This window comes from Oncorhynchus masou, chromosome 14, assembly GCF_036934945.1.
Source record: "Oncorhynchus masou masou isolate Uvic2021 chromosome 14, UVic_Omas_1.1, whole genome shotgun sequence".
Classification (NCBI taxonomy): Eukaryota; Metazoa; Chordata; class Actinopteri; order Salmoniformes; family Salmonidae; genus Oncorhynchus; species Oncorhynchus masou.
Genome location: NC_088225.1, coordinates 3,634,332 through 3,752,322, shown reverse-complemented (window position 1 = coordinate 3,752,322; position 117,991 = coordinate 3,634,332). Strand labels below are relative to the sequence as shown.

General features: G+C 45.3%; 4 protein-coding genes across 6 annotated transcripts; 1 reads left to right on the top strand and 3 right to left on the bottom strand.

Moving 5' to 3' along the window:
- Positions 1 to 5,514: 5,514 nt before the first annotated feature.
- Positions 5,515 to 39,379, bottom strand: rapgefl1 (Rap guanine nucleotide exchange factor (GEF)-like 1). 2 transcript variants are annotated; one of them, XM_064985945.1, is made up of 15 exons: positions 38,169 to 39,379; positions 23,298 to 23,376; positions 20,254 to 20,404; positions 19,522 to 19,619; positions 17,573 to 17,688; positions 17,099 to 17,266; positions 16,630 to 16,727; positions 16,295 to 16,417; positions 15,970 to 16,148; positions 15,702 to 15,792; positions 15,386 to 15,436; positions 15,073 to 15,160; positions 10,553 to 10,617; positions 10,332 to 10,386; positions 5,515 to 7,671 (listed from the first exon to the last, which is right to left on the bottom strand). In XM_064985945.1, the coding sequence occupies exons 1-15, from the start codon at positions 38,548 to 38,550 to the stop codon at positions 7,547 to 7,549; spliced, it is 1,869 nt and encodes a 622-aa protein (XP_064842017.1). In that variant the 5' UTR covers positions 38,551 to 39,379; the 3' UTR covers positions 5,515 to 7,546. The 2 variants fall into 2 exon arrangements, with proteins under 2 accessions (XP_064842017.1, XP_064842018.1); XM_064985946.1 differs by having other exon boundaries at positions 17,573 to 17,685.
- Positions 39,380 to 52,508: 13,129 nt separating this feature from the next.
- casc3 (casc3 exon junction complex subunit) lies at positions 52,509 to 67,947 on the bottom strand. The gene is given in 14 exon segments (XM_064985944.1): positions 52,509 to 54,543; positions 55,314 to 55,454; positions 55,682 to 55,884; positions 57,198 to 57,305; positions 59,987 to 60,095; positions 60,233 to 60,294; positions 60,855 to 61,620; positions 61,622 to 61,736; positions 62,174 to 62,347; positions 63,267 to 63,412; positions 63,513 to 63,719; positions 64,582 to 64,637; positions 64,734 to 64,758; positions 67,751 to 67,947. Coding segments are annotated over 14 exon segments (2,337 nt in total). The 5' UTR covers positions 67,937 to 67,947; the 3' UTR covers positions 52,509 to 54,504.
- Positions 67,948 to 68,338: 391 nt separating this feature from the next.
- Positions 68,339 to 72,965, bottom strand: msl1a (MSL complex subunit 1a). 2 transcript variants are annotated; one of them, XM_064985941.1, is made up of 9 exons: positions 72,862 to 72,965; positions 71,219 to 72,044; positions 70,618 to 70,823; positions 70,165 to 70,430; positions 69,897 to 69,961; positions 69,730 to 69,797; positions 69,431 to 69,555; positions 69,120 to 69,192; positions 68,339 to 69,002 (listed from the first exon to the last, which is right to left on the bottom strand). In XM_064985941.1, the coding sequence occupies exons 2-9, from the start codon at positions 71,894 to 71,896 to the stop codon at positions 68,912 to 68,914; spliced, it is 1,572 nt and encodes a 523-aa protein (XP_064842013.1). In that variant the 5' UTR covers positions 71,897 to 72,044; positions 72,862 to 72,965; the 3' UTR covers positions 68,339 to 68,911. The 2 variants fall into 2 exon arrangements, with proteins under 2 accessions (XP_064842013.1, XP_064842014.1); XM_064985942.1 differs by having other exon boundaries at positions 72,824 to 72,878.
- A 34,963-nt stretch (positions 72,966 to 107,928) lies between these two features.
- Positions 107,929 to 117,270, top strand: nr1d1 (nuclear receptor subfamily 1, group d, member 1). Its single transcript, XM_064985940.1, has 7 exons — positions 107,929 to 108,418; positions 111,999 to 112,271; positions 112,414 to 112,647; positions 112,768 to 113,423; positions 113,545 to 113,730; positions 113,863 to 114,073; positions 116,267 to 117,270. The coding sequence occupies exons 1-7, from the start codon at positions 108,358 to 108,360 to the stop codon at positions 116,461 to 116,463; spliced, it is 1,818 nt and encodes a 605-aa protein (XP_064842012.1). The 5' UTR covers positions 107,929 to 108,357; the 3' UTR covers positions 116,464 to 117,270.
- The last annotated feature ends 721 nt before the right edge of the window (positions 117,271 to 117,991 follow it).

Sequence of the window (117,991 nt, the reverse complement as noted above, 5' to 3'; positions counted from 1 at the left end):
TTGCCTATCCTGACGTGAAGTTTGTTCTATAGAAAGTGTTTGATTCTGTGTGCCACAAAGTATTGTTTATTGCTTGCCTACATTTGACTACCTACTCTGTTTAATATAACACACATACATTAATTTCGGGTGCCCCCCCTTCTATCTTGGGACTGCAAGACCTGGCACACATCAGAATCATTTTGGTAGCTCATGTTGACCTGTAGTGTGTGCCACGGGAAGTTTTTGACACTCGCCACAAAATTAAGAAAATTAGAAGGGGGAGGATTTCGGCAAGGCTATTTTCTTCTAATTTCCTTAATTTTGTGGATAGAGTCATACTTCATGTGGCTCATACTACTGCAATAAACATTTCAGAACAACTAGGAGTCGAATAAGACATGGGGGAGATGACGAATTTTGGAGAATAGTTTTATTTATAGACTAATACACCTGAAACAAATAGCCAAACCGAAAACTGCAGACATTACTAGTGCCTCCCCCGCGATCAACCTGGAATCGAAATCAAATTAAACACAGCCTAACATGATCAGAAATCTCAACTCGCAAGCAAGTCGCTGCAATGAAGAATTGAGTGCGTGCGCGTTCACGCGAAGGGGGGGATTCTGACAGTGGGGAGATTTTCGGCACAACACCGGTCCGTACGCGGCCTGATTCAATACCGCCCGCGTAATCATGCTCGGAAGAATTTGCAAGGGTAAAGTTTTGAAAAACGTATTTGTTATTCAAATTAAAAGCCCAATGAATACTCGCCTTTGTGTAATGATTTAAATCCCACGGCTTGTGGGACATTTATTTTGAAGGCACGTATAAATAACATTTTTACAAGGACAGACAGCGACTGACAGGCTGACACACGTAACAGTTGCAAATGGTAGATAGCTAGAAATTGCGCAAAAAAAATTTTTTTTCAAAGAAGAGGAAAGTAGACGATGAATGTAGGGTGTGTTTTGGCCTTTTTGTACATTAGATGCAGATGTATAGCCTTGTCAAAGCATTCAAGGGAAAATTACTCCTCCTGACCCACCAAGTAGAAGCCAACAATCTCACCCACCTTCTGACACTACTAGTCTGTTCCCTATCAGATGAACACGCTGCTGCGTGCTTTCTTCGTTTTTCAGGATTTCAAAATGTTGGGAAATCACATGCTGTTGGCTTCCTTTCCTTTCACCTTCAATGTGGATAACTTTCCCACTGCCCTGCAACTTGAGCTTATTGATCTTCAGTCTGACGCAGTGATTGGAGAATTATTCAAAACAACGTCACTGACACGGTTCTACGCATCTCTCGATGAACAAAACTTTCCAAAGATTAGGAGTCATGCTCAGAAGATGTGTGTACTGTTTGGGTCAACCTATGTATGTGAACAGCCATTTTTGTCAGTGATGAAATAACAAGTCAAGGCACAGATCATCTCTTACTGACTCTACCTCTCAGCAATCCTGCGCATAGCGACGTCAGAAACTATACCTGACTTCACTGCTGTAGTCAATGCCCATCAGAGACTTAAACTGATTGAGTAGTTTAAATGTAATATTGAGCTCTTTTTGTTTTTGTGCATACCCGTTAACAAGAGTTCTGTCCATGGTGCTGAATGCACAGTGTACTTTTCCTCCGTGTAGTTCATTGCATGTTTTAATAATGAAAATACCTACCAAATGGATGTGGTTTATTTCGGGGCATGTTAAAAAAGTGAAGTCGCATATCTGGATGTGATTTACAGTAGATATATATGTCAACACAGTCATACACATGTATAATCCTGTAATATGATTCTGGCGTGTGATGGAAAAAATACACTGCTCAAAAAAATAAAGGGAACACTTAAACAACACAATGTAACTCCAAGTCAATCACATTTCTGTGAAATCAAACTGTCCACCTAGGAAGCAACACTGATTGACAATAAATGTCACATGCTGTTGTGCACATGGAATAGACAACAGGTGGAAATTATAGGCAATTGGCAAGACACCCCCAATAAAGGAGTGGTTCTGCAGGTGATAACCACAGACCACTTCTCAGTTCCTATGCTTCCTGGCTGATGTTTTGGTCACTTTTGAATGCTGGCGGTGCTTTCACTCTAGTGGTAGCATGAGACAGAGTCTACAACCCACACAAGTAGCTCAGGTAGTGCATCTCATCCAGGATGGTACATCAATGTGAGCTGTGGCAAGAAGGTTTGCTATGTCTGTCAGCGTAGTGTCCAGAGCATGGAGGCGCTACCAGGAGACAGGCCAGTACATCAGGAGATGTGGAGGAGGCCAACAACCCAGCAGCGGGACCTCTGCCTTTGTGCAAGGAGGAGCACTGCCAGAGCCCTGCAAAATGACCTCCAGCAGGCCACAAATGTGCATGTGTCTGCTTAAACGGTCAGAAACAGACTCCATGAGGGCGGTATGAGGGCCCGACGTCCACAGGTGGGGGTTGTGCTTACAGCCCAACATTGTGCAGGATGTTTGGCATTTGCCAGAGAACACCAAGATTGGCAAATTCGCCACTGGCGCCCTATGCTCTTCACAGATGAAAGCAGGTTCACATTGAGCACATGTGACAGTCTGGAGACGCCGTGGAGAACGTTCTGCTGCCTGCAACATCCTCCAGCATAACCAGTTTGGCGGTGGGTCATCACGGTGTGGGGTGGCATTTCTTTGGGGAGCCGCACAGCCCTCCATGTGCTCGCCAGAGGTAGCCTGACTGCCATTAGGTACCGAGATGAGATCCTCAGACCCCTTGTGAGACCATATGCTGGTGCGGTTGGCCCTGGGTTCCTCCTAATGCAAGACAATGCTAGACCTCATGTGGCTGGAGTGTGTCAGCAGTTCCTGCAAGAGGAAGACATTGATGCTATGGACTGGCCCGCCCGTTCCCCAGACCTGAATCCAATTGAGCACATCTGGGACATCATGTCTCGCTCCATCCACCAATGCCACGTTGCACCACAGACTGTCCAGGAGTTGGCGGATGCTTTCGTCCAGGTCTGGCAGGAGATCCCTCAGGAGACCATCCGCCACCTCATCAGGAGCAGGCCCAGGCGTTGTAGGGAGGTCATACAGGCACGTGTAGGCCACACACACTACTGAGCCTAATTTTGACTTGTTTTAAGGACATTACCTCAAAGTTGGATCAGCCTGTAGTGTGGTTTTCCACTTTAATTTTGAGTGTGACTCCAAATCCAGACCTCCATGGGTTGATAAATTTGATTTGCATTGATCATTTTTGTGTGATTTTGTTGTCAGAGCATTCATTCAACTATGTAAAGAAAAAAGTATTTAATAAGAATATTTCGTTCAGATCTAGGATGTGTTATTTTAGTGTTCCCTTTATTTTTTTGAGCAGTGTATATTTGAATGTGGCCCTCCATGGAAAATAATTGCCCAGGCCTGTCCAAAACCCACTCCAATTTGCTTACCTCCAAAATAGATCCACAGACGATGCAATCTCCATCACACTGCATGCTGCCCTATCCCATCTGGACAAGATGAATACCTATTTAAGAATGCTGTTCGTTGACTATAGCCCAGCGTTCAACACTATACTACCCAACACTATAGTACCCAGGTGGGGCCACATAAGGGTGTGTGCTCTGCCACCTCCTGTACTCCCTGTTCACCCATGACTGCGTGACGATGTACGCCTCCAACTCGATCATCAAGTTTGCAGAAGACAACAATAGTAGGCTTGATTACCAACAATGACGAGACAGCCTACAGGGAGGAGGTGAGGGCTCTGGGAGTGTGGTGTCAGGAAAATAACCTCTCACTCAATGTCAACAAAACAAAGGAGATGATCGTGGACTTCAGGAAACAGCACCCCTCGATCCACATCAAAGGGACACCAGTGGAGAAGCTGAGAAGTTAAGTTCCTCGGCGTACACATCACCAACAAACTGAAATGGACACCTACACAGACATTGTTGTGGAGAAGGTGCAACAGAGCCTCTTCAACCTCAGGAGGCTGAAGAAATGTGGCGTGTCACCTAAAATCCTCACAAACCTTTATATAGATGCACAATTGAGCATCCAGTTGGGCGGTATCACTGCCTGGTACGGCAAATACACCGCCCACAATTGTAGGGCTCTCCAGAGGGTCTTCACAACGCATCACTGGGGGCAAACTACCTGCCCTCCAATACACCTACAGCACCCGATGTCACAGGAAGGCCAGATAGATCATCAAGGACAAACCACTTGAGCCACTGCCTGTTCACCCCGCTATCATTGCGAGGTCAGTACAGGTGCCGGGACCGAGACTGAAAAACAGCTTTTATCTCAAGGCCATCAGACTGTTAAATAGCCATCACTAGCACAGAGAGACTGGAGCCTACATACACATACTTGAATACATTAGCCATTTTAATAAATGGAAGACCCTGTCACCTTAATGTCACTTTAATAATGTTTACATATCTTGCATTACTCATCTCATATGTATATACTGCATTCTATACTATCTACAGTATCTCAGTCTATGCTGGCTCTGACATTGCCCGTCCATATATTTATATATTCTTAATTCCATTCCTTTACTTAGATGTGTGTATTAGGTATGTTGTGAAATTGTTAAATATTACTTGTTAGATATTGCTGCACTGTCAGAACTAGAAACACAAGCATTTCGCTACACCCGCAATAACATCTGCTAAACACGTGTATGTGACAAATTCAAATCAAATTCCCCTGAAACACCTACGCGGGGTCCCATTTCCACAAGCATCTCTATGCAGTCAGACCACAATTTTCCCCCTCTCTGATTGTCCAAGTGTGACCCCTCCCCATGAGTTACTGCAGCTAGTGTTGCCAGCACTGCCACTACTACCTGGGTGGGGGCACCCCACCGGAATTCCCACCGGCTAGGTACAAGGTCGTTAAGGTTCTCATTAGCAGCTGTGAGAAATGTATTTTATGTTACGCTCACCCATCCGGGGGCTTTGGCTTTGTAAGGCCAGGAAGGCTCCTGAATCTTGAGTGGGCGGTGCTTCTTTAGTGGGTCTCTGACTGCATATTTCTGCCTTGGCTTCTTGCCGTAGGCCTATAAAACACATAAGGACTTCTCAGTGTATGGGTCACTCAGGTGGGTGTCTAGGGTATATGGACCATTCCATCATGATAGGACAAAATGTATATCCCATATCGGCACAAAATGAAAAGCCCTCTGTCATATTGGTTTGCTTACACTGTAAGCAGTTTATGGACAAGGTGTGACCATGCTTTGTTTTGTTTTTTACTCAGCCACTGTATCAAATGCTAACTTTTTAGTATATGTGGCACAAATCCAATGCAAATTAATGCTACCTATATTAGCATTTTCGGGTCTTCATGTCCAAATCCATCCATGATTAACTCAAGTTAAGTAACTTAAATGAGTTGGAGGAACTGATACATTTGAATTGGTTAAAATTAGCTTTTCTAAACCCCTGCTCTGTGTGCCAATGCCTATATGTTTTAAGTGAAAAATTGAGAAAGAGGCAGTAGCCAAGGTTAAATGACAGAATAAACCAACAGCACACAGGTGTCATCAGAAGAGGCTTTATTTAGGTGCGTGGTAACTGAGGCCAGAGTGAAGGGCCTCCCCATGGTTAAAAAGAACAGATCGACTCCCAAACCCTCAGCCCCAACCTCCTAAACAGGTGATAGGTGTAAGTAATAATGTAGTGGAAATTCCATCTAGCCTAACACAGGGCAAAGTGGAGGTATTACTACATTGCCACCTATCCAATTACTCCAGATCTACACATTGCCTAAGGGTTAAGGGTGGGTTTGATACAACTGCTCTGATATAACCTTGGGCCACATCTAATGACACATCTGAGTTTCAGGAGAGATGACTGTAAACACTGACTTCTGTACAAAAACAAAACCCCACGCGAGTCAAATTCCCACCCCACCCCACCCCGTCTCGCTTAAGAAAACAAAAAACAGAAGAAATATGCTGTACAATTCATCAATTCACCTCAACTACAGTAGCAGACTCCATTTCTGTCTCCATTTACACCCGTTCTCAGATTTACAAAAACAAATAAAATAATCTCCTTGCATCTTACATAAAATAGAGTCTCCATATTATTTAGCTATTTACACATAGAATATTTACATTACAGCTTTATCGTACAGGCATTGCCAGGCAGCCCTCCGAAGGTCGTGACCCAGGGATCCTGAGAGAGTTGCAGGCAAACAAGTGTTGTCAGCGTCATTGGGTCCAGTTTAACTCCATTTTCAACGAGAAAATTCATCAATCAGCATATTAGAAACTATGGTGCAGTACAAGTGGCCATGATGATGGTACCATGCCTATAGAATAAAACGGGTCTTGGTTCTTTTGTTGAGAGTTGTGAGACAATGGCTTTGTTAAATTGCGATAAAAATGATACTGAACTATACTGAACATTTTGTACAATCACAAACAATTCTCATGCTGTATTTATCCTCATTGAAATGTACCCTGAGGTCAGGCAAAAGTGCTTGGTTGATACAAATATGTTGGCTGCCATCATCTGTACTGTACATAAAGAAGGGTTTGTGATGGTGAACCTGAGGCCTCAGTCTGAACCTCCCCAAAGGGTGGGATTATCAAGAGCTGTCAATCAACAACTGACTCAGCTAATGAGAGAGATCTTTGATGTGGGGAGCCAATAAGCCCGCAGCACATAAATGGGGTTCAGAGACTTTTCATTCCACCATCACCCAGAATACCACATCTTCTTGTGACATGGTGGAAGCTTTTGTTCAGAGGTATAAACTCGGTTTATTTTAGCCCAGGAGTATATTTTCTATTATCCAATTGTCACTGACTCGTTGAGGGCTGCCACTGAGCGGTCGGTGGTAAGTGCCCATGTTGGCTGGAGGGGAGGGGTCAAGAGTTAGGTTAGAGGTCACAGGGTTAGATTGTCTTACGTCCGAGTAGTTCACAGAGAAAAGGTGGGACAATAGCAGGAATACAGTCTGTCTGGGGGGTCAAATGTCATAGAGACTTCGGTTCAACTGGTCTAATAAAACAAAGCCGGCCTTTCCCCATTTGGGCTAACCATCCTGGTTTGGGTAAGTTCAGAAAGGTTCAGTTGGGGAAGGGGGTTTGGTGGCAGTGCAAACTGGACAGGCTTCACTTGGACGTGAAAGCAAAAGCATGACTTGGTGTTGGGGAAACAAAAACTAATCAAACAAAAGTCTACTATTCATTCATCCTCATCTTCTGCACAAAATGGCTGTCCAATCTGCTACTCAAGTCAGTCCTGAAACCTCCTGCCCTCATACATCATCATGCTCACAAAGTCACACGCACAAGGCTTCAAAGAAAAGAGTTCCAGTCATTTTTCTCAGCCGTTTCCAGCAGTCTGAGTATTGTACACAAAATCATTGGTGGCTTATGACAAGCAGACCGGGAAGAGTGTGGGAGGAAGCCAGGAAAACACAGAGCATAGCAAAGTTACAAAAATGGCTAGCTGATTCATCCAATCAGAGTTGAGGCCATTGAGGAGGGCAGAGTTGCAGTGGAGAAGGGGGGGGGGGGGTGATCTCCCTCTTTCTCGCCCCTCTCCTCGCACTTTCTCTCACATGTCTTTGGGCTCCATCTTGCAGGACATTTCAAAGAGCAGGTTCTGATTGTCAATGACCTGCAGCTGGCGAATGTAGGCCTTGGTCTGGAGGTGAGAGGGGGAAGGCTCTGCATCCAAAGCTACGAGAGAGAGGTCAGTTCATTAGTTAAACATACCCCCAACAAAACAATTTAAGCAGTAATCATATTTCACCACCTAGATCAGGGTCCCTCAACTGGCGTCCCGCAGGTTGTTTTATTTGCCCCCCCCCCCCAAGTTCTTAGCACAAAAATATATTTTTTTGTATAATTATTATTAGACATTAAAGTCTAAAAACACCAGGAAATAAGCTCCAAGTTATTAAACATTTTTCAAACCTGTTCCCAAGAATTCCCACTCATAGAGAGGCACGTGATTGTATTCAATATAGGCAAGGTTTGAAATTATTATGTGTAGTAGAACATATGTTTGGGATACTTTCGGTCAATTTGCGGTCTACATATTTCTTGTAATTATATTTCTGCCCCCCGACCATCCGCAAAAATATATATATTTATATTTAAATCTAGTTGATGATCCCTGCGCTATATGGTAGTGTAACCCCCAGAGAATCTGCTGTGGCGTGCAATGTCCTGATCTTACCACCGGGCGGCGACAGATACCCCACTACTTCCACTTGACCTAACTAGAGGATCGCAGCAGCATCTGCTCACGACGAGCCCACACAATGCAGCAGGCAAATAAACTGGTTTGATTCAGTTCTAACCAACAGCAAAACACTTTGTCAGGCAGGCTGTCAATAGCCTCAACTTGTCCTTTCCCATTCTGGGTGCAGCAAATCATTCTTGGATGCATCGTTATCCTCCTCTGTGCCACCATCACAAAAGCAGCAGCGATCTATAGGATGAGATGGCCATTTTACTACTGAGCCCAAAGGGCCATTTTGAAGCTGTTCCCTTTGGGGGGGGGGTCAATGGGTTTGTGAATGTGGTGTATGCCTGAATGTACACTATACCTGTCGGAGAACACAGGGTTAAATGTGTGCTCTAGCTCGCTAAGCAGAAGTAACCTATACTTAAATGGAATGAGATGACCATTGTCAAAGTCACTCAGGTGGAGAAAAAAAAAGAGATGGGGAGAAAGATAGAGGGATTGAAATGAGGGAGAGAGACCCCTGCGGTCATCCAACGAGGCACTTTGTGATACATTCCATGCAAGTCCATTAGGATACAGTGGTAATCTCAGACAATGTACCGCTGTAACTAAGCCCTCTAGGATTTATGCATCTAAGCCCAGATTCATTATAGCACTGTGTACCATATAATACACATCTAAAAAGGGTTTCAGCACTTCCTGCAACTGGTCTGAGGATCCCGAAGGAAGACGATGGAATATCCCAGAGTGAAAAGAAACCCTATTTTCTCACTTTCAGGTAGAAGCTATTCAACCTCAGGTTCTACACACCACAGTTTACGTCAAGTCTTGTTTGTGTTCTTTATTCAGCACAAAAGGAGCTTAAGCCTTGGAATTAACTTGTCATCTAATAGACAGAACAAGATCTGTAACTAGATCTAAAAGTAAAATACAACAACGTAAAAACATTAACCCTGCCCTGGCTGAGGCAACATTATGCACTGATTAAGGTCACGGTATATGCCGTGAAGAAGCGAGGCTTGGCTCTGGTCTCACGTCGCAAGTTTTAACGTCACGTACACAAGTACAGTGAAATGCCTTTCTTGTAAAGCTCCAAACCCAACAACGCTTTACTCCATATCAATGTAGCAGTACAAATAAGGTACAGTACCTTATGGTTATTTTAGTGGTGTTCAACATTGTGTGGTGTTTATCCATTAGCAAGTGCACTGTGTAAGGAGTGTTACCATGAGGAGCATTCACATTTTTTCCCTCCAAAATATATAGAGTATTTCTACATATAACATGCATGTACATGTGTAGAATCCTCAGCTGGTATAAAACCTCTACATGTTGTGTTGTATGTACATAGGCCAAGTTGTTGACCTGCTGTGAAACCCTCTGTCTTTATGCCCCAAGTCAATAAATACACAGCGATTAGAGGGTGGTGAAAGCCAACATTCTACTGGGTTATCGAGTGTCTTTGCGTTAGAGTCTTATATCACTCAGCAATCTCGTGGGTGTTGATCGGGGCACAGCGTTAGACTGGACGTGGGCCGGACGTCGCTGATCTTAGTGTGGCCGACAGCGTCGCGCTTTACTGAAACTAATGAGCGTAAGAGCGCACGAGCGCGATACAAATTAAATCACACTGACGCTTGGGAATGCTGGCTCTTACAAATAGTGGACCAGGCTGTGAGATGTGTTGTGTAACCGTGAGAGTGATATTATGGAGTGTTAAGCATGCTAGACGATGCGATGCCAACATTAGCGAGTGTTTTAGCATGTGATGCTACGTGACAATAATGATATTGAACATTTAACATGCTAGGCTATGTGATAGCCATGTCGCAGCGTTTTGAGCTGTACCCAGTGCGGTGACTTCATGTTAGTGGGCATTTATTTTCAACTAGGTCATGTAATGAATGATAATGTTAAAGTGTTAAACTCAACTTAGCGGAGTGTTTTAGCAAGGTGGTTTGTCAGACAGTAATATCATTCATTATGGGTGGAGAATGCCTGTGTGGGTGTGTAGTGGTCGTGAATGGTGGTTGTGTGATTGAACGGCCCCGAGGCCTGTGCTGTTCTAAACAGATGGCAGGGTGGAGCTCGGCTCCTTCAAGACTATTCTTAACAGACAGGTGTGCCTGTGGCCATTAACGCTTACCTAGTTGGGAGCTCCTGTATCGTCTGATGCTCCTCACCATCTCTGCAACTTTATGCTGCGAGAGAGAGGAGACGCGTGTAGTAATGTGTAGTAAGACAGTAGTCAGGGAAATCGAGGGGGGGGGGGTAACTTTTTGTCCAGGGAATCACGCCAATTGTGCCGAATAGAAACAGACATGTATTTCTTTGGCTATTCTGTCAAATGGCTGAACATACACTCACCATCTTCTCAAAATTGACAAGCTCCCCGTGAAACGACTTGCAGCTCTCGTGGAGGAAGGTCAGATCTGAGAGAGAGAGAAGAGAGAGAAAGAGAGAGAGAAAGAGAGAGAGAAAGAGAAAGAGAGAGAGAAAAAGAAGAGACAGGGAGAGAGAGAGAAAGGTAAACACATAGTGAAGGCAGGGAACAGTTAAGTAATGGCTTGTGGACACCTGCCCCAGCAGCTTCCCTTGTCTACCGGTGCTTTAGCCCATAGACGGAGGACAGGTAGGACCGAGAGAGGGAGACAAGCCAAAGAGTCACAATCCGTGATCTCTTCATAGGAACTGGAATTTGCGGGTGCTGGGTAAAAAAGGGGGGCATGTTTAATCGAGACGATACGCCCAGTCAGAAAGAATGTTCTGAATGCTGCTAGACCTGGGGGAGGGAGGGTGTTTGTGTGTGTGGTGGAGGCAGGGAGGGAGGGAGGTGAGGCGATACGCTAATGTGACCTCTTTCACCCCTGGACTAAAGATGCTAGGAGCTGAGCTTTATGAGCTGCACACTGGACAGCAAGCACACCTTCTCTTCCCGAACACACACACACACACAAACTTTGCCAACCAACTCTCTATCACACACATAGCAAGCATATGCATCTTCCTCCCTCACTCCCCCACCATCACCCACACACACAGAGAGAGAGAGAAAAGCCAGATGCATCTTACTCTTCAACATACACATACCTACTTGAACTGTTCAGTTATTTAACCACAGAGATGAACGGACAAAGGCTATCGTTCTGAACCAGCGAGCGTGGTACCAGGAAGCCCTCACTGAGCTGTCAGGTTACGCACAATAATACACTCCTGCTGTAACATAACGTCCAATAACATTTTGAAAATGCTTCACCTTGCCACCCAGGTCAGAGTGAAATATCACAGAGAATTATATGAGGTTGTACTAGCATTTAAAAAAGGTGCCACACCTAGAACTTCTCCCCCATGTGGAAGTTAGGGTAATTGCAACAGCAATAGGCTGCATTCTAAACAAAATCTCCCAGTCTTCTCATTGAGCTTTAGTCTTTCACTTTTGGTTTTAGTCCAAACAGCTGTAAAAACTATTTTTTTGTTATTGAAAATATATTTCACAGCAATTTAGTACAATGATTAGCTACAGTATTCAGTGCTTGTTTTCTCAAACTGAAATTGAGTGAACAGTGTAGAATATTAGTAACCAGGACATGACGGAGCGATTTCTACATAGCCACTCAACCTGGTTTCCACTAGATAACACAGCCACAGCTTTCCCATTTTGTCAACAGATGCCGCTCCTACGGGAGAAATCAATAGACGAATATCACAACACTGGTGTACAAAACAATCATTCCACTATTACTGCTGACATTATGGAACATTTTTGATGCAAAATTATTTTCAAATCCTATGGGTTGCACCATTTATTATTTTATTTACCTGTTATTTTACCAGGTAAGTTGACCGAGAACACGTTCTCATTTACAGCAACGACCTGGGGAATAGTTACAGGGGAGAGGATTGGGGGTGAATGAGCCAATCGTAAACTGGGGATGATTAGGTGACCGTGATGGTATGCGGGCCAGATTGGGAACTTAGCCAGGACACCAGGGTTAACACCCCTACTCGTACGATAAGTGCCATGGGATCTTTAATGATCTCACAGAGTCAGGACACCCGTTTAACATCCCATCCGAAAGACAGCACCCTACATAGGGCAGTGTCCCCAATCACTGCCCTGGGGCATTGGGATATTTTTTAGACCAGAGGAAAGAGTGCCTCCTACTGGCCCTCCAACACCACTTACAGCAGCATCTGGTCTCCCATCCAGGGACTGACCAGGACCAAACCTGCTTAGCTTCAGAAGCAAGCCAGCAGTGACATGCTGGTGGCCATTAAGAAACATTCAGTAATACATATAGCAATGCTTATGCAGTATGGTTGTTAAGCTGCTAGCCAGCAGATGTGTCCTACCCATAGAGAATGAGAGTACTCTAGTGCCCAAAAGCCTGTTTTAGCATGGGCAACACCATTCAGGACTTTCAGCCTTTTGTAGTCAACTGGGTTAAAGGGATAGTTCATGGATTGCTGTACCTTGTCCATAGACTGCTTACAGGTGAAAGAAACCAATGTGTTATTTCTTACATTTGGGTGAACTATCCCTTTAATGAAGGATCACATAATTCTATCTAGGTCATCAGGAGGGATCAGCTAATGAATTATACTCGTGCGCAAACATTTCATAACTGCAGGTGGCAGTATGCACCATTTCAGTTTGTTTACCAACTGATAAAAACAGTACAAGAAAATTGACAACTACAAAATGGAGATGGCCTCAATTGCGCTGCCCGTGCGCTCACAGACGCCACAATGGGACAGATACAAAGATGAGTCCTTTATCATTCTCTATGGTCCTATTATGAAAAAGTGGAAGCATCTCGCTGTGAAAGGAGTCGACCTGGTAGCCGTAGGAGTTGATTTTTTGTATGTACGTTGTCTTGTACGTTTGTCTTGTTTAAGTTCATGGTCCTCTGTAGCTCAGTTGGAAGAGCATGGTAATTGCAACACCGGGATAGTGGGTACGATCCCCGGGACCAGCCAAATGTTTTTTTTAAATGTACGCACACATGACTAAGTCACTTCGGATAAAAAGCCTCATTATTATTTCACATTAACATTTTAGTCATTTAGCAGACACTCGTCTCCAAAGCGACTTACGGTAAGTGAGTGGATAGTGTAAAAAATATTGTAAAAGTTGGTCCCCCAGGGGAATCAAACCCACAACCCTGGTGCCCTGCTCTACTAACTGAGCTACATTATTATATTACAGTCCACCAAAACCATTCTGGGATTCTATTGGACCATTGGTGGAAAACAGCTGCAGAAAAATACTACAACGTTAAGATTGAATTGATCTTCAAAAAAGGAAGAGACATGACAGCTTGAGAGCAGCCCTGTATAGGAAACTAGGAGCTGGTGTCATTCTTAACGTTACATTATATTGGAGCCTGGTATACACAGCATTCAAATACAAAACATTCCACACATGTTTTTGGTGTCTAAGTGACATTGGCAAGAGAGCTTTTATACTCAATGTGTGTGTGTGAGAGAGAGAGAGAACGAGACAAGCACACACTTAAGTGTAATATACTACACATTAAGGAAATTGCACACACAGTATTATGGTGTAGAATGATGTAAGTACATAACCAATCTATTATCACAGGGATGAATTACAGCTAGCCTATATAATAATGGGAGTGATATTTTGTTGATCCAATTCCTGAACAGATCCAATTCTTTGTTAATCTAAAAAAGATGAGATATCCCTTGCCTTGAAATGATTAGATTTGAAAGAGGAATGGAGAGAAAAGAAGGGGGGGGGGGAAGGAGTTGACACTCAAAGCAGGGTACATGGCAACGGTGGAGGGAGGGAGGAAGGAGGAAGGGGGTAGAGCTCATTATGGAGCTGATCACCTGTGGAGGTGTGTGCTCTCAAAGCAGAGAAATGAATGCCACCTGGTTATGTTGATAGACAGGGTCCCCCATGCTGAGTTAAAAGGGTGTGCGTGGGAGAGAAAGGAAATGAAAGGGAGAAGGAGAGAGAAAAACACGCTTTTCTTAGATAATGAGGGACTTCTGTTGTGAAGTTGGAGCGGTAGGTTATGAAGTGCCTCAATGCCGATGCGTGTGCCTCAAGCCTGTGTTCATGTTGCATGTGTGTGTGCGGATATGCTGGATGTCTTTGTACGTCTGTATATGTAAGTGTAATGACTCAAATGTACAGCCGTCTTTATTCACTCCTCAAGAGGATGTAGAAGTACGATACATGTAGACTCCAGCATCGGCTACATTTAACATGAAAGGAGTCACATACTCGTGTTGCCCAGCAGGGAGACAGCATGCTGAGCTCTGTGTGTGTGCAGGGTGGAGGTAGCCTGAGCACCATTCTCTTCAGCAAACCTTCCACTGCCATTCCAAATGTTCGCTAAAGAGACTGGTACCCAGGCTAGGGTTGAGGGAGATGGAGAGATTAACTATGGGTGTTAATTAGCAAGGCGGGGCTGAAAGGCTGCCTTCTAATCAGCATTGTATGTGTGTGTGTGTGTGTGTGCGCGTCTGAGAGATGTTATGAGCTCACATCTGGAAAACATCTGGAGGGTAGAGTGAGTGTGTGTTTGGGGGGGGGGGGGTTGTAGAGGTTTGTGCCCCTGTTTTCAGCACCACACACACACCGTGTAGCGTTTCCTCAGCTATGGTGTGTGTGTGTGTCTATGGCCAGAGAGAGACCTTGAGGAGCGGCCCGGCGTCACTCATTTAGTCTGTGGTTTAAGCCAATGGCGGCCTGTGTGGATGGGGTGTGTGAGGGTGCGTTTTGTATTAGTAAAGATGCATCTTTGTGGCATTTGGGTAGTGGAGAGAGAGAACTACAGTGTTTGTGTGAATTTACTTGCTGTGTGTATGGTGTACAGTGTGTGTGTGTGTGTGTGTGTGTGTGTCTGTCTGACCTTTGAGCAGCAGCGGTGTGAAGGGGATGAGAGGGGGCCTGAGGCTGCCCATCAGGTCTCTGTACGACTTGTGGTTCCTGGATGGATCCTGAAAAACAACAATGCGTTCACTCACTCACCCTTCACTAAATGTGCCTTTATAAATGAATCCGTAGCCACATACGGATTGGGGCCATTTACTTTTTGAGGTCAGAAGACCTATTTTATAATTGTTGACTGACAAATGGAACTGAGCTCAACCCTGATACACAGTAAGCCCATATTATAGGGGCTCCATCAACTGTCCCCTACGAGACCCCGAACAGCCACTCACCGCAATGCTCTCAAACTGCTGGAACTGCTTCCTGAACTTCCCAGGTAGGCCCTGCCACAAACAAATAGTCCCCAGAGTTATAAACAATTCCCTACGCCAGTGTGTTTGCTGACGTGCATGTTGACTGTCTGCATAGAGGGGTATGTATCATAGGAGGTTGGTGGCACCTTAACTGGGGGAGGGTAGGCCTGTGGTAATGGCAGGAGTGGAATGGTATCAAATACATCATTCCATTTACTCCTTTCCAGCCATTATTTGCTGTCTCACCCTCAGCAGCCTCCATTGGGGTGTGTGTGTGTGTGTGTGTGTGTTTTACCTCCCAGGTGAGGCGAAGGCGGCTGACTGCAGGGTTGTCCAACCCCAGAACAACAGCTAGGAAGGACAGCAGGTCCTGCTGCTGCTTACACCTGGAGTACACACACACACAAACGCCGTAAAACACACTGTTAGGAATGATCAAATAATAACACTACTTGGCACTATTTTAAACTATTATTGTGGCCACACACACACCATTAAAACGCATATCATCAATACAACACACCTAGGTGTAATACAAGTCAATAGGTCACCCGGGAACTCACAGAGCTGCGATCTTGATGAACTTGCGGAGGAGCTGCACCCTCTTGGGCAGCGACTGGCACTGCAGGATCTCGGTGGCGACCCAATGCTGCACCTCGCTGCATCGCTGCAGTACCAGCTCAAGGTTGAGGGGGCGCCAGCGAGCCTGCTCGCCGTGGAACACATAGCACACAAACTCCACCTGGATATACCAATGAAGAAACGTACTATAAGTCTTCCTCATCGAAAATGTAGGTAGACCACACACAGCATAATTCCTTATCATGGAGAACTTCTTTTGCAATTATTTGGTTCCGCCCAGTACTAACAGCTCCACCAATCACTGACCTCATGCACGCAGCTAAAGAGCTCCCAGTCAAACACCACCAGCTGAGTGGCTACCTCCTCAGCACTCATGTCATGGAGTTTACTGTCGCCGGGTGACCAGTGGATCTCCTCAGGTAAGGGAAGCTAAGGAGAGAGAGAGAAAAAAAAAGTCTTACCAGAGAAGCTTTGGACTAAAGCACCTTCATTGTTTCATCTCCTTAGCATGTTTTTGATAACTTTATGAGCACAATAATGACTTTAATGTAAACAATGTTGTTTAGAACTATCCAAAATGGCCACCAGCCAGGGCTTTTGTTTCTCCATTGTTAAGTGATGACTCGTGTTCTAGGACTCACCAGGCTCTCCAGCTCGGAGGGCTCGCAGGCAAACAGGTGAGTGTTGACTCCCAGGGTGGTGAAGACCGCCTCGTCGCTAGGCCGGAAAGCGGTCTTCTCTGAGAACACAACACAGATGAGCCCACACATCAGCACACACGCAATGGATTAGTAGAGATTCCAGCAACACATAACAAGAAGCACACAGATACACGCCAGAACATCAACAAACTGTTTTCATCTCCATAGAGTCAAAACACTTTGGCAGCTTAGCGCCAAGCAGTGGTGGCTAGTCATTTGTGGATTTAAATCTAAACCTCTTTGTGGATGTAAGCGTCGCTGTTCAAACAATCATGTCAAAGCTTGCATTGTCTGATTGGGTGTTTTGGTTGTGGCTGTTTTTTTTCTGCAGAACGCCAATCAAAAGTAGGCATGGCGAGAAGTAATCGTAGGTTTAAAGTATACAGTATCTGTGTGTGGGTGGTCCTACCCCCGGCGGAGGTGACAGCCACTAGCAGCAGGTTGCCAGGTTGGGTTGGCTGGTCTTCGCTGTACTGCAGCTTCTCCCTGACTAGTGCCAGTATCTCCCCCACACGGCACGACAGACGGCTGCGGATCGTCACGTACGAGTGGTCCGGCGTGTACACCCTGCAAAAGACTGTGCGCGCGCACACACACACACACACACACACACACACGTTTTAACTTCACACACATGGCTTTAGTGTGTACAGCATCTGTCCCATATCCTCATATCGGTTGGCATATATCTGAATACCTTAGAAAGGTAAATACCACTCAAAAACAATCTTTGGGTATTTTTTGTTCCTTCTTCATTAGTCCACTGTTGATTACAGTCCCAAAATGTTTTGCATGTGAGAAATTACGTTTTTTTTTTTTTTCCAAGATATAGAACTTTCAAAATACAGAAAGTATCACAGTATGATTGATGTGTCTCACTCACTCTCATCTGAGCCCCGGAAGGCCTCTCTGGGCTGCAGACAGGCATCAATGCGACGGAAGTGGCGGAAAAGAGGGCGGACCTGCTTCTTCCGAATCTCCTTGTCCTCCTCTGAGCTGCTTAGGGAAACACAGTAGACGGTCTGTCAGTCTTTGCATCCTTTGAAAAGCCTGTGAGTTTTTAAATTGGGTGTGACGGCTTGTGTGCCGCAGTGGGATGGGACCCTACAAGGTCTGTATGTACCGTCGCCTGCAAGTAAGTAGATTGTAATTAATAGGGGCCAGAGTTCTTCCTGACAAGGTCAGGGGAAACTCCTAGCTCTATTTATAGGGGAAAGGCACCACAATGTGTTACATAAGCCAGTGTGAGCTAGGAGGCTAAAGGAGAAACCGAGGCCATTAAAACAACCGACAGTGGCTTTGCGAAAGTATTCACCCCCTTGGCATTTTTTCTATTTTGTTGCCTTACAACCTGGAACTAAAATAGATTTTTTTTGGGGGGGGGTTGATTTACACAACATGCCTACCCTTTTGAAAATGCTAAATAGTTTTATTGTGAAACAAACAAGAAATAAGACAAAGAAAACAGAACTTGAGCGTGCATAACTATTCACCCCCCTCCCCCGAAGTCAGTACTTTGTAGAGCCACCTTTTGCAGCAATTACAGCTGCAAGTCTCTTGGGGTATGTCTCTATAAGCTTGGCACATCTAGTGACTGGGATTTTTGCCCATTCTTCAAGGCAAAGCTGCTACAGCTCCTTCAAGTTGGATGGGTTCCACTGGTGTACAGCAATCTAAGTCATACAACAGATTCTCAATTGGATTGAGGTCTGGGCTTTGACTAGGCCATTCCAAGACATTTAAAATGTTTCCCAATAAACCACACGAGTGTTGCTTTAGCAGTATGCTTAGGGCCATTGTCCTGCTGGAAGGTGAACCTCCGTCCCAAATCTCTGGAAGACAAACAGGTTTGCTTATTTCTTTCTTTAAGCAATATTCTTTTTTTGTGGCCACTCTTCCATAAAGCCCAGCTCTGTGGAGTGTACGGCTTAAAGTGGTCCTATGGACAGATACTCCAATCTCAGCTGTGGAGCTTTACAGGTCCTTCAGGGTCATCTTTGGGCTCTTTGTTGCCTTGGATTAATGCCCTCCTTACCTGGTCTGTGAGTTTTATTGGGTGGCCCTCTCTTGGCAGGTTTGTTGTGATGTCATATTCTTTCAATTTTTTAAATAATGGATTTAATGGTGCTCCGTGGGATGTTCAGCGTTTTGGATAATTTTTTTATAACCCAACCCTGATCTGTAGTTCTCCACAACTTTGTCCCTGACCTGTTTGGAGAGCTCCTTGGTCTTCATGCTGCCACTTGCTTGGTGGTGCCCATTGCGTGGTGGTGCTGCAGACTCTGGGGCCTTTCAGAACAGGTGTATGTATACTGAGATCATGTGACAGATCACGTGGCACTTAAATAAAGTCCACCTGTGTGCAATCTAACTGACTTACTATGTGACTTCTGAAGGTAATTGAAGGTAATTATTTAGGGGCTTCATAGCAAAGGAAGTGAACATATCAAATCAAAAACATTTTTTAATTTTTTTTTATAGAAACAAGTTATTTTTTCCATTTCATGTTTGTCAAATTACATGAAATCTAAATAATAATCCATTTAAATTACAGGTTGTAATGCAACAAAATAGGAGAAACGCCAAGGGGGTTGAATACTTTTGCAAGGCACTGTATTAACTAATTAACAGTGATTGTTAAACTTGTGAGATAAAAGGCATTCAGACTAAACCAAGAGGAGTGACACAGCAACATCCAGCTGCAATGCCTTTCACAGCCCCAGAACACCAGAAAAGCTGTCCCTAGCAGACTGGTGCTAAAAGGCAAGACTGCGGGCTCGGTGTGTGTGCGTGCGTGCGTGCGTATCTGGCTGGCGTGGATGTGTGACTTACGGGCATTGGAGGATCTCGGTCCAGCGCTGAAGCTTCAGCACGTCTTCCACGAGCTCGGGGAACTGACTGAGTTCTTGGACTGCACACAGATATAGCTCCTGAGGCAGAGGAGAGACATCACATTCAGAGAAGGAGTGCACTTTGTGCCTCTTGTCTGTGTGCTCGTTTGTGTCTACCAGCACTGTGTGGGCAGTTGCAGTTCGTCACAAGATCTGCTGCTAGACAGACTGCATCTACAGTATTCCAGAAAGAAAGGAGAGATCGAGGGGGAGAGAAATAACGCGAGACAGAACACCAGAGAGACAGGTAGACGACAGTGGAGACAGAACAGAGCAGTGGAAGAAGCCAAGGGGTCTGTGGGAAAGAAACTGACAAGAGATGTGTTATTAAATGTGACTACAGAAGGAAAGGTAGAAGTGCCCCAAAAGCAGCCTCACTTCCCAAGGTGTGCTCAGCTGAGTCAGTTCCGTCACCATGACAACCCGGGCGGCCCTAAAAAGAGTGCCGCCAGAATCAACACTCCACACAGCTCCCACCCAGAGAGAACGCCACAGCACACGGCCTTGATGCCAGGCTGCTTGGATGGAAGAGCAGGTGTGTGTGTGTGTGTGTGCTTGTAGTGTGTGTTTAACACTGACAAGTCATTCGATCTCACACCATCGTCCTGCAGGATGGCTATTGTGTGTGTGGTGTATCTGTGCACACGTGTGTGTGTGTGTGTTTGACCAGTACCTTGGGGAAGCTGTTGGACCTCTCGCCCTCTTCCTGCAGCAGTTCTCTGTATGTGTCCAGGTAACGGAAGGCAACACTCAGCACAGCCTGCTTCCTCTCTGCCCCGTCCCAGCTGGGCCAGCCCTCCCCTGCCTTCCCCTCGACACCAAATCTGAACCCAGAGTCAAGGAGAAATGCCACAGAGACAGACGGAGAGAGAATATCTACTGATGCCCGTCATTAGGAGATTGATATTGAAGCTGGAGAGAGCTATTTTCTAGTACTTGTTTACTATACATACCAAAATGATTTATGTCATACTAGCACAAATTACACTCTTTGTAATTGCATCATAGTTGCACAACATCGGTTGTGAATACCTTCATGCACACACCACACTGACAGAAAGCACACATTAAAATTACCGCTCACACAGACACATGCAGACGCTCAAAGACATCCTGTGGAAACGCAACTAAACTCGCTGAAACACACAGCTGGAGAACCATGGTCACCTGACGCGCAGATGGAAAAACACAGTATTTCAGTGCAGTGTGTTCAGAGTCAAACAAGCAACTAGTAATTACAGCTTAGCCAGAGCAGAGCAGAGAGCTGTGTGGTGAAGGCTCTCAGACACACCCACCGTTGCCCACACACACACACACACACACACACACACACACTCTCTCCTCTTTCCTCCAGCTCCCAGCACAACAGGAGGAGAGCATCTCAGCAAATAATGCAGAAAAGAGTTTGAAGAGCTCTGCACGGCATAGTCTTTCCACCAGAATTAGTGTGATATTTGGATATTTTCAGTCTGACTTGAGGCATGTCATCATGCGTCTGTGTTGTACTCACCACCAAAGAGTAATCATACGTGCGCACGCACGCACACACACGCACACACACGGGGAAACCTGACATCCTATTCTAAATATAAAAAGGGACGACCCATCTGACTTCATGGCTAAACTTAAAGGGACTATCCGTGACACTCTCCTCTATTTCAGACCACAATCCAAGTCCACCACAGGCCTGTGACCTACAAACTCACACACTGAACAGTATTTACCAATGCCTTCGATGACATTCCAGATCTAGTAATTCTATATCTATGATCCCCTGTTCGCCTAATTCTCCCAGCTCCAGAAACAGCAACCTAACCCTAAGGCCAACTGCTGGGTTTATATTGCACTCCAGTTTCTAATTCTCTCGGTTCTGTTCAACTGGGTTGTGTTCTATTGCTGGTGTGGGAGTTTGGCCTCAGCCCCCACAGTGGCTAGGAGTCCCCCCCACAGGGCTCTTCAACATAGCCGGGGTTCTGGGCTTTGATCGCTCAGCCACTACAAGTGTGGTGTAGTGTGTATGTGTCTTTAGAGTGTGTGTGAAGGGTCTGGGATGAGTTGTTCAGGGAGAGTGAAGGAAAGGGAACAATTCTCAGTTTTCCTAATGGAATTGGAGGTAGCTTTTGTTTTCATTTCCAGCAGGAAGCCAAACACATTTCCACAACAAACAAAAAAGATCTGATTAGGCTGGAATAGGGCCAGCGAGACTGAGGGAGAGGTATGGATGGAGAGAAAGAGGGAGAAGAGAAAAAGAAAGGGTGTGAGAGAAAGACAGCGGGAGGGAGGAGGAGAGGGTTAAGAGGTACAGTGGAGAACAGGCTGGATCATTGATCATTTGTAAAGAACACCCCTCTCCACACACACTGGGCGTCCCACTAGGGCCCAGACAAGCTGCATTAAGGGCAGCGAGGCATGCGGACGGTCTTTCCCAGAATGCCTTTGTGTTGCAGTCTCCGTCGAGACGCCCATTGTCGTCTGGAGGGCCGCTCGGGCCTCTAAAACACACACACACACACACACAGCCAGGGTCTTCCGTGAGGGAATGTAGGTCAGACACACTGAACGGGGGTTCTGGGATAAAAGGTGGTGCAGTGTCTGTCCACACGCTTAACAAAACGCACAGACAGACACTATCCCTTCACACACAGACATGCACCGACAGACTCACAAACGCACAGACACACAATATCTGGGGGAATACATACCGTCTCATCCCTAAAAGATGAAGGTCTTCGCTTACAGTACATACACCCTTCAAAAAAAGCAAGCTATCATAATTTGGGGGGGGGGGGGAGATTCTAAAGCCAGACATAGGCAGTATTATCATATCATTGCTCTAAATATGTTCATTGTAGATCGGCAGAAGCCGAATATCATATCTATTGGTCCACTGTAGTGTAATAATATGGGAAACGGAGTTAGCCACGAGGCAGACGTTAAGTAGCAGTGTGGCCCATTGCCAATGAATGCACTACTACCGCGACCCAAATCCACAGCTCTGTGTCGGGGAATGTTGCTCAACTTTACTGAACCCCCTGTGGTGGTGCCAAAACAGAAACCCTGTTCCGTGGCTTGGTGCAGACGGGAGCCAGTGTTGTTGTTACTAAGGAGTTTTCGCTTCTTAAAGCCTTCGGTCGAGTGCTCCTGCCAAGTTACGCGCAACAGCACTGGATAATCGTACTCAAATTGAGCGTCGGCCCGACTGAGTAGCCTGTCTTTGATACTGTAGAAATATCAATATTCATAAAGAATGACTTTTTTAAAACATTTTTAAAAATCGCCTATTTGCAAGAGATTTTATTTGAACACTGTGTGCATGTTCCACGAAAAACAGCCCTTGCTTTTAACACAGCAAATATCATATGCTAGGCTACTTAACATGTCGCTTCAAATGACAAAGAGAACCCTTTCTAAAGCACAAAAACATATTGCCCATGTCCAAATAGGTGTCAAGGCCAGTTCAGGGCCATTGTTTATATTAGCCTAGCGAAGTAGCAGCGTTGAACAAAACCGCATTCTCTTGGCGTTAACGAGCACTCGGGACAGGAAACCAGAAGTGGGCCACCCTCGCCTTGCATGGCGGATGGGGGTGGTCGGACCGAGCCTTCCTGGCATCCCAGTTCTTCCTGGGGATGTCTGGGAAGGGTGCGCAGGTGTGTGTGTGTTTACACATTGGGGCTCCCACGCTAGGCCAGGAAGGAAAGGGAAGGTAAAGGATACTGCTGGAGTAGGACCTGCTGGAACCTGTCCGAGGCCAGGAAGATGGGGTGTGTCAACATGAAGTCATCCAGGAGTGTTTCTGTGCAAGAGCGAGAGAGGAAAATAGGCAGGAAAAGAAAGTGAGAGAAAGTGATTATGAGGAGGGAATATTGGAAGAGGGAGAGGAAGAGAGCGGGAGAGAGAGAAAATGCACGTTAATTATGCATGGATGTGCTTCTACAGCCGTGGCAGCTGAAGCTCCACTGTGCTTGTTTAACCGGTCATGCCCCAAAAGCTCTAATTTGATTATTGTGTCAGAGATTTAAAAAAAAATAAAAACGGGCGTCTGAAATCCCTTAACGTCACCTTTGTCTGCTGTTCAACCCCGAGCCCTGGCGCAGCGCGGGGGCTTCTGCTACTAAGATAAATCCTGTCTCAGTGAAACCGCCACCTGGTCCTCTGTGCTCCAATTCAGTCTGCAGTCTATAGCGCTACACCAGAGGGGAGGGCAATGTGGTGGCCTCTATTTATAAACCCTGACTAGGAGTCGCGGACCGGCTGGACTGCGGTTAAAGTCGCCCCAATCCCACTAAATCAGATGAGATTTCATTGTGCTGTGTTATTACTATTTCAAAATGACAACAAACGAGGCGGATGAAATTGGAAAGTGCAGGCCCATTTCCTCTCTGGTTAGGGGAAGTTGTTAGTCTGGACAAGCGGTAGACCGAGTGTGGAGGGATTGTTACCGGTGACATGCGATTGTGACAGGATTGACTTTCCCTAGTTTACTGCTGGTATTATGGGGATAAGCAGGCAAGTGGATACCTGACCTCACAGGGTCAGACATATGGGATAAAAGTGTTCTATTTTACAGACAGGTATTAACACACTAATCATCAACAAGACACCACACACACACACACACACACACACACACACACACACTAGGGGTGTGAGGATGTTGACAATGTAGGCCTGCAGATGTTTCAGTTTGGGATATGTAAAAAAAAAATATTAATTTAAAAATGTAAAAAATGTTTATGAAAATTACTAGAAGCTGCGACACAAAGAGTGGCGCCTCAAATTCCATTACCCAGAGTGCATCATTAAGAGCGCACTCACTAGACATGCAAATCAAACCTCCCCCATGCTCGATCCCAGACTGAGACTGTCACAAAATGGAACCCACTGACCTCTGAGGGTGTGTGTGTGTGTGTGTGTGTGTGTGTGTGTGTGTGTGTGTGTGTATTTGGCACACGTTGGAGCGGGGCTGGGACAGTGGAATGGCAATACCTGCTTTGGATTCATAAAGCGTAGAAAGCATGTGGGTGTTGGCTGTTACCGTTTGATCACCACTAGATTAAGACCTGTTCAGACCGCTCTTCCTCCTGGCCCATTCTAACTGAATCCTGTGTGACATTGGATATAATGAATAACTTTAGATGTCATTCTCTGTATTTGATTCTACTTCTAGGGTCTATGTACCATGCTTGATTGTAATAGAGGCTTCTGATCCACTCACTGCCTAAAGTATCCACTACATATGGCAATTATGCTCTTCCAATGAACGTAATATATGGTGTCGGTGTCCATGTGTGGATGACATTTAATGATGTATTGTGTGTTCGACTGTGCATGCTAGCGTGTGTGTCTGTGTGTGTGTCAGTAGTCTCTGTGTGCTGCAGTGAGTGAGTCCACGTATTGTCGACCTCTTGGCAGTACTGGTTTCCCCACAGTTGCCTGGGAGACGCCACGTTGAGTGGCTGCAGTGAGACTGAGCCCAGAAAGAGAGAGAGGGAGAGGAAGAGCAGCAAAAGTTGAGGAAGCAAACAGAACAATATGAAAGTAGCAACAGGCAGGCAAAGCAAAGAGAGAGGAGAGGAACGAAAGAGCGCAAGAGAGAGTGTGAACGTGGGTGGCGGAGGAGAAACAAATGGGATGCAAAGGAGAGAGAACCAGAGGAAAGTGCATGAGAAAGAGAGAATAAGAGGAGTGGGTGAGTGAGGACGAGGGGTGAAGGGACGCAGGTTTCAATCTTCTTCCCCATCATTATCCCCCTGGAGCTGTGTGTGTGACCACAGGAAAATAGCACATCTGTTCAACTCCATACCTGCAAAGGAACAGCAGGGCACTACAGAGCTAGCTATGAAGTGCAGTGTGGCAGAAGAGACCATAGAAACAAATAGCATAGAGAGGACACATTCCTTGTTTGTTTCATGTGGAGCTTACATTCTAAAGTCTCATAGTAAGAGGCCAGCATATATCTAAATGTGAGAGAAGGCATCATGTTTGACTCATACAATATGGCTGCCGGGCTCTCGGGCAGGTTGCCACTGTGTTTTGTTGGGGATGTCTGTGCAATCCATTCATGTTCTAGATGAGGGGGAAGACCCATTTTGACAGGCTCGTAGATCCACACAGTGGTAACAGAGAGAGATGGCCACTGATAATCTCCCTGCTCCTCTGTCAAACTCTAACACGGGGTGTCCAACTTCCACGCCAAAGAGAAAAATAGCATGTGCTGAAGATGGATCGTCGCACGTAACAGGGTGGGAAGACATTCTCCCTCTCGCCAAAGCCTGTTCTCTCGCTTTCTCTCCTCCCACCACGCATTTTGCAGAAGCTTAAAGTGCAGAAAATCTCTGGCTCAGATTAGAATTGAGCACACTGCTCCACATGACAGGAGTGGGAGAGGAGCACAAATCCAACTCCCACATAAACACAGACACAAAACACATACGCCCCAGAATCTCAAACATGTGCACCCCCACGCACACGCTGTACACATAAACGTGCATGCTTACGCATTCATGCAAAGGTAGATTATTTCAAATGGATACTACACATACATGCACGTACAAAACTAATTTACAGATGACAGACTCTCTCATTCAAACACCTGTGCATAAACAGAAAATAAATTAAATGTAAAAAATAAACACTTCCTCCCTGCCCACCTCCCCAGTCTGTGCCTGCATTCAAACGACAAGAGGGCTGTGGTGGGAGGGGGGGCAGGGGGGGTGAAGGCCATGCATGCGTGTTTGAGAGTTGGAGTGGGCAGAGCATACAGCCTTGAAGAACACCCTATCCCCCTTTCAGCACAACGGCTGGGGGCGGAGGAGTGCACACTCCCTTCAGGGGAGGAAAATGGCAGGATGGAGAGATGGAAGGATGTTGTTGTTCAAGTCACAGCTGTGGACCACCTCATACCAAGGGGGAGTAGTTTCAGAATCATAACGAGAGGTCTGGAGACCGCTCATAAAGCAGCAGCTGTACATGTGGTTTGGATCTGGATGTGAACCAGTGGGACTGATTCAAAAACAAGATATTTACTCCGGAGGTGCTGACCTGTTGCACCCTCTACAACCGCTGTGACCCTGCTGGTCCTTAATGGCCATGTACTCTTATAATCTCAACCTGGCACAGCCAGAAGAGGACTGGCCACCCCTCAGAGCCTGGTTCCTCTCTAGGTTTCTTCCTATGTTTCTGCCCTTCTAGAGAGTTTTTCAAAGCCACTGTGCTTCTACATCTGCATTGCTTGCTGTTTGTGGTATTAGGCCGGGTTTCTGTACAGCACTTTGTGACATCTGCTGATGTAAAAAAAGGCTTTATAAATATATTTGATTTAATATTGGACACACAAAAGCAGATTTCAGCCCATCCCTAGCTACTAACTGAACTCGTCTGGTATGCAGTTATATAAAACTGTGATACGTGTCCCGTTTCTATGGTGACCTTGTCTTTTTGACTGTACTCTACCTTACTATGCGCACACACGCGCCCTCAGCGCTCTCTTAAGTGTTTGGGTTTCAGCAAGAAGCGGTCAGATGGAGAGGTAGAGAGAGTGTGTATGTGTGTGTGTGTGTGTGTGGGCGAGTTTGTGTGTGTACTCTCTGCATCTGCCTGTCGGCGCTTGTCCCACTTATCTGGTGCATCTCCAGCCCTCTGCCCACCTTCCCCACGCCAATTCTCATTCTCCACCTCCATACACACAGCCATTGACATGCAAATGAACACCAGGGCAAATATAAAAACACACGCGCACACAATCCTGCGTTGAAATGGCAGAGGAAAAATTCACACACACACACACACACACACACAAACAAAAGCAGATATGCATGGACAATCTGGATTTAGTTAGTAACCCTAAAGCAAACGGTGACAAACAAACAGACACGCAGCATTGGTTCCCTGCTGTTCATAGTGAACGGCAGCCCTCTTCTCCGGTTAACCTAATTCAAGCTGCACCCAGGAGCTCCTCGGAGGCATTCCCTCCCCAACCACAACCCTCCCTTTTTGGGCAGTGGAGAGACTCGTCTGAAGAAAGGCTCAAATATGCATCCGAGGGCATCCAACTTGAGGAAGTGCCTGTGCCAGTCACACAGTATTATCCACACTTGTGGGACAGTATCAGACACATAGATGAAGTACTCATAACACCAGTCAAAAGGTTTGGACCCACATACTCATTCGTGTTTCAAAAAAAAAAAATCTACATTGTAGAATAATAGTGAATCCATCAAAACTATGAAATAACACATGGAATCATGTAGCAACCAAAAAAGTGTTAAAGAAATACACATTTATATTTTAGATTCTTCAAAGTTGCAACCCTTTGCCTTGACAGCTTTGCCCACTCTTGGCATTCCCTCAACCAGCTTCATGAAGTCGTCACCTGGAATGCATTTCAATTTACAGGTGTGCCTTGTTAGAAGTTAATTTGTGGAATTTCTTTCTTTCTAATGTGTTTGAGCCAATCAGTTGTGTTGTGACAAGGTGGGGGGGTATACAGAAGATAGCCCTATTTGGTAAAAGACCAAGTCCATATTATGAAAAGAACAGTTCAAATAAAGTAAAAAGAAACAACAGTCCATCATTACTTTAAGACATGAAGGTCAGTCAATCCAGAAAATGTTGAATAAAATTTTATTGGTCACATACACATGTTTAGCAATGTTATTGCGGGTGTAGCGAAATGCTTGTGAACTTTGAACGTTTCTTCAAGTGCAGTCGCAAAAAGCACCAAGCGCTATGATAAAACTGGCTCTCATGAGGACCACCACAGAAAAGGAAGACCCAGAGTTAACTCTGCTGCAGAGGATAAGTTCATTAGAGTTACAAGCCTCAGAAATTGCAGCCCAAATAAATGCTTCAGAGTTCAAGTAACAGACACATCTCAAAATCAACTGTTTAGAGGAGACTGTGTGAATCAGGCATGGCTACCACAGCATTCTGCAGCGATATGCCATCCCATCTGGTTTGCGCTTAGTGGGACTATCAATTGTTTTTCAACAGGACAATGACCCAACACACCTCCAGACTGTGTAAGGGCTATTTGACCAAGAAGGAGAGTGATGAGGTGCTGCATCAGATGACCTGACCTCCACAATCACCCGACCTCAACCCAATAGAGATGGTTTGGGATGAGTTGGACCGCAGAGTGAAGGAAAAGCAGACAAAAAGTGCTCCACATGTCAAATCAATTTTTATTTGTCACATACACATGGTTAGCAGATGTTAATGCGAGTGTAGCGAAATGCTTGTGCTTCTAGTTCCGACAATGCAGTAATAACCAACAAGTAATCTAACTAACAATTCCAAAACTACTGTCTTATACACAAGTGTAAGGGGATAAAGAATATGTACATAAAGATATATGAATGAGTGATGGTACAGAGCAGCATAGGCAAGATACAGTAGATGGTATCGAGTACAGTATATACATATGAGATGAGTATGTAAACAAAGTGGCATAGTTAAAGTGGCTAGTGATACATGTATTACATAAAGATGCAGTAGATGATATAGAGTACAGTATATACGTATACATATGAGATTAATAATGTAGGGTATGTAAACATTATATTAGGTAGCATTATTTAAAGTGGCTAGTGATATATTTTACATCATTTCCCATCAATTCCCATTATTAAAGTGGCTGGAGTTGAGTCAGTGTGTTGGCAGCAGCCACTCAATGTTAGTGGTTGCTGTTTAACTGTCTGATGGCCTTGAGCTAGAAGCTGTTTTTCAGTCTCTCGGTCCCAGCTTTGATGCACCTGTACTGACCTCGCCTTCTGGATGATAGCGGGGTGAACAGGCAGTGGCTCGGGTGGTTGTTGTCCTTGATGATCTTTATGGCCTTCCTGTAACATCGGGTGGTGTAGGTGTCCTGGAGGGCAGGTAGTTTGCCCCCGGTGATGCGTTGTGCAGACCTCACTACCCTCTGGAGAGTCTTACGGTTGTGGGCGGAGCAGTTGCCGTACCAGGCGGTGATACAGCCCGACAGGATGCTCTCGATTGTGCATCTGTAGAAGTTTGTGAGTGCTTTTGGTGACAAGCCGAATTTCTTCAGCCTCCTGAGGTTGAAGAGGCACTGCTGCGCCTTCTTCACGATGCTGTCTGTGTGGGTGGACCAATTCAGTTTGTCTGTGATGTGTATGCCGAGGAACTTAAAACTTACTACCCTCTCCACTACTGTTCCATCGATGTGGATAGGGGGGTGTTCCCTCTGCTGTTTCCTGAAGTCCACAATCATCTCCTTAGTTTTGTTGACGTTGAGTGTGAGGTTATTTTCCTGACACCACACTCCTTCAAGACTGTTGGAAAAGCATTCCTCATGAAGCTGGTTGAGAGAATGCCAGGAGTGTGCAAAGATTGCATCAAGGCAAACTTTGAAGAATTTCAAATATATTTTGATTTGTTGAAAACTTGTGGTTACTACAGTCGTGGCCAAAAGTTGAGAATGACAAAAAAATATACATTTTTACAAAGTCTGTTACCTCAATTTGTATGATGGCAATTTGCATATACTCCAGAATGTTATGAAGAGTGATCAGATTAATTGCAATTAATTGCAAAGTCCCTCTTTGCCATGCAAATGAACTGAATCCCCAAAAAAACATTTCCACTGCATTTCAGCCCTGCCACAAAAGGACCAGCTGACATCACATCAGTGATTCTCTCATTAACACAGGTGTGAGTGTTGAAGAGAACAAGGCTGGAGATCACTCCGTCATGCTGATTGAGTTCGAATAACAGACTGGAAGCTTCAAAAGGAGGGTGGTGCTTGGAATAATTGCTCTTCCTCTGTCAACCATGGTTACCTGCAAGGAAACACGTGCCGTCATAATTGCTTTGCACAAAAAGGGCTTCACAGGCAAGGATATTGCTGCCAGTAAGATTGTACCTAAATCAACCATTTATCGGATCATCAAGAACTTCAAGGAGAGCGGTTCAATTGTTGTGAAGAAGGCTTCAGGGTGCCCAAGAAAATCCAGCAATCGCCAGGACCGTCTGGCGGTTGATTCAGCTGCGGGATCGGCGCACCACCAGTACAGAGCTTGCTCAGGAATGGCAGCAGGCAGGTGTGAGTGCATCTGCATGCACCGTGAGGCGAAGACTTTGAGGATGGCCTGGTGTCAAGAAGGGCAGCAAAGAAGCCACTTCTCTCCAGGAAAAACATCAGGAACAGACTGATATTCTGCAAAAGGTACAGGGATTGGACTGATGAATCCCCATTCCGATTGTTTGGGGCATCTGGAAAATACTTGTCCGGAGAAGACAAGGTGAGCGCTACCATCAGTCCTGTGTCATGCCAACAGTAAAGCATCCTGAGACCATGTGTGGGGTTGCTTCTCATCCAAGGGAGTGGGCTCACTCATAATTTTGCCTAAGAACACAGCCACGAATAAAGAATGGTACCAACACATCCTCCAAGAGCAACTTCTCCCAACCATCCAGGAACAGTTTGGTGACGAACAATGCCTTTTCCAGCATGATGGAGCACCTTGCCATAAGGCAAAAGTGATAACTCAGTGGCTCGGGGAACAAAACATCGATATTTTGGGTCCATGGCCAGGAAACTCCCCAGACCTGAATCCCATTGAGAACTTGTGGTCAATCCTCAAGAGGCGGGTGGACAAACAAAAACCCACAAATTCTGATAAACTCCAAGCATTGATTATGCAAGAATGGGCTGCCATCAGTCAGGATGTGGCCCAGTTAGTTGACAGCATGCCAGGGTTGATTGCAGAGGTCTTGAAAAAGAAGGGTCAACACTACAAATATTGACTCTTTGCATCAACTTCATGTAATTGTCAATAAAAGCCTTTGACACTTGTTACTATGGAATGCTGAAATATATAATTACATCTGACAAAAATACCAAGACACTGAAGCAGCAAACTTTGTGGAAATGAATATTTGTGTCATTCTCAAAACTTATGGCCACGACTATACATGATTCCCTGTGTTATTTCATAGTTTTGAAGTCTTCACTACTATTCTACAATGTAGAAAATTGTAAAAAATAAAGAAAAACCCTGGAATGAGTAGGTGTCCAAACTTTTGACTGGTCCTAATATATATATATATATATATATATATATATCTATCCAGATTTGGAAGCACTGCTCTACTGTTTATTATAGGTCCACTGTAATAGGACACTTCATGCATGTTGTTATTTTCCCAAGACACTCCCACCAAGCAACACTACGGGTCACGCCCCAGATGTCTAAGCGATACGCCCACATGGCGTCTCACTCTAGTACACGCCCCTGTGACAGAGCTATAAGAATAAGTGCACATGAACAAACATACATGGCTGCCATGGGAAACACCCTTAATCAATAGACTTCACCAAGAAAGAAAAGGCTAAGACGTTCTTCCTCAGTTTAGTTTCTGAGCCCACGTCGTTGCCCTTCAACGCAGCTGCTGTGACCTTTTGTCTGCTATTCACACATTTAAAGACCATGTTGGAACTGAAGTTTGGGATTGATGGGTCTCTGTTGGAGCCCTTCTGACAGCAGAACTCAGGAGGAGATGGCTACTGCAAACATATGCCTTTCACCTTTCCTCCATTTCTCGTCACTATCGTTTCCTCGAGGTTCTGAAAGAAGAATCTACCGCACAATGCTTTCGTTGGAAAGTTTGAACTACTAACATTTTGCTCTTCATACTGTGTGTTCAGAGGATACTCTAAGTAACAATGCACCTGCCATAGTAGCTTCTTGCCTTCTCCAAATCCTCACAGTTTATCACCATGTAGCATGTACATCTTCCTCTGGCCCTTATGCTGGGGACCATTCTGGAGAGAGTATGCTTCTCGGCCCTGGATTGAGTGCGTTTCCCTTAAATGTTACCTGACATTTTTCCATGCTAGTCAATTCCCTCTAATACAACTGTTCCCAAATCAGATTCCTAAGCCTGCCAAGTTGATTGGTCTACTATCCACTGTGATTAGGCCTGTTCCTGGGTCAATTTTTAGTGTTACAGGTGGAGGGACGGAGGGTTGTTATTACTGCCGCTGGTTAGCGGCGTTTCTCCTCGCGTGCTTGGGGCCATCTGTGTGCGAGCGTGTGTGCCTAATGTGGCACCTCGCACGGCAGAGAAAATAACCACTGCTCCTGTCACATCAAAGGATGTCAAGTGGCGGGGCAGTTCACCAGGGTAAGTCATCGTCACTACCCGGCTGGCTAGGCTGCTGCAACCCCACTCCCTCTGGATGGTCAACACTCAGAGAAAGAAGAGAAAGAAGCCACTGCACTGATCTACTTGTCATCAGCCCGCCTGGATAGGCTAGTAGGTAAAGAAGTGCTGATTAGATGAGAACATCCTTATGATACAGAAGCCAGTTAACAAGTGTCTTTTGCTCGATCGCTCTGTCCCCTTCTTCCTCTCACTGGCTGGCACACTGTCCACATAGTTTATGGAAGCTCTATTCCCTCTCTCCCAAGTCTCATGTTCTCAAACACTCAACTCCTTCCTTCCTGCACTCCCTCTGTTTCTCTTCCTCCCACTCCTCCTCCTCCTCTTGCTTCCCTGCGAGTGCTGGTTGCCATGTGAACAGGTGCTGTGCTGGAGAGCCTCTTTTCCACGCCGGGCACACAGATAGACAAGCTCCAACCCGCTCTCTCACACACACATCCAAGCACACACTCTTATGCAAGCACATAAATGCACACATCCACCCAAGCTAAAAAAGTACAGAAATCCAAACACATGCATCAAAGTGTACACACAGACGCAAAAAAAAAATACACACACACACACACACACAGTAAGGCAAGTCAATCAGCCCTGGAGGGCCCCATCGTGCTCTCCTCTCCCCAGAGTGGTCCAGGTGCGTGGGCTAAAGAGGAGAGGAGAGTGCAGGCATGTAGAGAGGGAGGGGGGGGGGGGGGTCAGCCATCCCTCCCTTCCTTATGTAAAAGCATCCAAAAGGAGTGGGCACTAGGCTAGCAGCTTCTCTTTTAATCCCTCTTTCTTTACATGAAAGAATCATCAGAATCCCTCCCACACTGCCCAACGCAATCACATTTTCTCTCTGCACTTTGTCCCTTTTCCGCCGCTCGCCTTTCGTTCCACAAGACTTTGCAGCTGCGTGCCTCAGAGTCTCAGAACAACCGCCTAAGGAGCGTGTCTCTGGATGTGGAATGTAAAAGCAATGAGAGCATCAAGCGAAGTTAAAGTCGAGTTTAAACATCCCACTTGGCTTTGTGAATAACTGATGTGGAGCTTTTGATACAAGACATGTTCCCTCTGCATTGCAAGTGTTTCAAAGCCAACATCAACCCTCCCCAAGTCCTTGTCATTCTGCTGCTGCAACACAAAACAACCATGTAATGTACTGTAAGCAACTGCTGCAGCATTTCCAGGGCCCCCGACACCCTCGTCTGTATCGACCAGTTATTTTAACCCATTATTGTACCCGTGGGTGACCGGTTTAAATCTCTTCTACTTGTTTAGTTTCATGCTTTTACATGCAATACCATGGTATACTAAGAATGTGTACAGTCCAAAATGTACAGGATGTGGAGAGGCAAATTCACCCGCTTTGTTATTATGGGGAGAGTCAATCCATCTGTTTTCGTCAGACAATAATAGTGGGAATGGGACTGTAGACATGTGGTTTCCCAGGTTGAAACACGCGTCGCAAGTTAGACGTGGCTTCATTAACAGATTGTTTTGATCTCGACTTCCACTGGAACTCGGAGACTGTACACACCTGAAAAAAAAAATTGCCTAACCCTTGCCTCAACACGCCCGTTCCGAGAACCAATGGTGTGATTGGACAAGAAATGAAACCACAAGGTAAAACAGGGTTACACAAGAGCAGGGCCGTTGACCTTGGAAAAAGGACGGGACTTTTTAGATAGGGGCTGTCAAAATGCTTCTAATCTGTTCTTTACCTGCGGCTCGGTCTCCCCCTCTCACACACACACACTGCCCTCTGCTTACGCGTGTGTCTCGGACGGTTTATGGTGTTTGGAGCGCCACTCAGCCAACACTGATCTGGGACTGCTGATATGGACAGCCTGGTGCATAGTATCTCCGTGAGAGCACTGTGGTATGGGGTGGTAAAATGTTATTGGGTGTGGTGTACTCAGGTCTGTCAGGTAGTGTGTCAGACAGGAGGGTGTGAGACAGGGAGTCATACGGTGCAAGGGGTTGGGGAGCATGCCGTGTTTAGGTCGTAGTGGACCTTGTTGACATTGTTTCACCATAAACACATTTGCATCCAACAGACACACTTCCGAATTAGAAACATTCAGACTATATAAACCAGGATCAAGATCCAATCTAGATCCATAATCCAAAGATTCATTTCTGCTCCACATGTAAGGGTGGGCAGGTCCGCTCAATCTGGTCCGCTATTGGTAACTAATCCTGGATTAGCCGTGCTTTTTCAGATTTTCTACATATTCTAGAACATCCCCATCCAAACAGCAGCGAGCTCGGCCCTCCAAGAAACAGTTTAAACGAGATTAAACACATTTAAAGCTATCTGGGTTGCAGTTCCCTAAGTGTTTATAACACCAATGCAGCTCGCTGAAGTGAATTAAGTCAAAGAGAAAATGAGTCTGAGAGAGAAAAAAAAAATGAAAGTCAAACAAAATAGTGACCTTTTGGAATGGACCAGATGAACTCTCATGAACCCTCTTCAGATGTACGACAACCAAGTTCTCCGTATATGTATTTGTCAAACTCAAAGCATACATAGATAAGGTTCAACATTAACCCATGTATCAATACAATCTCCCATTTTGATTCATTCTGGAATCACACCTGCCGTTTCAAAACACGACCATTGGCTGCTATACAAAGCCAATTCGATCTCTAGCAATACTATGATGCTTCTCTCGCCTTATGAATGATGCAGTGGAGATATGCCTTTTCCTGTAGAATACAGTAGGGGGAAATTGACAACAACAAAAAACAAGAGCAAGAGAGCGGAATTCGAGCTCAGTCAATTCAGGCCCAGTCAGTTTGACAGGAACATACAGGATGACCCGGGGAGCAGGTCAGCGAGGTCATCGGAAAGGAGGTACACTGGCTTTGCAATGCATAATGGGGGATGGTTGCCCGCAAGCAGAATAGTTCTGTGAAAATTTGCTGGAGGTGCAGTGAACCCTTATGCACTAAAATAACCGAGGTAGAGCAGATTCCTCCTGCAACAGAGCAAAAGGAACTGATGTGGATTTACCACTAAACAGTAGATCTCAATAAGAGTCCACCACACAGCTACTTGCCGGTGTTCATCCCGAGACATTTCCTGATCATATTTTAATTGAGCTGTTCATCGTTGCCCGTAATAATACCTGAACAGCACACCACAGTCGTACTTCATAAACCTATTGGATTTCCTCAGAGAAACCTAGCAATAGTACTACAGTGTGCAAAACCCACATCATGCGCCGATGCAACAGATACATTGAGCAGAATCCGAGGATTGGATAGGAGGACAATCTGCATGTTACACAGGAAGCCCTGACAATCCACCTTGGAAAACTCTGTTAATAAAATCCTGTTACTGCAGGACTTGTTGAGATAAGCAGTGGAGAAACAAAGTCTCACAATGAGGTATGGCATTGGCAAAGCTGCATAGTAAAAATGGGCATACTGGAGGATTCACTCAAAGGTAGACATTGATGGCAGGGGTGTCATCTAATGCAGCGTATCACTCACCAACCATCCCCCACGGGATAGGCATACATCACACCATGACCACTAACCTACTTGCCTTCAACAACAACAACTGCCTGGGAATCTTCTCTGGCACCTTTCCAAGAACCCATCGCCAGCTCCATCACAAACATATGTTTATGGTTGCTATATTACAGTGTATTCATATCTGGGCTCAGCGTTGCGTGGGTTGTTTTCTAGGCTTAATCCGTTACCTGTACAAAATTGTAATCAGTAGCCTCATTTTTGGATTTACCGAAACTCGGCAACGTAATCCAATTCAGTTTAAGATTACTTTTCCCTTTAGGAGGCAGCACATGCAAACCTCACTGGCCACATTGGCTAAAGTAGAACTTGGTTCTATTTGAGACGCCCAGCAAGTCCCCTCCCTATTGGATATCAGGAAGATTCAACCCCAGGTGGAAGCTTGAAAGACAAATTAGGAGAGTTGAATTAACGATAACGGAGTCCGAATGGACAGGGGGAACAAACTTAAACCCCTTTTCAATGCTGAATGGAATGTTGTTGTTTGTTACCGCAAATATGCTTTCTGAATTTCAAAGTAATCCAAGTAGTAACCATGTAGTTTTACAAAAGTATCTGTAATTTGATTCATATTTTTGCTGGCAATGTAATTGATTAGGGTTCATTTTTCGTAATCAGATTACATGTAACTGATTTAATCAGTTATTCCCCAACCCTGTCTGGGTTTAATTTAAAAATTGGTCACAACCTCCAAATTGTAATTTGGAGAGTCTAAAGGGCAGAGTCAATAGATCTATGACACACACACACACACACACACACGAGTGGCTATGCATCTGGCACCTTTGAGCTAACGATACCAATTAATATTTGTTATAGTCACAGGAAATATGGAGATAAATGCTACAGATATGTAGGGTGTGGATATTCTTCTTATTTAACGTGTGCAATGGTGTCTTCTAGATAAGTTTACGAAATGTTCAACATATTATTGTTTGAATTCTGCATACTCATCTCCTCACAATCCCTTGTGATACAAAATAATTTTGGATCAAACCCTTTAGGATAATAATGTAGAACAAAACATGATTAAACCCATTGTATCGTCTGCTCTTTAGCTGCCAACAGAAACATTGCATTTTAGGATGAGAATCATGACCTCCTTTTTTTAGAAATAAATAAATAAACGTGCACAAGCTCGGCAGCCAATGTGCGAAGACTAGCGCGATCCTCCATGACCGATCATGAAGCAGCCAGTTTCCATATGAAAGACACCCTGCTACTGTAATAGGCAAGTGCACATGAGCTCAATCAAAATGTTACGTTGAGAATAAACTGAACCCTACACATTAGATTTTGGGAGAGTTTCGTTTTGGCTTTTAAGTGCCACCAACACGTAAATATGATTACATTTGCGAGGTCTTCTTTTCTAGAGGCGTGAGAAACATCTGGACCATCCCATTTAATAACAGACTTTCATTTTTTCTTAACGAGGACAGCCGTTCTTATGTAACCGTAGAATCAGTTAATATAACAAGGCAATGATGGGAAGAAACCCTTCTGCACCAACCACCGCCTAATCCAATCATTCTACAGCCTGGAATAGATCACTGACTGATTATTTGGGGTTTCTGTTATTGTTATGAGCAAAGGGAGAAAATAAGCAAAAGCTTAGTTATTTTCAATCGCCTATGTAGACCTATAGACTAGGATATAGCCTAATCAAGGACCAAAATTGTAGTTTTGGGTTCCTGGATAGACTACATTCCTTTGACAAGTGAATAGCTTGGCTAATTTGCAAAAGTGAAACGCAAGAACACCATGATTTGGTGTGAAACAGTTGAGGAATTAGTCAAACAACTGAGTGTGATGATTGACAGGCCAATAGGTGGATGCATTGTGTTGCATAAATGCGGTTGATTGACGAGGTCCATTTACCTGTGCAGTTGCCATATCGTTTGCCCGCAACACTGTCCAGGAGCGCCAGCGCCAGGTTGTCCGGTGTGTCCGCAGGCAGCGGGGTCCAGCTCGTGTCCAGACTCGCCTCGGAGCTTTGCTCATCGCTAGACAGCGACGGGCTCCTAATGTCCGCAGTGGCCGAGGGCCAGCACGGTGCTTCCTCAGTGTCCGGGCTGAACACCTCCCTGGCCGGACCGCTCTCTGGAGAAGTCTCCCTGAAAAACGGAACCACCCGAGACAGGCTGGCTCGCCGCCGAGAAGCGCCAGTGCCAGTCGCCTTCTCCCCAAAGCCACCAGCTCGAGTGAGCGCCGTTGTCTGTTTCTTCAAAAACTTTTCCAGGGGCTTCATTCCCGCCGGCATTTTGATACAATACCGCAAAAAAAAATGTTTTTTTTCCGATGGTGATTGATATTAACTGAATACCTCTGCAGGAACTATCGTTGTGTGACTACATTATACAAGCATCCATGCGTACTTCTATTGACCTGTCTTCGTAGTAAAGCTCTTGCATGGAAATAATTAACCCATTTGTCAAATCATGATTTTAAAAGATCAGTGTAAAAATCCGATTTGTGAAGCAGCAGTCTATCGACGTCGGCGACAGCGTGCTCACAGACGACTGCACGTTCTGGCTGAGTGGCATTTATCGCAAAATATCCAAACCTGCTCCACAACAACCGCTCCCTGGCGTCTCCACCTCTGCAGACGCTTCGGGCGCGTCAAGGAACAATGTTTGTCAGTTTCAAGCAGCGGCCAAAATACACTGGATGACGAACACACACGCTCAGCAGAGCACAGTGCGATAAACCGAAACAAAATATAAGAACAACAGCGGGGGGTGGTCAATAGGCGCCCCAGTAGCTTTTTACCAGCGACAAATGCGACGCGTCTCTGCCGCATGGGGTATGTCTTGCTGCTGGCGTCAAAGCAATCTACTGCAGTAATATCGCCAGTGGGAATGGCCTCGGCCCCTCTGCATGTGTGGGAGCTTGTTCAGATAAGTACCAGCATTTCCTTCTCCGTTTGAATGCTTATTGAATGCAGTGGCTCGAGCTCTGTGTGGACAAACGCACACCCCCGAAGAGTGTGAATGTGCTGTATTTGGGACCGCTGCTATATTAACTCGCCCACTCACTCCCTCCATTCCGTCCTTCCTTCATCTGCAGTTGCGCGTTTGTTGCAGTCAGTACTCCTCAGTGCCTGCTGAATGGCAGCTGCTCACTCCCACTGAAAACCAGGGCCGGTCCTTGGCATAAATAATATAGGTGGTTGTCTCGTGCCCCCGGCCGCTAGGGGGCCCCGAACAATAAAAACAAACATTTACATTTTTTTGAAGGGTGAACTCAGTTGGGGTCTAAACTTACTGTTTAGCGCTAGAATAGTAGTAAACACAAGGTGCAATTTCGAAATGTAGTTGTGAATCAGCAGTTTCCCTCAGTCACTGACAACCACTCAATTAGCCCATGTCAGCAACCTTTTTTTGGTTGATAAGTTAGTCTACGCAGCTATCTATACTTGTAGTAATCATGGCCGAATTACCGACCAGGCACTAAGGGTACGTTTCAGTTGACAAGTCACATAGAAACGGGGATCTTGTACAATGTCACATGGAGCAGAAATGGCATACAACACCATGCTACATTTTGACAATAGCCAACTACTTGACAATACTTCTATTTCTGATGATTTGTCCTACGTACTGTATAAGGACAATGAAACTGTAAGATTGACATATTTGTCAACATGCTCACAACCTGCCATTGGATACAAAAAAATGTTTTATGGTGCATGTCAAGTTAGTCAAATAATGTGTGGAAAATTACACTGAGTGCACAAATCATTAGGAACACCTGCTCTTTCCATGACATACACTAACCAGGTGAATCTGGTTGAACATCTTGTTGATGTCACCTGTTAAATCCACTTTAACTAGTATAGACAAAGGGAAGGAGAAAGGTTAAAGAAGGATCTTTTTTTTTTTTAATTTTATCCTTGTCAATTGAGGCGTGGATTGTGTATGTGTGCCACTCAGCGGGTGAATGGGCAAGATAAAGGATTTAAGTGCCTTTGAACGGATATGGTAGTAGGTGCCAGGCACACACATTTATGTCAGTGTGTGTGTGTGTCAAGTACTGCAACACTGCTGGGATTTTCAAGCTCAACCGTTTCCCGTGTGTATCAAGAATGGTCCACCACCCAAAGGACATCCAGCCAACTTGACACAACTGTGGGAAGCATTGGAGTCAACATGGGCCAGTGTCCCTGTGGAACGCTTTCGACACCTTGTAGAGTCCACGCCCTGACAAATTGAGGCTGTTCCGAGGACAAAAGGAATATGTTCCTAATGTTTTGTTCCCTCAGTGGATATTTACAATCTACATTTCGTTCAATTCAGTGCTTCAAACATAAGCTTTGAAATGTACCTTGTATTTTTGATATTGGAATAAATGGTTGTTAAAATTACTAAATGGAGACCAAATGGCCCAACCTGTTTAGCAAAATAAAAAGGTTGTTTGCAAACTGATATGTGACATGTATTAATGCCAAAATAACAACAATTTTTGTTTTCTTGATCAAGGCAGCTCCAAAATGCAGGTGTTTCAGCCTAGCTTAGTGCTGTCTGTGGTGGAGGGCCAGCATGCGGAAAATACGGAGTGTAGGGGTTGGTAATGTTCTCTAGTTGCGCCGTGATTGGTTCAGTGTTCTGTCACTCATGTGGACACTACATCGCCGCAAAATCTACGGGGAGAGCTAGAAATGTCAAGCCCCTTGGGTGCTGCCATAGAGTTGCATTAGAAGTTTCCATCCAAGAAGGCTCAAGGTCAATGGCCACAGATAAAATGCCATCAAATCACATATCTACTGTAGCTTTGATTGGACTGATCATGTCAACATCATACTTTCAAAATCTTAGCTAGCAAGCTAGCAGTCATCATGAATCAAGTCGACAATCTACTGGCAAATCCTTTCAATCCTTGTCATATGAAGAGAAATTATAGATAAAACGTATCGGTGCTCATTTGCCATTGGACATAAACATTACACAACTACTTGTAAATCGCAAATTCAACAATGAGTGGTTTGGAAGGAATGAGTGGCTAACTTTTTTCCCAGTTGTCTTGAAAGCAGCATAAATTCTGAGAATGCCAGACTTTGATGACAAAGTTTGATGACAAAATTTGCCCACAAAGGACCTCCGAGCCACCTTCCTTTTCAAGTGAGCACAGCACAACAAGGTAACTCCAAAAAAGTATTGTATGCTGCTGCATAAATGATGTAATATGCCCGGGAGATATGTATACTGTAGTTAACAAAGTAGTACTAAGTGTATGTTGTGTAGTAAGCCATTGGTAGCTCATGTGCCTCACTCTAATAATTTGGTCCCTTTCGCCTTCATAACTTAGCCTACTGTTCTGACTTGGTGGTGCACATGTAGCCTACAGCCTGTTTTAGAGAAATGTAATCATCAAATATTGTAAGATCTTTCATTGTCTGCTTATATGTCCCCTTTATTTATCCTATGGTTCTGACTTGGTGTACGGGGAGAATACTGTAAAAACGGCCCATGTTCTGAATTCTGTCGCTGTACACTTCAACAGTGCTGAACAAATAGTTATATTGACTACGGCCGTCCGAGCTCGCATACTAATGTTTTAATCAAAATTACGGATTGCCTCTTATCTGCTCATCGTCCCCTTATGCCATAGTTTGTACATCTCAATTGTCATTAGAAACCACATTTGTTTAAGCAAGTAAGCCATATCAGCTATGTTTTTAACAGTCTGTGTGCATTGTTTGTCATCATTATAGTGCAATTAATGTATTGTGTTGTGTTGTGGCTTTGCTGGCATGTATCTAAAACGTTTTTTGAGAATTTGCCACACCAAGATTTTCTTGCCAAAATCCCCACTGGATGTATTGGTCACTACACTAAATGTTCTCATGGTATTTCACTGACAACTTTGATTTCGTATGAACGATGTGTGAAACCCCAATGAAGGCACAATCAAAGGTTCTGAACATACGATAGGGTTTCGAGTTTGTACTTAGTTTTGAAAATTCATCACATACTTGTGAAAAAAGCACCAAAAATATATATTTTTAAATTAACATGGCAAAATCATGGCAAAATGTGCAGAATTTCACAGAATTAGCTTTTAAACTGAAAAACGTTCTCCACCCATGGCAAAATGTGTAGAATTTCAGTTTTTTTATTTTTATCTCTGCCGTCAAGAGAGGGGCACTAAAATGTTTTGTCCACAAGGTGAGGGGGGCCTTCAAACCAAATCTCGCCTAGGGTCCCCAAAAGCCTAGAGCCCTGCTGAAAACACACGTGTGTGGCAGGTTAACCCTTTATACACACACCGGTCAAGAACAAGAGTTCTATATGCTAGTTCTATATGTCAGTTGTAGAATAAGACAATTCTATATGTCAGTTGTGGTGTCGTCTTGCTCTATCTTCTCTTTTGTTGATGGATATGCCTATTTGCTCAAATGGCCCATGGCCCATTGTTAATTGTGGGTGGATGGGTGCTGTCTATATGGACAGGTGGCAGTCACAACCAGTGACACTAACAGAAGAACACATGGTTCCAAGGCAGGCACCTAATATAATGCTCCACGGATTATTGGGTTGTCATTTTTCAGTTCAGTGAGGTTCGATGGACATTGTAACAAACATGGTGAAGGACATATAGTATCTCTGTTATGTTAAAGGATTGAATAAATTCATATTGCAAGGGCTGAAGCATCAAAGAAAGAGCATAGGCTTACTGACTATTTGTGAAGAAGTTAGGGGTTTGGAAGGAAGCCAATTAATCAATTATTGAAATCCCCATTCACTTATTAGATTTAGTAGTTCATTAAAGGCATAACTCAGGGATTGATTAATTATTAATCTAAGCACAATGTATTTGACCTTATTTCAGAGAAGGCCTTTCTTAGTTAAGTTCCATTCAAATTGAATTTGCTCTGTTTAAACCAGCTACGGCCATTTGAACAGTAGTAGTGACTTCATTACTCCAGTACTTGTGGCTGGTGATTGAAAATCATTCAGGATGTATTTTTGGAATCACAAGTTGAGTGATATTGATTGTGGTAGCTTATTCAATGGAACAAATTAAGTTATATTTGTCATATTTGTATAAGAAATGTTGATAAAAATGCCAGTTTGGGGCAGACCTTTTATTAAATGTAAAATAAACAAGGTCTCTAAAAGGCTTAAAGAACTTCAAAGAAAGATATAACTTAACGAGGCCAATGAGTGGAGCTATGATGATATAACAACAGAGCGTGAAGTTTGAACAGAAAACAGCAGCCGAGGCACTCATGATGAAATGGAACCTTATCAGGTGTCGCTTAGGGTTTCATCACCATCCTGTTGATCAACTGGACTGCAGGAGGAAACTGTATACTCACTCTGAGCTGCCGCATACTCAATACTTTGTTTCAGAGTAAATACGGGATCCGATTCCGGCCACCCACGGCTGACTGATCCGGCTCCATGCCTATGCAAGACGTCTTTCCAGACACCGAGCACACAGGTGCCACACAGCACATGTCAGAGTAAGAGAGCTCATGGCTGGGGATATTGAAAAGCATGTCTTCTCTTCTCAATAACGTGCACTTGGGGGCATCTTTTCTCTCTCAACCTACTGCACGCGGACTCATTCAGGCTATTGCCTGGACATTGAGGCAGTGTAGAAACGTCTTAATAACTGCTAAAGTTACCCGTGAGTTTTTTTGCAGTGAACGGCAAGCAGTGTGGCCCTCTCTAAAATGTCAAACGAGACAGTGCCTGACAGTAGTAGTGAAGCCTACCTCGCACACAACCAACCACAATGCAGTTGATTTTTTTAGCTGTGGGATCGTGCATGGATTTGCAAGCCCCCTGAGACAATAGTTCTGATTGTCTGATCTCCTTGAGGAATGGCCTCGTCCTTGTCACTGGTTCCTTTAGCTCATCCACACTCTCTGTCCCTATTGACACAAGGCACTAGCTCCCTAGCGCCTGTCTGTGAGTGACAGGAGCGCTTACACACAGAGACCACAGCCTTCCGTCACAGCTGGCAATATGCCAAGCTCAGCGACGTCTGGCCCGGAGCTGTAGGGATGTCGATGGGGAACGTGTGTAGTGAGTGACTTATCTCAGGGAAACCTCTCTGCCCCACATCACTGACACGGGAGTGGAGTCCCCCACTCACGCACGCACGCACACGAGCGTGCACACACACACACACACACACACACACACACACACACACACACACACACACTCTCTCTCTCTCCTGTCTCTCTCCACTGGTCACATACTGGTTGAGTCAATGTTGTTTCCAAGTCATTTCAATGAAATTACATTGAACCATCGTGGAATAGACGTTGAATTGACTGAGCTTGGAATTTTGCATTCTATCGTGAAATTCCAGTCTTTTATTTAAAAGAGCAAAATGGTCCTTTGTACTCTTTAAGGCTTTGATCCTCTAAAGTTTTTTGGGGGGCTTTTCTTAACAACACATACATTTTCTTACTGCTCTATTTCCAGAAATGCCCTGAATGAAAAAGTATTTACACCAAACAATAACTCCCGTCGGTAACTATGGTAACACGGTTTGACCACAAAACTATGATGCCGAGCTATGTTGTGTATTAGTGATTGCAAGCATTTCCCTCGGTCACAAGGTCATTACTAAATGAGGATACGGTTATCACTATACTGTACTTCCACCACAGGAGGCAGCCGAGGGGAGGACGGCTCATAATAATGGCTGGAACAGAGCGAATGGAATGGCGTCAGACACCTGGAAACTATGTGTTTGATGTATTTGATACCATTCCACCCGTTCCGCTCCAGTCATTACCACGAGCCCGTCCTCTCCAATTAGGGTGCCACCGACCTCCTGTGACTTCCACATCCCCTCAGCCCTGGCTTTCTGTTTCTTCTCTCCGTCCTCCTCCTCCACTTCTGCTTTCTCTGTAACTGCCTGGTCTGTGTGGGCACTGGGTATTCCCACGAAGGAATCCCCTACACTTCCAACACTTTGATATACAGTGAGCTCCAAAAGTATTGGCATAGTGACACATTTATGGGGGCTTTGATTTGAGGGTATTTTTATACATATCAGGTGAACCGTTTAGAAATGACAGCGCTTTTTGTACGGTCCCCACATTTTAGGGGACCAAAAGTATTGGGACAAATTCACATATATGTGTATTAAAGGGGGGGGGGGTTATGATATTTGTGAGTCTGTAACTTTCTCACTATCCATTGCAGCCATACCTCTTTCCAGCACTCCTGAGGTATCAGATAACAACTTGAGCTGCACCTGCTAGCTAAGTCAGTGGACCTTTGACAGCAGCAAAATTTCTGCAGGGTCAAGTTGGGAATTAGCCCACTGGGCACAGACGTCAATTCAACGTCTAGTCCAGCTTTTATTTGAAAGAGAAGAACAGGCCGTGTCCTCTTTCAGGCTTTGTCCCTCAAGTTTTTTTTGCTTTTCTTAACAACACATTTTCTTACTGCTCTATTTCTGGAAATGCCATGAATTAAAAATTATTCACACTAAACAATAACTTCCTTTGGTAACTATGGTAACAAGGTTTGACCACAAAACTATGACGCAGAGCTATGTTGCGTAGTAGTGATTGCAAGCATTGCCCTCGGTCACAAGGTCTTACTAAATGAGGATATGGTTATCATGGTACGGTACTGTCCCCTCAGCTCTGGCGTTCTGCTCCTTCTCTCCGACCTCCTCCTCCACTTCAGCTTTCTCTGTAACTGCCTGGTCTGTGTGGGAACTGGGTATTCCCACTAAGGAATCCCCTGCACCCCCAAAATTAGCACTTGTGCTTAACACCATACTATGGAGGAAACCAGTTTCTCCACTCTGGCCTATGTAATCAAATGTCTTTTAAGGGAAGCATAGAGGTGCTAAAAGGTGAATGAACAGGCTGGGAGGGAGAGGAGAGGGAAGGGGGCGGGGGTCAACCATGAGGTTATTGGTCATAACCTTTTCATTTGCACTTACCACACACGGGCCGGAAAATGTCACATGAAGGTTCTAGTATGATCACCAGATTAGCTATTATGGGAGCACTGGCCTACCAATGGCGAATGGTTTTCTATGGAGCTGAGGTCAGCAAGGTCACAGGGTCACATAGAGACTTTTATTGACACACAGTTACCAGAGCTGTAGGTTTTTAGTTCCACCTAATGTCCTTTACAGTGGATAGTCTGTTTGGTGTGGTCAAAAAAACAAAACATTTAAAAGCAAACTGAGCAAAGTATCACTTGTGTTCAATTGGATCAAGATTGATGTCATTCTGTTTTCTTATGAATGACTGGAATCAGCTTAGAATCCATGAGGTTACAGTGGCACACTTGCTCTGTATCTTAGGACATCTCTGGGAGTAAAAAAAACATGAATAAATATTGAATTGATATTCACTGTGGCTGAACAACAGCGTGACAGACGTTGCCACGGCGATTGGGTAATCCTATCAGTCAGTGACTGTATTGAATGTGATTCTCAGCGGTGCTGTGCCTCTCCAATGTGTCATCCACCAAGATGACAAATGACCCAGGGTGCCTAATGCACTCGCTACACTCCACTCTGCTCTACTGACGGACGGACATAGTTGGAGGGAGGGAGGTGCACATCTGCGATGACTCATCTGGACAACTCCCCAATGAAATACACACACTCCCTCAGGGCTCCATGGGCTACACACACAAACAAAGCCAAGGAGGGAGCCCCGCCCCACTGAGAGATAAATGAGGCCGGTCACCTGAGTGTGTCTGAGGATGGAGATCAGCTGGCTCTCTGTCAGAGCCTCCAACGCTCCACTGGCTCTCCTCTGGGTATCTGGGAGGAGGGAGGCTGCTCTGCCCTCTGGGGCTGTTCCACTCCTAAAAAGATTATCCTTAACTCCTCAAACAGACTCCCAACCTTCAAGCACTCTGATAAATGGAGCTTTCACTTCTCATTCTCAACACCCACCCCACCCCTTCCTCCATCCCTTCACATCCACCCACACATGCACTACAGACGTCTATCTGATGCTGCATATTTAGTTGAGAGCTGCTAAATGTTCTGTCTCGGTTGCAAGGACAGACAGAATGTGCCATCGTTATGGCTCTGCTGTTTTGAATTGCATCCCCTGATTTCAGCCCGGCAAAGATGAGTCAGTTCAGACAGTTCCAAATCAGAGTCCTTCAACAGGGAATAAACTCACACATACTGCTCGAGTAGCCCAACAAGAGCTATTACTCATCTCTCATTATTACTCATCTCTCAGCAGGTAGCCTAGTGGTTAGCGTGTTGCGCCAGTAACCCGAAAGTTTGCAAGATCAAATCCCCGAGCTGACAAGGTAAAAATCTGTTGTTCTGCCCCTGAACAAGGCAATTAACCCACTGTTCCTAGTCATTGTAAATAAGAATGTGTTCTTAACTGACTTGCCTAGTTAAATAAATACAAATATTCTCATCTTTCTATACCTGTGCTATCTAGAATCTTAAAGGGTTCTTCAGCTGTCCCTATAGTGGAACCTTTTTGGTTCCAGTTAGATCCCTTTTGAGTTCCATATAGTACCCTTTACACAGAGGGTTCTACATGGAACCCAAAAGAGTTCTACCTGGAACCAAAAATTGTTTTCCTATGGGGACAGCTGAATAACCCCTTTGGAACGCTTTTTTCTCAGTGTAGGATCTTAATTTGAGCCAGCAGGAAAATAAACCTGCAACAACAGGACATGTTAATTATTATGTGAATTATAATTCATGGCAAATTTTTGTAAGTGTTGATACATTTTTCATCAGTGCAAATCAAGTCTGACATTTTAAAGTGGAAATTACAAACTTTAGAAGCCTTTTTAAACATCGAATACAGTTCAAGTTTGCATTTCCTGCTTCACAGGAAAATTCTCAGCAACTAAAGAGGGATCAAATTAATATCCTACATCTGTATACTCACAAGCCATAGGGTTACTGCTATTGGCAGTCGACGAGTCATCTTGAGGTTTATTCAGTGTCACAACACTGAACTTCAGATCATTTTTACATTGGCTCAAATGGGACTTAGATGTTCAATAAGGGTCATCAAATGGTCTACCTACCTAAACACAGCCGTAAGGCTTCATGAAAGACGTAAAAACTTAGTTGACATGTTTTTAAAAATATATTTCCGGGTTGGGAAAGGGGTAAACAAAGAAGATAGAAAGAGAGGAGAGGAGCACCCTCACACTTTGCACTCCCTTGCACACTCATTCGTGGCAGCCTAAGTGTCAAACAGAAGAACCCTGTCACTAGAGCCAGTGTGACACCAGTGTGTGATCCGACCCCGCCCAGCGCAGGGGTCACGACGGGGTGAGAGGAGTTGCAACAGACCAAAACAGGGAGGAGAGAAAGAAAGAGAGACAGAGAGATTTAGATGGAAGAAGAGGCAGACAGTCAGAGTAGCAGACTGAGAGAGACCCAGAGAGAGAGTGCAGGCCCTGTACACTACAGTGTTATAGCCTGAGTCATGTTCTATGCGTCAATGTAGGAGTGAGGGAGCAGAACATTATCTGGGCCTTATGTGATGTGCTGTCCTGACCGTCACTCATTAGCTATAGCCTTACAGACAGATCATTTGTCTATGGATGAGCACTACAGAGCAACTGAGGCTGCCATGAATCATGCCTGAGTTTAATGACGTGTGTCTCACACACACACACATGGATGGGGGGTTAGGGGGTTGCGTCGTGGTGACATCACCACCCTTGGTGGCAGGGTGCTTTGTTTGGCCTGTAACAGTTACAATGGGATGGGAGGACGGGCCCCACCTCCGCGACGTGCATCGCGATGCTGAACAAAAACAAGGACTGGGGGACCCTGCGTTAAATATACAGGACTCTCAAAGATGGGCCATTAAGAATACGTGTGTGCCGCTGCATGTTAGTGGAGTTGGCAGGTATTGAGGGGGACACAGAATAGACTCTCCCGCTCCCCTCAGCGCACACACACACACGTTTCATGCATAGCATGCACATCCGTGAAACCCCAGCAGGCACATCAAATCAAATCATATTGGTCACATACACATGGTTAGCAGATGCAATTGCGAGTGTAGCGAAATGCTTGTGCTTCTACTTCTGACAGTGCAGCAATATCTAACATGTAATCTAACAACTACCTAATACACATAATTCTAAGTAATGGAATGGAACAGGAATATGTACACATAATGCCACGCTACATCCGAAAGCCAGTCTGTTGGTGGTGGTGCATATGGAGGCCAAAGGGGCCCGACAACAATACAACCGAAACAGAGCCATTCACTTCAACTCTGCCACACAAGTCGAGAGGGCCGGACACAAAAGAGGGAGAGAGGCAAAGGGGAGAGAGGGGAGTCCATATGTTACACATTCATCAGGGACAGGAGAGGAAGGAGGGGGGCTGGGGTGGATACTGAGGCAATAAGGGAAAGTAATGGGGTTGAGGGGGAAGCGGTTTTGTGGGGTAGGGAGAAGAGAGTGGTGAGGGGTAAGAGGTTTGAGGGGATTGGGGAAGAGAGGGGGGTAAAGAAGGGGTTTCAGGAAGAAAACACGATTGACAGTTAGAGAGAGAATAGGATTACAGCATGATACCATAGTAACAAGCAGCAGCAGAAGAAGAAGAAGAAGGTCTGCATTAAAGAGTGGGAGTGAAAAAACGTGAAAATGGGTTTGTGAGAAAATGTTGGCCAGCTTCGTTGGTTGTGTGGGAGGTGTCGTGAACCCATTTCGCAAAGCTAATTAAAATGCACAAAACATCAATGGCAAGAATAATTCATTTATTTCTTCTTCAAATGAGCCTGTTTACATAAGAAGCATGGCTGTGATCCCTCCCGGGCCAGAACACAAGCAACAGTTTAGATCTGTCAATCCAAAACCTCACATGGCAGCTGCCTCCATGAACAACGTGCGATGAAATGAGTCGCTCGTCAACTGCATTAAAAAAGCATGAGACAGAGCATGCTATTGGACAGCATAGGTGTGGAAAAGAGACAGCATTGTAATGTAAATGCTGAGCGTCTTCATTCCAAATGTACTGAATATATTAGGCCACTTATATAACATGGTTATTAAAGCAGGGGATGAGTAGTACATGAGTCCAGTATCTGCAATACAAGGTTTCTGTGGGACTCATAATATGGCTGGGTGTTAGAGAATCAATTTGATTCTACCGTTACTGTCTGCTGGTGGCTGAATTCGCTCTTTCTGGCTGTGGGCACATACAGTGGGGCAAAAACGTATTTAGTCAGCCACCAATTGTGCAAGTTCTCCCACTTAAAAAGATGAGAGAGGCCTGTAATTTTCATCACAGGTACACTTCAACTATGACAGACAAAATGAGAAGAAAAAGAATCCAGAAAATCACATTGTAGGATTTTTTAATGAATTTATTTGAAAATGATGGTGGAAAATAAGTATTTGGTCACCTCTACACCTCTACATGGCAAAATAGTAATTAACTACTGAAAACACTACCTAGATTTGAATTGATTTGAACCACAAAGCTACTGCAAAATGGAGTTAAATTACTAATCGAACTACATGTAGTTCACTACTCCCCAATGGTGGTGAAAATGCTGTACTGAAAATGACGAGTCTGGAACAATGAGGTGAGAGTCTCACCTCAATGAATATTCAATGCCTCTCTCTTCTCTCTAATTTACCTCCAATACATTTGTGCCCAAAGGGATGAGTGTATCGAGAGCAAAGTTCACTAAACAGAAGAAGCAAACCACCCCTTTTTTGGGGGGGAAAAGAGGAAAACACATCCTATATTAGCTTTGCTTGTCCTCCAACACCTGAATTCTGGTGGAATGTGGCCCAAATGGACCTATTAGTTATGGTAGGCTACCAATAAAAATGTTTTTGGTCATAATGTCTCCACAATCCTAACCTTCAAAGAAAGAATGGTTGAATTTTAACAGTGGCTTAACTCTGAAACTCTCAGCTAAAATATACATATTATACCATGGGCCAAGATCAAAGTAAACCTACACAGCGGTCTAGGGAGTTTGAATTAGTTCAGCTTTTAGCCCCCTGGCTGTGCAATATTCAGAGTTTTGACCTCATTCATACACAATTATTGATGTAGAAGCTTGAGTACCCCTAGGCTTCCCTCAGCTCCTCCCACCCGCACTCCTCTTACACCAGACCAGTAGGCTCCCTAACGCTCAGCTTTACTTGAAATCTGTCATATGGTCTGGTTCCTCTCAATGTTTCTTCCACAAGTGTTTCATCTCAATGCCAAATGTCACCTTCAGTATGCTCTGTGAGAGTTTACACCTGGCTTTTGTAATAAATGGTAGTCTTTGACAAATGACTGCGGAAAGCTCTACAAATACATTTAAGTGAATACACTATTCTCATCCATGCTTGTATGAAGCGAGATACCACATTGGTAAGTAGATAATTCCGCTGTGGCTATTTTCAAAGTGTACTCTGTATACCTACATTCTCCAGAAGATGTCATGACAGAAACATTGTAATTTGCTACATGGCAGAAAGTGAGATTCCACCCTATTGGTAATGTCAGCACCATATTGGCATAGAGACAGACCGAGGGACCCTGGCAAAGAGATGGCAGGCATGTGCATTTCCTTTGTAGCCTATCCTGTACAACGTCGCTAACCAAACAAGGGCTATAGTTAAGTATACAAATACAGCAATGCCTTGTCCTCTTATTCAGATTTGAATCAATTGTGTTCACCTCGTTTTTGAAACACAAACCATATTTTCCACTCGAAGAATCAAAATTGACCCGTTAATGTCTCTTGCCATCAAGCTGTTACTCCACTGCAAGAGGCCTTTCAGTCTCAGTACAGGCCCCAGCCATTATAAGTGGGCCATTTTACCATCCATCAATGGCCCCATTATAATACAAAAGTGAAATGCAACCAATTTAATTTTCATGTGATGGCTGGACTCAAGTCATGTTAACGTAAGGGTCAACTGGAAAGGGCAAATTGTATAATTGAGTATTCTGACTTGTAGAATTGTGGCCATGAGTTCGTAGATAGGTTGTCTCGTATGGCCGTTGATGCAGCATGGTGTTTGACTCCCACGGGGGACCAGCATGAAAATGTACACACTGGATACTGTAAGTTTCTCTGGATAAGAGTGTCTGGTAAATGACTCATTTAAATAGTACATATAGTTGTTTTGTGAATGATTTAAATGTTTAACAGGCCTACATGAGAAACACAGTACCATGCAGTCATGAAGGCTTGGCACAATGTCGCCATCCAGTGGTAGCCATTGAATTAACTTCAAATCAACCACACCACAATCATTATCCTATACTTTGTTTAATATTCCTCTGTCTAAACAAAATTTGCTCCACAAAGAAACATTTAAGAAACAAGCCCTCAGTGTTGGCTGGTCTAGTCTAGTCTTTTTTTTTTTTAAATTTAACCTTTATTTAAAATGAAACATTTCAAACCAATTTAGTCTTAAGGCAGAGAAAATAAAATATTTAAAGTAACATTACCAGACATTTCTAAACAAATAACTTAATACAACTCAATTCAGTTTATACTGATTCAGTAGTTTAAGAAAAGATAAAGCCTATTTAAAGATACATCAATAACCTGCCCTTTTCCAGGCAGGCTTACTATAACAGCTTGCAGCCACCAGCACCAACTGAATTATTTTCACAATCATATCTATGTATGTATAACATGCATGTATTGTAGGTTTGTTAGGTTGCTTTTAGACTTCTATTCAAAGTCTTTTGACCAATCAGATCTGAAAAATATCTGATGTGATTGGTCAATAAACCAATTAGTGGAAAACGCTCAGAATTGGGCTGCCTGTGTAAAACGCAGCAGTTAAAGGAATTTTCTTTAGGCAAAACAAAACATTTCAGATCAGCAGTATGTTCTGCAAACAGACCAATCAGATCCAGGTTAGTGGTAGAGTGGCCACACCAGTCACTCTACTTTTACAAAAAGGATTCTGAGGAAATAAGGAAAAAGCAAACCTCCAAACCACCATTTAAAATGTCAAAAGCCAGACAATTTTACATTTATTTTTTATCCATCCATAAGACTGGACATCCCTGCAGACTTTTGTGACAGTATTCATTTGATAACAAGGTGGTAGTATTTATACGAATTTAAGCCACAGGCTTTAATATACATTTATCTATATACACACAGTTACATTAGAGAAAGCTATCACCAAGCAGTAGCACTGTCAAGTACATCAGTTTCAGGCAAAGTTAAATGGTTCTCTGGTAATACAGTAATACGTTTAAACAACAAACAAAAAAACAGTACAATGTGGAAGGTATCAAGAGAAATGGAAAAGAACACGTTGAATTTCTAGGGTACTAGCTATAGGTTAGCACCATTTGTATATAGGATTTATTCTTTATCTAAAAAAAAACAAAAGTGCGTTAACGAGACTTAAAACCATAAAATAAAAACTAAGATCTACGATGCCGTTGTGAGATGAAATGAGACACTCCACATATTTATTTGGACAGTGAAGCAAAATTGTATTATTTGTCTCTACTCCAGCATTTAGATGAGATTCAAATATTTCATTTGATTGGTCTAGATACATAGTGCTTTCATTTCTAAAAGGAAAAAATATTTATTAAAAGAACCTTAAATTAAACAGAAGGACGACATTCTGTACTGCCGCCTCGTATGGAACATTGATCTCAAATCCAAAACATTTAAAGTTTTGCTTCACTGTCCATATAAATACGTAGGGGAGTGTAAATGTAAAAACATTTTTTTAGCTATGGAGGGTTCCGGAAACACTGGAGTAGAATGTGTCTGGTGGGTGGAACGAACACAGCTCTAGCTAGCCCACATAAAATGACTACCTATCCCAGTTATAACTCTCCATAATACTCACATGACACATTTAACCCAGTCCTAAACATTTGTTCGAGCTTACAACACATTTTATGCATGAATATACCTACAGTTGAACGACAGATTGTTAGAAGGAACAAATTTCTACGGATGTCGTCATCAGCGTCAAGTAATGTTTAAAGAGGAGTTGTTACCAAGGGCTTTCTTTAACGGTTTTATATGGTTACGTTTTATAGGGGTTTTAAGACAGCACTCCACTCAGAGGCAAAACACTGGTAGGTGAACCAAAACAGCAAAAACCCTTCAGCATTGTGGGCGACCGACCAATGGTGCACCTGAACACAAGGCAGATAAAAACTCTAATCATCCGCTCCACAGGTGGTGCTGGTCCTCTATTGCAGACCCAGTCTCCCTGTCCCTCGCTCTCTTCCGACTGGCGTAGTCATTCGGACCGTCGTGCTAGGATCTGACCTCCTGACTGGCCTTCCCACTCCGGTCCTGGAGAGACGGGGGGAAAAAATAGCAAAAACGGGACAAATCAGCGCAACTGTTCTGTCGCACAAGCTTTGGATTAGGCAGGAAGAGGGAGGCGAGAGAGACATGAACGCATGGTTCAGCAATTACAATTGAGCTCATTGGAAAAGTCTTGAGATTTTCACGCAGCTAGGTGTTGGGCATTCGTTTGTTTGCAGGTTACCTCTGCACCAAAGCACATCTCTGCTGGGATTTTGAATCATGTCTCTGTAGAGTGTGTGTGTGTGTTCACTCACATTTCAAAAAGAGACATCAGTTTGAAGGCAGTTTTAGGAGGAGCTCTAGGGGATAAGAGGAGCTCGTCTGTCATAACGAACTGGAGAGCAGAGATCTAAACACACATTCAGCTGCTTTACTCCGACTCAGAGCCACTGGCCTTCACACGTGTTCAAGGCAAAAACACCATTTGATTTAGACATGTAGCCTACGTTTGAACGGGGGCTAAAAAAATAAATGAGGAACACAGACAAATGTATGGCTACGGTATGGTGTGACCTACAGCTACACAGACCTATTCCGTACTCCTCACCCACCCAACAAAACAGACTTTCAACATTACCAACATTCTTAAGGAACATAACCTTCCCTTTCGTCCTACTCTCACACCGGCTCATCCAGTTAGGACTGAGGCAGGTCTAAGTCTTGGTGTTTGATTGGGCGAGTGGGTGAGAGAGTGAAGACTTGCCAGTTGTTGGGTCGCTGGGGTTTGGGGCTCACTCCGGGCCGTACCCTACCTCTGGTGGGGGAGGTTTGACGGTGACGGGCTGGGAGGAACGCCGGGGAGGCGAGGGTTTGGGCTGGGCTTGCTGCTGCATCGGGTCGTAGTACGTCACCCCACCGTACACCTGCGACTGGCCGTACACCTGCGACTGGGCCTGAGGGGAGGTTAAACAGTTTATGCATGAGTGTAAATACCAGTATGTTTGTAGCATGTGCTACACATTCCTAAATGTTAACGGTAGAGTCGAACACCCCTTATACATTTGCCAAGAATTGCAGAGCTGACAGAATATTGCAACAGTAATTTTGCACTGGGTAGAATATATAGCAACATTTGACATGCAGATATGGTAGCTAATGGTGTCGAGGGCAGAGGTCTCACCGGGGGGTTGTACATGGGGGGCAGGGTGGCTCCTGCCGGGTAGGGGTAGTTGGTGTTCCCAAAGGTCATGACACCTGGCGGAGGGTAGAATGGCGGGGCCAACAGCTGCTGTGGAGGGGGCTGTCCAGGGGACATGGAGACAGGGGGAGCAGCGTAGAGAGCCGGGTTGGGCATGGGGCCGCTCGACTGGTGGGGGTGTAGACCTGAGGGGAGACAGGAGGGGTTCATGGGTGTGACTAGACAGACCCATACAGTAGCCAACACCATACCGGCATTTCTGGTCAGGAGTAGAAGTGGCCATTTAAATGAAATTGTAAACATTTTTGAAAAAAATCCTTCACCCCCCCCCCCAACAATTAAAATCACAGTGCACTTAGTTACAACAATGCTGTAACGTTAGGAGATATGAATCTTTCAAAATTATTTGCCACAAATATAAAGCGCGCCGCACGTCATCATGGCTAACAGTTGGGAAAATGTCAGAGTGAGACAGGGAAGTGACAGCAGCAAAGTCCCGTACTGCAATAATTAGGGGTTAAATTAGGTAGTGAAATGCAAACTTTGCAAAGTGGAATTGAGCTAATGGCAGCACAGGTACAATGCTCAACTATCTGAAAGGGAGGCACCGTGAGACTCAAAACATTTCTGGCAGCAGCACAGGACCACAACAAAAGACAGGATCTTCACAAGAAAAGAAGTGCGATAAGGGATGGAGAAAATAACAGCACTGATTACAGAAACTATTGCAGTTAATATGCAGCCATTGTCAATGGTAGAGGATGTCGGCTTCAATGCCCTGATGGTATATCTAGAACCAGACTACAAGAAAAACTGAAGCCCCGGAAAGTGAAATTGTACAATGATTGCTCTGCAATCTGAACACGCGGTCATACATCATTGCCATGAGCCATCACATTGATGAGAAGCGGGACATTAAGTCCCATGTGCTGACCACCGAGCATGGAGAAGAGGCACACAGGAGAGAGCCTACCATCATTGCTGAGTGGGTGGGGGACAGCAGTAAGGTGAGCGCCGTCTGGCAGCCATGACTGCGGTGGATGGGCGCCATTGCCCCCTAGTGGTCATATGAATAACCATATCTGCATTGTGAATTCACGTCATTTTATGTTTTTTTCTTATCGTTAAAAAAAAATGGTTAAAGACAAATTGTACATTTTTCACATCCCTAGTCAAGAGGCACTTGAGTCAACGTTTTATGACGTGAAACACTTATTGAAAAGCACTATACAAAGTAGTTGTTATTTTTCTTCATTAATCCAGTAAGAATAACAATTCATATGAGAGTTGAGAATTTAAGCAATACTATTACCGAGTTGAACATGTCTTCACTTGCATGGTGATTATGCAGAGGTTAGTGATGTTCAAGAAAGCTTGTCATTGCTGGCAAAAAAAATAAATCAAAGACTCCAGGCCAAGTTCATATCTGTCATCTTAGTTGAGGGTAACTGCTATCCACACCATGTATTTCCCTGGCAGCAAGTTGACAGACACTAACCTGGGTGTCCTGGGTGGGGGAGGTGCATCTCAGGCTGGACCAGAATGCCCTGGGGTGGGAGGGGGGCGGGGCTGTCGCCATGGGAATAGATTGGTCCTTGGTAAGACACTGCAGGAGGAGACAATATAGCATTTACACTCACGTTTACACTCTACGGTATATTATTCTACAACTCCATGACCAAACCAAAAGTATGTGGACACCTGCTTTTCAAACATTCCTAAATCATAGGCATTAATATGGAGTTGGTCCCCCTTTGCTGCTATGACAGCCTCTACTCTCCAGGGAAGGCTTACCACTGGATGTTGGAACATTGCTACAGGGACTTGCTTCTGTTCAGCCACAAGACTATTAGTGAGGTCGGGCACAGATGCTGGGCGATTAGGCCTGGCTCGCAGTCGGCTTTCCAGTTCATCCCAAAGGTGTTCGATGCCGTACATACCTACACGTAGCTTCACATCCCCTAGAATTTCTAAGCAAACAGCTGGAGGCAGGGCTTTCTCCTATAGAGCTCCATTTTTATGGAACGGTCTGCCTACCCATGTCAGAGGCAAACTCGGTCTCAACCTTTAAGTCTTTACTGAAGACTCATCTCTTCAGTGGGTCATATGATTGAGTGTAGTCTGGCCCAGGAGTGGGAAGGTGAACGGAAAGGCTCTGGAGCAACGAACCACCCTTGCTGTCTCTGCCTGGCCGGTTCCCCTCTTTCCACTGGGATTCTCTGCCTCTAACCCTATTACAGGGGCTGAGTCACTGGCTTGCTGGGGCTCTCTCATGCCGTCCCTGAGGGGTGCGTCACCTGAGTGGGTTGATTCACTGATGTGGTCATCCTGTCTGGGTTGGCACAAGATCTTTGCGGGCTATACTCAGCTTTGTCTCAGGATGGTAAGTTGGTGGTTGAAGATATCCCTCCAGTGGTGTGGGGGCTGTGCTTTGGCATAGTGGGTGGGGTTATATCCTTCCTGTTTGGCCCTGTCCGGGGGTGTCCTCGGGTGGGGCCACAGTGTCTCCTGACCCCTCCTGTCTCAGCCTTCAGTATTTATGCTGCAGTAGTTTATGTGTCGGGGGGCTGGGGTCAGTTTGTTATATCTGGAGTACTTCTCCTGTCCAATTCGGTGTCCTGTGTGAATCTAAGTGTGCGTTCTCTAATTCTCTCCTTCTCTCTCTCGGAGGACCTGAGCCCTAGGACCATGCCCCAGGACTACCTGACATGATGACTCCTTGCTGTCCCCAGTCCACCTGGCCCTGCTGCTCCAGTTTCAACTGAACCGCGGCCCTAGGACCATGCCCCAGGACTACTTGACATGATGACTCCTTGCTGTCCCCAGTCCACCTGGCCGTGCTGCTGCTCCAGTTTCAACTGTTCTGCCTTATTATTATTCGACCATGCTGGTCATTTATGAACATTTGAACATCTTGGCCATGTTCTGTTATAATCTCTACCCGGCACAGCCAGAAGAGGACTGGCCACCCCACATAGCCTGGTTCCTCTCTAGGTTTCTTCCTAGGTTTTGGCTTTTCTAGGGAGTTTTTCCTAGCCACCGTGCTTCTACACCTGCATTGCTTGCTGTTTGGGGTTTTAGGCTGGGTTTCTGTACAGCACTTTGAGATATCAGCTGATGTACGAAGGGCTATATAAATAAATTTGATTTGATTTGATTTTGATTTGATGGGATTGAGGTCAAGGTCTTTCACATCGATCTCAAAAAAAAAACAAATATTTCTGTACAGACCTCACTTTGTGCACAGGGGCATTGTCATGCTGAAACAGGAAAGGTCCTTCCCCAAACGGTTGCCACAATGTTGGAAGCACAGAATATTCTAGAATGTAAGTTATGCTGTAGCATTCTGTTATCCCTTCACTGGAACTAAGGGGCGAAGCCCGAACCATGATAAACAGCCCCAGACCATATTCATGCATTGGGGCAGGTAACTTTCTTCTGGCATCTGCCAAACCGAGATTCGCCTGTCGGACATTTCTCATGACAATGCGTTTCCACTGGTGCAATGGCGGCGAGCTTTACGCCACTCCAGGCGACGCTTGGCATTGCACATGGTGATCTTAGATATTTCATGAAGCTCCCGACGAACAGTCCTTGTGCTGACGTTGCTTCCAGAGGCAGTTTGGACCTCGGTAGTGAGTGACGCAACCGAGGACTGATGATTTTTACCCGCTTCAGCACTCGGCAGTCCCATTCTTGTGTGGCCTACCACTTCACGCCTGAGCCGTTGTTGCTCCTAGACATTTCCACATCACAATAACAGCACTTACAGTTGACCGGAGCAGCTCTAGCAGCGCAGAAATTTGACGAACTGACTTGTTGGAAAGGTGGCATCGTATGATGGTGCCACGTTGAAAGTCCTTGAGCTCTTCAGTAAGGCCATTCTACTGACGTTTGTCTATGGCGATTGCATGGTTGTGTGCTCAATGTAATACACCGACCGGTCAGCAACGTGAGTGGCTGTAAAAGCCATATCCACTAATTTGAAGAGGTGTCCACATACACTATATATACAAAAGTATCTAATGTGGCAATCAGGTGTTAAATATGTGTTAAATATAACAAAATAAGCTTCGTGTTTATGACAGTGCCACAGATACCCGTGTACCCTACCATTCTAACTAACCTCTCAAAACATTTTAAAACAGCTTTTTAATGCAGCTAAAACATGTCGTTTAGTACTGATTCTACCAGAGCCTGGCTCTGAGCCTATGGACAAAGACACCGGCTAGTGTGTGTTTTCAGTTGTGCCCTGCCTTCTGGTGGTAGTGTGTGGCACTGACTCACTGGGCTCGTAGTAGTGGCCCTCCATGACCCCTATGTGCATAGGAGGAGCGGGCTCCGGGCTTGGCCTCTGGCGCTGGGACGAGTACCGCTTTGCACGGTTACCAGCTCCCTGAGATGGAGAGAAAGAGGATGAGAGCTAACCGAACCACTCAATGTCAGGTAAAAAAAATGCCAGATTTCCCCTTGAAGGCAACATATAAAAATGACAAACTCATCTTGGTACATAACACAAGCAGGCCTACTCACCAGCTCTTCTATGTTACTGTATTGTGGAGGTGCTCCACCCATGTGTATAGAGTTAGGGATGCCTGCAACGAGACGAGAAAAGAGTCGACAATACGCAAGCAAAACAAATCCAACTAACTGATCAACTGCTGGTGTTTAGTTAGTTACAGTAAGGAACACGTTACATCATATAAGCTTCATGTCAAAACAGCTACCAACGTGTAGTTCTAACTTTTGACAAAATGTGTACTTGAGGCACTTTAAATCTTGGGTGCCAAAAGTACATTTTATTTCCGATGTATTGCATGATAAAAACCTCCCAGGCTCCAGACTACGTGCAAGGCTTAGGAGAGAGAGACTTCCATTCCCACACTACCGTCTGCCCACATTGCTCCACACTGACTGCAATGGCCTCATTATGTCAACCAGCCACACTGAGCGGTCAGCGACTGACCGACCAACCAACTCAGTGCTGCACCAGGGAGCTGCTGCTTAGCATCACCTGGGCTGCTGGTGCAGTGGTGACTGAGATGCTTGTAACAGTGCGGCTGGAGCTCTGAGAGGGTGTGTGTCACTACATAATACTCAAAATAAAAAAGGGGTAGAGCGAGCGAGAAAGGAGAGAACAAAAGAGTAGGCTCACCCCTCATCTCAGCGCGTAGATACGAAGATGGGTTCTGGGGCCAGTTCGGTCCGGCCAGGCTGAGTCTGGTCAGGTCCTGGTCCAACCCTGTGAGTACTGTCCCCTGGCTGTTGTCTCCAGCATCCCCCTGACTCTGACCGGGGCCATGCCACGGCTCACTCTTCAGGGCCGAGGAAGAGACGGTGGAGGCAGGCTCCTCAAGAGAGGCCTGCTTGCCCAGCTCAGTGGCCCGGGTGCGAGTTCTCCTGGCTAGGGAATACGACTTCTTCTCCACGGGGCGCTCTGGAGCCGGGGAGGCATCGCGGGTAACCTGGTTGTCTGTCAGAGGAGCAGATCCCCCTCGCTGCTGCTCCTGTCGTCGCGGCGGTGGCGCAGAGTCCCTTTCGCGATCTCCCTTGCCACTGTAGTGGCGATTGTAGTACACGGACTGTGACGTTGTCACTGTAGTTGTGTTGCGCTCGTCATCCTCCTCGCTGCGGACCTCTTCTACCACGACCGAAGGGCTGCGCTCTGTATGGGCCCCTCTGTTCCCCCGGCCCCTGGGGCCTTGTTCCCCGTCCATGGGCGGTAAACTCCGGGTCTGGAGGGGCTCGGCCTTGGGGCCTGGCCGTTGGGACTCCTGGTTTCGGTCATTCCTGTGGTGGGCCTGGGGAGGGCGGTTGCCCTGAAAGCCCCGGGGTGGGGGGTGGGAGGAGGGCCTGGGGGGGTTGTTGCTGCGCTGGGTGTTTGGGGCTGCTGAGGGGGGAGGACCAGACTGCTGCAGGGCCACGGCTGGGGGCGCTACGGCTGTTGGGGTTCCCTCCTTGCTGCCAGGAGGTATGGACAGGTCTCTCCCAGTCTCCGTCCTGCCAGCGCTTGTCCCGGACTGGAGAGGTGCTGTGTCTACAGGGGGAGGAGACGGCTAGTGTGAGGACAAGCTGCAAGTAGACCAGCAATGGGCAAACTATGGTACGTGGGCCAGATTATGTTTTGATTTTTATTTATTTTTAACATCTAAAACGAGATAGTAAGTATGTAGAAATGATATACCTACATATACATATATACACACATACATATTTTCAAAGAATTTTCCCTTTTCTGTCCTGCAAAAAGCTCTTCACTATCTATTTTTACCTCAACGTGACACTCATGCCAAAATTATTGCCACCCCTGTAGTTAACCATTGTGGTTTTTCACAAGATTACATTGTAAGGGGGTGACATTGTGCCTGTTAATATAAATTGGCACGATAGACGGTACTGGTGGTTAGTGTTACAGGCTGTCAGGGACATGGGGATTTGAACACTGGGCCAATAGAGTTGAAGGGTTAGTAGTACCTGGGCTTGCGCTGTCTATAGGACCGCTCATTGGAGACACCTCCGTTGCGGATGTCATAGCCATAGATCGCAACCAGCTCCTCACGTGACTTGGGCGCCTGCTCCTCCTCCCTGAACCTATCGTGTTCCCAGCGACCCTCATCCTTCCACAGCTTCCTGTTACGACCCTTAGGCCTGGAGGACAGGAAAGAAGCCACAAATATATCAATAAACAGGTTTACCAATGAAACAACACCCATCTATTACTCAGGGATACAAACTGGTGAGGGCCCAAAAAGCTGACACTTTTTTGTTGTTGCACTGAAACATGCTAAAAATCCCTGCTAAGCGGAAATGCAGGTTTTAACTAATTAAAAAACAAATATGATCTACATTATCAGTCTGAGTGTAAAATAAGTGGTTCATGTGAACCTAACTCACAGCTAAAAAAATGTAAAGAAAGCAAGCCAATGTTACTGGTTGCCTAGACTTCACAGCAAATTACTCAAGTCTTGAGGAAAAAATACAATATTACTAATATTGCAGTTAGCCATGACAGCCTTCATAATAGAACACTTGTGACCACACACAAAGACACCTAAATATTACACTTGGGCATTTAAAAAAAAAAAAAAATGTTTAAGTAGAATGCATTACACTAACAAGCATTCTGTGTGTGCTCTATTATAGTGGCCACGATAGATGACATCAATCAGGTGCAACAGGCTCAGTGTGCAAAAGTAACATTCACTTAGTAACAAATGAAAATCCCCCCCCCCATTTCAGTCGCGTGCTTGCATTCTGTTTTGTGAACGATAGGCTGAGCCTGGGATACAGCCAGTATAGCTTCAAACGCCCATCACTCGCTCGCTTACAGCCAGTAGTGATCCAAAGCCTCCGCCTCTATCCTCAAACATTTCTCATCGGATCTACACGAATCACATAGGTCACCTATTCTGGATTCAAAACGGTGAAATTCATCGAAAGGTGGCTAGTTTTTATCCCTGATTAGTAGGAGTTATTCCTCCTTTCTGTGTAGTTGTTGGTCATGTTTGGCTCGTTCCAGTTGAACGAAAAGCATTTAATGGATAAAAAGGGTAAACCCCCCCTTTACCGTTCCTCCTCCTGTGCATTTCCTCTGACGTCGTGCTCAAAGAACATTCCCTTACGGGGGATATAGGCTGGGTTATTACGATCCTGGTCATCATCCAGCTTCTGGCCTGGTTTAGAGCCTTTATTCTCTGAGTCTTCTGTGCTTTCCTAGTCACACAAGAGTAGAATTACTCAAAATGATTGACCAAGAGGCCTATATTTGTATGTGATTCCTCAACTCCATTTTCTTTTCAATTAACCACCTTACCTGTCCATCCCCGCTTTGACGCTCCCCTGCCAGGTTGCCTTTGTCTTCACACTTCACTTCTTTCCTCGTACTTTTCTCACCCTCCTCATCCTTTCCCCCTCCTTCCTGCAGCTCCCCCTCTGCAGCAGGGGTGTCGGAAGCAGGAGTGGGTTTGGGCCCAGCAGCCGGTGGAGGGACCTCTTCCTCCTCCTCCTCCTCCTCACCTCCCTGAGAGAGAAAGTTTGAATTAGTTTGCTCCATGTGTATCATTATCAAGATACTGTCAGAGAGCTCAATGCAAATATCATTGGAGTCAAAACCGTCCATGCATAGTGGACAAATTAAACAGATCAGAACCACAGTTAAGACCTCATTAAGAGGATTCCAGTACCATCATAGGCATTGCAGTGCACGAGTACATCAATTGTAAATGTTATTTTTTTGTATCCTGCAAATAGGGGCTGCTACAATGCAGAAGGTCTGTGTTCCGAAATACCGGTACCTGTCATCAATGGTTGAAACCTGCTTCATCTCTTCAGTCCCTCTTCAGATTTCGCTGCGGCAATTCTGACATTTTGCATGGCAATATGCAATGATTTTGTCAAATTTGTTACAAAAATGCACTGACGAGGGAAAAGCTTGTGATGTGTGCTTAATTGAACAATATTATGCAGTAAATGTGCAGTGGAATTAAAATAATGAGCCCTTTTTAAGTGTGGTGATCGGTCAGTTGTATGCGATAATTTGACTGTTTTATGAGGTACTAGTGCAAGATTGGTCAAATTTGCAAGCCCTTAAATAAGGGGGGGGGGTCTCAGAATAGAAAAATCCTGGAGGGACTCTCGTTTCATGGTGACACACAAAACAATTTTCAAATACTTTGGAAGTTAGAAACATCATGATCTTTCCAATCTATTTGTTGGGATATGCTGTTGGGAGAATGAGGAACCTTGTGGTAGGCTCATGAAGCCTGCATTACTGAAATTCAAACAACCTGGTTAGTCATATACTATTTTGCCCATGCAATTTTTTTTTTATTACATTCAAATTTTACCCTAAAGCATAACTCTGTTCAGCAGTGGCAACTTACCTCTGAATGTGAGCCATTCTCCTCAGGATCTGCGCTTTCATAGTCAGAAAGGACAGCTGCAAAAATAAACATCAACTGTGGGAAATGCCTCAGATGCGTGCATCATTCTAGATAGATAGGCCATTGGATTGCATCAACAAACACTGACTCACCTTCTCCTACACCATCTTCACTTTCCTGTTAAGAAAGGATAACACTAGTCAAACAATGCGACTGAACCGACAACAAATAGCAACAGTATGTAGCCTACACACCACTGACAGGCAAACATGATATCAACTCTACACAGATGTGGAAGCGGACAGGTTTTTCTATCCACAACCCAGACTGACTACAATAAATGGTTTCCTAAACAAAATCTAATCCAAACCTGGCCAAAAGAGCACCCTTCCTTGGCTAAATGGAGAAATCGGGAAAGTGATGAAACAACGAGAGCATGACAGACATACGTTTACCATGTTGAGAAATAAGGCGTTGAAAGAAATCACAGGCCAAGGCTCCTTGTAGTTTTTGTGGAAGCTTGAGCCCAGCCCAAACACCTTTGGCTTTAGTGAGCTAATCACCTTGTTCACCTCTGACTCAGAAACCTCCCTTATGATGAAGACAGGTTGAGTGTCCTTCACTAGTGCTGAGCCCAAGAAACCAGCAGAGGTTCTGTGTCAGTACCTTGACACTAAAAAAAAAATGAGAAATTGAAGGCTGTTGCTCATGCATCCTGTGTTAGACTGTCATTCACATAGATGTCTAGTCTTTTTGCAGTGTCATTGTGGTCTTTCCCTGTTAACTTTTTTAGATTCTCCCAGATCAATTTAGAATTTCCCTTTGCTTCATCAATTATGTTGATTAAAAAAAAAAATTTAGTCACTCATTGGCCCCATTAACAAGGTCACAAACACATCTATTGGTCATGGGGTGTTTCCAAGGGTCTGGAAGTTGGCCATAATAAACATCCATCTTTAAATCAGGTGACCCTGCTAAAGTGAGTAACAGGCCCATTAGTAAACTACCTGTGGTGTCAAAGGTTACTATTGTAAAGTGGCTGTTCCACTGGATGTCAGAAGGTGAATTCACCAATTTGTAAGTCGCTCTGGATAAGAGCGTCTGCTAAATGACTTAAATGTAAAGGTTGCTGACAAGTGTGTAGCAGAGCAACTGATTGCCAACTTCAACAGCCCCTTCACATAACACTCCATTCAGTTTGACTTCAGAGCAAAACACACCACAGAAAGGGCCAACTGCTTTCTTCTGGAAAATGTGAAGTACAAGATGGACAAAGGGGGCGTTGTTGGGGCTGTATTTCTAGACCTAAGGAATGATTTTGACACTGTTAACCATGAGGTTCTCATCACAACTGTCCCAAGTTTTAACTTCTCCCCTGACGCCTTGATATGGATGAACTCATACTTTGAAAAGGCAGAACTCAGTGTGTCAGAGTGAGCAATGAGCTGTCGACCGCTATCAGCTATGAGGTGGGCGTGCCCCAAGGATCAGTACTGTTCAGCCGGTCTTCTGTCTGTACTGGGTCTGAAGTTATAGTGATAGGTGCATGCAAAGAGCAAACAAGCTGCACAAGAACTCACTACTGTAATTTGTCCAGGTTACAAAGTGGCTCATGTTTGCATCTCAAAGTTTTAAAAAAATATAACAGTCTGCATGTTCTTCTCAAAGAGGGCAACTGATGATCCTGAGCCAGGTGTCTATGTCAGGTGGTATCCGATTTTAAGTACCGTGGCATCATACTTGAGTCCAACCTCTCGTAAAGAGCAGGTGAAAAAGGTTGCCTAAAAAATAAAAAAAATTCAACCGAGCTAATTTCCGATTTATACGAAATTGTATGACTAGGAGGTAGCAAAACTGTAAGTCAAATCTATGATACACATCTTAACATACTACTTGATTAGTTGGGCCCAAGCTTGCTGTACAACATCAAAACCCATTCAGTCCGTCTACAAACAGGCTCTCAAAGTGCTTGATAGGACGCCCAATAGCCATCATCACTGTTACATCCTCAGAAAGCATGAGCTCATGAGCACATTTAATCAACCTGCTTTCTCTGAGAGCTTCCCATGTCTGGAACACACTGCCACCAGACACACAACTGCCCTACCTATCGCACCTCAACAAAACATGAAAACATGGCTAAAGGCCAATCAGACTTGTGAACATAAACCTTAGTTGTATATTGCCACTTTCTATGCTATAGCTTGTGAGGTGTGGAAACTGTTGCTTTGATGTATTTTGTTGCATTTTGTGCTATTGTTCAGTCTGCGTGCTATGTGTTGCTTGTCCTATGTTGCTCTGCAGGTGCTCACTGCTCATTGTATTGTTGTTTTTAATAACCTGCCCTGGGACTGCAGTTGAAAATTAGCTGGCTGACTAAAAGTGTTCTTTTACTGAAACGTTGATTCATGTGCACTGTCCAAGTCAAATAAAAATATAATCAAAACAACCATTCATTGTGCCAAACATGGATTCCTCACATCACTAGGGATTTCGATAAATATCAACAAGCTTTGGCGTAGTGGTGGCCATTCAAAACAAGTCGTCAAGTTCTTTACTGATTACTGGACAAGAAAATTACTTTAAAATGAGGCGTGATTGGTAGAGGTAAATATCGTAACTAGTTAACAACGTTAATTATGGTCACATTTTCAGTCAGTGGTGGAATAACTCAACAATATCAAAGCTCCCTTTGGATTTAACATTAGCATAGCTACTACTAGCTAGTACAGTAGTTGGCAAGAGCTTAACTACACTGATAGTACAGTAACGTTATTTAGCTAAATTACACACTTCCCTATATAAAACCATTAGGTAACGCGTTACCAGCGTGGTAAATATTCTAAACTAAATTTACAAAACAAAGTTAGCTAGCTCCAACGTTAGTTTACGGTTTGGCGCTGCAGACGGTTCCCGGCCGAACATGAGCTAGTTTGTTGATTTATGAGAAACATTAGCTGGACGTGGCAAACTAAAAACATGGGGATATGACTTGGCCTAAACACCGGACAACTATCCGCCCGACACCGTCCCATTCCCATAGCCGGGTGACTTGTTGACCCAGCCATGAATTAGTAGCGAGCACGCTAACGTTAGCCGAGTTAGCTAGTTATCCAACTAATCAAGTCCTATTAATTGATCGGCTTCGCGTCTCGGGAGTAAGACTCACACACTCGGATTCAGCCGCGTTTTCCGGCACCACACGAACAGCTGGTGCCTCTACTGGTTCAGGGTCCCGTACTCGGGGCTTATTCGTTGGCGAAAGGGACTTTCCACTTTCTGATCCCGAACCAGATTCATCGTCCTCCTCGCTGTCCTGGGATGCGCGCCTCCTTCGACGTCGCCGGTCCGCCATCTTAGGAATCAGATAAAGGAAACCGGAAGAATGCCAGGAATTGTGGGTGAATGTTAGTTACGCAATTCCGCCCGAGCCTACTCGATCTTTTTTCAATCAAGGCATTTCAATCTTTCTGCCAAGTTATCTTTTCAATTAGCAAGTGTCGTTAATTGGTCGAATCATTTTGAAATTATTAAAAAATGATTATAATGACATCTTTGAACAAAATCATAAATCTCCTGGAATCTCAGTTGAATGAATATGAATTATTAACCAGAGGCAATATATTGATAGTGATAAAGATTCACTTGCACTCATACCTAATTCTTCCAATTCCCATTATGTTCCAGTGCTTTCAAGGTCATTTTATATCTTGCACTTTTCAAATCAGGCAGACACAATTCAAAAGAAACCAAGTCATTTTCATAAAGCATTTGTGTTTTTTAAATTTCAACATCTTGTTTGAAACACAAACCATAAGTGCTGCTGAAGCGCTTTCAAACCATCTCACTCTCCTAATGTCCAATGTTTTTTTCCCCCTTTTATCTCCAACAGGAGATCTCCTTTCTATAGGATGCAACAGCAATCACATACAGATGGGAGTCGGCCATTCTGGCATGTCAATGTCAACAGTTTGTACAACTTTAGCTTGGGGATTTTTGCGGTGAAGTGACAAAGAGGAAAACTGTCCTCAAAGGAACCCAGTGGGAATCTAGAGGAGACAAACATGTCTGCTCTTCCTGGATAGTCCACACCACCCTCAATCTTCTTCCAAACCAGCCCTACTATAGGATCTGTTCTGCAGTCCAGCAACCATGTCCAAACTGTGGCACAGTGCATCCTTTGATTTTAGGGGATTGTGGCATGCAATTCCCCAACCTCCTGTGTGTGTTCCTCTCCCAAATAACAAGGCAGACGTTTACACAGAGGAGTCCTGCCTGGCACCAATCCAGCTGGTGTCTCCTCTCTTGGACTCAGGTGGAAAGGACAGATTTATTTACGGCAGGTCCGGTGGAGGGTCTGCTTTTTGGGCACCTCGACTCGACAGCGGCTCCGCTCATCCAGCCAGGGCAGGTCAAAGATCCTTCAATGGTGAATAGAGAAACACAGGGGTTTAGGTTGAGAGGCAAGCACTCTGATTGTATTCAAGTGATGTTTAGTTTGGTGTAATTCAAGAACCAGTGCATATGACTCAACTCACCGTCTTGACAGCTTTGGCAGAGGTCGTCCAAACACCACCACTGGAAGATGGGGGGTGATCATGAGGTACTCCACTGAGGAGAGAGAAAGAACACTTTCATAAGCAATGAGTATAAGACCCTGCTCAGTATTTCGACTGACTACATCTCAACAAACATTCCTTATGGGATAGTTGATTTTTGGCAATATATAAAAAATAAAATGTAATTGGTCACATACACATATTTCACAGATGTTATTGCAGGTGTAGCGAAATGCTTGTATTCCAACAGTGCAATAGTATCTAACAATTCAGTGTATAGGTGGACTTACCATCCTCAGCTTCTGGATAGAAGGAGAACACTTCAGGCTCACTCTCTTGGATACCCTTCCTCTTGTTCATGCGCTGCTGCAGTCGCTGGAACATCCGCTGCTCACGGATCCGCTGGATGTCCCATCTATGGGAGGTGAACGAAGGAGAGTGAAGAACACAGCGACGGAAGGTCAAAATAAGGGACACACAAAAATAAGGAGAAAGGCAGAAGCAGTATGCCAGAGAAACAGACCGACTCATAGCAAGAGTTGGTCAGACACGCAAACAAAGCCGAGTGAAAACTCCAGCCCTCCCTTACCTCTTCCTTCTCTTCTCATCCAGTTCATGCTTCGAGTGGCGCTTCAGGAAGACATTGTCATCCAGATTCTGTAAGAGAAAACAGTTTGACTTTAGACCTTCTGACCAGGGGATCAATCTGGACGTCCACCAGCCTAGGGCTTCACACAGTGCAAGACAAGTAGCCACCTCAGGGATATCAGATGCCTCCTCCTCTCCTAGGGGCTCCATAAGGTTTTCCTTCCATGAGGGAACTGTGTACAAGAGGGAGAAGGTCATTCCACCACCCATGGACTGTTACAAATCCTGTTTATCACACATTTTCCAAAAGATACAGCAACAAAAAGCAATAATGTGGCCTATTCCAACATACTTAGGCCCAAGTCTCAGCCTTCTTATGTGCTGTTCTATGCGCTGGTTCCAATACAACCATTTCCTAACAATTTGTAACACTCACTGGCCACAGGCTCCTCCTTCTTGGGTGAGGGCTCTCGCGAAGTTGGTGACGGGGGAGGCACATGCCAGCGACACAGGTACATGTCTGTGGTGGACAGGTAGTCCAGTTCCTCAGTGGCAGCCGAGCTGGTTCCAGGAGACCCATCTGAAAACTCTCCTCCGTCCAGTGGCTCCTCTTTGGGGAGAAGTGCCTCGTTGTGTGGGGACTGTGAAGCCTTGGCTTGGGCACGTCGTTTGGCTGCCCTGGGGTCCTGGAAGAGGAAACGCCTATTGGCAAGAACATAACCTTTAGAGGAATTGCCTGAGGGACAATAAGGGCTTTTTACATGCATCTACAGTATATATATATATATATATATATATCCATGTATGCATCTAGGAAGTACGTAATATCATGGAGTCTAAAAAAAATAATAAAAAACATCGCTACCTCTACCTGAATGTGGAGCCCTACCGTTTGTGGCCCTTGCCTCCTCTGCCAAAATTCAGCGTTCGGGGTGTATGGCTGCTGCGGCCCTCAGACAGCCCCTGCCCCTCTGGTGTCCCTGGAGTTGCTGCCTGGTCTTGTTGCCGACTAGGGATGTGGGTGGGGTGCTGGTCACACCCATCCTTCTTACCTAGCCGCAGACGGCGCTCCATGCGCTCGATCCGCGCCATGAGCTGCAGTAGTGAAAAAACACGCCACGTCAATGGGGCTAAAGTGAGGTTTATACCCCTTATGATATTTAAATAGTTTGTCTTGAAGGGTAGCCTATTCTCTTCAACACTTGTGAGATGTACAGTCCATAAGAGTACAACAAAAAGATATTGAATGTGTTTGAGGCTGATTTAGTTGACTTCAATTACATCACACTTGATAGAAACCATGATGTCATAATAGTGCTGCACTGCTATTACATCACAATACCACTGGTGGCATTGTGGAGCTGGCCTAGGTTGGAGGGAAAATACCTGCTGCTGGTTATTCTGGAAAATTCAATATTTCACAAAATATGCTGACCAGTTTTGACAATTGAAATGTTATACATTTGTGTTAGAAGTGTTTGCTAGCATACCATTTCCTTCTCAGCTTTAAGGTCATCTATCTCCTTACTCTTGGACTGGAGCTGCTGTTGCTGTTGTTCAATGAGTTCCAGTTGGAGGAGGAGGATCTGGCGTATGCAGCTGGTCTGTGTAGGGGAGTGACCAGGCCCTTTCCTAATATTCCCTCTTTTGCAGTCTGGGCTGTGTTCTGATGACTGTGCCCCCATGACTGCTGCCGTAGCAGCCCCTCTGACCTCCTTGCCACCCACTACATCGTCCCGGGGCTGTTTGATAGTGTTGTGCACTCCAAGGTCCGTCTTGCCCATATTGCTGTTTGTCTGTCCTAGTAGTGTCTTGCTCTTGACTGGTGTGGTGCCTTCGCCCCCCATCGGTTTGCCCTGGGGAGTTTGGGCTCCAAAGCTCACCCAGTTCTCCTCTTGCCCCGACCCAAGCCCAAGGTTCTGTCCAGATCCAGGCCTGCAGGTAACCTGTCCCTGTCCTGGCACCACCTTGACTTTCCCCTGAAGCTGCTGGCCGCTGCTGTTGTGGATACTGCCCAGCACGTTTGGGACTCCGATGACATATTCACTTGGCTCCCTCCTCAGGCCACTGAAGGAATCAGGTGTTCCTCCCGCTGGAGCTTTGACCAAATCAATCTTCCCTACTGTGTCCAGCTTATATCCTCCACTTGTGAACACAGTGGATGTCATTGTTGTGGCAACCCTACAACCATAACCCTTGCCAACCAACGCCCACCAATGTCCTCCTGACAGGGGCGTTGGTGGCACAAAGAGCTTGATCTCACAACGTGGATGCCGTTTCTCCTAAACAGTGGGCTGTCTAGATGTCCATGCAAGCCTGAAATACAAGGGAGGGATGTCAGATGGACACACAGTTAATTCAACATAGACAAAGGTTATCAGGTATAAACTAATCAAATCAAATGTTGAAACAGACAGGAATCAGCCACCTTTTACCAAGTTGGCCACAGTACCTTCTCTTACAGCAGATATAGCCCAAACAGATGGCCACTTAGCTAGTGACGTTAGTGTTCTCAATCTCTGGTAGCTACCAACTACAATTTCTCCTCACACATTTCTATACGTCCATGAATAATCTGTATGATATTGACACATGAACCAACAAGGTGACACAATAACAAAAATCGAGCTACCCAGGGAGATTAGCTGACTTGTATCTCAACAAACACATGTGTATGCCTCGCAGACGAGGTAGTTAACTAACGTTACCCTAATACAATCATTAAATAGTTGAGTTTATTCGGCTAACGTTGCCTAATGATGTGTATAACTGACCTAGCCGGTGTTTGAAAGAAAACGGGTGATTGGAGAACACATTATGCAGCGACTGGCAATTGCTTGGTTACAAGGGAAACAGTCCTAGAATAACAAACGTTAACAGATGAGCTGCAGTCGCTTAGTTGGCTAGCTACGTTAGCTGGTTAGCCAAGTCCTCCATTTTAGGTCCGCAGGAAAGAGCAAAACAATGACAGCCACTTTGCCTTCAACCAACCCGGTCTCATTTGACGCCATTTTAACTTTAAACGCTTTACAAAGTTACGTGTTTCTCTTGAACGTTATAACATATTGTGCTTGACACTTATGACTAAAGGTCACCTGTCTATTTGATGTTCTCCGTACTCATTGGAACTCACCTATCGCCTTGATGCCCACCTTCTCAGGTCGTTTAAAAATAATGATATTGCGCATGCGTTCCCGGTATGCTCGCCTCTGATTGGTCAATTAGCGAGCGGTTGCACTTCAAAGGATTTCTGAAGGATAAAAAGGCCAAGACAAATGCATATTCCTACCTAATTTGAACGATTGTTGCTATGTGTTGTAGTTAATATTTTTTTGTACAATCATGCAACCATGATGAAATTGTTATTTCTCTACTCACAAGCGGACTAGGTGCAACCAATTGGCAACTGGCTCAGTCACCACCAATTATTATTTTTTATTTTTTTAAGTACTGTGGAATGGATACAGCATTATGGCATTTCATCTGCTTGCTTGATATTAGGTTGGGCTCTTCTCTATTTGAGTAGAGGACAATTCTGGGCCCCCAAATCCCCTATCTTGTAAGGGAGTTATGTTGATGGAAGATTCGTTGAAGATAAACATTACATGTTTCTATTTTTCTTATACATTAGTTAATATCTCTCAACACTAGACCACAGGCTGCTTCGTTGGTGTCACTGTGGATCAATGTCGCTCTTTTACCACTAGATGGTATACTTTCCTAACTGAAACGGGTGTCAGTCCCACCCATCATTGTTTGTAAAGTAACATTCAGTTGAAACACCTGTTTTTAGTAAACTGTTTTTCATAAGCATGCATGGACAGGCCAACTTCAACAGCAAAAAAAGCAATAGCCTACTATAATATTTTAACAATAACATATGAATTACAAAGAAACATTACAAAATAAAAAGTAATGCTTCGTGCAAGGTAGTTTTTTTCGAATAGGCTATAGCCTTGGCCTATAATATGGAAATATACAAATCCAAGATTATATTGCGCTTCTTCCCTCACATGTCTCTCTACCTCTCCTCTGATAAGTGTTTACATTGATGTAGCCTATGACTGAGTGATGCTACACTCTATAAAGTATTTTTTTCCACGAAAACAGCAGAGGATCGGCCCCCATGCCTGGTCGTAACAGCACCTCTGTCACGTGGACAGGCCCGGTGACCATGCATAGCCGCTGCAGTGTTTATTAGTGTGAACACTCCTCTCACGCTCCCGGGCTGGCAGAGCCGTCCTCTGTGCTACAGCGCTCACATGGCGCACGGGGACCCTGCGTCAAAATATGCACCTAAGGATTATATATATTTGTTTTACAAATACTACAATAAAACGGAGTGGCAGTTAAATAGTCTAAATTATTGTATTATTATTGGAATTATTCTCAAGAATGGTAATGAGCTCTGCCAGGTTGTAATGTTTTCTACTGCTTGTCATATGGATGCTGATGCAATTGAGAATCGTGTGAGAGGTTTCCTCTGCACTGTGCATTATGGCATAGCTTACAATGTTGTTATTTTATTGGAATAAATTCATTATAATTTTGCCTATGTGTATTGTGAATTTTTAAATAAACTTGATGTCCAAACACCGTAGGCCTATACAACATGTCGCTATTATTTTGGGAGAAAAATAAGGACACATTGAGTATGAGACATGATTGATTATAAACTGGGTGGTTCGAGCCCTGAATGCTGATTGGCTGACAGTCGTGGTATATCAGATCATATACCACTACCATGGGTATGACAAAACATGTATTTTTACTACTATAATTATGTTAAAAATAACAATAAGGCACCTTGGCCACTCCGCGATGCGTCGTGGATAAGAACACCCCACAGCCGTGGTATACTGGCGATATACCACAACCATTCGTGCCTTATTGCTTAATGATATACCAGAGAAGAGAGGCATAACATTTGCACCATTTGACAATACAGTTGCCCAATGTCTGCAGTATGGTTGAGCCCACCCATTTACTGTCGGTGAGTCCCGTGAACTGTAGTTTGGGAGGCGGCAAGACTCGCGATGTGACCTACTTTTACTTCAGTCATGTCTTCACTGAATCTTTTAAAGGATTCGAGTTCAACAATATACAAATGGCGGTTTAGATGATGAAATGTTTAGGCAATTCAAAACTAGAATAGGCTTTTTCTAATTGTACATTGGCTATGATATATATTTCGACACACCTACTCATTCAAGGGTTTTTCTTTATTTTTACTATTTTCTACATTGTAGAATAATAGTGAAGACATCAAAATGATGAAATTACATGGAATCATGTAGAAACCAAAAAAGTGTTAAACAGATCAAAATATATTTTATATTTGAGATTCTTCAAAGTAGCCACCCTTTGTCTTGATGACAGCTTTGCACACTCTTGGCTTTCTCTCAAACAGCTTCATGAGGAATGCTTTTCCAGCAGTCTTGAAGGAGTTTCCCCATATGCTGAGCACTTCTTGGCTGCTTTTCCTTCACTCTGCGGTCCAACTCATCCAAAACCATCTCAATTAGGTTGAGGTCAGGTGATTGTGAAGGCCAGGTCATCTAATGCAGCACTCCATCACTCTCCTTCTTGGTCAAATAGCCCTTACACAGCCTGGAGGTGTGTTTTGGGTCATTATACTGTTGAAAAACAAATTATAGTCCCACTAAGTGCAAACCAGGTGGGATGGCTTATCTCTGCAGAATGCTGTGGTACCCATGCTGGTTAAGTGTGCCTTGAATTCAAAATAAATCCCAACAGTGTCACCAGCAAAGCACCCCCACACACACACCTCCTCCTCCATGCTTCATGGTGGGAACCACACATGTGGTGTCATGTCTTGTTATGTCTGTTCCTGTCCTTTCTCTTCATTCTCTCTCTCTGCTGGTCTTTTTAGGTTACCTTCTCTGTCTCTCATTCTTCAGCTGTTCTACATCTCCTCTAACTAGCTCATTCACTCTTTCACACCTGTTCTCTCTTCCCCCTCTGATTAGGTCTCTATTTCTTTCTCTGTTCCTGCTACTTTCAGTGTCTGATTCTTGTTTGTGTTTTTTGATGCCAGAAGCAAGCTGTCGTCTCGTTTGCTTCCACCTTGTCCTGTCCTGTCGGAGTCTGCCTGGCAGGAGCATCCTGCACTATACTAACGTTCTTTTTGTTCCGCTGACAACGTTGGAAGAGGATTTATGCCATTCCTGTATTTTCATTAAAGAACTCTGTTTTCTGTTAAAACCGCTTTTGGGTCTTCACTCAAGTTCATAACAGAGGGCTGAATCAGACCACGAATGGACCCAGCGGCTCCGGACCCTTTTCACTCCGCCGTCGAGATCCAGGGAGCGATGCTAGGCAGACACGAGGAGGAATTGTCTGCTGCTCAACATGCCGTTGAGACCCTGGCCGTCCAAGTCTCCGACCTCACAAGACAGGTTCACCAACTCCACCTCGATCCACCGCCCACTTCCAGGGTTTCCGAGTCTCCGGAGCCCAGGATCAACAACCCGCCGTGTTACTCTGGGGAGCCCACTGAGTGCCGCTCATTCCTCACTCAGTGTGATGTGGTGTTCTCTCTCCAGCCCAACACTTACTCCAGGAGCGCAGCCCGCATCGCCTACGTCATTTCTCTCCTTACCGGACGGGCGCGTGAGTGGGGCACGGCAGTCTGGGAGGCGAGGGCTGAGTGTATTAACCAGTATCAGGACTTTAAGGAGGAGATGATACGGGTTTTTGACCGTTCTGTTTTTGGCGAGGAGGCTTCCAGGGCCCTGTCTTCCCTATGTCAGGGGAATAGATCCATAACGGATTATTCTATTGAGTTTCGCACTCTCGCTGCCTCTAGTGACTGGAACGAGCCGGCTTTGCTCGCTCGTTTTCTGGAGGGTCTCCACGTCGAGGTTAAGGATGAGATCCTCTCCCGGGAGGTTCCTTCCAGTCTGGACTCCTTAATAGCTCTCGCTATTCGCATAGAGCGACGGTTTGATCTTCGTCGCCGAGCTCGTGGAAAGGAGCTCACGTTCTCCGTTGCTCCCCTCTCCACATCACTGCCACCTGCCGCATCACTGCCACCCTCCTCCGCCGGCTCGGATGCTGAGCCTATGCAGCTGGGGGTATTCGCATCTCGGCCAAGGAGAGGGAACGGAGAATCACCAATCGCCTCTGTCTCTACTGCGGCTCCGCTGGTCATTTTGTCACCTCATGTCCAGTAAAAGCCAGAGCTCATCAGTAAGAGGAGGGCTACTGGTGAGCGCAACTACTCAGGCCTCTCCTTCTGGATCACGCACTACCTTTCCGGTCCATCTCCGCTGGCCCGGTTCATCTGCTTCCTGCAGTGCCTTGATAGACTCTGGGGCGGAGGGCTGTTTTATGGACGAGACCTGGGCTCGGGAACATGACATTCCTCTCAGACAGTTAGGGGAGCCCAGGGCCTTGTTCGCTTTAGATGGTAGTTCTCTCCCCAAGATTCAGCGTGAGACGCTGCCTTTAACCCTCACTGTCTCTGGTAATCATAGCGAAACCATTTCTTTTTTAATTTTTCGTTCACCTTTTACACCTGTTGTTTTGGGTCATCCCTGGCTAGTGCGCCATAACCCTTCTATTAATTGGTCTAGTAATACTATCCTATCCTGGAATGTTTCTTGTCATGTAACCTGTTTAATGTCTGCTATCCCTCCTGTTTCCTCTGTCTCTTCTTCACAGGAGGAGCCTGGCGATTTGACAGGGGTGCCGGAGGAGTATCACGATCTGCGCACGGTGTTCAGTCGTTCCAAGGCCACTTCTCTCCCTCCACACCGGTCGTATGACTGTAGTATTGATCTCCTTCCGGGAACTACTCCCCCGGGGTAGATTATACTCTCTGTCGGCTCCCGAACGTAAGGCTCTCGAGGATTATTTGTCGGTTTCGCTCGACGCCGGTACCATAGTCTCCTCCTCCTCCCCCGCCGGAGCGGGGTTTTTTTTGTTCAGAAGAAGGACGGGTCCCTGCGCCCATGCGTGGATTATCGAGGGCTGAATGACATAACAGTTAAGAATCGTTATCCGCTTCCTCTTATGTCTTCAGCCTTCGAGATCCTGCAGGGAGCCAGGTTTTTCACCAAATTGGACCTTCGTAACGCCTACCATCTCGTGCGCATCAGGGAGGGGGACGAGTGGAAGACGGCGTTTAACACTCCGTTAGGGCACTTTGAATACCGGGTTCTTCCTTTCGGCCTCGTTAACGCTCCAGCTGTCTTTCAGGCACTAGTTAACGACGTCCTGAGAGACATGCTGAACATTTTTGTTTTCGTTTACATGGACGATATCCTGATTTTTTCACCGTCTCTCTCGATTCATGTTCAGCACGTGCGCACGCGTCCTCCAGCGCCTTTTGGAGAACTGTCTTTATGTGAAGGCTGAGAAGTGCACTTTTCATGCCGCCTCTGTCCCTTTTCTCGGTTCCGTTATTTCCGCTGAGGGCATTAAGATGGATCCCGCTAAGGTCCAGGCTGTCATTGATTGGCCCGTTCCTAAGTCACGCGTCGAGCTGCAGCGCTTTCTGGGCTTCGCTAATTTCTACCGTCGTTTCATCTGTAATTTCGGTCAGGTGGCAGCTCCTCTCACAGCCCTTACTTCTGTTAAGACGTGCTTTAAGTGGTCCGTTTCCGCCCAGGGAGCTTTTGATCTTCTTAAGAATCGTTTTACATCCGCACCTATTCTTGTTACACCTGACATCTCTAGACAGTTTGTTGTTGAGGTTGACGCGTCAGAGGTGGGCGTGGGAGCCATTCTTTCTCAGCGCTCTCTCTCTGACGGCAAGGTCCATCCTTGCGCGTTTTTCTCTCATCACTTATCGCCGTCAGAACGTAACTATGATGTTGGTAATCGCGAACTGCTCGCCATCCGCTTAGCCCTAGGCGAATGGCGACAGTGGTTGGAGGGGCGACCGTTCCTTTTGTCGTTTGGACTGACCATAGGAACCTTGAGTACATCCGTTCAGCCAAATGACTTAATGCGCGTCAGGCTCGTTGGGCTCTGTTTTTCGCTCGTTTCGAGTTTGTTATTTCTTATCGTCCGGGCTCAAAAAACACCAAACCTGATGCTTTATCTCGTCTCTTCAGTTCTTCTGAGGTCTCCACCGACCCCGATGGGATTCTCCCTGAGGGGCGTGTTGTCGGGTTGACTGTCTGGGGAATTGAGAGGCAGGTAAAGCAAGCACTCGCTCACACTCCGTCGCCGCGAGCTTGTCCTAGGAACCTTCTGTTCGTTCCCGTTCCTACTCGTCCGGCCGTTCTTCAGTGGGCCCACTCTGCCAAGTTAGCCGGCCACCCCGGCGTTCGGGGTACGCTCGCTTCCATTCGCCAGCGTTTCTGGTGGCCCACTCGGGAAACGTGACGCGCGTCGATTTGTCGCCGCTTGTTCGGTCTGCGGCAGACTAAATCTGGGAACTCTCCTCCTGCCGGCCGTCTCAGACCGCTTCCCATTCCCTCTCGACCGTGGTCTCACATCGCTTTAGATTTTATCACCGGACTGCCTTCATCAGCGGGGAAGACAGTTATTCTTACGGTTGTCGATCGATTCTCTAAGGCGGCTCATTTCATTCCTCTCGATAAGCTCCCTTCTGCTAAGGAGACGGCTCAGATCATTATCGAGAATGTTTTCCGAATTCATGGCCTTCCGTCTGACGTCGTTTCCGACAGAGGCCCGCAGTTCACGTCTCAATTTTGGAGGGAGTTTTGCCGTTTGATTGGGGCTTCCGTCAGTCTCTCGTCCGGCTTTCATCCCCAGTCTAACGGTCAAGCCGAACGGGCCAATCAGACTGTTGGTCGCATTTTACGCAGTCTTTCTTTTCGTAACCCTGCGTCTTGGTCAGAACAGCTCCCTGGGCAGAGTACGCCCACAACTCGCTTCCTCGTCTGCTACCGGTCTATCCCCTTTTCAGTGTAGCCTCGGGTACCAGCCTCCGCTGTTCTCATCTCAGCTCGCCGAGTCCTGCGTCCCCTCCGCTCAGGCTTTTGTCCAGCGTTGCGAGCGCACCTGGAAGGGGGTCAGGTCGGCACTTTGCCGTAATAGGGCGCAGACTGTGAGGGCCGCTAATAAGCGTAGGACCAAGAGTCCTAGATATTGTTGCGGTCAGAGAGTATGGCTCTCCACTCAGAACCTTCCCCTTAAGACAGCTTCTCGCAAGTTGGCCCCGCGGTTCATTGGTCCGTTCCGTATTTCCCAGGTCATTAATCCTGTCGCAGTGCGACTTCTTCTCCCGCTATCTTCGTCGCGTTCACCCGGTCTTCCATGTCTCCTGTGTTAAGCCCGTTCTTCGCGCCCCCGCTCGTCCCTCCCCCCATCCTTGTCGAGGCGCACCCATCTACAGGGTTCGTAAGATTTTGGACATGCGCCCTCGGGGCCGTGGTCATCAGTACCTAGTGGATTGGGAGGGGTACGGTCCTGAGGAGAGGAGTTGGGTTCCCTCTCGGGACGTGCTGGACCGTTCGCTGATCGATGATTTCCTCCGTTGCCGCCAGGTTTCCTCCTCGAGTGCGCCAGGAGGCGCTCGGTGAGTGGGGGTACTGTCATGTCTTGTTATGTCTGTTCCTGTCCTTTCTCTTCATTCTCTCTCTCTGCTGGTCTTTTTAGGTTACCTTCTCTGTCTCTCATTCTTCAGCTGTTCTACATCTCCTCTAACTAGCTCATTCACTCTTTCACACCTGTTCTCTCTTCCCCTCTGATTAGGTCTCTATTTCTTTCTCTGTTCCTGCTACTTTCAGTGTCTGATTCTTGTTTGTGTTTTTTGATGCCAGAAGCAAGCTGTCGTCTCGTTTGCTTCCACCTTGTCCTGTCCTGTCGGAGTCTGCCTGGCAGGAGCATCCTGCACTATACTAACGTTCTTTTTGTTCCGCTGACAACGTTGGAAGAGGATTTATGCCATTCCTGTATTTTCATTAAAGAACTCTGTTTTCTGTTAAAACCGCTTTTGGGTCTTCACTCAAGTTCATAACATGTGGAGATCATCCGTTCACCTACACTGTGTCTCAAAAAGACACGGACTCATCAGACCAAAGGACAGATTCCACCAGTCTAATGTCTATTGCTCGTGTTTCTTGGCCCAAGCAAGCCTCTTCTTATTATTGGTGTTCTTTAGTAGTGGTTTATTTGCAGCAATTCAAACATGAAAGGCCTGATTAACGCAGTCTCCTGTGAACAGTTGATGTTGAGATGTGTCTCTTACTTGAATTCTGTGGAGCATTTATTTGGGCTGCAATTTCTGAGGCTGGTAACTCTAGTGAACTTATCCCCTGCAGCAGAGGTAACTCTGGGTCTTCCTTTCCTGTGGCGGTTCTCATGAGAGTTCAGTTTCATCATAGCGCTTGATGGTTTTTGCGACTGCACTTGAAGAAACTTTCAAAGTTCTTGAAATTTTCCGGATTGACTGACGTTCATGTCTTATAGTAATGATGGACTGTCGTTTCTCTTTGCTTATTTGAGCTGTTCTTGCCATAATATGGTATTTCACCAAATATGGCTATCTTCTGTATACCACCCCTACCTTGTCACAACACAACTGATTGTCTCAAATGCAATAAGATGGAAAGAAATTCCACAAAATTAACTTTTAACCAAGCACACCTGTTAATTGAAATGCATTCCAGGTGACTACCTCATGAAGCTGGTTGAGAGAAAGCCATTATTCTACAATGTAGAAAATAGTAAAAATAAAGAAAAACCCTTGAATGAGTAGGTGTGTCCAAGCTTTTGACTGGAACTGTATATGGCTACTGTATATGGCTACTCATGCGCAAACATGCATCTCTCATAAGTAGGTGTGGTTAGTAACAAGATATGGGCATAGTGGCCCTCCTCATTCACATGGGGTAGGCTGTATGCCAAGTCTCTCTCTTTCTCAACCCTATTGGAAGGTAGTTGTAAGACAGAGACCGGCAGACACAGTTGATAGATAACATTAAGAAATAGTCCATGCACCTGACCATGCATAGGCTATAACAACTTTTTGTGTAACTTGACCACTGCCATATTTAGCATGGGAGGTCGATGTAAGGTCACTGCCACATTTTGTAGCCCTGCAACACAGCAACATAACAATACCATACAAATAACAAGGGCAATTGAATGGGCTACCGAAACAGTGGTTAGGTGTGGGATCTGAATATTGAAAGGGTAAATTGGTAGCATGTTGAAAAGTATAGCATGAATTATTGAAATAAAAATACAATTGAAAAAAATAAAGATATGCTGAATTCTCAACCTCCTCAAGCAAAATATTGACATTTGAAGGCGCAATGCCCAATACAGTGTCTAAATTAAGGCTGTTCAAAGTCATAATTTTGAGTGTCTCATAAAAGCCTGTATGGCAAGGTTCTCAAAGGAATCAATTCCTGAAGAAACCTTTTTCATTATGGTCTCATTAGTCGCCATCGCGTGCTGACAGTGTTTTTCTTTCAAACGTCATTCATTCAAGGCGAGCCGGTGATGAAAGATCAACAGAGACGGAAACACTGCTGCAGCATGCATACGGGTGTATGGCACATAAGAATTTCCTCACCAGGACCAACACGGGCACCGCCGGTGGAACACCTGATAACCAGACACAAACAACTCTCGATTCCTAAATGCACAAGACCATTCGACTATTAAGGTGATGCTCTGCCCTAGATTCAAAACAGATATGACAACATTATTTCAGTATGCTGAACGAATAGAACAAGTAGCCAGTTAAAGCCTATACACCAATCTGTGTGATACTCATGTGCCTTAGGAAGGGAATAATAACCTATTATTTGCCTGTGATTATTCAGATTACTTCACTTATAGCAATATAACTTGGAGCAAAAAACTTGCATCTCCCGATTAACCCCAAATATGGAGTTTGGCAACCTGCTCTGGGTTGCTTCCTCTCATCTCTGAGACAGATCTTGGAGAGCTGCTGGCTATAGTACAGACCTTTATTGAAAAGCAAACTTTCCTATCCCCAAAGATAGGCTTTTCGGGTCATGCTGACCGGTACACTAGCATGAACGGCACCTTGGCTCTCCAGGCCAAGGGCACACCTCGCCAAATACGCAGGTAACAGGTAGTAAGATATAGTTAAGAGGATAAGGAAGTCATAATTCGAGACAGATAGCATGACGAATATAGGCCACGTATATCCCTGTTCTTATTTATGGTCACATAAGTGCTCCTTACGCGCACGTAAAAGACATGAGTGACATTCATGTATTGGTCTATTTTTGATAATGTGTGTTCTCTCTTGCTAATCCTTTTAGTCAATACTATAACGACCCTAGGCTTATAAGCGCAGAAAACTAGCATGCTTTGCGGCACAGTCGATAGCGCGCCGACCTCGGGCTCAAAGGTCAAGGGTTCGAGACCTGCTCCCTGCTGTTTCATTACAATACATAACTAATGCTGCTTCGGGGTATTCAATGTTGGTTTTGTTCATTAAGCAAATATTTTGATTTGATTTCCAGTTATTGCACTTGAAATGTTATACATTTATTTAAGTGATATCGCCCAGAAGCCGGTGTTTGGAGGATATATTGGCATGGGTGCTGCTTCGAGGGCATTGTCGCAGTATACAATGGGTTACCAAAATATTAAAATAATGTTTTATATATTTTCTTTAAAAACGTTATTTTGATGAATGTATTATACTATTTCATCCTTCCACAATATATAGTCCTGACACAAATCTAGGGTTTGCTACCCAAGCCGGCTGGTCGTTTGTTCTATCGGTTCGGTTGCTCGAGACGCGACCCAGTCATTCAGGCTTTTTGATTTGTATCTATTGACGCGACCCAGTCGTTCGTTCTAAATGTTCCATTGCCACACTGACTGGCAACATTATTATCCATTGTTTGCTAGCTAGCCAGCTATGGCTAATTTACAGTCACGTCAAAAAGTGCAGCCAAATAACAGCAAAGTAGCCACATTTGAAATTGTTTAAGCTGTTTTCTAGTGACCTTTAATTGGATACATCCATAGCAATGAGCTATTGAGTCGCGATTTCACCTGGCATAGAAAATGCGCTCACTCATCAGGATACTGTTGTTCAGAGGAGCTAGCCAACAACACAGCTAACACGGTCACTTCGAACTGAAGCTGGAAAAACTGTAATCTACAGTAGCTGCGATTCGTTTCATTGGACTTTTTTTTCAATTGACATTTCTTTGTATACAATCAGGGTTTACATACACCTCAGCCAAATACACTTAAATTCAGTTTTTCACAATTCCTGACATTTAATCAGAGTAAATTCCCCGTCTTAGGTCAGTTAGGATCACCACTTTATTTTAAGAATGTGAAATGTCAGAATAATAGAGAGATTTATTTCAGCTTTTATTTCTTTCATCACATTCCCAGGGGGTCAGAAGTTTAAATGCACTCAATTAGTATTTGATAGCATTTCCTTTAAATTGTTAAACTTGGGTCAAACATTTCAGGTAGCCTTCCAAAAGCGTCCCACAATAAGTTGGGTGATTTTTGGCCCATTCCTCCTGACAGAGCTGGTGTAACTGAGTCAGGTTTATCGGTCTCCTTGCTCACACACGCTTTTTCAGTTCTGCCCACACATTTTCTACAGGCTTGAGGTCAGGGCTTTGTGATGGCCACTCCAATACCTTGCCTTTGTTGTCCTTAAGCCATTTTGACACAACTTTGCTTGGGGTCATTGTCCATTTGGAAGACCCATTTGTGACCAAGCTTTAACGTCCTGACTGTTGTCTTGAGATGTTGCTTCAATATATCCACATAATTTTCCTACCTCATGATGCCATCTATTTTGTGAAGTGCACCAGTCCCTCCTGGAGCAAAGCACCCCCACAACATGATGCTGACACCCCTGTGCTTCACGGTTGGGATGGTGTTCTTCGGCTTGCAAGCCTCCCACTTTTTCCTCCTAACATAACGATGGGCATTATGGCCAAACAGTTCTATTTTTGTTTCATCGGACCAGGGGATCATTCTCCAAAAAGTACGATCTTTGGCCCCATGCGTAGTCTGGCTTTTTTATGGCCGTTTTGGAGCAGTGGCTTCTTCCTTGATGAGCGGTATGATGGCTGCGTGGTCCCATTGTGTTTATACTTGGGTACTATTGTTTGTACAGATGAACGTGGTACCTTCAGGCATTTGGAAAATGCTCCCAAGGATGAACCAGACTTGTGGAGGTCTACATTTTGTTTCTGAGATCTTGGCTGATTTCTTTTGATTTTCCCATGATGTCAAGCAAAGAGACACTGAGTTTGAAGGTAGGCCTTGAAATACATCCACAGGTACACCTCCAATTGACTCAAATTATGTCAATTAGCCTATCAGAAACTTCCAAAGCCATGAAATAATTTTCTGGAATTTTCCAAGCTGTTTAAAGGTACAACTTAGTGTATGTACATTTCTGACCCACTGGAATTGAATTATAAGGGAAATAATCTATCTGTAAACAATTGATGGAAAAATTACTTGTGTCATGCACAAAGTAGATGTCCTAACCAATTTCCAAAACTATAGTTTGTTAACAAGCAATTTGTGGAGTGGTTAAAAAACAAGTTTTAATGATCTCTCTGTTCTTTCCCTCGATCCTGACTAGTCTCCAAGTCCCTGCAGCTGAAAAACATCCCCACAGCATAATGCTGCCACCACCATGCTTCACCGTAGGGATGGTGCCAGGTTTCCTCCAGACGTGACACTTGGCATTCTGGCCAAAGAGTTCAATCTTGGTTTCATCAGACCAGAGAATCATGTTTCTCATGATCTGAGAGTCCTTAGGTGCCTTTTGGCAAACTCCAAGTGGGCTGTCATGTGCCTTTTACAGAGGAGTGGCTTTGGTCTGGCCACTACCATAAAGGCCCGATTGGGGGAGTGCTGCAGAGATAGTTGTCCTTCTGGAAGGTTTTCCTAGCTCCACAGAGGAACTCCGAAGCTCTGTCAGAGTGACCATCAAGTTCTTGGTCACCTCCCTCACCAAGGCCCTTCTCCCCCGATTGCTCAGTTTGGCCTGGCGGCCAGCTTTAGGAAGAGTCTTGGTTGTTCCAAACTTCTTCCATTTAAGAATGATGGAATCCACTGTATTCTTGGGGGGCTTCAATGCTGCAGAAATGTTTTGGGACCCTTCCCCAGATCTGTGCCTCGACACAATCCTGTCTCAGAGCTCTACGGACAATTACTTCGGCATCACGGCTTGGTTTTTGCTCAACTGTGGGACCTTATATAGACAGGTGTGTGCCTTTCCAAATCATGTCCAATCAAATGAATTTACCACAGGTGGACTCCAATCAAGTTGTAAAAACATCTCAAGGATGATCAATGGAAACAGGATGCACCTGAGCTTAATTTCCAGTCTCATAGTAAAGGGTCTGAATTTTTACGGAAATAAGGTTTTTCTTTATTTTCTTTATTTTCTAAAATATCAAAAAACTGTTTTCACTTTGTCATTATGGAGTATTGTGTGTAGATTGATGAGTATTTTTTTTAAATCCATTTTAGAGTAAGGCTGTAATGTAACAAAATGTGGAAAAAGGGGAGGGATCTGAATACTTTCCAAATGCACTGTATGTAGGCTACCTGTTTGACAGATTCGATGTGGTTTCTCAAGGGGAGGCTGTGCAGTCTTGCCCTCTATCTGTGTCTACCTGTGTCCCTGTTTTGCCTGATACAGAGGTTATTTATTTTTGGGGTACTGCCAGTGTTTATTTCGTATGATATGGTGCTTTGAACATGGGATCACCGAGACCTGTAAATAAATTGTTGTGAAGAGGGCACGATAAAGCCTATTCCTCTCAGGAAACTAAAAAGATTTGGCATGGGTTCTGAGATCCTCAAAACGTTCTACAGCTGCAACATCGAGAGCATCTGGTTGCATCACTGCCTGGTACGGCAATTGCTCGGCTTCTGACCGCAAGGCACTACAGAGGGTAGTGCTTATGGCCCAGTACATTACTGGGGCTAAGCTGCCTGCCATCTAGGACCTCTACACCAGGCGGTGTCAGAGGAAGGCCCTAAAAATTGTCAAAGACCCCAACCACCCCAGTCATAGACTGTTCTCTCTACTACCGCATGGCAAGCGGTACCGGAGTGCCAAGTCTAGGACAAAAAGGCTTCTCAACAGTTTTTACCCCCAAGCCATAAGACTCCTGAACAGGTACTCAAATTGCTACCCGGACCATTTGCATTGTGTGCCCCCCCAGCCCCTCTTTAACGCTGCTGCTACTCTCTGTTTATCATATATGCATAGTCACTTTAACTATGCATTCATGTACATACTACCTCAATTGGGCCGACCAACCAGTGCTCCCGCACACTGGCTAACCGGGCTATCTGCATTGTGTCCCATGCACCACCCGCCAATCCCACTTTTACGCTACTGCTACTCTCTGTTTATCATATATGCATAGTCACTTTAACCATATCTACATCTACATGTACATACTACCTCAATCAGCCTGACTAACCGGTGTCTGTATGTGACCTCGCTACTTTTATTTTTATTGTTGTTTTATTTCTTTACTTTCCTATTGTTCACCTAATACCTTTCTTGCACTATTTTTTAGGGCCTGTAAGTAGGTATTTCACTGTAAGGTATTTGGCGCACGTGACAAATAATCTTTGTTTTGAAATCTACACTCTTAGCACTTCAAACTGCCTTGTCTTCTGCTGATTTAATGCCCTTAGAACGGCTACAAAGTCCATATTTTACAATTACATGATCGAAATGTGTTGTAGCCAAAATAATGAAAAGGGCTGTCTGGTAGCCTCAATAAATAGAGAAAAAAATACTTGACTTGAGACTTGCTCTTTTATTTATTTATCCGTTATTTTACCATGTATGTTGACTGAGAACACATTCTCATTTACAGCAACGACCCGGGGAATAGTTACAGAGGGGGATGAATGAGCCAATTGTAAACTGGATATTATTAGGTGACTGTTTGAGGGCCAGATTGGGAATTTAGCCAGGACACCAGGGTTAACACCCCCACACTCTTACAATAAGTGTCATTGGATCTTTAATGACCTCAGAGAGGCAGGACACCTGTTTAATGTCCCATCCGAAAGACGACACCCTACACAGGGCAGTGTCACCAATCACTGCCCTGGGGCATTTTTTAGACCAGAGGAAAGAGAGCATCCTACTGGCCCTCCAACACCACTTCCAGCAGCATCTGGTGTCTCATCCAAGGACTGACCAGGACCAACCCTGCTTAGCTTCAGAAGCAAGCCAGCAGTGGTATGCAGGGTGGTAGAATGCACAACTTTGATTTGACTCGAGACTCGACCCGTTTTACTTGGGACTCGACTGAGACTAGGACCGTGTGACTCGAGACTTGCTTGTGACACGAATAATAGGCTGGCCAACCAAGAAAACCCAGTTGCCCGTAAAGACAATAATGTAGCATATCTCAAGTGATTTATCTAATTGTCTGCACAGTACACAGTGAGCAAAGATAGCTCCTATAATATTTTTCCAAATGTCTGTTTTGAATGCTTCAATAAGCCTGACCAACTATTAATGGCCTAATGATGTTCCCATGCACACTATTGGATTATGTTTTATTTTTTTTAATTGAACCTTTATTTAACTAGGCAAGTCAGTTAAGAACAGATTCTTTTTTACAATGCTGTCCTACCAAAAGGAAGAAGCCTCCTGTGGGGACAGGGGCTGGGATTAAAAATAAAAACAGTATAAATATAGGACAAAAAACACATCACGACAAGGGAGACAACACAACACTACATAAAGAGAGACCTAAAGACAACAAATTAGCAAGGCAGGAACACATGACAACACGGCATGGTAGCAACACAACATGACAACAACATGGTAGTAACACAACATGGTAGCAGCACAAAACATGGTACAAACATTGATGCAGCTATTGTAGCTTATGGAACAGTCTGAAATGGTTGGCTGTATATTGTAAACACATATGGCAAATAATAGGATAGAATAGGTTCTGTTTATTTCCTCAACAGTCCTTTCCTCTCTGACAGTGATCTATGCTTTCAAACTGGACAGTTTCATCTCCATCTCTTCATTCAAAGACTCAATCATGGACACTCTTACTGAGTTGTGGCTGCTTTGGGTGATGTATTGTTGTCTCTACCTTCTTGCCCATATCAAGACCATTTCAAGGACAGCTTTTTTCCATCTACGTAACATTGCAAAAATCAGGAACTTTCTGTCCAAAAATGATGCAGAAAAATTAATTAATGCTTTTGTCACTTCTAGGTTAGACTACTGCAATGCTCTACCATCCGGCTACCCGGATAAAGCACTAAATAAACTTCAGTTAGTGCTAAATACGGCTGCTAGAATCCTGACTAGAACCAAAAAATGTTATCATATTACTCCAGTGCTGGCCTCCCTACATTGGCTTTTTGTCAAAGCAAGGGCTGATTTCAAGGTTTTACTGCTAACCTACAAAGCATTACATGGGCTTGCTCCTACCTATCTCTCTCCTGCCGTACATACCTACACGTACTCTACGGTCACAAGATGCAGACCTCCTAATTGTCCCTAGAATTTCTAAGCAAACAGCTGGAGGCAGGGCTTTCTCCTATAGAGCTCCATTTTTATGAAACGGTCTGCCTACCCATGTCAGAGACGCAAACTCGGTCTCAACCTTTAAGTCTTTACTGAAGACTCATCTCTTCAGTGGGTCATATGATTGAGTGTAGTCTGGCCCAGGAGTGGGAAGGTGAACGGAAAAGCTCTGGAGCAACGAACCGCCCTTGCTGTCTCTGCTTGGCCGGTTCCACTCTTTCCACTGGGATTCTCTGCCTCTAACCCTATTACAGGGGATGAGTCACTGGCTTACTGGGGCTCTCTCATGCCGTCCCTGGAAGGGGTGCGTCACCTGAGTGGGTTGATTTACTGATGTGGTCATCCTGTCTGGGTTGGCGCCCCCCCTTGGGTTGTGCCATGGCAGAGATCTTTGTGGGCTATACTCAGCCTTGTCTCAGGATGGTAAGTTGGTGGTTGAAGATATCCCTCTAGTGGTGTGGGGGCTGTGCTTTGGCAAAGTGGGTGGGGTTATATCCTTCCTGTTTGGCCCTGTCCAGGGGTGTCCTCGGCTGGGGCCACAGTGTCTCCTGACCCCTCCTGTCTCAGCCTCCAGTATTTATGCTGCAGTAGTTTATGTGTCGGGGGGCTAGGGTCAGTTTGTTATATCTGAAGTACTTCTCCTGTCCTATTCGGTGTCCTGTGTGAATCTAAGTGTGCGTTCTCTAATTCTCTCCTTCTCTCTTTCTTTCTCTCTCTCGGAGGACCTGAGCCCTAGGACCATGCCCCAGGACTACCTGACATAATGACTCCTTGCTGTCCCCAGTCCACCTGGCCGTGCTGCTGCTCCAGTTTCAACTGTTCTGCCTTATTATTATTCGACCATGCTGGTCATTTATGAACATTTGAACATCTTGGCCATGTTCTGTTATAATCTCCACCCGGCACAGCCAGAAGAGGACTGGCCACCCCACATAGCCTGGTTCCTCTCAAGGTTTCTTCCTAGGTTTTGGCCTTTCTAAGGAGTTTTTCCTAGCCACCGTGCTTCTACACCTGCATTGCTTGCTGTTTGGGGTTTTAGGCTGGGTTTCTGTACAGCACTTTGAGATATCAGCTGATGTACGAAGGGCTATATAAATAAATTTGATTTTATTTGTCTGTGCCCAATAATGGTTGTACCATGTTTAGTACCTCTACCATGTTGGGCTACTGCTATGTTGTGTTACTACCATGCTGTTTTGTCATGTGTTGCTGCCATGCTATGTTGTTGTCTTAGGTCTCTCTTTATGTAGTGTTGTGGTGTCATGACTCTTGTCATCATGTGTGTTTTGTCCTATATTTTTATTGTATTTTTACATTTTCATCCCAGCCCCCATCCCTGCAGGAGGCCTTTTGCCTTTTGGTAGGCCGTCATTGTAAAAAAAAAAAGAATGTGTTCTTATTAACTACCTTGTCTAGTTGAATAAAAAAATAATTTAAACAAATGTAAAAACATCCGTGGTAACCCAGCTAGCAATGGGGAATCGGCACAGCCCTCTTTCGGGGGCCGGAACTGATTGAATCCGCACGGAATTGGGTGTGGACTCAGCCTGGAATCAAAATGAATGACTGACCAGAATCGGCCCAAGTTCATCGGGATGTTTCGGTCTACCGGAATTCCGCGAACTTTGCAGGCATTTTACCAGAATCCCATGCAAATTTAAATGAATGTATACAAAATTACCTGCTTTTGTCATTTTAAATATTACTATTATACATTCTATGCATACAAATCATACCCATCCACCAAAAAAAAAATGTAATGTCGGAGGAAACAGTACACCTGGTGACCGTGTCAGCGCGCATGCACCGGGACAGGCACAGGAGTCCCAACAGCGAAATGGGACAAGTACATCCCGGCCGGCCAAACCCTCCCCGATTGACGAGGCTTCTGGCGATTAGAGAATTGCGTAAAAATGTTCGTCACGTTTACTAATAACTCGTCGGGCGATTAGAGAATTGCGTAACATTTTCGTCACGTTTACTAATAACGTTACTTATCTGGCCAGCCACCACGAGACAGCAGGGAACGTGCACGAGTCAATTAGGCCTGCAGGCTTGGCAGCTTCCCAGCTTGCACAGTGGATCTGGGCCGATTCCGGCTGAGATTTGGGGCACTCGGCTGAGAGTCAGACTCAATCGACGTTTTATGGCTAGGATGCGGGGATTAAGTTTGGGCCGATTCCGGTGTGAATTATCTGGGCAAAATGTATTACTTGGGGCTCGGGACAATTCCGGTGTGAGTTATCTGGCCAAATGTATACACTGCTCAAAAAAATAAAGAACACTAAAATAACACATCCTAGATCTGAATGAATTAAATATTCTTATTAAATACTTTTTTCTTTACATAGTTGAATGTGCTGACAACAAAATCACACAAAAATCTGGATTTGGAGTCACATTCAAAATTAAAGTGGAAAACCACACGACAGTCTGATCCAACTTTGATGTAATGTCCTTGAAACAAGTCTAAATGAGGCTCATTAGTGTGTGTGGCCTCCACGTGCCTGTATGACCTCCCTACAAGGCCTGAGCATGTTCCTGATGAGGTGGCGGATGGTCTCCTGAGGGATCTCCTCCTCCCTTGGCGGACTAAAGCGTCCGCCAACTCCTGGACAGTCTGTGGTGCAACGTGGCGTTGGTGGATTGAACGAGACATGATGTCCCAGATGTGCTCAATTGGATTCAGGTCTGGGGAACGGGCGGGCCAGTCCATAGCATCAATGCCTTCCTCTTGCAGGAACTGCTGACACACTCCAGCCACATGAGGTCTAGCATTGTCTTGCATTAGGAAGAACCCATGGCCAACTGCACCAGCATATGGTCTCACAAGGGGTCTGAGGATCACATCTCGGTACCTAATGGCAGTCAGGCTACCTCTGGCGAGCACATGGAGGGCTGTGCGGCCCCGCAAAGAAATGCCATCCCACACCATGACTGACCCACCGCCAAACCAGTCATGCTGGAGGATGTTGCAGGCAGCAGAACGTTCTCCATGGCGTCTCCAGACTCTGTCACGTCTGTCACGTGCTCAGTGTGAACCTGCTTTCATCTGTGAAGAACACAGGGCGCCAGTGGCGAATTTGCCAATCTTGGTGTTCTCTGGCAAATGCCAAACGTCCTGCACGGTGTTGGACTGTAAGCACAACCCCCACCTGTGGACGTTGGGCCCTCATACCACCCTCATGGAGTCTGTTTCTGACCGTTTGAACAGACACATGCACATTTGTGGCCTGTTGGAGGTCATTTTGCAAGGCTCTGGCAGTGCTCCTCCTGCTCCTCCTTACACAAAGGCGGAGGTAGTGGTCCTGCTGGTGGGTTGTTGCCCTCCTACAGCCTCCTCTACGTCTCCTGATGTACTGGCCTGTCTCCTGGTAGCACCTCCATGCTCTGGACACTACGCTGACAGACACAGCAAACCTTCTTGCCACAGCTCGCATTGATGTTCCATCCTGGATGAGCTGCACTACCTGAGCCACTTGTGTGAGTTGTAGACTCCGTCTCATGCTACCACTAGAGTGAAAGCACAGCCAGCATTCAAAAGTGACCAAAACATCAGCCAGGAAGCATAGGAACTGAGAAGTGGTCTGTGGACCCCACCTGCAGAACCACTCCTTTATTGGGGGTGTCTTGCTAATTGCCTATAATTTCCACCTGTTGTCTATGCCATTTGCACAACAGCATGTGAAATTTATTGTCGATCAGTGTTGCTTCCTAAGTGGACAGTTTGATTTCACAGAAGTGTGATTGACTTGGAGTTACATTGAGTTGTTTAAGTGTTCCCTTTATTTTTTTGAGCAGAGTATATTACTTGGGGCTTGGGCCGATTCGGGTGTGAGTTATCTGGCCCAAATGTATTACTTGGGGCTCAGGCCGATTGGAGTTACTCTCTGACAGATGATTACACAGGCTGCTTTATATAATTAACATTTCATTATTTATTTTCACATATTTTCTCACAATTAACATTTAAATGAAATTATTTAAGAGTCCTGTGTAGTATTTTAGTATTTTGATACCTGGTGCAAGGAAATTGATAAGCTTTAAAAACTTTTGAGGATGGAGCCTCCCAAGTGGCGCAGCGGTCTAACTGCATTGCAGTGCTAACTGCGTTATTACAGATGCTGGCTCGAGACCCGTGCTGGCCGCGAACGGGAGACCCATTAGGCGACGCACAATTGGCGGAGCGTCGTCCGAGTAACAGCCTTGATCTACACCCCGTCTACCAGAGTTGCAGAATGAATTACATCCGCTCATTAACTTGTCATAGCAAACGCACCACCTTAGAGAAAGCTCAATGTTCTCAGGGCTCTAAAGAGCCATGGCAATAAATAACCTACTGGATATGTTTTTCTGCATGCAGTAAAACCGTTTCTAAGAATTTCAAACCAACATCCACGAAGTCTTTCAATAACAAGTAAAACAACAGTCGTCACCGGTGGAGGCACGTGTGCTTGGCATGCATCATTTGTGTTATTAATGAACTGCCATAATAATCACTGAAATGATACATGAAGTCGATATGACTCGTTTGGTTATATTGACGTTATCATGCACCTCCACGGATGCAAAATGAATCGACATTTAAATTTGACAATGAGTGACTGCTTTGTATGTACGCCTACGCCTAAACAATTTATATTTAGAAGTGCACCCATGTCTGCTCGACAGGCTTGCACGCACACATAATCAAGTTATTCCTCCCCTTGCTTGGTAATGCGCTGTTTCGAATCACATTGCTCTCCCACACTTGTACAGCGAAGTTAAGGCTGGAATCCTTATATAGTTGCTACATCCATTTTTGGACATATACATTAATTATATATACCATTATTTCTTGAAGAATGTAACTTATAAATGCCTCATGAACTTAGTTCAACTATCGTACTCACAATACAAGCTTGCTTTAAATGTAAACAAAACATGGTTAAAAACAGGTTCAATAAAAATTAAATAAAAAGTTACATCTATAGGCCTGATTTTGGTGTGTACTTGCATCCATAGCTCTGTCTATGCATTTGAGAGTGGTTACATTTGTTCAGGCCCATGCCTCGGTTTTTTACCAAAACACAGGGGAGTGACACTTTGTTATTGTTTCAATTATGGATTCTAGCTTTGAAAATGAATGAGTCTACCGATCTTAGATAACCGCTTTTGGGTTACTTTCTCTCCTGCGCTATATGCAGCAGCAGCAGCACAGCGGGTAGCATAGGCCTCCTCATTTTGGGTTTTAAATACTTTTCACGGGGAGTGCATTTACTAGATGCGTGGAGGTAGCCTAACTCTGCAGGTGGTAACAGCCTTTGTTCAATATTCTAGAACAGTCCCCAGCTAGCACATAACGTTCTGAGAACCATGTGTTTTTTACAGCTTGGGAGAGCATGGTTGTCCTATGGTTATTTTGCATACAACCTTCCCGCAACTTCTGGAAATGGTGAGGATAGTTGCTTATCGTTGGCACATGCGCAGCACATTCAAGGAACCGGAAGAGAAAACAATCTTGGTATTTCATAACTTTAACAGAACTTTTCTAAAAGTTTCAAGATGGGTTGACATTGGGAATGTTCTCAAATAGTTCAGACAACATTAATAAACATTCTTCTGTGGAAATGTCAGTACTTCAAAATAATATCTCCTCCAGGTTTCCTTATAGTTCTATTTAAAGTCAAATATTTTTCTATGTCTGTGCTTGGAGTCTAAAAAAAGTTGACCCAAAATAAGATAGATGTGTTATTAAAAGTCTTATTGAAATATTGTGTGAAAAGGTTAAGGTTAAAGGTTAACCCTTTAGACCCCAATAGAATTCCAGAATGCTGCTGTAGTTGTCATTTGTTCTTTGTTTTTGAGCTATGTCTGTCAGCTTGAAATGTGTGAGAAAATTACCTTTATCTTGAAAATTCTCAGTAATCACTGAGAATTTTCAAGATAAAGGTAATTTTCTCACACATTTCAAGCTGACAGACATAGCTCAAAAACAAAGAACAAATGACAACTACAACTTAACTTACTTTTAAAGAGCACAACCTCTTCTTTAATATGACACCACATTCATGTTGATAGGAATACCACTCTTTTTGTCTTCCATTGTGTAAAGACACTCTATCAAAAAACAACTAACACAACACAAAAACACTAAAGTATTTAAATTGTAAAATATTTGACTAAATGACTCACTCAAAATGTAGCAAGTATAATATACTGAACTAAAATATAAACGCAACATGTAAAGTGTTGGTCTCATGTTTCATGAGCTGAAATTAAATATCCAATACATTTTCCATATGCACATGAAGCTTATTTCTCTCAAATGTTGTGCACAAATTTGTTTACATTCCTGTTAGTGAGCATTTCTCCTTTGCCAAGATAATCCACCCACCTGACAGGTGTGGCATATCAAGAGGCTGATTAAACAGTATGATCATTACACAGGTGCTCCTTGTGCTGGGGACAATAAAAGGCCACTCTAAAATGTGCAGTTTTGTCACACAACACAATGCCACAGATGTCAACATTTTTGAGGGAGTGTGCAATTGGCATGCTGACTGCAGGAATGTCCACTAGTTAATGTTCATTTCTCTACCATAAGCCGCATCCAATGTAATTTTAGAGAATTTGGCAGTACATCCAACCGCCTCACAACAGCAGACCATGTGTAACCACGCCAGCCCAGGACCTCTACACCCTGCTTCTTCACCTGTGGCATTGTCTGAGGAGTATTCTGTTTGTAATAAAGCCCTTTTGTGGGGAAAAACTCATTCCGATTTGCTGGGCCTGGCTCCCCTGTGCAACCCTGCCCAGTCATGTTAAATCCATAGATTAGGTCCTAATTAATTTATTTCAGTTGACTGATTTCCTTCTATGAACTGTAACTCAGTAAAATCATTGACATTTTTGCATGCTGTGTTTTTATTTTTGTTCAGTATATATTCTACTTAAATATTATTTACATATAAATAAAAAAATAGATCCAAAATGTGACCAGAGGACAATATTCAGAAAGTATTACAAAACACACACAAAGTAGGCTATTTGATTGACAATGATTCTTCTGTAACAATGTAAAAATGCAAACAACTATTCAGGGACTATTTCAAAATGTAGGTAACCTCTCTCAATAAGATTTAGTACCGCCCGGGCCTGACACAAAATGTAGAAATAGTAGCCTACTCCGACAACAATTCAGTGAATGCAACAAGTATTTCATATTTCACACTTTAAAATGTTTGCATTTAGCCTACGACATATCATGGAACTTCAGGAAGCACTGCCCCATCCTGCAAAGTGGCACAGAACACGTAGAGCACCCAAAGGAGGTTTCTACACATTGCTCACTCTTTGCCCAGCGTCCACTCCGGATGCACACCATCCACCCTCTCTTGCGCCCTTCCGACTTCACCTGCTTTCAAATGAGTTACAACTCGGTCCACACACCCTCTTGGCTCCCCTCTTCCTGCCAATGTAGCCATATTACTAAGTAAATGCACTAGCTGCTTTTTGAATGGCTTCAGGGACCAGCACCTGTGGTTTCTAGGAAGAGGCTTTTGCAGGGTCCCCCCACACAATGTACGCAATTATGATGTTCATGTTGAGCGTCCCCCAAAACACATACTTACACCATTTTCTGCCTGTGTGTCCAACATCGTAATAAATCAAGATGGTCAACCAGGCCCATTTTCTTGTTGTAATCCATTACAAGCTCTGGAAAATACATAAGTTCCTACCACTTTTAAAAACAACTCCAAAACCCCTGCCATTACCAATTTAGAGCCAGGCCGTGTGGTACAAGGGTGAATGGTGGGACTTGGGGCTGACTCAATCCATGGAAACATAGGCTCCCCTCTCAGGTGTGCTCTCCCTCTTCCCCTCCCTCCTCCTCTCCCTCCACTCTCCTCTCATTCGCTCTCCTTTTCCTCTCTTCTTCTACTCTCCCTCCTCCCTCCACTCCTCATCTCTATCCCTCCAATCATCTCTAACTCTTCTTCCTCCCTTCCTTTTCCTGCTGAGCCCTGACTCTCCACATCACTTCCCTTACTTTCACTGACCAAGAGGAACATGGGGTATTGTGTGTAGATTGATGAGGAAAAAAACAGAATAAGGCTGTAAAGTAACAAAATGTGGAAAAAGTCACTGTATTTGCACCTAGCAAACATATAACCTAAGCCCAACATATAAAAACGATTTACTCTATCCTTAAATTTAGCCTAGATGTTGGAACATTGCTCTGTGGACTTGCCTCCATTCAGCCATAAGAGCATTAGTGAGGTCGGGCACTGATGTTGGATGATTAGGTCTGGCTCTCAGTCGCCGTTCCAATTCATCCCAAAGGTGTTCGATGGGGTTGAGGTCAGGACTCTGTACATGCTAGTCAAGTTTTTCCACACCAATCTCGACAAACCATTTCTGTATGGACCTCGCTTTGTGTACTGGGGGCATTGGTGCAGCGTAGGGGGCTCTTGATTAACGCAGCGGTCTAAGGCACTGCATTTCAGTGCTCGAGGTGTCACTACAGACCCTGTTCAATTCCAGGCTGTATCACAACCAGCCATGATTGGGTGGCGCACAATTGGCACAGCGTCATCTGGGTTAGGGTTTGGCCGGGGTAGGCCGTCGTTGTCAGCTGAAGAGGCCCATTGGACAAATTCTTTGGCCACTATACATATTTTGCCAATCGGCCTGGACCCTTTTACCACACGGAGCCCTGCTGATCCATCAAGACTGGTCTGCCGACGTAACAGTACGAGGGGGCTACAACAGACATCTTCCGTCTCAACATCCCTCTAAGGCCCTTCTACTAGCTTGCTAGCCCCGGCCCGCTATCTGTCTGAATCGCCGTGTCTCCAGCCCGCAGAGCTACTCACTGGAACCCTATGATCACTCGGCTACGCATTCCTCTCCCTAATGTCAATATGCCTTGTCTATTGCTGTTTTGGTTAGTGATTATTGCCTTATTTCACTGTAGAGCCTTTAGCGCTGCTTAATACGCCTTAGCTAACCCTTTAGTTCCACCTCCCACACATGCAGTGACCTCACCTGGTTTAAATTATGTTTCTAGAGACAATATCTCTCTCATCATCACTCAATGCATAGGTTTACCTCCACTGTACATCCCACCACCTTTGTCTGTACATTATACCTTGAATCTATTCTATCGTGCCCAGACACCTACTCCTTTTACTCTCTGTTGCAAACATACTAGACGACCAGTTCTTATAGCCTTTAGCCGTACCTTTATCCTACTCCTCCTCTGTTCCTCTGGTGATGTAGAGGTTAATCCAGGGCCTGGAGTGCCTAGCTCCACTCCTATTCCCCAGGCGCTCTCATTTGTTGACTTCTGTAACCGTAAAAGCCTTGGTTTCATGCATGTTAGCATTAGAAGCCTCCTCCCTAAGTTTGTTTTATTCACTGCTTTAGCACACTCTGCTAACCTGGATGTCCTAGTCGTGTCTGAATCCTTGCTTAGGAAGACCACCAAAAACCTTGAAATTTCCATCCCTAACTATAACATTTTCCAACAAGATAGAACTGCCAAAGGGGGCGGAGTTGCAATCTGCTGCAGACATAGCCTTCATAGTTCTGTCTTACTATCCAGGTCTGTGCCCAAACAATTTGAGCTTCTACTTTTAAAAATCCACCTTTCCAGAAACAAGTCTCTCACCGTTGCCGCTTGCTATTGATCACCTTCTGCCCCCAGCTGTGCCCTGGACACCATATGTGAATTGATTTCCCCCATCTATCTTCAGAGCTCATGCTGTTAGGTGACCTAAACTGGGACATGCTTAACACCCCGGCCATCCTACAATCTAAGCTTGATGCCCTCAAACTCACACAAATGATCAATTAACCTACCAGGTACAACCCCAAATCTGTAAACACGAGCACCCCTCATAGACATCATCCTAACCAACTTGCCTTCCAAACACAACTCTGCAGTTTTCAACCAAGATCTCAGCGATCACTGCCTCATTTCCTGTGTCCATAATGGGTCTGCGGTCAAACAACCACCCATCATCACTGTCAAACGCTTCCTAAAACACTTCAGCGAGCAGGCCTTTCTAACCGACCTGGCCCGGGTATCCTGAAAGGATATTGACCTCATTCTATCAGTAGAGGATGCCTGGTTATTCTTTAAAAGTGCTTTCCTCACCATCTTAAATAAGCAAGCCACATTCAAAAAATGTAGTACCAGGAACAGATATAGCCCTTGGTTCACTCCAGACCTGAATGCCCTTGACCAGCACAAAAATATCCTGTGGCATACTGCATTAGCATTGAATAGCCCCCACGATATGCAACTTTTCAGAGAAGTTAGGAACTGATATACACAGGCAGTTAGGAAAGCAAATGCTAGCTTTTTCAAACAGAAATTTGCATCCTGTATAACAAACTCCAAAAAGTTCTGGGAGACTGTAAAGTCCATGGAGAATAAGAGCACCTCCTCCCAGCTGCCCACTGCACTGAGGCTAGGAAACACTGTCACCACCGATAAATCCACGATAATTGAGAATTTCAATAAGCATTTTTCTACAGCTGGCCATGCTTTCCACCTGGCTACCCCTACCTCGGTCAACAGCCCTGCACCCTCCACAGAAACTTGCCCAAGCCTCCCCATTTCTCCTTCACCCAAATCCAGATAGCTGATGTTCTGAAAGAGATGCAACATCTGGACCCCTACAAATCAGCTGAGCTAGACAATCTGGACCCTCTCGTTCTAAAATGATCTGCCAAAATTGTTGCAACCCCTATTACTAGCCTGTTCATCAACCTTTCTTTCATATCAACTGAGATCCCCAAAGATTGGAAAACTGCTGCGGTCATCCCCCTCTTCAAAGGGGGAGACGCTCTAGACCCAAACTGATACAAACCTATATCTATCCTACCCTGCCTTTCTGAGGTCTTTGAAATCCAAGTTAACAAACAGATCACCGACCATTTTGAATCGCACCGTACCTTCTCCGCTATGCAATCTGGTTTCTGAGCTGGTCATGGGTGCACCTCAGCCACGCTCAAGGTCCTAAACAATATCAGAACCGCCGTCGATAAGAGACAATACTGTGCCGTATTCATCGACCTGGCCAAGGCTTTCGACTCTGTCAGTCACCACATTCTTATCGACAGACTCAATAGCCTTGGTTTCTCAAATGACTGTCTCACCTGGTTCACCAACTAATTCTCCGACAGAGTTCAGTGTGTCAAATCGGAGGGCCAGTTGTCCGGACCACTGGCAGTCTCTATGGGGGTGCCACAGTCTTCAATTCTAGGGCTGACTATTTTCTCTGTATGCATCAATGATGTCGCTCTTGCTGCTGGTGATTCTCTGACCCAACTACGCAGACGACACCATTCCGTATACTTCTGGACCTTCTTTGGACACTATGTTAACTAACCTCCAGACGAGCTGCAATGCCATTACAACTCTCCTTCCGTGGCCTCCAACTGCTCTTAAATGCAAGTAAAACTAAATGCATGCTCTTCAACCGATCGCTGCCCACACCTGTCAGCCCGTCCAGCATCGCTACTTTGGACGGTTCTGACTTAGAATATGTGGACAACAACAAATACCTAGGTGTCTGGTTAGACTGTAAACTCTCCTTCCAGACTCACATTTCCAATCCAAAATTAAATCTAGAATCAGCTTCCTATTTTGCAACAAAGCATCCTTCAATCATGCTGCCAAACATACCCTCGTAAAACTGACTATCCTACCGATCCTTGACTTCGGCGATGTAATTTACAAAATAGCCTCTAACACTCTACTCAGCAAATTGGATGCAGTCTATCACAGTGCCATCCGTTTTGTCACCAAAGCCCCATATACTACCCACCACTGCGACCTGTAGGCTCTCGTTGGCTGGCCCTCGCTTCATATTCAACGCCAAACCTACTTGCTCCAGGTCATCTATAACTCTTTGCGGCTGGAAGCCCAAGAGGCAGCCTCAAAAATTTCTTGGGGGGGGGGACAGGGAGAGTGTGGCAGAGTCAGGAGCCAGACCTGAGCCAACTCCCCCTGTTTACCGTAAGGAGCCATGGATGTTATCGGACCTGTCGTCGAAGCTAAGGGCTGAGTCTAAGAGGGTCGAGGAGTTATTGGACAGAATGGAGGAGAGTGAACGGATGGGAGATGAGGAGACACTCGAGGAGGTGTTAATGGAATTGGGGGAGTGTGCAGAGAGAGAGCAGTTGATTTGGCATAGTATGCAAGGCATTCGCACTGAGGTGCCTGTCCCCAGCCCGGTACCACCAGTGCCGGCACCCCGCACCAGGCTGTCTCTTCGTCCCATCAATACAGGTGCTCCCGCCTGTCCGGTGCTACCAGAGTTTCCGACCCTCAGTCCAGAGGTGCCAGAGCCCTCAGTCCAGAGGCGCCAGAGCTTCTGTGTCCAGCGCTGCCAGAGCCTTCATCCTCTCCAGCGCAGCCGGAGTCTCCCACCTGTCCGGCGCTGCCAGAACTTCCATCTGTCCAGAGCCGCGAGAGACTCCCGTCTGTCGAGAGCCACTAGAGTCTCCCATCTGTCCAGAGCCACTAGAGTCTCCCGTCTGTCCAGAGCCGCTAGAGTCTCCCGTCTGTCGAGAGCAGCTAGAGTCTCCCGTCTGTCGACTTCCGGGTTGGAGCGAGCGGTCGCATCTACACTTCGGTCCGCAGGTAGTATAACTTTTCATTACATTTCATTATAGTACAACGGTTTGATTTGTCTAACCTTAGCAATTTCTTCTTAGCTAGCTACATAGCCGTCTTTGTATCAAAGCTAATTGCGTAATTATCGTATTTCGTCGTCCTAACGTAGTCTACACTGCTATCTGCCCAGCAGCTAGCTAACGTCCACCGTCTACCGAATACCAGCACTGTAGTAACTATTACACTCAACTGAACGACTTGATTAGTGTAGTGTTAGCTAGCTACATAGTTGTCTTTGCTGTCTTCGTATCCAAGATAATTGTGTAGTTTAGAGTGTGTAGACTTAGAGTGATTATCTTAATTTACCGAGGTTAGCTAGCCAGCTATTTCTCGTCCTTAACGTAGGAGATACTGCTAGCTAGCTAGCCAACAGCTAGCCAACGTCTACCGAATAGAACGTCAACAACCCGGTCAACATTCCGCTTCGCTCCACAGGTAGTATCACATTTTCATTTCACTTCATTACAGTACAACGGTTTGATTTGTTTGATCGTAGCTAGCTAGCTACATAGCCGTCTTTGTATCAAAGGCAATTGTGTAGTCTAGAGCGATTTTCTAGGTTAGCTAGCCAGCTATTGTCGTTCTTTTAACGTAACGTAACGTAATCAACACTGCTAGCTAGCCAGCTAGCCCCCGAATAGCAGCACTGTAGAAACTATTACACTCAACGGAACGACTTGATTAGTGTAGTGTCAACAACGCAGCCACTGCCAGCTAGCCTACAAAGTCAACAACGCAGCCACTGCCAGCTAGCCTACTCCAGCAGTACTGTATCATTTCAATAATTTTAGTCAATAAGATTCTTGCTACGTAAGCTTAACTTTCTGAACATTCGACACGTGTAGTCCACTTGTCATTCCAATCTCCTTTGCATTAGCGTAGCCTCTTCTGTAGCCTGTCAACTATGTGTCTATCTATCCCTGTTCTCTCCTCTCTGCACAGACCATACAAACGCTCCACACCGCGTGGCCGCGGCCACCCTAATCTGGTGGTCCCAGTGCGCACGACCCACGTGGAGTTCCAGGTCTCTGGTAGCCTCTGGAACTGCCGATCTGCGGCCAACAAGGCAGAGTTCATCTCAGCCTATGCCTCCCTCCAGTCCCTCGACTTCTTGGCACTGACGGAAACATGGATCACCACAGATAACACTGCTACTCCTACTGCTCTCTCTTCGTCCGCCCACGTGTTCTCGCACACCCCGAGAGCTTCTGGTCAGCGGGGTGGTGGCACCGGGATCCTCATCTCTCCCAAGTGGTCATTCACTCTTTCTCCCCTTACCCATCTGTCTATCGCCTCCTTTGAATTCCATGCTGTCACAGTTACCAGCCCTTTCAAGCTTAACATCCTTATCATTTATCGCCCTCCAGGTTCCCTCGGAGAGTTCATCAATGAGCTTGATGCCTTGATAAGCTCCTTTCCTGAGGACGGCTCACCTCTCACAGTCCTGGGCGACTTTAACCTCCCCACGTCTACCTTTGACTCATTCCTCTCTGCCTCCTTCTTTCCACTCCTCTCCTCTTTTGACCTCACCCTCTCACCTTCCCCCCTACTCACAAGGCAGGCAATACGCTCGACCTCATCTTTACTAGATGCTGTTCTTCCACTAACCTCATTGCAACTCCCCTCCAAGTCTCCGACCACTACCTTGTATCCTTTTCCCTCTCGCTCTCATCCAACACTTCCCACACTGCCCCTACTCGGATGGTATCGCGCCGTCCCAACCTTCGCTCTCTCTCCCCCGCTACTCTCTCCTCTTCCATCCTATCATCTCTTCCCTCTGCTCAAACCTTCTCCAACCTATCTCCTGATTCTGCCTCCTCAACCCTCCTCTCTTCCCTTTCTGCATCCTTTGACTCTCTATGTCCCCTATCCTCCAGGCCGGCTCGGTCCTCCCCTCCCGCTCCGTGGCTAGACGACTCATTGCGAGCTCACAGAACAGGGCTCCGGGCAGCCGTGCGGAAATGGAGGAAAACTCGCCTCCCTGCGGACCTGGCATCCTTTCACTCCCTCCTCTCTACATTTTCCTCCTCTGTCTCTGCTGCTAAAGCCACTTTCTACCACTCTAAATTCCAAGCATCTGCCTCTAACCCTAGGAAGCTCTTTGCCACCTTCTCCTCCCTCCTGAATCCTCCCCCCCCTCCTCCCTCTCTGCAGATGACTTCGTCAACCATTTTGAAAAGAAGGTCGACGACATCCGATCCTCGTTTGCTAAGTCAAACGACACCGCTGGTTCTGCTCACACTGCCCTACCCTGTGCTCTGACCTCTTTCTCCCCTCTCTCTCCAGATGAAATCTCGCTTCTTGTGACGGCCGGCCGCCCAACAACCTTGACCCTATCCCCTCCTCTCTTCTCCAGACCATTTCCGGAGACCTTCTCCCTTACCTCACCTCGCTCATCAACTCATCCCTGACCGCTGGCTACGTCCCTTCCGTCTTCAAGAGAGCGAGAGTTGCACCCCTTCTGAAAAAACCTACACTCGATCCCTCTGATGTCAACAACTACAGACCAGTATACCTTCTTTCTTTTCTCTCCAAAACTCTTGAACGTGCCGTCCTTGGCCAGCTCTCCCGCTATCTCTCTCAGAATGACCTTCTTGATCCAAATCAGTCAGGTTTCAAGACTAGTCATTCAACTGAGACTGCTCTTCTCTGTATCACGGAGGCGCTCCGCACTGCTAAAGCTAACTCTCTCTCCTCTGCTCTCATCCTTCTGGACCTATCGGCTGCCTTCGATACTGTGAACCATCAGATCCTCCTCTCCACCCTCTCCGAGTTGGGCATCTCCGGCGCGGCCCACGCTTGGATTGCGTCCTACCTGACAGGTCGCTCCTACCAGGTGGTGTGGCGAGAATCTGTCTCCTCACCACGCGCTCTCACCACTGGTGTCCCCCAGGGCTCTGTTCTAGGCCCTCTCCTATTCTCGCTCTACACCAAGTCACTTGGCTCTGTCATAACCTCACATGGTCTCTCATATCATTGCTATGCAGACGACACACAATTAATCTTCTCCTTTCCCCCTTCTGATGACCAGGTGGCAAATCGCATCTCTGCATGTCTGGCAGACATATCAGTGTGGATGACGGATCTCCACCTCAAGCTGAACCTCGGCAAGACGGAGCTGCTCTTCCTCTCAGGGAAGGACTGCCCGTTCCATGATCTCGCCATCACGGTTGACAACTCCATTGTGTCCTCCTCCCAGAGCGCTAAGAACCTTGGCGTGATCCTGGACAACACCCTGTCGTTCTCAACTAACATCAAGGCGGTGGCCCGTTCCTGTAGGTTCATGCTCTACAACATCCGCAGAGTACGACCCTGCCTCACACAGGAAGCGGCGCAGGTCCTAATCCAGGCACTTGTCATCTCCCGTCTGGATTACTGCAACTCGCTGTTGGCTGGGCTCCCTGCCTGTGCCATTAAACCCCTACAACTCATCCAGAACGCCGCAGCCCGTCTGGTGTTCAACCTTCCCAAGTTCTCTCACGTCACCCCGCTCCTCCGCTCTCTCCACTGGCTTCCAGTTGAAGCTCGCATCCGCTACAAGACCATGGTGCTTGCCTACGGAGCTGTGAGGGGAACGGCACCGCAGTACCTCCAGGCTCTGATCAGGCCCTACACCCAAACAAGGGCACTGTGTTCATCCACCTCTGGCCTGCTCGCCTCCCTACCACTGAGGAAGTACAGTTCCCGCTCAGCCCAGTCAAAACTGTTCGCTGCTCTGGCCCCCCAATGGTGGAACAAACTCCCTCACGACGCCAGGACAGCGGAGTCAATCACCACCTTCCGGAGACACCTGAAACCCCACCTCTTTAAGGAATACCTAGGATAGGATAAAGTAATCCTTCTCACCCCCCCCCTTAAATGATTTAGATGCACTATTGTAAAGTGGCTGTTCCACTGGATGTCATTAGGTGAATTCACCAATTTGTAAGTCGCTCTGGATAAGAGCGTCTGCCAAATGACTTAAATGTAAATGTAATGTATGTAAATGAGAGCTGCTAGAGTCTCCCGTCTGTCCAGAGCCGCTAGTCTCCCGTCTGTCCAGAGCTGCCAGAGCTGCCAGTCAGCATGGAGCCGCCAGAGCCGCCAGTCAGCCAGGATCTGCCAGAGCCGCCAGTCAGCCAGGATCCGCCAGAGCCGCCAGTCAGCCAGGATCCGCCAGAGCCGCCAGTCAGCAAAGATCCGCCAGAGCCGCCAGTCAGCATGGAGCCGCCAGAGCCGCCAGTCAGCCAGGATCCGCCAGAGCTGCCATTCAGCCAGGATCCGCCAGAGCCGCTAGTCAGCCAGGATCTGCCAGAGCTGCCAGTCAACCAGGATCCGCCAGAGCAGCCAGTCAGCCAGGATCTGCCACAGCTGCCAGTCAGCCAGGATCTGTCAGAGCCGCCAGTCAGCCAGGATCTGCCAGAGCCGCCAGCCAGCCAGGAACTGCCAGAGCCGCCAGTCAGCCAGGAGCTGCCAGTCAGCCAGTTGCTTCCAGGGGCAGTTTGGAACTCGGTAGTGAGTGTTACAACCGAGGAGACACTATTTTTACGTGCTACGCGCTTCAGAACTCGGCGGTCCCATTCTTTGAGCTTGTGTGGCCTACCTCTTCGCGGCTGAGCCGTTGTTGCTCCTAGACATTTCCACTTCACAATAACAGCACTTACAGTTGACTGGCGCAGCTCTAGCAGTGTAGAAATTATACAAACTGACTTGTTGGAAAGGTGTCATCCTATGAAGGTGCCACGTTGAAAGTCCCTGAGCTCTTCAGTAAGGCCCTTCTACTGCCAATGTTTGTCTATGAAGATTGCATGGCTGTGTGCTCAATTTTAGACACCTGTCAGCAACGGGTGTGGCTGAAATAGCCGAAACCACTAATTTGAAGGGGTGTCCGCATACTTTTGTATATATAGTGTATTATTGTTAGAAAAACAAGGCCGTTCGCGACCACTATAGTATTTCAAAGAAAGGTAATTGATGGCTGCTATGGGTTCTAAAGAGTTTTAAGGAAGTTATATAAAAAAAACTCTAAATAACCTCTATAATTTCCATTCTCAGACCGTTAATAAAACCTTCCAGAAAAAAACATTCAAGAAACCAGAGCAAACCGTTCTCATAACCTCCCTGCAACCTAAAAATAAACGTTCCCATAATAGGCTAAATTTTCACTTCAGTTCACAGAATAGTTACTAAACATTCCATTTTACCAGTCTGGAAACGTATGGGTTCGTTGGGATACCACAAACCACGAATGCGAAACCACCAATTTACGTTCCCACAACTTCCAATGATCCAAATGTGCTAGCTGCGTGTAACAGATTAGATTTTCAGGGGTAGTCGCAGAATGGGGCTAGGTGATCTTTACTTGTACCCACAGCAGTGTGGGGGTGTGAGGACAATGTGCACAGCGTAGAATAGAGCGGGGCGCTGTAATCATTCTGGCAAAAATGGTTCGCTACTTTTGATCCTGCAGAGTTGTCCTATTACAAAAACACTGGTAATAAAATGGTAATAAATAAGGTATTATGATACTTATCTGCATTCATTCTGGAGAGTTCTTGGACAGTTTTTTGTTGTTGTATTTTATACCACCATCACCCCATTCCCATCGCTTGCAATACTGCCAGAAAAGCTGAATAAAAGCTAATCCTTGTTCTTGATGATATTAAGATGTTTGAAATTGCATGTTCCTCGCTTCACAACAGGTCGCACTAATCTTTTCAATGTATCAAGTGAATGTCTGTGGTCACATCCACATTCCAACCAGACATGAAAAGGGGAGCCCTTTGTGAGCCAGTATATAATGGCACGTCCAATTAAACCCAAATTATACATAATTTGAATGATGGATGGAACATGTGCCATGGCATTGCGCAATGGCGTCGGGCAATTTGGTGATAAAATATTGTCCTATCCCCTAAAGCTAAAATATTATTTTCCCACATTTTTCGTAGGCGTTTTCGTAGGCGGAGTTACCGTCTCCATGTGTGCATTTTTTTTTTAAAGCTAACGTGTTCGGAGAAAAAAGTGTGTCAATGGGGCACGAGGCACTCCCCGGGGGTCACATGGTCCCGTTTTCAGCCCCGTGAGGGCATGCATGCAGTGCGTCCTTGTTCCTTTCCTAGGGATGTGGGAGACTGAGCAAAACCAGGCCGACTTGGAAACTGCGGTTCAGACCTACACGGATCGAGCCTGTGACAGCATAGACGCTTTTCGTAAAAAAAAATCACTGGCAGTGCTCACAGAGAAGTGATTCACATTACGCGGGAACTTGCTCGATAGCAGATGCATCCTTTGGTACAGTTTATTATTAGTATTTTAATGAGTATTCGAACTCAAACAGAGCTTTTATTATAGTTACTTAATGACATCGTTATAACAGAGAATAGAGGACCTGCTTTTTGCCAAGAACCTCGCCAGAAGGGAAATGATCCTTTCCTAAACTGTTTTCTATTTGAACTGATATCTATATGAATGTTTTGGAGCTCAGGTTGGCAACAACAGCAATGGACACAAATAACAACAATACAGGTAAATATTCTGGATTATTTTGTTGTGCATGTGCAATGGATACCGTGTTTGGGGTTAAAATGTGTTTTGGCTACCTGGTTTATTGGCAGACTGTTGAAGCTCTTTACAGTTTTTTGTTTATCAGTCCGCAATGCGCAAATCAATGATGAGTTGTATTGTATTGATGTACACCTGTCGATTAAGTAGAGCCAGTTTTGTATGGGATTTACGTGGTTGATGGAATCATCCTTGTGATGCACTAGATGGGGTAAAGTTCAATTAGGTCTCTGTACAGTTCTCCTCATGCCAAACCTCAGTGCCTGATTTACGAGGCGTGAAGAAGGCCTATTCCTCGTATTTTGAATTAACCGATGGCTGTGTGTTGTCATTACTGTAGCCTATAGATTTTTACCCCAACAGCTCGACATAACTGTCATTGTCAAGGACGAATTACTGGCTTCATTAAAAGTAAAATGAAGAAATGTTGTATCAGGAAGTATTTTAAATACTATACTTTGTTTGATGGTGTACGTGTGGTAGTTAGAACATCATGGGTTAAGACAGTGCTCTAAAATAATTCGAGGGGAAGTAGGTCATGTCAGGTGGACGGACATCGCTTTGATGCAGACATCCGCGCATGTTTTTGCCCAATTCACATGGCCCGCCAAGCTAGCCATGTGCGTTTTGTTTTCATTCACTGTTCTCCACCAATCTCCATTGGTATAGAGAGCAAGCTCATTACATAATTGCTCGTCAGAGTCCCATGGGTGACGCAGTCTTGGATGCCATGTGTGCACTGCTATTGGATAGTTTGCGGGTGTAATTCTTGCGATTCGATCCGGACATCATTCAGTCACGTGTTATATTGAAAAGTGGGACACGAACATTTATGTAAGGCATAATGTGTTGTTTCTGACATAATTACACAGGAATAACCAAATACTTGCAGGGTGATTGGGACATTCCCTTTCGTTATCTAAGATGTCCAAAATATTGGGCTTACCTTTATTATATTATTATTAGGGCAAGGCGATATTAGGTCTAATAAAGCATTTAGTGGTTCATTCATTTGAATATAGGTTCAGAGTAAATGCATTTTCAATACATAAAATTATATTGTACAGCTACAACATAGCAAAGTGAAAACATAGATAGATACCAAGCTTTTATGTTATATTCAGCAAGTATATTGTAAATTACATGAGAATATCTTGTGGGAATTGGCTGTCTATTGGGTACCATGGATAGCGCTAAGCGGGAGGGAACGTGAGGCTGTCCTAGAAACAGTTGGTGTGTTCAATCGGCGTGTATTGCACAGCCAGTCGGATTGCAAGTATGTTTTATTTTTTTTAGGCTGCCTGTCTCGTTGAGTAACCTGAAGTTGGAAGCGCGCACGTTGATTAAGGGCGTGACTAGAATGTACTCCAGCCAGCCTGCTCGAGTGCTGCTCCTCGAGCAACACAAGTATGCAGCCCAGCCTGTTTTCATTCTATGGCTCTCCCATGCACAGCTTTCGATGTATTATTATATTTCTCTCAAATACTTCACTCTGAATGTATGTTTACTCACTAAGACTAATTCAACATTCATAGCTATATCTATTGATGTGTTTTCTTCATTTCACATTGACTGTACAAGTGTTGGTTTAAATGGCAGGTAATTGATTTTGATATACAAGCAATCTTATTTTCCACTCACTGATTGGTTATTGTGGGTAATACCTTTTTTTTAGAGATAGAAAGACAAGAGTTGGAAGACAAAGGAAAGGGAGTGAAAACACGAGGTGGAGAGAGTGGGGGAGGAGCCTTAATACTATAGAAACATGCAGGACAAGGAAGTACACGTGTTTTGGATGTTGTGGTGACACCTGACACAGTGACCCTATAAGACCTTATGTTCCTTTCCACAGTGAAATATGTTTCTCCTCCAGGGCTGCCTGGCTTGCTGGACTCTGAGATTGGAATGTCTCAAAAAGAACAGAACAGAACAGGACAGACATTCTCTCACTGTTTGTTCAATCAGGAAATTGGAATTCATCCTGTGTCAGGCTCACAGAATAGAAGTATGGAGTTTGGTTTTGTTAAGCACAAAACAACGATCCCATCCTTCAATAGGCACCACCCAAACATACAGTTTGGGTATATACAGGCACCTTGCCATCAATGCAGGGAAATTAAATCATGAAGACGGTTTTCAAGGGCATCATCAATTGAAAGCCTCAACAACACCAATAAAATGTATTGCAAAGGTATCAAAGACTCCTTAAAACAACACATTATCGACTCACAACAACACGTCATCTTCTCACAACAACACATTATCTCCTAACAACACATTATCTCCCAACAACAACACAATACAGTTGATCTGGTATTAGAGCACAGGTTAATTGGAGTCAACAGGAAGTGCAGAAAGTCTTGGGCATATGCTTGGTAGGTTCGGGTTTCGGCAGGGACGCTGTAAGTGGCAAGGGCGGGGCACACCATTTGGCATTTAAAAACCGATTAGCCATTCCCGGTAGCCTTTGTGCGTGGCACCCCCCGGCGACCGGGCACGAGTTGGTGTGTGGGTGGCCAGCTGTGGCGAAACGTGATCCTTGGACGGAACTTGTGAGAATTAGTCTTCACAGCGGGGGAAACCGAGACAGCTGGATTAGAACAAGCGGGAGGGAGAAAGAGAATGAAAGTGAGAGAGGGAGAAGAGAAACAGAGTATGAGCAAGATAGAGTACAGAGGGGAGGGGGTGTGGAGAGAGAAGAACAGGGAGTTTCACGGAGAGTGAAAATGGAGAGTTGGAGAGAAAGGGAAGTAGGGCAAGGGAAAGTTGTCAGGAGAGTTCCAACAAAGAGAGAGAGAGAGCACAAGAGTATCTAAATCCACTCGTGTGGGTGGCTATGTCTGGCCAATGAGACTGCACAACAGCAATAGCACTGTCTGTGCTATTGGGCTGCATCCAAAAAGAACGCGCTCATTCTCCATGCTGCAATAGCTTCTTCCATAATGTAAATAATGTTCTGTAGGTGATGCTTGCTCACGTGGCACAACCCACGCAGGTCAATCTTGCCCTTATGGCTTCCTATAAATGTACTCTGTGGTCAGGGCTTCTGTTTTGGTAAAAGTGGTGACCTCTGAACTAGAAAAATAAACAGAAAGCCAGTCAGGGCAGCCATTCCTGCCAACATTTCCTGGAAAGCAATGTTCTTTTCCAGTCACTTGTCTTCTTGGACTCTCTCCAGCCACCCTGTTGCTATGGTTATCCTAACATTGCCACAGTTTCCTTGCATAACTGTCCTGGGTAGCTATGGGAACGTTTGGAATGTACAGAATGATACAAAGTTGCATCCGCCCCCTCGTTTTTTTGTCAGTGAACATGAATGGGCGCAATATCAATCCTAACCAGTGGGCGTCCTCTCTGCAACCCTCTTCCTCTTTACCTCCTCTGTTTTAGTTTCCATCAGTCCTCACTGTCAGTTGACTGATGTACAGTGGTTAGAGAGTCAAAGAACGGAGCGCCAAATGTGACAAATCAAATGATCTCACTGTTTTTAAACCATGCATCCATTCTAACAAGTGGTCCTCTCGCTTTTTATCTTGTCCACCAGGGGGCGTAATCTCCTACATCGGCTCCAGTGGCTGCTCACCGAATCACACCAGCCCGGTGTCTATGTACAGCGAGAACTCCTTCGGAGCCTCCTTCCCTCCCTCCCCCAATGGTTCCCAGAGCTTCTCCAATGCCTACTCCGGCAGCTCCAGCTCCTCCAATGGTGATGATGGCAACTCCTCTTCTGGCTCCGGAGGGTCCCCAAGGCCTAGGGGTCGTAATGACAACAGCATCTCTCGCTGCTCCACCAGCAAGTCCGTGGCAAGCCTTACCAGTGAGTAGACCACCTTACCAGAACCACAATCCTTTATATGACTCCAGATTGTGCACCCCCATCTGTCACTGCTGGAACTGCAGCTTTGAGTGTTTTTGGAATTTGGACTCATTGTCGGTTCTACTCTTTATGTTTGTAACAGAACTGAATGGGATGGTGCTGCTGTGTAAAGTGTGTGGAGACGTCGCCTCAGGCTTCCACTATGGCGTCCATGCCTGTGAGGGCTGCAAGGGATTCTTCCGACGCAGTATCCAGCAGAACATCCAGTACAAAAAGTGCCTGAAGAACCAGACCTGCACCATCATGAGGATTAACCGCAACCGCTGCCAGCAGTGCCGCTTCAAAAAGTGTCTGTCCGTGGGCATGTCTCGCGATGGTAAGTACAGCTTCACAGGCTAAAACATGACGCATATAGCCACAAAAGGTCTAATAGATCTGTTACACTCTCATCCCTGTTAGGACTGTTGTCTCTACATGTCTCTTTCTCTCTCCCCAGCTGTTCGCTTTGGCAGAATACCTAAGCGTGAGAAGCAGCGCATGCTCGCAGAGATGCAGAGCGCCATGAACAACATGAACAACATGCAAAACGAGTTCCAGCTGGCCAGCCTGACCCACAACTCTCCCCCTTCTCCCACTTCCTCCTCTCCCTGCCCGGGTCTGACTGTGGCACCCCAGCCTCAGGCCCTGCCTTTTGCCCCTTCCCCTTGTCCTCCAACACAAGCCCCTGCTTCCCTTCTGCCCCCACCAACCACCCAAAGCCCGCCACTGTTGGCCAGCTCTCCACCCCTGTGCCCCAGCCCTGGGGTGGACTGCACCATAACGGCCATTGCCCGGGCGCACCGTGAGACCTTCGTCTACGCCCATGACAAGCTGGGCGAGTCCACGAGACAGCATAACGGAGAGGTGGACAACTGGGGCTCCAACTACTGCCCTGCTGGCTACCATCAGAACGGCCTCAACACAATCTACCACCACAACAACAACGTGGGCCTCCAGCACCAAGCCTCCCAGGCCATGTCTGACAGACATCACCAGAACAATGGCAAGCAGTTCCACAACAGCAACCTGTTCGGGTGCCACCAAGGCATTGAGACCAGCAGCGTTCCCCAGGGGCAGAACTTCCCATGGAAAAACCACAAGGACATTGTGCTGGTGAGTCACTGAACAGAGTAGCAACATTGAAAAGATCTTGACGTCAAAGATTGTCAATTATAATGGCAGGTAGTCATAGCATATAGGAAAATGCTGATTACGATTATCCTCGCTCCTCCAGGCATGTCCAATGAACATGTGCCCCCAAGACGAACCCAACAAGACCCCTCAGGAGATCTGGGAGGACTTCTCGCTCAGCTTCACGCCGGCTGTGCGCGAGGTGGTGGAGTTCGCCAAGCATATTCCAGGGTTCAGTGCACTCTCTGAGAACGACCAAGTCACCCTGCTCAAGGCCGGCACCTTTGAGGTAGGCATCCGTGAAATGTGTGCAAACACAGATATGCAAAGACCCTTCACACAGGGATAAGCAAAAATACTCACAGCTTGAGAAGATACAATGACTCACCACTCACTTACTTTTGCCTTTCTTCTGTTACAGGTCTTGACGGTGCGCTTTGCCTCTCTCTTCAACGTGAAGGAGCAGACTGTCACCTTCATCTCTGGTGCCACCTACAGCCTGGAGGCCCTGAAGGGCATGGGTATGGGAGGCCTGCTAGACACCATGTTTGAATTCAGCGAGAAACTCAACTCCCTGGAGCTCACTGCCGAGGAGCTGGGTCTCTTCACCGCTGTAGTGCTAGTATCTGCAGGTAAGAACAATGCGAAGCCTTATTACTTTTAACAACCTATCTAAGCAGTCAGCGAAGGTACTGTACTTCTCCTGCCAGTAAATCACCATGACCAGTGTTCCCTCTAAGCTGCACGCAGGTGCGCAGCTCCACCGGGACTGCCCCGCAGAAGAAATAACAGTCCGCGCAGAGAATCACGAGATTAAACTTCACTCAACATTCTGGAGTTTTCCCCGTTAGTTAACGATATCAACATTTCCATTTACTGGGAGAATCAAACCAAACTTTATTTGTCAAATGCGCTTAATACAACAAGTGTAGACTTTACCGTGAAATGCTTAATTACAAGCCCTTAACCAACAGTGCAGTTCAAGAAGAGTTAAGAAAATACCAAGTAGGCTAAAATAAAAAGTAATCATAAGAAATAACACAATAAGAATAACAATAACGAGGCTATATACAGGGGGCACCAGTACCGAGTCAGTGTGCGGGGGTTTCAGGTTAGTTGAGGTCATTTGTACATGTAGGTGGGGGTGAAGTGGTGAAGTATACATAGATCATAAACAGTGAGTAGCAGCAGTGTACAAAGGGGGGAGGGTTCAAAGTAAATTGTCCAGGGGCGATTTTATAAATTGTTCAGAAGTCTTATGGCTTGGGGGGGTGCGGTAGAAGCTGTTGAGGAGCCTTTTGGTCCTAGACTTGGCGCTCCGGTACTGCTTGCCATGCAGTAGCAGAGAAAACAGTCTATAACTTGGGTGACAGGAGTCTCTGACAATTTTATGGGCTTACTTCTGACACCGCCTATTATATAGGTCCTGGATGGCAGGAAGCTTGGCCCCAGTGATGTACTGGGTTGTTCGCACTACCCTCTGTAGCGCCTTACGGTCAGCTACCGAGTAGTTTCCATACCAGGCGGTGATGCAACCGGTCAGAATGCTCTCAATGGTGAAGCTGTAGAACCTTTTGAGGATCTGAGGACCCATGCCAAATCGTTTCAGTCTCCTGAGGGGGAAAAGGTTTTGTCGTGCCCTCTTCACGACTGTCTTGATATGTTTGGACCATGATAGTTAGTTGGTGATGTGGACACCATGGCAGACGTGTTGTTGCCTACTGTTACCACCTGGGGGCGGCCGTCAGGAAGTCCAGGATCCAGTAGTACTTTAAATGCAACATACCGAAATAAAACAAAGTATGCAAGATATTTTGTTGTAGGCAGAACGCACCGGAGTAGGATTCTATTGTTTTGACACACACGACTCAGCCCATACTCTACACAGACCTGTGCGGCATAACCAATCAGAGCTGCAGTAGGCCTATATGCAAATATTGCCATATATGGATCTGTGGCATTGACTTGGAACTGGACTGTGTTTACAGCATGAGCGGTCATGAGTAGATTCACTTGTTTTGAGATCAAAGCAAGAGATACATGCAGCCACGTGTGTACACCTGTTCATATCCTTTGATAGTTAGTGAGTTATTTGCCCAGTTATAGATCATTTGTATTCAGCAATGGGGGAGTGATTGCTTCCTAGAAGAGCACAAAACGTGAATATTTCTAGACATCTTTGAAAAGGGAGTTAGATAAAGAGCTTTTTTCTGTCTTAAAGGGGCAGTGTTGTATTTTGAGAGTTGTATTTTGAGAGTCTTAAATAAGCTAAATAGCCAATAGGCAGTAAGTAGCATTGTTTGTCTGATTCACTGTAATATTTTGTAAAGTGGTTTCATCGAACAACACAACATTTTCAGTCAAGCCCTGCATGTTTTTTCTAAAGTCTAATGGAATGTATGCCTACATTGAACACCACACGTTGGCTGCTACTTTCGGCTGAACGATAGAACAGCCATTTCCATGTTAAAATGTTATGGAATGCATTTTCCATTGTTTTTGATGGTAGGCCAATCTGGTAGGCCTACATTATGATCAAATAGCCACAGTAGCCTACTTGACCACTGTCTGAAACTGTTACTTAAAGTGGGTAAAGCCTCAGCGTTCACAGTAAATACTAGCTGGAAGTTGCACAGAATTTCCACAATGTTCAAGTTTGCGCTCAGCAGACCTGAAATTTGCTTAGTGCCGGAAAAAATGATGGGGAACATTGACGATGACACTTGAAACTTGAAAAAATAACTCACTATTATGGAATAGTAATGGTCTGTACTAAAGTGTAAAGTAGTCTAACAGGGCTCTCTTTCTTCTCTGTCCTCTTTCAGATCGCTCAGGCATCGAGAACATTAACTCAGTGGAGCTGCTTCAGGAGTCTCTGATCAGAGCGCTGCGCGCCCTGGTCAGCAAGAGCAACCCCTGTGACGTCTCTCGCTTCACCAAGCTGCTGCTGAAGATGCCCGACCTGCGCACACTCAACAACATGCACTCAGAGAAGCTGCTGTCCTTCCGCATCGACGCATAAGAATGTCACCACTGATGACAAGAAAACCTGTCTGGACTCGTCGCTCATCTCCACCTCACAGACAGTGGTGGTTGGTCGGCTAAGGGGCGGGGCAAGTTGGGGCAGGTGACGCGATCTGATTCCGCCTGCTCGCTTGCCCCCTTCAGGGACACCCGCCCGCCTCCGAGTTGACTGATGTGCGCTTCAGCCAATAACATGGCCAAGAGACAGTGACTGACAACTGATAGGGGTAAGGCCAATAGACCCGTGGAGAGGAGGGAAACTAAGCTCTCTACATAAATGATTTTGGGTGGAGGTTGAGGTGGTCGCAGCTCAAAACTGCCCAGAACAAGTGCCCCCTCTACACCAGCTGGTCTGAGGGGGCCAGAGACCACTTGTCGGTTGAGGTGAACCAAAAGCAGCATAGGACTTTTCTACCCCACATGTCCAGCTAGGCCTGGTTCCTTCCAAGAGGCTGCTAGATACATATTAAAACCATCTGCTCTCTGTTTTATCATGACTGTAAATAATTAGTCAAATATATGCATTGTTGTATACTTTATTCACACTGCAAACTGAGTTTGTACAAATTTGTAAATATCTAGCTACAAACATCAATAGGCCTACTTGAAATGTTAGAACAATTTGTATAATATATATTTTTTTGTTAAGATGAAATGCTTTAAGGTGCAAAGTTGTAAATGTGTGGGTACAAATGTATAAAATTCAATTTGAGTGTATGCGTATGAAAAACAATATCCAGACTTGTATTTCAAAAATGTTTTATGTAATGAAGGAATTATATATTAAAAAAAATACTTACTTGAATTCCTTTGTGTGATCTTTTTCTGTCGTACCAATCTTGTTATTCTACTTCTGTCTGGGACTGGGTTGGAGAGACATCACCAAGCATTTAGAGGGCTGTGCTACGTATCAGTCAGCCACATGTCACAACACTCACTTTAGGATGCTGACAACACTTAAAGTGGGAATAACAGTTCGTACTGACCAATTTTTTTATTCCACCTTTATTTAACCAGGTAAGCTCGTTGAGAACAAGTTTTCATTTACAACTGCGACCTGGCCAAGATAAAGCAAAGCAGTGCGACAGAAACAACAACACAGAGTTACTAGATTGGTTGGGCTATTTAAACAGCAAGCAATGCAGGTGCTTCTACACCTGCATTGCTTGCTGTTTGGGGTTTTAGGCTGGGTTTCTGTACAGCACTTTGAGATATCAGCTGATGTACGAAGGGCTATATAAATACATTTGATTTGATTTACAGATGGACTATGTACAGCTGCAGCGATCGGTTAGCTGCTCAGATAGCTGATGTTTAAAGTTAGTGAGGGAAGTGTAAATCTCCAGCTTCAGCGATTTTTGCAATTAGTTCAAGTCACTGGCAGCAGAGAACTGTAAGGAAAGGTGGCCAAAGTGGGTGTTGGCTTTGGGGATGACCAGTAAGATATACCTGCTGGAGCGCGTGCTAACGGGTGGTTGTTGTTATCATGACCAGTGAGCTGAGATAAGGTGGAGCTTTACCAAGCA

What these genes read in the sequence shown, in the direction of transcription:
- nr1d1 (XM_064985940.1), top strand. Translation starts at nt 108,358, where the DNA reads ATGAATGTTTTGGAGCTCAGGTTGGCAACAACAGCAATGGACACAAAT. An exon ending in GTCCGTGGCAAGCCTTACCA is followed by an intron (nt 112,272 to 112,413) that starts GTGAGTAGACCA and finishes TGTTTGTAACAG; the next exon opens with AACTGAATGGGATGGTGCTG. An exon ending in ACCACAAGGACATTGTGCTG is followed by an intron (nt 113,424 to 113,544) that starts GTGAGTCACTGA and finishes TCGCTCCTCCAG; the next exon opens with GCATGTCCAATGAACATGTG.
- msl1a (XM_064985941.1), bottom strand. Translation starts at nt 71,896, where the DNA reads ATGACATCCACTGTGTTCACAAGTGGAGGATATAAGCTGGACACAGTA. An exon ending in TTAAAGCTGAGAAGGAAATG is followed by an intron (nt 70,824 to 71,218) that starts GTATGCTAGCAA and finishes TCACTACTGCAG; the next exon opens with CTCATGGCGCGGATCGAGCG. An exon ending in CTGCCAAAGCTGTCAAGACG is followed by an intron (nt 69,003 to 69,119) that starts GTGAGTTGAGTC and finishes TCACCATTGAAG; the next exon opens with GATCTTTGACCTGCCCTGGC.
- rapgefl1 (XM_064985945.1), bottom strand. Translation starts at nt 38,550, where the DNA reads ATGCCGGCGGGAATGAAGCCCCTGGAAAAGTTTTTGAAGAAACAGACA. An exon ending in CTTCCGGGGCTCAGATGAGA is followed by an intron (nt 17,267 to 17,572) that starts GTGAGTGAGACA and finishes GCGCGCGCACAG; the next exon opens with TCTTTTGCAGGGTGTACACG. An exon ending in TTGTCAATTTTGAGAAGATG is followed by an intron (nt 10,387 to 10,552) that starts GTGAGTGTATGT and finishes TCTCTCTCGCAG; the next exon opens with CATAAAGTTGCAGAGATGGT.